Here is a 144179-nt window from a genome sequence, read left to right as displayed (position 1 = left end):
TGTTATCAATAATTATTTTTTCTCAGTAAGGAAAGCCTATTAAAATAAATTTAATAAAATACTGTACCGACATTTATGTTTTATTTATTTGGATGTTTAAAAAATGTATATTGCAATTGCATTGTCTCAATATTTTAATAATTAAAAGGTCATTGCTTTGTAAATTCAGTAGCATTATATATTATTGTTATATTTGTGGCATAAACGGATAATAAGTCACGATTGCAATTATTCCCAGGCTCATATATTGTGTAAATAAAAATAGTTATTATTAAATTGTTATTTTGACAGGCCTAAGGGCGGCAACATATTTGCATGCCACTGTAACTGAAGTACTAGTGTCTGACAGCTGCTGGATATGAGCTGATGATGCAACATTGCCTTATTTTGAAGGGCTGAGCTCCAGTATTCAGTTACACTGGAGGAGAGAGAGAGAATAGTGTGTGTGTGAGAGAGATCAGTGCGTGTTGGATTTCTCTGCAGTGTTTTATTCTCCTTGACTTGCTGGAGTGTTTATTATTAGTCTCTCTCAGCTGATCTGTGATTGGTGGGATTGTAGAGTGATTTACATACAGTTGTGTGCATAGGTTTGTAAATCCCTGGTAACATCCTCTGTAGGGGCACATTCACATACATTTTATTAATTCCATAATGTACTTACTGTTTATTGAATTTATCTATCACAAAAATGTATGGATGCAACGAATGTTCAGCAACCTAGATGAATCTGTCAAAAATGCACATTTGCCAAAAAGCGCTTATGTGAAAAGGCTAGGCATTTTCCTTGAAAAGCAAGACAAGATTACATTTAGGCTATTCGATTTATTTAATATTTTTACAACAGGCTATTTAACCTTATTTAAAATGTTAGTACTTAGTTTTCTAACACAACACAAAAAGGTTGGAGTGCTGTGGGAGACAACGCTTAGATGTAGATTTTTTTTTTATTAAGTTCCATCAACCACAGATGCAGCTCCTTTTTGCTAAATGATGGATGTAATTAAATGGTGCTCCTCAACCCCCTTTTTTGTTCTATTCAAAACACGGCTGTTCAAACAATAATTCTGCTCTTCTTCCCATTACTGTAACTGAGTATATTGCACTATACTACTCATTCTAGTTATTTTTTTATCACTGTGGTTGTAATCTTTATCAGTGGGTCCACTACTGCACTGAACATTCTAACACACAGTAAACAAACATTGCCCTTTTTTGTCATCATTCAGAATAAAAGGAATGGAAATGTATAATTAAGGGTACATGTTTTCTTGTTTAACCCTGTTAACACGACTGCTGTAACGGGAACTGAGGAGCAGCTTCAGATAAAAACAGGTCTGCAGTGCACACAGACAGAGCCATCAAAACAAACGGACAGACAAAGCCTGAGCCGTGTGGCTGAAGCCCTCCCAGCCTGTCAACTTCAACACATCACACGAATATATTTTTTATTATTTATTTATTTCTGTTGTAATTTCATTTACCACATTGGTCGCCAGGGACTGGGCTGTTGCCATGGTAACACTCCTTGCAGGAGCACTGATTTCTCCCAGGTGTGTGTATGTGTGTGTGTTACAGTACTAAGTAGTAAAGCTGGAAAATGCTGTGGAACAATAACAATTATTGATAATTCCACTGTTAAATGTAAAGTGTTTTTGTGTTTTTGTGTTTGTGTGTGTGTGTGTGTGTGTGTGTGTGTGTGTGTGTGTGTTTCGTTTTGACCTCCACACTGAGGAGAATGAAAGGCGTGCTGTTAAACGCAGCTGCTGGAACTGAGCTGAGCTCATAAATTAAAGATATGAAAAAACTAAAAGCAGCTGAGTGATGTAAGCTTTTCTAATGCACTTTAATAATTTACTGTTACTGTACTTAATATTACTGATGTACCGATACAGTACTAACCCTGTCTAACCTTTATACTGTTCAACTCCGTGTGTTGTGTTGTTCTCTGACGAGTTGTTTGATACAGTACTGTATTTTTAGTAGGGCTGCACGATATTGGAAAAATTTTACATGGCAAATTTTCTTTTTTCGACAATATATATTGCTATATTAAACAATGCAGGTCCCATGATGTTACCAACCCTGGACCGATCAAGAGTTGAGTCACTCAAAACCCAAGAAAAACAGCAAAATAACAGTAATCTGCCCTTTAATCAGGCATTGAAATGACTTTTTAAAAGGTAAATAAGAGTTTTTCTGAGATTTAAAAGCGTGAATTCAGCTGTATCTGAAAATATCTGCAAAAAAACTGCTGGACTGAGGTACACTGCTTTCGGCACGTGTGTTTACAAGCGTGTGCCCAACCATATTGATGGAGGCCGTGCGGTTACCCTCCCCCTCACACTTCTCAGGCAGCAGGAGCCTGTCACTTGCAGAGACACAGAGACAATGCTGTGTATCTACTTCTTGTGTCAAGAATTAAAATGCACACATCACGATAACGATGCTTAATAAACTATATATTATGCAGCCCTAACGTTTAGTGTCACTATCAGCACCAGTACTGAATTTGAGGGCCTGTATTAGCACTAGTACTTAATGTAAGGGTCAGAATCGCCATCGATACTGTATTTAAGGCTAAAAATTGTCACTAAAAATGTATTGACTATGTATGATCGACTATATGTAAGGGCCATACTTTTTTAAGGCAGTAACTGGCAACAGTATGTTATGTTAGTACCAGAATTGGCACCTATACTGTATTTAAGACCAGTATTGACACTGATACTGTGTTAAGTGCCCGTACTGGCAGCAATGCTGTATTGAAGGATGAGAATTTGCACAGGGACTGTGTTTAGGTGGCAAATTTTGGTGCCAGTACAGTATTTAAGAGTCAGGATAAGCACAGGATTGTATTTAAGAGTTAGAATTGGTATTGTTTTAACGGGCAAATATCGCCACCAATAATGTTAGGGCCAGAATTGAGGCCAATACTGTATTTAAGGGTAAGAATCAGTAGAGGAACTGAAATTAAGGGCCAGTATTTGTGCCAATAATATATTTAAAGATAGAAAATTAACACAGGAACTGTAATTAAGGGCAACATTGGTGCTGATTGGCACCAATAGCAGTAGGGTCAGAATCGATACTGGTACTGTTTTCAAGAACCAGTACTGGCACAATCATGTATGTGAAATTTTCAGTGTTTTTTTTTTTTAACTACATTTACATTAAAACAGTATTTATGGGATACAATACTGTATTTACGTTGTGGTATCAATTCTGATTCTATATTTAAATGCCAGCAACAGTGCTAATATTGTATAAGGGGTAGCAACATTGTCAATACTGTATTTTAGTCACAATACTGTATGTAATAGCCTGAATCCAGATCAATTCTATATTAAAGGGGCACTATCAGAGGTGACTATACTATAATTAAGGACCAGGATCTATACTAATGATAAAAATAAGGGCAAGATTCTGTGTTGATACTGTATTTATGGGACCTTATCTGCACCAGTGGTGTACTTAATGGCAAGTATTTGCATCAATACTTTATTCAAGAGTCAAAAAAGGTCACCAATACTGACTTTATGGGCCAATTTGGTGCTGAATTAATCTTTAAGTGCCACAATTGTCAATGATACTGTATTTAAGTGCTAATATTTGTGTAGACACTGCATTTGGGGGCTAGTCACTGCCCAATTACTTCAGAAAACACTCTTCACTGGTACAGAGGGCCTTGGAAGTGAAGGGTGACTGCAGTGCCTGAGTGCACAGCGGTCAGTGGGACAGCACGGTCAGATAGCACTGAGCGAGGGGTAGGATGTGATCACATGAGCAGCTAGAGTCTGAGCACTAACACTGGCTCTCTGTTCGGTGAAGCGCTTGATGTACTGACTGTGACACAACACGATAAACACTGCATAACGTGATTCACACGGGGCCACCTACTGTACAGGCAAGCTGCACATCCTGGTCTTAATTTAGTTAAGTTGATTAAACAAAAACAGTCATCTTTTTTCTGCACCATCCTCTGCACCTATCCTGTATAGTAAAGCACTTCTTTTTTTACCTTTTACACTCACAAATGTTCTAATTGGCTCCCCTGTATTGAGCCTCATTTAGAAAACAGTGTTTGCTGTACTACAGTATGCACAGGGCTATATTGCTATAGACAGAGTGGGTGAGGCTAGACTGCTGTAGACTGAATGGGTGGGGCTAAACTGCTGTAAGTTAAGGGTTGTGGGGTGTATATCGTACCTAAAATCATGTGGAGTGAATGCAGGTTAAATAATCTCTTGGTTTATTTGAGACTTTGAGGTTTCTGTGAGTGGTGCGTTACACTGCTATGGGCAGCAGGTGGCGATCCTAACTGTGTGTGGGTGAAAGTTACACTCAGCTCATTTATTCCTGTTTGTTTACTCTACTGTTGAATCAGATACTGTCAGCTGTGTGAGTGACATATATAGAGTAAGATCACTGGAGTAGGTGTGTGGCCTGTGTGTGATTGACTCTCTGGTGAGTGTGTGAGTAGCAAGATTGTTTATTTAATGTCCAGCTGACTCAGGACTGACTTAACTTTTGTTAAATCACACTGTGAATCATTAGACACACACAGGCACGCATGTAACGTCATTTCATTTCTCAGAAACTAAAGGTAAACTGGGACTATTTTACTATGAAATAATAAGTATATAATGTTATTGTTTTCATTAGGCATTCATGGATTTTTTTTGTTTGTTAGTTTTTTTGTCAACCACATATACAAGTACGTGCATATTTGTACTTGCTTATATCTACCAATCGGCTACATTGTGTAATAGTTTAGTTGTTAGTGTAATGTAGTGCAGTGCAACTGTTAATTTATTCGTTTTAGTTTTTGTCGTGAAAGTCATATTATATGAAAAATTATGTATTTTTCTTGTCAAGCATATTTTTTAAAGATGAATGAAATTATGCTTAGATAAAAAATATGAATAAACAGGCGGACAGGAGCAAGCAGTGTTATGAAGCAAGTTTTACTTGGAACTTTTTTTAAACCATTTCATTCAGAGTGGATCTGGGACTAAATATATATCTGAATATAAATTGGATTTTAGCAATGAAATTGTCAGGAACTAATTGTCTGTTTATTAGCATATTGGTATCAGAGCCTTGTTTGGTAGAGGGTAGATATCCGATACAAGTATCGGTATTCATGCATTTGTAGTTATTATTTTAGTTAATGTTGTAGTTAATACTAGTTGGTGCCATATTGCTGTAGTGAAAAGTGACATTATTATTTTTTTATTATTGATAATTTCACAATCTTTATCTACTTATATTTATCACATTTTACTAAATGATTAAAACCTCTAACTCGCACTAATCAACAGGGAGTTTATGACCTGCATGTTTTATTGAAATGTTTTAATTGGAAGTTGAATATTGAGATGATTATGATTTTGATGAGCTGTAATGTGTGATTTTTTTTTTTTTCACCATGTGCCCTTAACCCACTTTGTTCTCTCTTTCTGTAGCAACGGCCAGCGAACCGACCTAAACCCAAGATGGCGGCTCCGGCCACCCCAGCCGCAGCTACGTCTTCAGCATCGTCCACCCCGGCGGCAGTAAAGCTGCCGTCCAATCGCAGCTCGTCAGGGGCACGGCGGCGGAGGACGCGGTGCAGGAAATGTGAAGCGTGTGTGCGGACTGAGTGTGGAGAATGTCACTTCTGTAAAGACATGAAGAAATTCGGGGGACCAGGACGCATGAAGCAGTCCTGCATAATGAGGCAATGTATTGCTGTAAGTAAGACGCACACACACATGCACTAAAACACACAAACAAACACACAAATACTCTAACTTAATATCAAAAAAGTGCCAAACTAAATACAAACTCTTGGGAAAAAACTTTAATTACACAATCCATATTAGCAGATGTGAAAAATGATAGTTCATTCTAATATAAATTCTTATGTTTTATTAATGTAAATAAAATCTGAAATAATTGTGTGTATTTCTACAGCCCGTGTTGCCCCATACAGCAGTGTGTGTGGTGTGTGGAGAGGCAGGAAAGGAGGACACGCTGGATGATGAGGAGGAAAAGTTTAACGCCATGCTGATGGAGTGCTCCATCTGCAACGAAATCGTCCACCCTAACTGTCTGAAGGTCAGAACCAATATTGATTCTCTTCAATTTTAGATTTTTCTTTTACTTTTCTGTTTAATTCTATTCTCTCTTTGTGTTACTGTTTTTGTAAGCTGTGCCCTAAATGGCTGTTCTATATTGTCTCATGTGAGAACCACATACATCAACCACAGCTTAAACACTCCTGTGCAGTGAGTTTGATAGACCTAAATGGCTGTAGGCTGAATGGGCAGTGCTATATTGTTGTAGGTGGAAAAGGCAGAGATATGTAAATAAGTGAATTCTTAGAACGTAAACAAAAGATTGTACAACTGCCTTGTTTTTTTTTTTGTTTTTTTTCCCCACCAGTGAAAAGCATGTTCAGAGGTAAACGCTAAGGCTAGTACACAAAGGCTATAGAAGCCTAAATCATAGAAGTCATCTCACTATTAAATCACCAATAGTGGACAAAACAAAATATATCAGTCCAGAGTGTGTACCACTACACTGATTCTGCCTCTGTTTTATGATCACAAAAACTAAGTAAAAACGGCACTGTTTGAGCCTCAATATGAATGCCCTGCCCTCAGTTTCTTTTTCACTGCTTTGTTCTTACAGTCTGTTCTTTCTCTTTCCCTTTGACACTCCCTCCTTTCTTTCTTTCTGTTTTTTTTATTTTTTATCTCTCACACACACAAACGCACACACTCAGGTGAAGGACGCAGCAGGAGTCGTTAATGACGAACTGCCCAACTGCTGGGAATGCCCCAAGTGCAACTACGCCGGCAAGACTGGGAAAGTGAGTATCACAGGAACGTTTACTCAAACTGCAGAAGAGAAATGGTTATATCACAGTATGTATAGTATTTAACATTAGATGTTGGATAGATAAGTGAGTAGATTTTATGACGGATATACTTGACACAGAGATACATAGTAAATGCGAGGATGGGTAAATATAAATGATGGGTCTATGTATCTAGATCTGTCCATCTAAATAATAAACTAACAGACATGGACAGATAGACTGTATGAACAAATGAAAAGTTCTCATAAATGCATTCAGCTGCTTCTTTTTTTTCTTTTTTTTTCTTTTTATTTATACATATTTGTTAATGCACAAATACAAATGCGCACACAGCTTGTCTACACCCTGTAGAGAAGTACTGCCTGTAAAATAGGACTCTCTGGAGCAGATAAGCATGAACCTATTGGCAACATACCTAATTCCAGTGGAACTGTGTTCTCTGCAATAATGGTGCTCGATCTAATCTTTTGAATCTAATCTTTTTATATATATATATATATATATATATATATATATATATATATATATATATATATATATATATATATATATATATATATATATATATATATATATATACTTACTTTAGTTTTAGAAAAAAAAATGAATGAACAGGTGTCCCAATACTTTTGTCCAAATAATAATAATAACATAAGATTAGACATTAGATGAAAGCATTTAAGCAAATCATGCATGTATTTTTTTAAATTAAATAATAAAAATTAGCATAAGATATAAAGTTGTCTGTTTTTCTTGCCGCCCTCTTGGCCTGTAAGCAAAAACGTGGTCCAGGATTCAAGTACGCGTCCAACCTGCCGGGGTCACTGCTACGGGAACAGAAGGCCAGTCGTGACCCACGGGAGGAGGTGGACCCCGCTGCAGTCCGGAGGAAAAGCGAGAGAGACGAGACCCCCAGACTGACAGTTGATGACCTGTCCACCCGCCTGCCCCCACTACTGACCCCCAGAGAGCTGCCTAGGCCACGGCCGGACATACCAAACTTCCTCAGGAAGAAGAAGAAACTGTTCGATGATGACGAGGAGGAAGAAGCTAGTGCTAAAAAGAAGGTAAATCATGCTGTCCACTCACTGGCCATTTTATTAGAAACACTTTTCTATTTCTCATTAACTGGCCACTTTTTTTTTTGAAGAAAAAAAAAAGAGCCTAAACAGCTGTCTACAGCACTTTTCCTTTATGGCCGCTATATTGGAAACACCTTCCTACTTCTGCTCGCTGTCAACTTTTACTAGAAACATCCCCCTACTTACAATTACTGGCCACTTTTTTAAAAACACCTCTTTACAGTACCTCCATTTAATGACCACTTTATTTGAAACCATTATTCACTGGCTACTTTAATATCTATAATCTGATACTGTCATTTATTGGACTCTTTATTAGAAACACCTCTTAACAATACTTCCAATAACTGGCCACTTTAAAAAAAAAAAAAAAAAACACTTTCTACTTATACTCACACATCTAATCACTTTTTTATAAACAACACGCTACTTTAACACACTGTCCACTGTATTAGAAACACCCATTTCCTTTCTCTGGACACTTCTTTAGGAACACGTTCCTACTGTGACACAGTGGTCACTTTATTAGAAACACCTACCTATTTTCCCTCACTTTACATTTTTTCTTCTTCTTCTTTAGCTGAAGAAACCATGGAAGTCAGAAGATCCCTTAACTCCTAAACTTGCACAGATGAAGACTGAGGAAGAGGAAACATCTGAGCAGGAGGAAGAGCGGGAGGAGGACAGTAAACCTCCTCGGCTTTCTGTTAAGAAAGAGACAGGTTTGGGAAGGAGGCAGCAGGAGGAGCAGGAGCGAGAGGATGAGGAGGAAGATGAAGATGGAGGAGTGCGGAGGGCTCGTGAGCGAAGCCCCACTCTGAAGAGCCTCTCTGCATCGGTAGAGAGCGATGCATCCCGCTGCAGCTCACCCAGAGCTGGACCCAGCAGTGAGGGCAGTGAGACCCAGGAGAGAGTGCCCAGGTACCTCTAAGTGATTATAAACTAATATAGGTCTTATAATATAGTTCAGTTAAAACTGTGGCCTAAAATACGTCTCTATTATATTTTTTATCTGAGTTTAAACCTAAACCCCTCTCTCTCCTTACAGGGCCCGGGCACGGAAGACCCGCCGCAGGCCACAAAGCCAGCAGCTCAGCGCTGAACTCAGCAAGCAGCTAAACCAGGAGATCCGCCGGACAGAACATTCACTCGCCAACGAGAACCAGCAGCCGCTCAAGAGTGAGCCAGAGGACAGCGAGAACGAGGAGCCCAAGAGAAACTTCCGAAACGGAACGATAGGGGGTGACCTTGGGGGAGACCGAACACACCTTCGGTACAAAAAGAAATATGAATTGGCAATGGCTTTATTTCAAGTAGTTTTACAATAACTGCCAGACTTGCATTGTGGGTTAAAAGTACAATGTTTAGTGTGTAACAGAATTATATGTTAATCATTATTAGAGAGAGAACATTTGAACAATTAATATATATTAAAATGTAGGATTACGGTTTAGTTTATTGCAAATTATTGTGATGTATGCAAGATTGCATTTCAATAAAATTTTAGGATAACAAACACAAGCATGTGTAAAAAAAAAAGTTAAATAAGTTTTAACTGAGTGCAAAGTGTAGCCTAGCAGTCGGGATTTCAACATTGTTCAACACAACTATATATATATATATACACACACACACACCCACACATCCTTATTATATTATATACAATGTGTCCTTTCTTAGTAAAAAGCTTGATTTTTTTATTTTTTTTGCTAAAATAATGTTTAGTGTCATTTGTATTGACCATATACTGTGTAAATAGATACTTCATGTAAGCAGTGATTCTTAATGATATGATCATGTCCTGTTTTGAGATATTGTATTGTTGATGATGTACATAATAACATGTTTTATGTGGTTGTGCAGGTCTAACCTGAGAGCGAGAGAGATGAATGGGACGGCCTGGGAGCTTCGCCACTTCTACCCAGCTCAGATAACTCCGCTCGGCTTCAACCGCAGCGCCCCCATCCTGCGGCCACCGCCCACCAGGTCCCCACCTAAGTGTGTGCAAATGGAGCGCCACGTCATCCGCCCGCCGCCCATCTGCCCTCCGCCTGATAGGCTGCCACTGGTTGATGGGAGAAGCCACATGCTGCAGAGAGAAGCCTGGTTGGCCGTCTTCAGCCACCTAAGCCATCGTGAGCTGTGTGTGTGTATGAGGGTCTGCAGGACCTGGAATCGCTGGTGAGGATTTAAATACATGATACAAAGACAATACACTGTCTTTTTAGCACTGGAGCTATTAGACTAATGTAGCTAAAAAGTAATGGAAGCTTATCCTCCCACAATTAGTGCTTAGCTATGGGGCTAATACAGCTGATGAGTAATTAAAACGAGTACCCCAGCAGTTAGCACTGGAGCTTTAAGACTAATGCAACTAATCTAACAACTAATGGAATCTTTCTATCGCCTATTGAAGTTCATTATCTCTTGGTTAGCATAGTAATGTGATGATGATGATGATGATGATGATTTGTATGTGCAGGTGCTGTGATAAGCGTCTGTGGACTAAAATTGACCTTAGCCGCTGTAAGTCGATCACTCCACTGATGCTAAGTGGAATAATCCGCAGGCAGCCGATCACGCTGGACCTCAGCTGGACCAACATCTCCAAAAAGCAGCTCAGCTGGCTCATCAACAGACTACCTGGTAAGTTTAAATTTCTCATGTGTTTCTCATGCAAATCACACAACTCAAAATTCAACCTGGGTTACGATTTGATTTACAAATGTACTCCCGGTGGATTCCATGTTTTACCAAGACCTAAAATATACACTAGCTTGAACCGAAGCACGATTTGACAAGGTAGCAGAACTTGACAGAACACTGGTCAAAGCGGGCACAGTTTACGTCGGAATTTAATGATATAGAGCGGACTCTGCGGCTTCAACGTTATACAGAAATACATGACATCCATTCATACTAGAGACCACTACTAGACATTTTAAAATAAATTAAAAAACAATAGAATGAGACCTTTAACCAAACCTAATTGGGCTTTATTAATACTCTTAGTAAATCATTTTGTCCCCAAACATTTGTTAAGCTGTGTATTTGTGTGTGTGTATCTGATTAGGTTTGCGGGTGTTGCTTCTATCTGGTTGTTCGTGGGCAGCGGTCTCAGCTCTCTGTACCTCCTCCTGCCCGCTGCTCCGTACGCTTGACCTGCAGTGGGTGGAGGGCCTTAAGGACCCACAAATGAGGGACCTACTATCACCACCTACAGACAACAGACCAGGTACACACTGACATACGTTCCCACACTTTTACGCTCTATGTTCAGGACCAAAGTGCTGTAATTGTAATGGATGGTCAAATTGACATCACAACTAAGATTAGTTTACTCTGTGCAGTATGGTTTCTATATAGCGCTGATGAACTGGAGATGAATAGTTCTTTCTGTAACTGTTCCTGCAGGTCAGATGGACACGCGCAGTAAACTGCGGAACGTTCTGGAACTGCGTCTGGCTGGTCTGGATGTTACAGACAGCTCTCTGCGGCTCATCATTAAGAACATGCCCCTACTGGCCCGGCTAGACCTTAGCTACTGCAACCACATCAACGACCAGTCCGTCAACCTGCTAACCGCAGCAGGAACAACAACCCGCGACTCGCTAACTGACATCAACCTGTCAGGTACACACACTTTATGTACAGTAACCTGAATTGAAGGGTTAAACTAGAGTTTAGCAATCAGAGAAACATATACAGCTCTGTAAAAAATAAGACCACTTTAAAATTGTGTTTCTTTGATTTTACCAAATTAAAAACCTCTGGAATATAATCAAGAGGAAGATGGATGATCATAAGCCATCAAACCAAGCTGAACTGCTTGAATTTTTGCACCAGGAGTCTCATAAAGTTATCCAAAAGCAGTGTGTAAGACTGGTGGAGGAGAACATGCCAAAATGCATGAAAACCTTTTTTTCTTACATTATTTCTTCTTTTTGCTATGTTTTTTATTTTTACATTTATTACTATATGGTCGCTGTTTATTATCTGGTTTTGCTTGTAAAAAGAGTAAACTTTATAAAAAATTTTTTTAAAGGTACACTGATTATAATGTGGAGAGAAAGTTCTGCACATTTAAAGCAGCACAGCATAATAATGTGTGTGTGTTTTTTTTTTTTTTTAATAAATATATATCCTGGTCTCCTACAGGGACAGCTGTACATGTGCATGTAAATAAAAATGTAATTGTATAAATATTATAACACACCATTTTATTCTCATTAACCCACAGTTTTAAGGCTTTCAGATGGTACTAAGTGTTAAGGATCTCCAATTAAGCCCCTGTATCTCATACATTGTGTACATGTGTTTGAATTTGTCTCATTTTTCTGCAGTGTGTAACCGGGTGACGGATCAGTCTCTGAGCTACTTTAAGCGCTGTGGGAGCATCTGCTGGATCGATCTGCGCTTCTGTAAGCAGGTTAGCCGGCAGGCCTGCGAGCGTTTCATCGCAGAGATGTCCGTCAGTGTCTCATTCGGACTGAAGGAGGACAAACTGCTGCAGAAACTCTGTTAACCCCGACACACACGCTCACACACACGGACACATACAGACAGAAGTACACAGTGAGATGCGTGTGTGAGGTGTACTCGCGTGGATTGGAGCTGGACTGGATTTACTGGAGCACTCAAACAGATCTGTGGATTTTTTCTTTTTTTTTCTTTTTCCCACCATAATTTCCTCTGTTCTGATTGGATGAGCTGAGATGGACGGACACTAACCAGCAAATAAAAATACTGAATGGAAAAATACTGTGTTTGGATGCTTTCACAGGTTTGGCTGTATGATACAGTATTGGATGTGTTTAAAAAGTGAAAAATAAATTGTTACTGGCACATATATGTACAAACACACTCCAACACCAAGCGAAAGCACATTATTATTATTAATATTATTATTATTACTATGTGTTATTTCTGTTCAGTCCTGATGAGTCTGTGGGTTTTTTTTTATATAATTGAATTTTTAAATATATTTGTCTGAATGGGTTTCTGTGTGCTCAGTATTGATTACTACATTCTGGTCAGCTATCTATTTTTATTAATTTTTTTAAAAATTATTTACAGTGCCATATTCTCTCTGTTTCATTCAGAGTTCATCCTTGAGTTAAACACATGGCTGTGGATTCAACCTGAAGGTGTGGAGACATGTTCTGGAGTGTGTTTTCTTAGGAATTATTGTCCCTGAAACTAAAACAGGACATTAAATATCATTAAGTTGCTCCACTAGTTATATAAAGCAATACTTTGGCCAATTTACCAGTGGTTAGCACAAATTTGCTAAGTCATGTTTGGTGTCTGAAGGTTGTTCTTAAGGTTTACAAGTGCTTAAAATAAATGTGCTACAAAAGGTGTTTTAAGCAGTACCATGAAGAATACTCTAGAAGTTTGACCTTCGTATCCACTGCCTTTTTTCTCTTTTTTTTTTTAAATGGTTGTTTATGGAACAAAAGTGGTTCTTTTATGGCATCACTTAAAAACCCTTTGTAGCACCTTTTATTTTTAGGAGTGCACAGATAACAATGCACAGCAAATAAGAGTTTCTTTGATTTTACTAAATTGAAAACCTCTGAATGTAATTAAGAGGAAGATTGATGATCACAAGCCATCAAACCAAGCAACCTTAAATTGTTGCACCAGGAGTGGCATAAAGTTATCCAAAAGCAATGTGTAAGACTGGTGAAAGAAAACGTGAAGATGCATGAAAACTGTGATAAAACCAGGGTTATTCCACCAAATATTGATTTCTGAACTCCTCAAACTTTATGAACTTTATGAGCTTTTTTTGTATTATTTGAGGTCTGCATCTTTTTTGTTATTTCAGCCATTTCTCATTTTCTGCACAAGTGCTCTAAATGACAATATTTATTTTGAAATTTGGGAGAAAGGCTGTCTGTAGTTTATAGAATAAAATAACAATGTTCATTTTACTCAAACATATACCTATAAAGAGCAAAATCAGAGAAACTAATTCAGAAATTGAAGTGGTCTCTTAATTTTTTCCAGAGCTGTACTTGCAGTAATTTATAATACTAATGTTATGGGTTGGAACAGAAATAAACCAGCAAATAAGCAGTGAATAAAACCGTTTTATATCAGTTCTGTCCTGTACCCACCACACACACACAGAATTGCTACAGGATTTATCACAATAAGGATCGATGAGTCATTGCATCACTTTAATGGTGTGTCAATATAAAGAAGTGAGAACATCAGACACCAAACATGCCAAGTGATTAATGTGAGGTAGTACATTCATAAAATAGATTTTCAACCCAATTATCACTGTTCTTTGTAATTAGTAATCAGAAACGTAAACAGACGTGGCTGAATCTCAGTACAATAATTGTCTCCATGTACATAACACCATATTTGAGATTAATTCCTGAAGCAGTAATTGTTAATGATAATGATTGATGAGTTGGGAGGGGGGTTTGATGTAGAATTATTGTGAAACTGTGAGTTTGTCTCAGGATCAGGCGAGGAGGAAGATGATATTGAAATAGATCTGAATTCACCGTCCTGTAAACATAGACATACTGTAAAACTTCAAGGGCGCCATTTGCCACCTGAAACACTTTGTTGTAAATTGGGCTATTTATATTTGTATGTAATAAAAAGAAAATGTCAGAAGTGTGCTTCTCTTTTTCACCAGAGCTAGGAGGCTAATTTTATCCAAATACCATGGTATGTATTCTTAAATTACATTTTTTGTTGTTGTCAGTACATTAAAAAAAAAAAAAAGAAGTAATGGATTTGTTTTACTGATTCACATATTTATAACAAAATTAAAAAGTAAACCGATTTTAAGTTCCGTTTCACTTCAACAAAAAAAATAAACATACAGCATGCATGTAGACTAGTGCTTATTAGATTGTAAACTGTTTACATTTTTTTGTTTCTGAAAGAATTTGACCTAAAATTTACTTCTTCAGACTGTCACATAGGCCCAAAATGTTAAGAAGCAGAACCAAATCACGCTCATCAGGCCAGAAAAGGTTACAAAAACATCTCTAAAGTGTTTGGACTCCACCAAGTCAGTGTACAAATAGTAAAAAAGCAAGGCCATTGTTGCCAACCACACTAACGGCTAAAAAAAACAAAGACTACCACCAAAACAATGTGTCTAATAGTCTGCAAGGTCACAAAGGAACCAAATAAAACTTCTAAGCAACTAAAGGCCAAGCAAGAAAGCTACTGGAACAATGTTATGTGGATGGAAAAGTTACAAAAAATATTTTTGTTTTAAAAGTTTAGGATTCATTTTGGAGAAAGAAATGGAATCAAGCATAAACTCTATTCCATCTGTGAAACATAGTGATGGTAGCATCATGGTTTCATTATGTGTGTTTTGCTGCATTTGGGCGAGGACATCTTACGATCATTTTGGTGGACCAATAAATTCTGAAATATTCCAACATTCCAGCTTGTTGATGGAACATATCAGGACATCTGTCTGTGAACTGAATCTTAGTGAGAGTGTGGGTCATGCAACAAGACAACGACCCTAAGCACTGAAGTGCTTTTACCAAAGAAAGTTTTGACCCTAATTTATAAAAGAATTTTCAGTGCTAAACATTAAAAACGTAGAGACCGGTTCTTGTCTTTATTTGTATACTTGAACCTATCTTACTGCAACAGTTTGAAAAAAATGTTAAGAGCTTAATTTTATTATTGATTATATAAAAAAAAAAACATGTACACGCACACATCAAACCAAACTTCTTTTATTATTTTACCACAAGGGTGGGTAAGAACTTGCAACTATTGGTTGGTTATTAATTCATAATTAATTAAATATACAGGTAAAGTCTTTTTTATAAGAAAAATAAACATATCTGAGAGAACATATACAGAGTATTGAAGAAACAGAAGGAAAACATAATATGCAGCACATATTTCCATTATTATCTCTTGCAATGTCAGTTAGAAACACACAAACAACATACTGGTGAAATGGTATTGCTCTGGTTTCTGAGGTGAACAGACTATTTAACGGTAGTGTATTATTCTTTTTTTTTTAATGACATTTATCTGGGGGATGTGTGTGCGAGTGTGTGTGTGCGAGTGTGTGTGTGAGAGAGAGAGAGAGAGAGAGAGAGAGAGAGAGAAAGGTCACTATTTTTGTAGTGTAACTGTGTTGCTATATTAGCATGCTGGCTAAATTGTTGTTTGTTGTGTAGTCCTGCTCTGTAGCAGAGCATTTAAACTGAATATATTGTGTAACAACTCTGAATTAACACTGTCGTGGTCCAATGGAAATATTATTTTTTATATTATATAGAAAAACTCAGGTCTGAACAGGGTTTGTTGGGTAAAGCTTGGCCAAACGCAGAGTAACTGTGAAGGAACATATTAGTTGGCAGAATCTGGTGTGCGAAATAGCAACTACAAAGTGTAGAGCTTGAAAACTTGATCATAAAGTCACAGTCAAATGTTAAAAGAACATGCTAGCACGGGTAACCCTGAAAAAAACATGCTAGCACGGCTAACCCTGACAGGAACATGCTAGCAATGCTAACCCTACATGCAAGCGTGTAGCCACTGACTGATCGTTTGACTGAATATTTTTTGGTAAATGGGTCAGAATGTGCCCCAAAGCATTAGCTCAGGACTGCATCATATGATAAAGAGCATATTAGTGTTAATTTTTTTGTTGTATTTGAGTCTCACTGTTGTTATTAATGTTGGACCTCTCATATAGCTCTGACAAAAAAAAAATTATAATTAGAAATTTTCTAAATGATCAGTTTCTCTGATTTTACTATTTATAGGGATATATGTGAGTAAAATGAACATTGTGGTTTTATTCTATAAACTACTGACGCCATTTCTTCCAAGTTACAAATACAAATGTCATTTAAAGCATTTATTTGCAGGAAATGAGAAATGATCAAAATAATGAAACAGATGGAGTTTTTTTAAACCTTAAATAAAGCAAAGAAAACTTTCAAAGTTTGGTCTTTGCAAATGGCGCATGAATCAAGACGCATACAGAGTTATCCTGGAAGAAACCTTGCTTCCTTGAAACAAAGCTCAACTGCTTGAATTTTGTGCCAGGAGTGGCTTAAAGTTGTCCAAAAGCAGTGTGTAAGACTGGTGGAGAGCATACTGAGACATGTGAAAACTGTGATTAAGAATCTGGGTTATTCTACAAATTATTGATTCTGAACTCTTCCTTAGATAAAAAAAAATTGTATAAATGAATATTAACTCGGTTTCTTTGCATTTTTTATGGACTGAAAGCACTGCATCTTATTGTTATTTGTCATTTTCTGAAAATAAATACAGAATAATTTACAGAATAAAACCACAATGTTCATTTTACTTAAACATATACCTATAAATCAGAGAAACTGATTATTTTGCAGCAGTCTCTTAATTTTTTGTTCAGAGCTGTATGAGTTTAATTTCACATTAAAAGGAGATAAGGAGTTAGTGTAAGGTAATGAAGTGTATAATAAAGAGTGAAGGCCCTGCAGAGGGAGTCTGGTTGTGCGTGATTCTGTAAATCTAGAACGCAATTTTACAATTTCAATATTAGTTGCATAAAAATAACCACTCATCAGAACATTTAGCATTTCGGGTTAATATGAATCTCAAGTCACACCAGGGTAATTATATTAACATGTACACACAAACACACACATACACACACACACACACACACACACACTCAGAAACGGCTACAGAATAGAAGCCACTGGGAAAGACATTAAGCCAATTATTAGTAAAAAGTAAATCGAGTGTTAGTAAATTAAATTATAAGTCAATATCTTAATAATATTGAATAATCAGAATTATAGTAGTACACACAACATGATCCCAAACATGAGTCACCTTGTAATTACGAAATACTGATCATTTGTCTTTGATATATTAAGTCATGATTACTTTGAAGTAAGAATTTAGATGAAATATTATTGATAAGTACAATATAATTATCATGCTATATTAAATCATACTTGGGAGAAAATGTCATCAGAATGTTTTTTTGTTAATTTTCATTTTTCTGTGGAAGGAATTGAACTGACACATTACAGAAGGTGAGAGACACACGCACACGCACACAGACACACACACACATTTGGCACCTAATTCAGATTCTCCCTTTAGATAGAGCAGTGCATCATCACTCAGGACAGTCATAAAATGTAATGTTACTGAGACATTTTAACTGTGTCTGTTTAAATCAGTCTGTTTTGTATATACAATTTAATAAAATAACTCAGTATTTTGATTCATGTCTGCTAGAAACACATGATAATATTTAAAATAATCCACCTCATGCACCTGTGTGAAACCAGATTTCAGAGATCACTCTGCAGCAGGAGCTCTTCCCTTTTTAAAGTGCAGCATGTCTGGGACCAGGGCCTAGTGCAGAAATGGTGGATGTGGCATCCCTCCCTGCTGAAACACTCAGTCTGATTCACACAGGCAATAAATCAACAGACTGCTTTAAAAAAGAAAAAAGAATTGCCCCAGGGTTACCCCCAAAATTTCTTCTAAAGGTGTCAAAAAGCAACCAGTTAGCACGGTTGAACTATTCCTGGAAAAAAGAAAAAGAGACAAACAAGATGATGCAACCAGGAGAAACAGACACACAAACACATAAGTTGTTTTTTTTCCAAATTTCCATCCTGAGTTATGAGGTATGACCTGGATCCATCTCACAGAAGCAGCTCTTGAGTCTCTAATGTTCTCACACTGTCCCATATGTGTCCATCCAAAGTGCCTGGACTTCGGTAGAGGCTGTGTGTGTTGTGGAATGTTTGCATATTGTTGTTGAGCAGGTTCACGCTGAGTGTTTCTGCTGAAGCTGTCGAGCATCAGTCCACTTACTGGACCAACACGTTCTCTCAGACTTCTTCAGTAAACGTCTGACCTGAACTTAAAGGAACAGTTCAGTGAAAATCCAAAGATCGTGACTTATCACTGAGCCCAAATAAAGTCGATCAATCTAGACATGGTTGGTTGACATTAGATGTGTGCCTTTTAAGTAGACAACAGGATATACTAGCTAATGTTGCTAACAAGTACTGGACCTGACTGTACTTCACCAATCAGCATTTCCTGTTGTACACTAAAGAAGATACTAACAGCAGATACCAAACCAAGTCTTGGCTAATGGACCCAGTTAGCCAAGTGATCAATCACAGTACTGTTCACTGTGACTATTTACTGATCTGCTGCTTTAAAGTGCCAGTATCCTGAAGAGGTTGAGTATCTCTCAGGACGCTGTTAGGATTTGAAGACGTGAACGGCGCGGATCACGTACTGCCTGCAGATCGGACACTCATTCATGCGCTTCCCACACTTGGTGCAGGTGACCATGTGACCACACTCCAGCAGCACACAGTCGATTACAGCGTCCATACAAATACGGCACAGGTTCTCATCATTGAACAGCTGTGTCCGGCCAACATCTGGAAAAAGAGAGAGAGACAGAGGCAGAATTTTTTTGTTAGAAAACTTATGATTTTAGGAAACCAATTTAGTCTCTATAACCACTTTGTTTTTGTTGTAGTCCATAGTACCTAAAACTCACATATAATAGAAGTCAATGGGCACTGAAGTGGATGATCTAAAGTGGTACAGTACTCACACAAACTCTGATAATTCAACTCTGATAACTCTGGGTTTGCGGACCAGTTCAGAACTGTAGCTCACATGTGAGCCTGAAAACTGTACACCACTGTAGCTCTGAGTTCCTGGCTGGCTCTGACCCGTTAGCCTAACATTGCAGCAGGGACCAGGTCTTACTGCGGTGCTAAGGAAACAATAGCAGTGCTCGGTTCGGCCCCGGTTAGCCTTGAGGCAGATCACACACGACAAAAGAAGTCCCACTACATCCTTTGTCCCCAAGGTTAAGGCGGAGCCTGTAATAGCTCCACCCACAGGACTACACAGATAAAAAACTACCACTAATCGGTCTCACTGAATTCATCCACTAGTTTCCACTAACTTCTATCATATGTGAGTTTTGCAGAACACATTTTCTGTTTTTTTTTCAGTTCAGGGAAATGATTGTTTTCTGTTTTACTGGGCTGGAGAATGCAGTCTTCTCTCACACTCACATCTGATGAAGGAGATGAAATGAAGGAAACACCTGCAATTAGGTATACAGTACACTACATAATGCGAATGTTTTAAGATATATTTATATGTCCTATATTTTAAATCATCTTTTTTCCTTAAAATACAAAAAAACGTATATGATGAATGTATAATAAATAGAACTTGCTTATTTTTATATGTAACAATTTACTAATTTAATCAAAACTACAATTCCCAGCATGCATCTGTGAGAGTTCATGCCATCCACAGATGGCAGTGGGCATGCAGGTAAGAGGTAGGGGTTGCAGTGCAGTGAGGAATGGGGGGAAAAAAAGGGTTGTGTATGAAATTTCCATTAATCAGAGAAGCCTTACCTCCGACTCTGTTGCAGATTGGAGGGGGTAAAGCTACGACTTTAGCAAAAGGAGTAAAACACAGCTATTAGAGGGAATAAGCACTTACCAATAACTTGATAACTCATTAATATATTTACTGTTAAAATATTTTATTATAAGACAATAAATTAACTACTGAAGTGCTAATCAGGTCCTATGTATCTGATATTTTAATATTTTAATAAAATGTATCATCTATTCTAGGCCAGATCTAGCTCCAATACTTTGTTTTCACCACTGTGTTCTTACAGACATTACTCCCAGTTTGTAAGCAGGCAGTAGGGAGCATTCTCAGATATAACAGAACAGTTTCGAGTCTGCAGTGTGGGTCCACGTCACTGTTGTGTTGACAACAGCACCCCCTGTGGTCATAAATTACCTACACTGAAAGAAGTGGGATGGGGAAGAGTGATAAACTGCCTAGCAACAGTTGTGTAAGTTTATCTTTACAAATGTTCGTTTTTGTCTCTTTTAGAGACACAGAGAGAGTTTAAGTCATCTTCTATCAGCTGTATACAGTGAGTGTGGCCACACAATATAAGACTGCATGCAGATTTAAATATCTTACCTGCATTAACGGCACTGCTCACATTCTCCACTGAAAGTAAACAAAATTAATTGTCATATTCAATGTTAAAAATTGAAATGGACTGGATTTTCTCTCTATAACTCCATATTGTTATTAATATTGTACTAAATTACCTGATAATGATTTGCTAAAAACAGCAGTGTGTTTTATACTAATATATATATATATATTTTTTTTAACTCTCTGACATAGTGGTTCTAGTCAGTCTAACACACTTACTGGACTTGCGGTTGTCTTCACTTTCACGGTACAGTCTCCTCACTCTCTCCACCAGCTCCCATTTCTCACAGCAGCCTGAGAAGTTCACAAAGTTTCTGGCCAGAATCTCCTTCAGTTGTCTGACAGTCAGCTGTTCCACATCCTCCACACTGGACAGATCAGAGAGGGATGCCCGTCCTGACCTTCGCACCACCGGACTCACCTGTCCCACATAAACAAAACACACACGCACTGATGTTTAGATGCATCTGATGAGAAACTCATCTCACTAGATTAGACAATACACAATATTGGCTTCAAGAGAACAAGACGAAATTTTACGAATATACATATATATATATATTTTTTCATTTCAAAGTTAAAATATATGACTGAAAATATTTTATTAGACTGAAACTCAAAATGCAAAACTGCAGGTGATTTTTTTTACAATTTTGTTAGTAGTCAAGTAGTAATGGATGTCAATAAATGTTTTCTGATTATTATTTATGTATGATTTATCTTATGTTGTAAAGACAGAACAGTAAGTAATAACTTCAGCCAGTTTGACCACAAACACAAAAACTTGTGACAAGCCTGTATGATCTCACATGGGTCTCTTCAGACAAATAGAACACATTTAACACCTGACGAGAAATATTGTGCTGTTTTAATCTCATGGCACACAGTCTCGACATATCCCAAGTATCTAATATTTAGTTTTCTATTTATTTTGGGGGATATTACACAGTTTTTCATCTCAGAAGTAGCTCTTCCAGTAGAGGGTCCTGACTTACCTCTGGTGTGTGTTCTGTCGGCTCAAGGTTGAAAAGTGAAGTAGAGTCAGCGTCCTATAAAAATCAACCAAGAAAACAAACCAAAAAAAGTCACAAGACTCAGCTCTGGAGTAAACGAGTAGAGAAAGATCAGGTTAAACTAGACAGTGCTGATTACTGATTAACTCAACCCCACAATCTGTTGAGTTTCAGTTTGATTGAACATTTGAACATCATGGTTGATTTACATATAGAGCTAATAATCAATAATGTACACAACCTATACAGTCAAAAACTGTCACATAAATTACACAATAAACTTTAATTAAGATTTTATTTATTTTTGGTTGTAAATTTGTCAAGACTGGTTATGTATACGTGTGTATAAGTGTCAGAAACCTGTCACGTATAAAGTTGAAAACCATGTCAGTTATAAAGTTGCTTTACTCACTGAAAGCTATTAAATGTATTACATTTATCAATTTATAAAATGTTGCCAATTTGTTTAACATGTTTATTAGGTTGTTGAACACACCTGATTGGAGGATTCTGAGCTGTCGCTACTGCTGACTGGTTCTCCATGTGAAGGTGAGAGCAGCGGGCCTGGGTCTGTTGTGGATGAGCTGTAAAGTGGGCGTGTCTGTAGTGTGGGTGTGTCTGGATCATCCTCACTCTCTGTCCCTTGATGGCACATCACCAAATCAACCAAGTCTTCCTTTTCCCTGTAAAAATCAGACATACACCTCTGAACTTAGAACTTAGTCATGCATATCACCATTGTTTGTTTAGACTGTAATCTGTTTTGGTACCATGGTAAACAGTATGCTTTTGTGAGCGTATTGTAATGTACCTGCATGTGTCCGTGTTGATGTTGCGGAGCTTTAGGTACTGCCTTAAATCTTTAACCCGCAGACGCATCAACCTCGGCCGCTGGAAAGCCGTCCCCTTCAGCAGGTGACAGGTAGCACACCTGCGCAGGTTCTCCTGCAGCACTGAGCACAGTGAGCAGAAACTCTTCTTACAGTCACAGCAGACGTGCTGAAACCAGACAACACGGCATCATTAACACAAGGTAAACAGAAATGCAATAAAGCACGAATAAACAGACACACATCTTCAAGCTCACTTCCACCCAAAAGCCATACTTCATCAATTTTACACAATACACTTAAATGCCACACATATTGTTCAAAATAGCAGATTAGCAGCTAAAACATTACACCATCAGCATGTTAAAATGCTTGTCAATATTTAGAACATGAATTTAAAAGAAAAGTAAAACCATTCATTGTAATTAATAGTTTTTTATTAAATATATTAAGATTTTTTTTTTCGCAACAGCAATAACTGATATTGAGCTGATACTGAGGTACTGCCTAAAACTCAATTAACATTGCAAATCACAAAAATGGCAGATAGATACATGCAGAGCTTCATGTGGCAAAAAAAACAGTCCTAAAATTAAAGATTTATTTATTCAGATCTGACTGTTTTTCAAAAATGTTTCAAAAATCATTTTATCAAATACAATCAAAAGTATTGTACAGAAAACTCTGCATGTAGTATACATTTTTTTTTGTTATTAGCACAGCGACTCAGTTCTGATACATGAGCTCACAGATGCCTTGTGCTGCGGACATCACCCTTTTGAGTGAGAGCAAGGCCAATTGTGCTCTCTCAGGGCTCCGATAACTGATAGTAGGCTACATGAACAGGATTTGAAACGGCGATCCTGATCATAGTGGCAGCACTTAGCCCGCTGGACCACTCAGAGACGTTGTAGTATTTGTTTATATTTGCAGATTTTACCATCATTACCATTCCAAATAAAACTCAGGAGACATGTCTAGGTTTACTGGTGGATTTGAATAGTCAATAAAATAGCTGTACGTGTGTTGCACTTATGGTGACGCCTGGTCCAGTTCACCTTCACTGTAGAGAAATATGAGTTGTACATTTCTCTACAATAATTATATAGGTTGCTGTTTCTGAAAGGAGTGCAAATATCAAATGCCACTAAATAAACAGGCTCTGCAACATCAATTCAAACTCTATATCCTCCAACAGTGGTGGTTGTCATGCCACAGTGGAGACAATGATGTATCACAGGCATCAGGTAAAGGTATTACAACAGTTATTAGTACACGTTGTTCCTAATGTTTGTAGAAATCCCTTTAAAGCTTGTATCTTTCTTGTATCTCAACTGATACTCAGTGTGATGAGTAATGCTAAAACCACATGTGTAACTTTAACATTAGAAAAAATAAATGACTTAACATTAATTAGTCTAATAGTATAATATTTTCTATCTTTTCACTTATTTTTTAAGTTTTTTTTTGCCAGGTTTGGACGGTTATTTACAACAGCCAGAAATGTAGAGCAAACCTGTTTAATACCCTTGATTTCGGAGAAAACACTGAATGACCAGGTGTACCACTTATGAACTTTTAAAGATGACTTTTATATTACAGTCATGCTTGCAGGTGATTCTACATTTCTATATATATCCTTTAAAAAGTATTAAAACATTTAAACTCCTGTAGTGATGTCTAGTTATAAAAAGTAGCAGGTGCTCACCCTCCTCCTGAAGACAGAGAAGGTCTGTCCACACGCATGGCACACCTGGCTGGCGGGGTTAGGGGGGTACGTGGAGTATCCCGCAGATGGAGCAAAGCGGAATGGTCCAGCGCCCCCGAAGCCTGGCTGCTGCCCCCTCACTGCCCCGGTGCCCATGACCTCATTCAGCAAACCACAGCACGATGCCCACATACAGGAGGCCCCCGCCTAAACACAGAGAAAACACACACCAAATCACATATTTTCTCATTAAATAAAACTTTCAATGTAGGGTAAGTGTACCCATTAAGCCCACCAATATCTAAGTTTTGCTATTTTTTCTAGATATTGACATAATTTGTAAGTGACATAATTTGTTAAAGGGCAAGGTTTACCTCTCATTTGAATATTTATTAATTAGTTAATGTACATTTCAAAATACAAAATTAAGAAATTTTAGGGAAAACGTCAAAAGTCTGGCGTGGGCTTAATTGGTACCATAGTACCATTTAAGCCCATGTGTGTTCCAAATAAGCCCATAACATAATTTATTGATCAAATAAACGTTTTTAATAATTTGTTTTAAAGTAAATAGCAATATATTTTCTCAGTAACAGTGAAAATGTTTTTTTAAAACCCCTTTTAAACATAATCGTCATCTGAACAAATAACATTGAACATGACAAACAGTGTAGTACACAACATGGAACAATGAATCATTTCATTTTGTTTCTGTTTTAGTCTAATAAAAAAGGTTGTACATGAAAAACAGTTTAGAAGCAGAATTGTCTAAAAATCTCCAATATAGCCTTATTAACATTCTAACCCATTTTTACCTATTTTATCTGAGCTTCTTTCATGCAATTCAATGAGTAGATTTGATCATTTTAAGTTTTTGTTTATATGAAGTCTCCACCTCAATGTGGTTGCTCAGGTAGAACGGGCAAGATCCATTTCCCTTATTAGAAGCTCGAACCAGTGGTTCAGTATGTCATCATTGGCTGAGGCCTCCCATCTAGCCACAGAAAACTGTTCCAATTTGTGAATCGTAAGCTCAGGATGATCTCACATGAAACGTTTAAACCATTTGCATCCTGGCCTTGATAATCCTCAACTCTGACCTTGGCCTTCACTCTTTCCCTCAAAGATTTTCTGTCTACGCCACATTGTTTTGCTAACACAGACATCTATCTATCCATCTATCTATCTATCTATCTATCTATCTAGTAAAGTAGATCAGTAATTAAAAATCACACAGTGAACTGTTTCTTTTGAACAGAAAATGTATTTAACTTGTACTAGAGGAAATTCCCTATTGAAATATATGAGGTGGGCTTAAATGGAGCATACTGGGCTTAAATGGTTCCGCAGAAAAGAACGGTAAAAAAAGACAACGATTTCCTTTCAAAATCTAAGATATGCTCACAAATCCATGCACGAAGCTTAAATATAGTTTGCATCAAACATTACAGCAGTTACTACTATCCCCACATTCAGAAATATAATGTTTTTGTTATTGAATATTAACATGTGCTTGCTGCAGTTTGCATGCATTTTGATGGGATGTACCATTTAAGCCCACCTGTAAAAAAAAGCTAATTTATTAAATTAATCGGCTTCACAGAACAAATTATGATGCATTTATCTAAATATCAATGTTAAATGTATAACAAAATGCTTACTATTTGTAGCTGACAACCTTAATTATTGTGGAAGTGTAGCATTAACAGGGCTAGGGGTGTTAGCATTAGTATCAGCTATGTTTGCTAGCTCATAAACTCATATTTCCATTTGAAGGGAAATAGTATAATTAGGCAAAATACTATTTATTTACATATCAAAATTGGTACATTTAGCTCTTATTTTACATTATATTAATGTACCTACCAAAAATGTGGCTGAAAATTGCTGAAGATTGATGATTCCTGACAGGTCTCAAAACACCAAAGTTTTTAAGTGTCTTCTTCTTAGGGGTCCCGAGACTGTATACACTTGGGCTGGGCTAACTCAACAATGGAAAATGTGATTTGTATGCAATAAAAAATGTTATGGAAGTAACAAACCATTTGATTGGATAAAGTAATGGATGCCAAAATATATGTTTTCCTTTGTTTGTAAATTGACATCAAAGTTGAAAGTGGGCTTAAAGGGTGCATGGGCTTAATGGGTACACTTACCCTAAACTAATTCATTCAGAGTGGGTCTGGTGTGAAACTGCCCATTCCGGATAAACTTAAGCAGCAGAATTATTTACAGCCCTTGTGAACTGAATCAGACATCTGAATCTCTAAACACTTTCACACATTTAACAATTATGAATACACTGCCTAATGTCTGAGACACTGTTTCACCCTAGTTCTAAGCAGATTTTGGATATTGTCAACATCCCTTGTTCAGATCATTTAATTTTACCCCTTTAAGATAATGATCTATGTTGAGTGTAACTTAAGCTAATGTAATGTAAGCTAATGTACTAAGTCAAAATAAAATGTGGCTATTTTAGTAGCTTTCCAAGACTAAGTTACGTAGTAACGTCACCAATTGGAAAGTGATAAGAAGTTTACGTTTCAGTAATAAAAGCTATAAATATTGCATCGTTTTTCAGTCTTCTTGTTTTTGTATTAATCTTATTGTATTGTTTTGTATGGTCTACATGCTCAATGTTAACTGTTTTCTGTCTTTTCAATCAATATTTTCAACATTTTATAATAGAAGGTGTCGTTAATAATAAAAGGTATAGTTAACATATAATAGTCAAGAGGTACATAGGTGTTGTGCGGCAAAGAAACAATCCAGACAAAACACTTGTACTGTTTAGAAGACACATGTACTGGTGGTTTAGGATATTAAATAAAACTTCTCCACCAGCATTATACACTGCTTTTGGATAACTTTTTGCAAAAACTCAGGCAGTTCAGTTTGGTTTGATGGCTTGTGATCATCCATCTTCCTCTTGATTATATTCCAGTGGTTTTCAATTTGGCAAGATCAAAGAAACTCATTATTTTTAAATGGTCTCTTATTTTTTTCCAGAGCTATAGATCATGATGTTATGGTGGCCAATGGTTCCACCACAACAAAGATAGAGTGAAGCACAATTGTACACCAGAACCCACTCTGAGATTAACATATTTACACAGTGAATTATTCAGAGAATATACAGTTTGTGTATACTTTCAAAACCAAATTCATAACTTAATATCAACTGTCTACAGTACCCCAGGTTTTAATAAGTGGTTAATGAAGTATCCTATGTGGTTGCTAAGAATGGGTTTCATTTTTTTAAGCGCACACAAGTGCTTTTCTGACTGGTGGACATTTGAGAACTTTCACTCCACTGTAAAAAAAAGACAATTTTAGCATACCAAATACAGAAAATAAAACCTCAGAATACGATATTGCGTTACACCTAAAAATATACAGTATGCATGAATACACTCCTGTGTATTACAGTAAGTGGTTTTGGACACAGCCTTTGTTTCTCACTACACAGAGATCAGCAGCTTCATTCACGCTGAACCACCTGACCTCTTTATCGGGTAGTGCTGGATGTCCTCCCCTTAAACTGGGCCCTGTGACTGAGATCATCCCATTAGAAATGAGACAGAGACGGTGCTGAGCTGTAAATAGGGATTACTGCACTTCAAATAACCCTGAGAGACAGTCACCCTCGTGTTTCAGTCACAACACACACCTGATGGAGGAGCCAGATCCATAAAATCACTATTATACTTGCTGTAAGAGCCTGTATACATATACAGCTCTGGAAAAAAACTAAGACACCACTTCAGTTTCTTTTATATTGCTATTTACAGGTATATGCTTGAGTAAAATTAACAATGTTGTTTTATTCTATAAACTACGGACAACATTTCTCCCAAATTCCAAAAAAATACTGCTGCAAAAGGAGTGAAAAAATGAAAAATGGCTAAAATAACAATAAAGATGCAGCACTTTGGACCTCAATGCAAAGGAACCAATTTCAGAAATCAATATTTGGCGGAATAACCCTGGTTTTTAATACCAGTTTTCATGCATCTTGGCATGTTCACCTCCACCAGTCTTACACACTGCTTTTGGATAACTTTAAGCCACTCCTGGTGCAAAAATTCAAGCAGTTCAGCTGGGTTTGATGGCTGTGACCATCCATCTTCCTCTTGATTATATTCCAGAGGTTTTACAATTTGGTAAAATCAAAGAAACTCATTATTTCTAAGTGTTTTTCCCCAGAGATGTAACTTATAAGCTATAAAATAAACATTGGCTAAAAGACCACAGCTAGCTAAATCATTACAACTAGCTTGCTGTACTGACATTACTGAGCATTTTTCTTTATTTCAGTTACATAATGAGTCATTCTGGCTTTAGACACTGGCTGTAGTCCTGTACCCCGTGAACTTTGTCACCTGGTGAGAAAGGTGAACCTAGCGTTACCATGTTAACTACATTATATAAGGTTAGGAAAGTTAGCTAGAAGGCTAGCGTTCTGGCTAACTAGCTAACCCAGTTGACAGCATCCTAGCAAATAGTTAACATAACTAACTTCAGCTACTTTAGCTAACTATAGCACCACTGCTATGTGTCTGGGGGCAAAACAGGCAGGTCTATCAGTAAACCCGTGCAAATGTGTGAAGAGAAATCCAGCTACACTAGAAACTCGAATAGAACAGTCTGTTATGTAGCAGCTTTAGTACTCCACATCACAAGTTCAGATAGCAAAGCAAAGCTAGCGATGGGGTAGGCATCCCCGGATCAGATAAAAGCACAACATTTCTTAACACCACGACCCACAAATCGAATAAAGTAATAGAAAATCAGTACAGTACCTTCATATCAACTCCGAATGAGTGGATGAATTAATTTAAATAATGACGATGGCCATTACGAGGGCCGAGAACAGCAGCTGCTCCATCAACAGCTAGCTAGCAAACAGCCTCACTCTGAGGGCACGTTCCATTCAGAGTCAACACTCCCTATGCCCTGCTACCTACACCACCACAGGGCTGTGTCCGATTGTCAAGTAAAGTGGTTATTCGTCGGTTTAACAACTATTTAGGACATTTCATACCCTGAAATGCTTGCAGTAAAGCTCAGATAATTACTAAATATGGCCTGTATTTAAAATAAAATCAATTTACAAAGCCTTTGTCTGTAATAAAGCAGTATTGGAACAGAATGTGTTACTGTACTTACTACTGCAGCTTTTACACAACACAACAATTTCACAGGAAAATTCATATTTTCACCACAATAACTAGAAAAAGACACAGAAATGCTGATAACTATATAACTATAAGTATTTTCTTTGAACTACAGATGAAGCCAGAGAGCACTAAGAACTGTTTCCTACACATTCAAAAGACTCTTGAAAACTTTACAGGCAAAGGTATGGCTGACCCACATGGCAACACCTTTAGCTAATTAGAGGTCTGACAGGTGAAGTGCATTAATGAAGTCATTGATAAAATGAGAAAATGAAAAAGCCACACAGCACTGCAACTGGACAAATAAAAAATATGGGTATTCTAAAATAGTAGTAGTAGTGTTAATAGGGATGTAATGTGTATAGAAACAAATTATTATCTATAAAATACAACTTGATATGTCACAGGACATTTGCAGCATTGGCTTGATAATCTTTATATTTCAATCACATTTTTAAGTCACACAAGATTGTAGAAAATATTGCCCAGATAGGAACTGAATTCTAATCCACCACAAATAGGACAACGTTGTTAGCCACTGCACACTTAACTTTACCAACATTGCTCAAAATTAATGAAATAGAGAACAAAACGTTCTGGTTTGTTTAACACTTTTACAGCATAATTCCACATGTGTTCCTGTATAGCGTTCATGTCTTCAGTATTAAAAATCATTAAAAGAAAGAGAAAACACATTGAAGGGGAAGAGGCATGTCCAAACTTTTGACTGGCAGCGTGCTCCCTTTGAGAGTGCTGCACATACGTGGATTTGCACATTCTGCGTAAATCGACAAGAAAACGCAAGACGAAGAGCCAATCACAGCTGCGTCTCCAAGAGCCGCCAGAACTATTAACCAATCACGTTCCACAGCTTTTTCACACTCGTATTCCGTATAACGATCAGGGTTTTTCACACAACCAGCCAATCACAAGGTTCGGGGGCGGAACTTCCAGTAGTACCGGTGGGAAAACATTTGAAGCCAAGCATGGGAGACTGCGCGCGGCTGGAAACAAACTAAAGAGCCGATGCAGATTTTCGCTTAAAATAGAAATAGCAAGCTTTATATCTGATAGGAATCTTCAACTAGAGTCTGCATAGATTATATTGATCACTTCAAACTCTTAATATTAAATAGGTGTGGGCGATGTAACTTTAGCTAGTAATTCGCTAACCTCTTAGCTAGCGTTAGCTAAGCTAAGCTGGGCAGTAACGGCAGCGTTAGTTCAGTTTTGTTAATGATGAAAATATTTTAATTTTATACTTTATTAGCTAATATTTTGGCTGTCCAGAAGCCCACCATAATGGCAAGCGTGCACGAGAGTCTGTATTTCAACCCTATGATGACGAACGGAGTGGTCCAAGCTAACATATTTGGGATTAAAGACTGGGTCACTCCTTATAAAATAGCAGTTTTAGCTTTGTTGTATGAAATGGCAACAACCAAGCCGATGGCCCTTCTGGACAGGAGAAGATTAAACAAGCTCATTTTACCTCTACAGCAGGTTGGTAATGTTATTTGTCTTTTATAGCTATAACAATCAGGGTTCCTACGGTCATGAAAAACCTCTATACGTTTTAAAAACACCCAGACAGTTTTGGTAAAGTCATGGAAATTTGCATTTCACAAGTGTATATTCCATTTATCGAATAAGAAAAGCTATTTTGAGCTAACAAATACATCAAGTTCAGTAATATCTATTATCTCTACACAATGAAGCTCTCAGGATCTGTCACTCATTTTTTATTATTGAAGATTGTGTCAACATTGCTTAAAATGTTATTTTTTTATCATTGTAGTTTTTAGTTGATTTTTTGTTTTATTTTCTGTCTGCACTGATGTTTTAAAGATCGTATGGTGATGAAAATCTGCCTTGAAAACATAAAGTCATGGAAATGTATTGGTTAAAAAGAGTATGAACCCTGAAAAGGCCAATTACCACGGAGCCTCTAAGGAGACATCATGTTTTTAAAAAATGCGTGGCCACTACTTATTAAGACGTGGGAACGAGAACCCAAGGCGTAGGAACGAGATAATAAAGGCGTGGGAACAAAATAATTCAGCCATGGTAACGAGATAATTACAGTGCCAGCCACAACTTAAGGTGTGGGAACAAGTTAATTAAATCGTGGCCACAACTTATTAATAAAATGAATTTTTATCAGGCAGTTTTGCTGCCTATTTTCCTATTATAGAAAATATATGATTCAAAGTATATACTGCATGGAAGCCTTTTATTTCTTAAAAAAATGTTAAGAAAATATTATTTCATGTAAAGTTGTTACCATGGTTATCTTTATTTTTGTGTATGTGTTTGTTAACCAGGGTTCAGATTTAACATTTGAACAGTTTCTGAAGACTGTGGAGGAATGCTGTCCTCTTATGGTTGAGGCTGTTAAACGTAGGTAAGATCTAGTGTGTCTTAGAGTCTATTTACATTCTGTATCTGTTTTCTGTAATCTCTCACAATCTGTTTTCCTCCATCTATATCACCCTCTCGTTCAGGCTGTTTCTAATGGCTGACAGAGAGCTGCAGGACATGGAGCACTTTTTTGCCATTCTGCCCAGTGCTTTTAGTGATTCTGAAGCCTTTAAGACCAGTGTTGTGGGTGAGTGGGCAAAGACACAGAGTATGATATGCAGACACAGATTGTGTACAACAATCTGGTGTAGACTATCATTGCTTTTAGTCTAAAGCATTTCGACATTGATCATTCAGTCTTTACAGTACTGATTCAACTTTTTAGCTGTCAGCAGTTTACCTCCCATTCAGTGTTTAGGGCTACTTTATACTTCAGGGATGTAATAAAGGATTTGCAATGCTCTTTGTACATGCCAGTTTGGACAATGCCCCCTGGTGGTGCATACATTTCCTGTGCGCAATGGCATTCATTTGTTCAGACATATGAAGAAGTAACTCAGAAAACTTTTCTTAGATCTGAGTGTTTTCCATTTCTGTCTCTGCAGGTCTGTTTATGCGTCAGATGCTGCTGGCCTATAACAAGTTGTCCTTCAGTCAGGTCTATAAACTCTACAGATCGCTTCAGCAGTACAGCCAACGTGGAGGCCGAGCTCTCAGCCAAGACCAGCGGCAGCGTGACCACTCCGCTGTGACCACAGAGGACATGGAGCTCACCAGCAATGAGGATACCAGCGCAGATCCTATGGAGAAAGACGAGCTGGACACAGGACCACTGCACCAATCAGACCTGCGGTCAGTTCAATGAGGGCGAGAAAGCATCTCTGATCATCTCTAGTGAACAATTCAGCGCATCATGAAAACTCAAGTTTGACCACAATTCACTGAATTTTTGTATACTTCATTGTTTGATTTAGAATTATTTTTAAAATGTCACTGAAAGAGAGATTTGCACAATAGTGAAATATAATCTATAGAATTTCCTAGTGTGAGGCAAGGAGGCTTAATTAAACGCATTAGCATTAAATATCTGCTATTTTAAACAATTACAGCCAGAGCAGACTGTTTTTTTAGAACCACAGAGTTCAAAAGAAAAAAATGAAGTCTTGTACAATAGTTTAGTTTCATGTTTTGTTCTCATTTTTGTATGTGTTTAAATAATTTGGTTATTATTTAATAAGTATTACTTCGATTTTTGTTGATTCTGATTCGTCTATATTAATATGCAAGTACTCCCTGATTTTGCTGTTTTTCACCACCTTAATTATCCAAATCATTTTATTATCAGTTTTATTTATAGTTTTGTTTAAAACAAAATGTTTGGGAAATTAATGATTATTTAAAATGATTGAATTAATTTCTCAATGTTCTCCCTGCTTTGTAGCTCGGACGAGACTCGAGGTCCTCTCTCTCAGAAACAAGCTGAATACTTCCTCGCCCGACAGGTCAGTGACAGCTGTCCACTTTAATCTGTTGTAGTATGTAAACCATGATGTTATAAAACACATTTGCCAACATCTGCCTGTTGGAAAAAATACAAATCTTTGCTGTTTGACTAGAAATATTCTTTTTATATCAAACTTTTAATGTTCTTGTGGGTTTTTAGGCGTACCTGTTGAAGAATGATGAGAACAAAGCCATGAAGCCGGCGAAGCTGCAGGATGAACTCAACAATATTCTTAAATTCAACCCTGATTTTGCCGAGGCGGTGAGTTTATCAGTATAGCATAAAGGGTCCATGTCATCCCAGATTAAATTTCCCCTGCATATATTATATATTTTAAATTAAAAATACTTTTTGTACTGATAGTTTTACAGTCTTTCCAGATGCTTTAGACCCCAGAAAAGGTCTACAACACTCCAGTAGAATAACTTACAAATCAATTACTTGTACAGGAAGCTACCTAATCAGATCAATTGATCTATGTATGCCAAAAATGCTTCCTCAAACCAAAAAAAAAAGAGGTTATTGATACTGAGGTAAATTTGCTAAACTTTACATTGTGATGTGTATCTATCTGTCTCTCTTTCTGTGCAGCATTACCTGAGCTATCTGAACAGCATGCGAGTCCAGGACATTTATATCTCCACCCACAGCCTGCTGCACTACTTCGACCGCCTCATCCTGTCAGGAGGAGAAGGGAAGAGTAGTGGAGACGAGGGTTATGGCCGCAGTCTGAGATACGCCGTCCTCAATCTGGCAACCTTGCACTGTCGCTTTGGACACTAGTGAGTCGAAATTAATACAAGCTTTACAAAATTCTATACACTCTGACGAGACACTGTAGTTCCACCTTTTGACAGTACTTCTCTACAGGCACAGGACAGTCTGTGTCTGTAAATTTGCACATCTCTGTCAGCAGCTGGTGCAATTGTAATTGGTGGCATATTCTGTAATAAAGTACATGTAGAGTATTTGTTTCTTTTTATGTGAAATGTAAGTAATAAGGTTAAAGGGTAGATAAAAGGTTTAGTTGTAGCATGCTTACAGTAATACAAAAAAAAAAAGAATCAGTGTTTTTTTTTACTATGTATAGTCAAACAAATGTTTGTGTGCTTTTTTCAGTCAGCAGGCTGACCTGGCTCTGCAGGAAGCTATTCGAATTGCACAGGAAGCCAATGATCATGTCTGTCTACAACACTGCCTGGTACACTACTCGCAAACTAAATCAGTTTCACACACTGGCCTCAGTTTAGACTAACTCTTAAATGTTACACTGATTTTTTATGAATAATTGTTTATAAAATGTTTCCCTCTTTCTCTTTCACACTGAAGAGTTGGTTGTACACACTGGAGCAGATGAAGGGGTCTGACAGCGTGGTGCTGACTGAAGACTCCGTCAAAATGGCTGCACACTTTTGTTTACCTGTACGTTCATCCCAAAATTAAAAGAGAACCTGCTTAGGCATTTTAATGAATAAAAAAATAAGTGCTTTAAATTCAATATTAAAGCATTTAATATTTTTTTAAGAACCTGCAATACACTATTTTAACAATCTGACAGCTATGTTAAGCTGTGTTAATCTAGCATGAATCAATATAGTATATAGTTTTTACAGTCTGAATAATAAAGACAGAAACAATATTTGTTTCTCCCTGGTTTGTACAGTATCTGGCATCTCTGGGCATCCAGTCGCTGGTCCAACAGGGTGCGCTGCATGGCATGTCTGCCAATAAGCTGCTGGATGCTCTTCGGGGGACAGACATCATGCACTGGAAGCAGAGCCTATCAGAACTGATAGACATCAGCCTGGCTCAGACTGCATCTATATGGAGGATGTATGGAAAGAGGTCTGATAACTATAATTGCTTTATTTTTTTTAACTGCTCTTCTATGCTTTATTGTATACAATATATATATATATATATATATATATATATATATATATATATATATATATATATATATATATATATATATATATATATATATATATAATATTATATCTATAATATTGTGTGTATGTGTTTGTGTGTGTTCAGCACAATGGCAAGGCAGCAGGCTCAGCTCCTTTTGAACATGAACAGTTTAGAGCCGGTGAACTTTGGCGTTCAACAAAACAACACCGAGCCTTTTGCCATTGCACTCTGTCACCTGGCTGAACTTCACGCTGAACAGGTAACTTACTGCATTATGGTCTATTAACAACTTGAAAGTATTTAGCTGTTTGAGTCAACATATTTTAAAAATAATTAGTAAATAATACATTTTATGATTTAGATAACTGACAGAAATTGCTGTTTTTTAAAATCATTTACAAGTTGATGCAACTGCTGTACAAAAATGTCTTTATTTAAAATCACAAAACCTCATTCACATTTAGGTTAATAAGACCAGGAACTGCCAGGAGTGACTGATCTGAGTTTCAGGAGTCTCAGGAACTAACCAACAGTGTGATTTTTAACCTCTTTTAGGGTCTGTATGGTGCTGTGAGTGACATAATCAAACATCTCAAGCAGCAGTTTCCTCCTCACACTCAGCATGCCAAGGTCAGTCCTATATTCACCATCAGTTTTACAACATCAAACTGCAAAAATAAGTCTTTATTATTAGTCTGGCAGACTGTAATACACTACAGAAACATAGGGGTGCTCTGTCCTGCCCTGTAATGTTCATATGATCTACATGCTCATTCTGAAAGACTGTAATACACAACAGGAAGATTAAGAAGTGCTTTTAAATGCTTTATAATGTTAATAGTTTTTTTCCTGTTTGTCGTTGCAGCTGTGGATGCTGAGTGACCTGAAGATCCAGTTTGAAAAAGCTATGAATGATGGGAGATATCATCTGGCTGAGCCATATGTGACTGCCATTTCTGCCCTGAACACCACAGAGGGGCTGTACAGGTACACATTATCTGTCAGGAGAAATTCACCAAGTCTCTGTCTAGTTTGATAAAATAAACAAGATCATTCTTAATCCATTTTAAGAGTTAATTACATTATTTAAATGATATAATTACATGCCATTTATAAACAGTATAGTGCAGGCCAGTGGTCTGCACTGAACAAAATCATGGTCATTTCAAAATAGATTTTGTAAGGTTATATTAAATATTTTGTGTGTTACAGGAAAGCCCAGCTATTGAAGGCCCTGAATCAGACATCTGAAGCCTCCAAAATCTTGCAGCGTGTTCAGAACCTGAGCGAGAAGAGCAAGAACACTGAGATGATCATCAGGTAGATTTATGTGTTTGTGTATAGATATAGATGCTGTCATGCAAAAAACCTTGTAATTACAAAAAGGAAAAACCTTGAAACTGTATTATGGTTGTGTAAACAGGGTGATGCTGGCCACTGCTGAACTGCACTGGGATTCTTCAGGGTTTGCTACAGCTCTCCCGCTCCTGCTGCAGGCTTTAGCTTTAGCACGACAGCATAACCTACAAAGCCTAGAGTCTGAGACTATACTGCACCTGGCCTTTACACAGGTATGCTCCCATACACACACACACACCCCTACACTTTTTAATGTTCCTTTTTTGTTTTGACCAAATCCTCATGCGCACACTGTGTCTGTACTAACACACACTGGCTTCATACATAGTTTTCAATGCATACTTTGAGAGGATGACACTGTTTTTAGCTTTGTGCTTCAGTACATATTTTATATAAAATACTTTCATACATAGGCAGAAACCACAAGAGCAATTTCTGTAGAAGATAACTGAACACCTCAAAATGGTCTTTGAAGATAGTATTGGTTTAAGGCAGCATTTAGCACAATCCTAATTGGTGTACTTAAGCTTCCCTTGCTAGTTAGCTACATTGCAACTGAAGTAAACTAACACTTAAATCAAATTGATAAGACAATTTGTTTGAGCAGTGTTGAAGTAATGATGTTTGTTTGTTTGTTTGTTTTTTTTTAAAGCTAATGTTGGGCATTCCGGAGCAGGCTCTGGCTCTGGTGCAGGACGTGCTGGAGTGTGTGCTAGCTCATGGATCTGTGCTGGATAAGGCCCGGGCGCTGCTGCTGACAGCTCGCTGCCAGGCTACGCTTGCTGTGTCTGCACCAGAAGAACAGAGAATGCACGGTAAACAATCACAGCTCAAACATGAACATTAGGAAGTCTGAGTAATAACATCACTTCCTTGTGGAGACTCCTAACTATTTGGCCAAACTAAAAGTAAAAGCTCAAATGTGTGTCCATGTCCATTTAATCAATTCTGTCTGAAAATCAAATATGTGAATACACTTATTCATTATTCTGCTTTTTGGAGACACCTTAGAAAATGTAATGTAATAATATAAGATTAAAACAAGGTAAATGTTATCCTAAAATCATCAACACCTTGAGTGAATAAAAAAAATAATCTTATTTCAACATGATAGCATATAGTCGCCAAAAATATGAATCTGGAAAATGTTGAATAGAGGAAAAGGCTAAATATTCTGGCCTTTAAAATGGAAGTCAAAGTACAATAAGAGTTTTTCCAAGTAATCTATCTTATTCCAAGTTATATGTTTTAACACCAACATTATGCTCAAACTCCACTTTTCTTTTTCCATCCATCTCTGTAGCTGTAGAGCTGGCAGTGCAGACGTTAGGTGAGTCCGCTGTGTACTTCTCTCACCTGAACTGTAAGCTCCGCCTGAGGGAGGTCTATTACCTGCAGGCTCGATTACATCACAGCTTGGGAAATATACAGGAGAGAAATAAAAGTGCTTTGCTCTTTCGCCTGCTCAACCAGGAGCTTCCTCCAGCGACCAACATGGCTGTCCCTCAGCTGTAAAGCAGCACACGCTTGCGCTTACTCAGTAAGCAGTAGGCCTGGGGTACTGATTTCCATTTTGTTTGATTGTGTTATTGTAAAAAGTGCCAAATACATTTTGTTTTGTACAAAACATGTGTCTGTGGGTGTTATTTATAGTATTCTTTGTTTAAAGTGAATGCAGTGTGTAGAACATTTCACCCATTTTATCCGCTTCTAAGAATGTCTCTCGCAAGATCTGCAGGCGAAGACTTTCTTGATGGCTCTTTTCCAGAGACCTTATTTATGGGCAAAATATTATCGTTAATGTCATCAGTGAGACTCTGCTACAATTCCTGCAAAGCCACATATATTTATTCTAAAGTCAGGGTGTCTGGTAGGTTCCCATACCTTTTTTTTCTGGTTATAACAGCTTTTGCTGGTAACCTGAGCAACTGTGGCAGAGCTAATGGAGCAGATACAATAGCTACTTCAAACATGGAGATATCAGAACAGCACACTCAGTCATTATCTGCTCATGCAAACATTGTTAAACCAAAGAAACTAAAAAATAGAACTTAAGAGAGCTAGTTAAAAGAGCACTTATACCACATTAATTCACTTTTAAAATGGGCTCCACCACTATACTATGTTTTAAAAGTACTTTTTAGCATGCTTGGTGCAAATCTCACATTCTTACCAAAAACGTACAGACTAAATCTTAATGATTAGTTGATGAAGTAATTACAAGTGATTAATAAGTAATATGTAAATAAGTTAGTAATAAATTATCCATTATAGATATAATATTGCTAAACTTGCAGCTGAACTCTTAGGTAAATGATTTTCTGTTGAATTTAAAATATAGTCAAGTGAAAAATAGATGATCAGAAGCCATCAAACCAAGCTGAACTGCTTGAAATTTTGCACCAGGAGTAGCATAAAGTTATTCAAAAGCATTGTGTAAGACAGGTGGAAGAGAAACCAGGGTTATTCCACCAAATATTGATTTCTGAATTCTTAAATCTTGGTTTCTTCACATTATTTGAGGTCTGAAAAATGCTCTAAATGACTAAAACAAGTTCTTAAACTCACTTCAACGTGTTTTCTGCAGTAATTTATACCCACTATGTGTAGTACATAAGTCAGTGTTCAAAACTGTGCAGTGAACAGGTCTATCGTTATTTCACCTCATCCAGCAAAGGCAGACTGTAGAGTTGTGTGAAGTCAAATATTTTTTGTATTATATAAATATTATAATATAATATAAATATTGAAACTACCCTGAGGTATTATAACATGGTAAAAAAGGATAAAGTATGGCTCTGAGTGGTCCTGCGGGCTAAGCGCTGCCGCTATGATCAGAAGATCGCAGATTTCGATCCTGTTCATGTAGTTTGCCAACAGCTGCCGGAGCCCTGAGAGAGCACAATTGACCTTAATCTCTCTCTAGGTGTGTAGATGGTGCTCTTTCCCCTCATCACTCCAGAAGGGTGATGTCCGCATTTAATAACATGCAATCATGATTTTATCCATGATTTAGAAAAATCAACCAGAATATTGTTGGGATTAATAGTGTGGTGTCACATGCATTTTATGTAAATATATGTATGTTTTTTGTTATTTGGTAGAATAGCTTTCTGTGAGGGGGGATTTTTTTTTTGTATAGACTCACAGTTCTGCTGTGTCCCAACAGCAAAGATTTTAGGAGTTATTTTGGAAGTTTTGGGATGCGCATGCGCAGTGTCCACTCCTCCCAACAGGAGTCCCTGGACTATGGAGGCTCTCGGTGGATACCCGAACAAATCCAGCCAGCGAGGAAAAGCGCTGCCCGTGTTGATGAGTCTGGCAGTGTGTTTGAGTTCACTTTATTTACTGCACTCCAAACTATCCAAACCGAGGAGAATCCGGGACTTTTACTCTTTTGAAGTGAAGGACGCGCGAGGACGGAGCATCTCGCTGGAGAAGTACCGAGGCAAAGTGAGAAATAACTACCTACAACTGCTTTAAATGTGTGTTTATAGGTGTAAAAGTTATTATTATATATTGTATATTGTGTATTTAAAAATGTATGGTATTTATTTGTGTCAAAAACCGTTGTTTTGACCGTTTAAACTGATTTTAAACTGAGTTAAATTGGCTTGCTGTTGAATTTTTCCGGTCCACCTTAAATCAGCTGCAGCTGCACGCTGGCGCTGTAGAGTAGCTAGCGTTAGCCAAAGACGTGTAGTTAACTGCAGTGCTTTTTTAAGGTGGAGCTGGAAAATCCAACAGCACGACCTTCGATTTCAGCATCAAAATATAAAAAACAGACCACAAACACATGTGTTTAAGTACATTATATCATAAATAAGCAGTGTGTGTGTTATAAGCTCGTTTATATCACTAAAAAAAGTTTATTTCTAACTAAAATGCAGTTTGTTGTTGTTCTGCCTGCAGATCTCGCTGGTTGTAAACGTGGCGAGTCAGAGTGAACAGACTGAGGAGAACTACCGCTTCCTCCAGGAGATCCACAGGGAGCTGGGTACTGCACACTTTAATGTTCTGGCCTTCCCATGTGGTCAATACGGACAAACTGAGCCTGGAACTGGCCGGGATGTGGAAGCCCACGCCAAGGCCAACTATGGAGTGACCTTCCCCATCTTCAACAAGATCAAAATAATGGGGTCAGAAGCAGAACCTGCTTTCAAATACATTACAGGTGCTTACATAATTTCATTATTTCTTGGCTCAGGTGTTTAAAGACCATACCTTCAACATGATTCTGTAAGTGAAAAATCTAAATGAAATACATACGTATAAAGAGATTATTTTTTATTTATTTCTAATTTTTTATCCCATCTCTCCACTATTTACCAGGCCAATTACCCAACCCATTCATTAGGACTCCCCCTATCCTTACCTTAAAACAACCTTATTCTATGAAAATTCCTAAATAAATAATAGTTACAAAATACACACTAAAGTATCATCCAGAGAGACATGTCTATATCTATATGATATGCTTTGTTACAAACAATCAGGACTGTTTAATGAGGTCCATGAAGACCACTTTAAGAGCCATTGCTTTAAAGAACATTTTTTTTTTTCATTCAGCTTTAATAGATAGATTTGACCTAATTATAATCTAGCATTTGTCATGGTGAGTCAGTCAGTAAAACAGTTCAAAATGATTAAAGTAATAAAATGTGACTTCTATTTAAATAAAATTTTAGATAGATATAAGATGTTTAAACAACAGCAGCAACATTTAGTGTTTCCACTGTAAAGACTTTGAAGTTTTAATGTGACTTCACAAAAATACGATAAGGCACAGTGAGCAATAGTAAACAGAGAATAAATGGTGTGTAACTTCACGAGAACACCTAATTTCTGTTAATAACATATCTGTACCTGTAAATAACATATCTGAACACACCTGAACCTGTTCCAGTTCTACAGTCCATGATTATCTGGTTCAGGTGTGTAAAGACCAGCCCAGGCAAGATGCTATGAGGACATTTTGGGCAATCTGGTAATAGCAGTATGTACCAATCTTGACAATTATTTAGCTACACAAGATTGATTATTATCTAGATAGCTACTGTAAAACAGAAACATTTTAGTGATTATGTAAATAAATAATGTAAAATTGGGATAATAAAAAGTTTGAAATGTTCGTTAACTAGATAAATGACCCATTGTTTATTTTTACTGAGTACCTAATGTTTGTAATACATGGACTAGTAGAGTTCCAGATGGGAATAGACTCTGAGGGAACTCAGAATCTTACAATATTGTTGTGTATCTATCTTAGAAGTCATTTGCACAAGAATAGTTAGCTAGTATTAAACAGAACCCTTAAGTAATTTTGTGTGTAAATAATACAACTCTTAGATGATGAGATTTATTAATTAGCTAAATGATGCACTGTTTACTTTAACAAGATTCTGCTATTTACAGATTTGATAGGTTTAATAGATTTTGTTTTTGTCTGATTCAATACAGACTCAGTGCAGCGAATACCAAAATGGAACTTCTGGAAGTTTCTGGTGAACTCTGAGGGGCAGGTGGTTCGGTTCTGGCGGCCGGACGAACCCATGGTGGAAGTCAGACAGGAGGCTACAGCACTGGTTCGGGAGATCATCCTGAAGAAGAAACATGAACTCTGAGGGTCCAGCTAGTTTACAACCTTCATACAACATTAAATGTGGTACCAGGAATTGTGTGTGGGTGTGTGCGAGAGAGAGAGAGAGTAAGTGAGTGATTGTGTAAGTTGAGTGTGTTTGTGTGTTTTTAATGAGCCCAAATCACTGTTTTCCTACTTTCCTTGAGTCACTTTACAATTTTGTATGAAGAAGGACCTGGCCAATAAAGTTGTCGCTTATTTTTTAAAGACTTTTACTGCAAGTTTCTAACAGTGTTATTTTATTAGGTATTTTATAAAGTATTTTAGTTCAAATGGGCTTCACTGGCTGACTATCATCTCAACTCATCAGTTAACTGTAAATTGTCAAATATAACTGACTTCTCTGCCTAGTGATGTGCTGTGTTGAAGCTACTCTTTTGTTGGACAAGCTTCACAGAGGGCTGATAAACATCACATTCAAACATAACCTGTTTGTCTCGCAGTTTATTCCCAGCAGTTTTTTAGAAACATACAACAGTTCTTGTAGATGCAGCTGTTTTCATACAGTGTTTTATTAGCAAATTAATGATTGACAGTATAATAAACTAATATAACAATCAGTGCTCTAAACTGTCCATTTTACAAAAAGGAGTTTCTCAATCTGAACTACAATCCACCTTTCAATGAACTGGGCATTAATTAAACCCCAAAACAGATATTAATTCAGAAACAGCCTGCATATCAGCATTTATATACAAATACATTTTCTCACTATTTACATTTTAAATAAGTTACAATTAACTTTTAACAGTAATACCAAGAGCTTATTTTTTCCATATGTTCCTCCATATATGTTTATACATTTTAACAACATGATTCTCTAAGTAAAAATTCCATTTGGCATAGTTTCTAAAGCACAAAAGGGAGTTTCTCAATCTGAACTAGAATCTACCTCTCCATGGACTGGACAATAATTCAACCCCAAAAGATGATGATAATATAAAAACAGCCTGCATATAAGCATTTACATACAAATTTAAAATTCCTTACTATTTTCCCTTAAACAAGTTACAGTTAACTTATAACAGCAATACCTGATTTCTTTCATATTCTCCATATATGTTCATACCTTCTAACAACACTACTTTGAAGAAGAAGACAATGTTGTCATGATGCACAAAACAATAAAAACAAATAAACAATAAAAGGTGTTTACAGTGACTTCTACTGAAATTTAATTTTGGAAATATAAGGTTTAAGCAACAGCAGAAATATTTTGTTTCCAGTGTAAATACTACTGTTCTATTGTGAAAGGATAGCTTAGCAAAAAAGGCATGTTTAGACACAATAAACAGTTGGTAAGTTTGGAGAATAAAGGGTGTGTAAGAACACAGCCTCTCTGACTGTTAAGCATAGGGGCATAGGGATCATGATTTTGGCCTGTGTTACAACCAGAAATAGGGAACATTTAAAGTGTTTCCTGGTTGATTGCTGGTTCAAATTCGGGTCATGCTGCTTGCCATCAGCTGTCGGAGCCCTGAGAAAGCACCGTTGGCCTTGCTCTCTCTGGGTGGGTAAATGGCACTCTTTCCCCTCATCACTCAAAGTGTGATGTCGCTCACAAGGCGTCTGTGAGCTGATGTATCTGAACTCACTGCAGTTTCCTCTGAGCATGCTGGCTGCATCAGCAGCAGTTCGAAAAGATGATGTGGCTTTATTGAGGAGGCATGTGCTAGTCTTCACACTCCTGGTGTTGTGGCATCACAAGTAATGGGGAATATACAGCTGACTAGCAGCTGAATGGACGGGAGAATTTGGGAGAAATGGAAAAAAAAAATAGTGTTGTCATTATGTACCGTTGTCTATTGCCTGAATTTGTTATGATTAGGTAGCTATTACTTTTTTTTTTTTTTTTTTACTAAAGGTTCATTACAAATGGGATATAAGACTGGTTAGCATCATGTTTGTTTGGCGGTGGCAGCAGTGTGTAAATTGAGCATTCACTCCCATATCAGTCATTTATGCATTAAGATTCCTTCTTATTCTACTCAAGTCAGTCACAAATATTACAGATGTCATGCAGTCTATACTCCTCCACAACTACACAACTCTGGAAATGCTTGTTTGCTGATTAATTAGATCAGGTTCTAGATACAAAAAAAATGGTCTCGATACTTTCTAGAGGCTTCAACCACTAGTATGTTTTGATCTTCAGATCAGGTTAATAACCCTCTACCTTATTATCAACACGTGTTTAGGGAGAGTTTAAGCGGTAAAAAACATTTCAGTCTTAATCTCAAGGTTGGCTGATTTCTCCAAGGTGTTGAACAGAGGATAGATCTTCTCTCCGTCAGTGAAGGTCATATTTCTGAAGGTGTAAATTTGTGCTTTAGTCTCAGAGTTGTAAAATGCAACCCACTTCTCATCCACATCGATACACACCCCCAGCACCCGAGGAAAAGAGTTGACTTGCAGGCGATGAATAGAATCATCCAGGGCACTGAAAGCTTGCCGGAAGTGGTAGAGACACCAGTATCCTTCACTGGGACAGAAGATGAACTTTCCTTTCCTCTGAGCAGACTGACGGCTAACCCCTATAGTGAACTCTCGATTAACTTCCACCTCCCAGTAGTGTCGTCCTGAGCTGAAGCCTTCTTTAGCTAGGACACACTCCCACTTGTCAAATCTCTGGGAAGTCTGATGAACAGTTGTCTTGTCTCCCACTCGCACTTGTTTGCAGTCATCAGATAGAAGGAGAGCACAGTGAGCTGTTTCAGGATCCAATGTCAAATCAGCTGAGAAGACAAGACAGAACGTAAAACAGAATGTGAATGATCGAGAGAAAAGAAACATACAGAAAACATCTCAGAACATTTGAGGAGATAAAACCCCAGAGAGCATCAGACTAAACAAGAGAGGGAGAGGAAACATACACAAAACATAACACTGTACATTAGAGGAGATGAATCACCAGAGAGCATCACACTGATTGGTAGAAGAAGATAAAAGAGCCATAGAGCACCAGACTGTTTGTTAGAAGAATTGAAACAACAGAAAGTACATTATTCATTAGAGGAGATAAAACAACAGAGAGCGTCACACTGATTAACAGAGAGAGATGAAACCTGAAGAGAGCATTACACTGAACAACAGAAATAGAAGAACTTCACACTGAACAACAGGGAGAGGAAAGACCCAAAGAACATCACACTTAAGAACAGTGGAAAAGAAACACTATAGAGCATTACAATTAAGAACAGTGGAGGAGAAACACCCAAAGAGCATGACACTAAAGAAAAGAGGAAGAGAAACACCAAGAGAGCATCACACTTAAGAACAGAGGAGGAGAAACACCAAGAGAGCATCACACTTAAGAACAGAGGAGGAGAAACACCTAGAAAAAATCGCACTGAACAACAGGAAGAAGAAACACCTAGAGAGCATCACACTTAAGAACAGAGGAAGAAAAACACCCAGAGAGCATCACACTTAAGAACAGAGGAGGAGAAACACCAAGAGAGCATCACACTTAAGAAAAGAGGAAGAGAAACATCCAGAGAGCATCACACTTAAGAACAGAGGAGGAGAAACACCAAGAGAGCATCACACTTAAGAACAGAGGAGGAGAAACACCCAAAGAGCATCACACTTAAGAACAGAGGAGGAGAAACACCAAGAGAGCATCACACTTAAGAAAAGAGGAAGAGAAACACCCAGAGAGCATCACACTTAGGAACAGAGGAGGAGAAACACCCAAAGAGCATCACACTTAAGAACAGAGGAGGAGAAACACCAAGAGAGCATCACACTTAAGTAAAGAGGAAGAGAAACATCCAGAGAGCATCACACTTAAGAAAAGAGGAAGAGATACACCAAGAGAGTATCACACTAAACAGATCCAGCAGACATCCAGAGAGCATAAAAATATTAATTAGAGAAAAATATCTAGGGGGCATCAAAACTCACCCGCTACAGGTACCTTCCCTTGGCAGATATAATCAGGAAGTCTCAGTTTACAGATCCTCTGCCTTAGAGATTCATTTTCTTTTTTCAGCGCTAGATTCTCATCCTTCAGCCTCTGGTTCTCTTCCCGTTCCTTTGTTAGTATTTTCTTCATCTGAGCACTTTCCTGAAGATTCCCAAGGTTTTTGGTGACTTCCACCAGTAGGTGTCGATTCAGCGGCTCGATTGTGTAGTGACCTTGGACATGTAGCTCGCAAAACGAGGCAAGGCAGGTCATACAGGACTTGCATGCTTTCAGCTTGATTTCTTCACACAGATCGCACGCTACATCTCCAGGAGCAGCATGACGAGGGTTCTGCCGGGCATCTGGAGGAACGGTGAAAGGTGTGTCACGTGACCAGTCAGTCGTCACTGATTCCACACCGCTGTCTGCAATCGATGAGGCCGGCTCAGACGCTGTACTAGAAGATGGAGTATATTATTAGATCATTTTAAAACAATCCCTACTTTCTAGAGTCATTTTTACAAGTAGGAAAATGACTAAATCACTAAAGCTGATCTTTAGGAACAATTATTTTAATTTGTAATCCATCAAACAAAACTGGTACTCACAGACACAATGCCTGCCCAATAAATACAAGTTACACTCTAACGCAGCTCATACCTACTAACATAATTTACACAAACTATCACAACTCATACCCAGTAGCACTTCTTGTACCCACTAAAGCAACAAAATCTGTGTACTGGAACTGCAACTAATGTTTGTGACTACAGTTCTACCTCAGTTGTTACAAAAGTTGAGTAAAGTCATATTTACACATTATTGTAATGCATACCCCCTAACTTGACTTGTACCCACGGATTAGGATCACTTATTCCCAGTAACACAACACCCAATAAATCAATTTGGACCCACAAAAAACTTGCACATACTAAAACCCTATCCAGGCGGGATTCGTTTTTTCAGGGGGACGTATGAGAATTTTTTTTCACACTTTTACTCAGTTATAAAACTCCTGCATCCGGACTGCAATTGAAAAAAACAGAAGGACCAGTGAGTTTTTTGGCTTTCTCGGTCACTTGACATGGTGTTCAGTAGCTCCTCCATTTCCACTCGCTGTTGTGTTTATGTGGATCTAAGTGGAAACGCGTGCTCAAAGTGTAATTATGGTAAACGTAAGGTGACAGAGATGTGTGACCGGGCGGGACATCTGAGAAAAACATGTACATGGTCATTTCAGATGGGAATAAAATCCCATAAAAGAGAAAATTACCTCAAGGAAAATCCTGTCCAGATAGGGCTTAATTTGATTTGGATACAGTAATGCAAATCATACCCAGTAAATAATTTGTGCTTCCTAAAAGCCACAAAGAATTGTTGCACTCATTAACACAATTTATTGTACTCAGCTTACACAACAAAACACAGAAATGCTGAATTACCTCATGTTGTCCTCTGTTTCTGACTTTCTAAACCCGGTTGGGCGAACCATGGATGAACGACTCGCCACTGAAGGTGACCTGTGTGACCTGTGACTTTATTAAAAACACGATTTTACATTAATACCATTAATACAAACTGAACTTGTGACTTCTTACTCTCTAAGTTCTGAAACATTGAAGTCAGATTTACAAATGTATGCAGCTCATATGTACTAATGTGACTGTAGCCACAAATGCAACTCCAAAGTATCTAATAAAGCAAATAATCACAAAAAACACAGAAAATTTGTATCCTCAAGAAATATTTACGACTTGGACACTGTAATGCACCTCGTATGCGGGAAAATAATTTGAAACTTGTATTCACTAGCCAGCAACGCATCTTTTACCTACTAAGAGCAATTTTAACACAAAAAACTGATATTTTGAATTACCTTAACTTGTCCACAGTTTCTGGCTTGCTCAAATTGATTGGGTCCTCCATGGATGAATAACTCACCACTGAAAGTGACCTGTGTAACCTGTGAATTAGTATAAAAAAATACCATCAATATTTATAAGTTCTATGAAATTTAAACATTTCTGCAGCTTATATGTACAAATGTGACTGTAGCCACTAATGCAATACCCAATAAAGCAAATAATCACAACTTGTTTACACTGACACAATTTAAACCCACACAGAACCCACACAGAAAACACAGAAAATTTGTATCCATAAGACACTTTTTTGACATGGACCCAGTAATTCACCTTATATGCTGTAAAATAATTTGCTGCAACTAAATATTTTTACCCACCAAGAGCAATTTTAACACAAAACACTAATATTCTGATTTACCTTAACTTGTCCACAGGTTCTGGCTTGCTCAAATTGATTGGATCCTCCATGGATGAATAACTCGCCACTGAAAGTGACCTTTGTGATCTGTGATTTAGTATAACAAATAAAATTACATTGATACAATTAATTGGAACTCTTTCTGTTCTAAAAAAATGTGAATGTTAAGATGTCTATGTTACGAATTTATGCAGCTCATACATATTAACGTGACTTATAACAACTAATAAAACTGGTACCCAATAAAGCAATTTGTATCCCCAAACAAACCTTGTTCCCACTAAGGGCAACATGTATCAGTAAATTCAGCTTGTACCCTCTAATGCATCTCATACCTTGTAAAGCAGTCTGTACTCATTAATACAACTCCTATCAGTGAAGCAACCTACTTTCACTGATTCAGCTTGAACCCACTAACTTAACCCGTACGCAATAATGCTGAATTACCTCATGTCCTCCTGCAGGTTCATTTTGATTGGTTTCCCCGTGTACGAATAGTTTCCAGAAGACCTATGTGACTTGTTTGACCTGTGATTTAGTAAAAAACATGATTTTTCATTAATAACATTAACTCAAAAATATGATTTGTGACTTTAGGAAGAATACATTCAGAAGTACAGACTCAAGCATCTTATTAACTAGTTAACAGTTTTCAAATGTACATGGTATAGCTAATTTCCTTTTATTTGTCATGAAATGTTCATAGAGGTTTGTTTGTTGCTCGGGCTTACCTTTTTATTTCCAGGGACTTTGTTCTTAATAGTTGATTGCTGAGAAACTCAGGCCTGTCCACCTTTTTGCTTCACATTTGTTGGAAAAAAGAAAACAAACAAATTCAGAAACCAATTCAATATTTAAATCATTAAAATGGTTGGGAAAAAAACACAAAAAATATTTACAACAAAAGATTAAATAGTTTTTACCTTTCATTATTCAGGGGTTCCATTTCTGATCTGCTGACCAGCCACTCACCCCAGACCCACAGTTACAACCTGTCTGCTTTAGGAAAGATAATTCAAAGTCAATTATTTCGAACCTTTCAGCATTTCTGAAAATTATTATGTTAATATTTTGGCAAGAAGTCCACTAACACAACTCACACCCACTAATGCAACTTATACCTACTAACACAACTTGTACCCTCTAACGCAACTCATACTTAACCTAACTTGTACTGACTAACAGAACTTGTACACACTGCACTTGTACCCGCTAATGCAACTTATTCCTACTAACCCAACTTGTACCCAGATACACAACTTGTACACCCTAACGCAACTTATACCTACTGACACAATTTGCACCCACTAACAATAGTACACCTTGCACTTGTACCCCCTAATGCAACACATACTTATTAACAGAACTTGTACCCAGTAACACAACATACATTTTAACCCAACTTGTACACCCTAACGCAACTTGTACACCTTGCACTTGTACCCCCAATGCAACTTATACCTACTAACCCAACTTGTACCCAGTAACTCAACTTGTATTCACTAACGCACATGATTCATAGTCTAACAATATGTACATACTAATTTAAAATGTATAACTTGTGTAAATTAACGCAGTTCATACCTACTGACCCAGCCTATATCCACTAACACAACTTGTACCCATTAATACAACTTCCAGAACTTGTACCAACTAATATATATTGTACACACTAGCACAGCTTGTACCAACTAGCACAAGTTGTTCCCACTAATGCAACTAGCCACAAGACATTTTGAACATTTTGTTTTATATATCACAACATTTTAAGGATTATTTTATTTTATGTGAAATCATAAATTATCAATTATTAAAGAAGGAACTATCTACAATTCACACAAAATGTGAACAGGCATACTCTAAATAATACAATTTAGTCCAGAGGAGCGGACCACCTGTCTGAGACCCCTGACACAGCTCTGCTCTGAGATAGAGAGGTAATGAAGATGGATGTATGCTGGGATTCACTCTCTCAACATCAGCAGGTGTAGGTCTAGCTACTCTTCGGTGTTCTGTCTGACCAGTATCTGATATTAAACAGTAGAAAGCAGAGATTGGATGAGTATTAGAAGATCTGTTCTTCTCACCGTGTGTCTGTTTGATCTGGAGTGTTCTTATGGTAATCCTGACGCATTTGATCTCTGTAGCTGTGTTTAAAGTTTCACTTTAGTTTTTTTGTGATCTGAAATGGAGGAGGTGGAAACTGATGAGGAATGTGGATTTTCCGGGTGTGTTTTATGGTAGGTGGCAGTAGAGTTCTCAGAAAACTGTTTACAGTTTCAACAACAGCACTCAGAATCCAGAAATGCAATCTGATATGTGTACTAAACACCAGTCAGTCAACACTCAGTAGCCAGAATGTCAGCCAATCAGCACCCAGTAGCCAGAAATTTAATTTTATGTACTGTATATGTACCGAAAATCAGATAATCATAGTTCAGTAGCCATACTTCAGTTTCTGAATCATTTCATCTGATTTTGCTATTTATAGGTATATGTTTGAGTAAAATGAACATTGCTGTTTTATTCTATAAACTATGGACAACATTTCTCCTAAATTCCAAATAAAAATATTGTCATTTAGAGCATTTATTTGCAGAAAATGAGAAATGGCTGAAATAGCAAAAAAGAAGCAGAGCTTTCAGACCTCAAATAATGCAAAGAAAACAAATTCATATTTATAAAGTTTTAAGAGTTCAATCACTATTTAGTGGAATAACCCTGTTTTTTAAGTCTTACACACTGCTTTTGATAACTTTATGCCTCTCCTTGTGCAAAAATTCAAGCAGTTCAGTTTGGTTTGATGGCTTGTGATCATCCATCTTCCTCTTGATTATATTCCAGAGGTTTTCAATTTGGTAAAATCAAAGAACATCATCATTTTTAAGTGGTCTCTTTTCTTTCCAGAGCTGAATCAACCTCAGTAGCCAGAATGTCAGTCAATCAGCACTTAGTAGCCAAAGTTTGAGTTATTCAGAACTCAGAACTAAGAAATGCTATCTAATAAATACAAACCGAAAACCAGCCAACCAGCACTCAGTAAACAGAATGCCAGCCAATCAGCATTGGTCAGCACTTATCTTGCAAAATGTAAGATAATCAGCACCCAGTAGCCAACATTCTAGTCATTCCGCATTCAGTAACCGCATTCAGACAGCATGATTATTTTTTTATGTATTACATTTCATGTAATACATGTTTATATAATTAGATCAGACCTCTAACACACTAACTACTTCTAACCTCATTTCCTTCTTCTCCTCCTTCACTCCTCTTTCCCATTATTTCCCTTTGACCTCCTATAGGCCCTATCTAAAAATGTTTTTTACCTTTAACTTCTATTACTTTTGTCCTTTACTATTGTAAATGGCTTTGGACAAAAGCGTCAAAGCGCCAAATTTAATGTAATGTAATGTAATGTAGATTATTGTGTATTTACATAAGAGCATACTTACAGTAAATTCCTACCTGAAAGATTAGAAAAAAAGGAAGATGCCAGACTTCTTATTTTTCCACCTCCAGTTTTACTGGATTCACACTTACTGTTACATTTATTCAGAAGATGGTTTGTCAATTAATCTGCAGTTTGTTCATAAAAATATAATGCAAACAAAAAAACATGATCATAATACAGTGTTCCTGCACTTGCCGCTGGTTTCTTACTTTTTTATCTACATGAAAATGAATGAATTAATATAATATAACCCGAGATGTGATGTTCAGGCTGCTAATGCTTACTAATGCTAACATTGAGTTATATAATTATTTTTAAAAGCCATTTTGACAGTTGTTTCTTACCTGTGACCGCTAAAGCGGTCGCTTTGCATTATGGTGGGGGCCTGGATTTTGGCCGCTGCAGCCTGTGTTTTCTACCAGCGTCGTTAATGTGATTAGTGCAGATTTATTATAAAAATTATAAAAATTATTTAATAAATAGGTAAATCTAATAACATATGCATTTAACTATTAAAAACATGTACTGGACAAACTCAAGCAGCTTTACGGTACTTATTTTTTTTACAAGGTTTATAAGCCTAAGATAGTTACAAAACCCATGTTAAAAAGCATGTTTACATTTTTTATTTTCTCTTAAGAAAGTCTTTATTTTAAAGAAATGGTTGACTGCATGTTCAAATAATATATATTTATGACAAAAAATCACTCCTGTTAATGGCACTCACTCCTGTTACTGGCACTCATTCCTGTTACATTTTATGTTTTGAGTAACAGGAATTTAAGTAACTGGAGTGAGGTTTTAGCATAGAATTAGCACAAACATGAAAAATAGCTAAGCGGCGGCTATACTAACAGCATGAGGAAACTGAACACATTCTAGTGTATTTAAAAAAAATCCCAAATAATATCTAAGAATTAATTTATAGATAGATAGATAAATAGAAACTTTATTGATCCCCAAGGGGAAATTCTAGAAATTAACAGGTAACAGGAAGGGAGATTGAGCTCCTTAGTCACAGTAACAATAAGATCAAATATACAGAAAAACAAATGAGGGAACATAATTTTGTTCTTCCCATGGTCTTCAGAAGAACTGATACAACTTCCTGTTGTAGACGTGACTTCTATAATATTCCCGATGTTTCAGATTCAGGGGTAATGTGTTACGGTAACAGGAAAGAGTGAAACACAGGGACACCAATAAAATGTGTATTTTAACGTAACTATTATGAATTTATTATGAAAAATAAAACATTTTTAAAGCATAGATAGCATTTAGAGTCACACAACACACAAAAAAATACATCTCTGAAGGATTTAAATAATTATATTTCATGGTAAAGTTTAAACAGGTAACAAATGGAAACAGGTAACAAATGCTATGCTTTCAGTGTTCTAAATATTTTTTTTAACATTAGTTTAACATTATGAACTAAACCTCGCTATCGTTTTTCACTAGACAAACAGAGTAGTTTAGCTTAGCTGGTTAGCTAAAAGGTAAGTCAGGTTATTAATTAATATTGTCTGACTTTAGGGTAGTTTGTAACAACACTATAATACTGAAATATTCTTTAAACTGATCATTATGACCTCCAGCTGGTCATTTCCTTTAATTTCTGTTTAAAGCAAAGAAACATTCTTTCAAAAATTCAAAAATAGCCCAAACTATTTCTGTTATTTTTATATATCTATTAAGATATTTTTGAAACTAGCAGTTGGTTATATTTCATTTTGTCATAATAAACCACTGAAGTGGTGTCGTCATTTTCTAGTCTGCACCATGTTGTTTTGTTTTACAAGTTCTAAAACTAATACAAGCTCAACTTGACCAGACTGAAAGTTGTTTTAACCTCATTGAATAATTTAATGATCTTTAAAGAAGAACAATTAAGTAAAACTTGGTAGGACCAAAGCTCAATAGCCAGTTTAACCCAGAAGAACACATGGTGATGTGTTACAAAACCATTAAAAGCTGTGTAAAGTCTGTCCTTCACTTTAACTCATGAAGTTCCTAAGTGACTTGTATCTACAGATCTGTTACATCCACATAACCATTCAAACCTTTAAATGAATGTTTTATATTCAATATAACTAGTTCTCACCTGATTTCTAGGACATAATTTTAATAATAATTAGTAAATTGTTGTCCTTAATGTTAATTTTAACCTTATAATATTTACAGTAATTTGCCCATAAGAAACAAACATGAACGAGCTGCTCAATTAATTTATCTGATTCAATTTTAAAATTGAAATCATTATTCAGAGATGGTTCTGGACTCTTATTGGTCAATACAATCATAATAGCCCACCAGCTTACTGATTGTGTTGTTGTTCTGCAACATCCATTCTGCGTGCAGTGGCATTATCCAATGATGTTCAGAAGAAAATGTGCATTGAACACATTTATTTATCCCAGAATGTGATAGAGGCGATTTTTTTGAAAAGCCTATTCATGCTGCTCATTAAAAAAATTCATCTTAGACACAGAACACCAAATATGGGCATAGAGAGGACTACAGACTTACCCACAACTTTAGTTGTCTGTTTCTTATACTAATAGACCAAAGAAGTTCTTTAAAATGGCTTAATAAATCTTTTTACAGTATTGTTCACAGCAGGTTAACACTTCTAAAGACTTTGGAGTGCTGTCACTGCATGACTGCCCAGAGAGCACGCAAAGACTGTTGCAGGTTTTGAGTTATCCATTTATGTAGATTAGTGCAGATTTACTGATACAGGGCTGTGAGCTAACCTACCACATTATATTAAATGTGTCTCTTGAACTAAATAGGTACATCTAGCTAAATCTAATAACATATGCATTTAACTATTAAAAACATGTACTGGAAAAACTCAGATAGCTTGTATTAATTCTTTACAAGGTTTTTAAGCCTAAAATAGTTACTAAACACATGTTAAAAAGCATGTTTAAAAGCAAGTTCACTAACTTTTAGTTTTTATTTGATTTTCTCACAAGAAAGTCTTTATTTTAAAGAAATGGTTGACTGCATGTTCAAATAATTTATATTTATGACAAAAAAATCACTCCTGTTAATGGCACTCACTCCTGTTACCGGCACTCATTCCTGTTACTTTTTATGTTTTTAACAAGAATTAAAGTTCCAGGAATGAGGTTCTAGCATAGAATTAGCATAAACATGAAAAATAGCTAAGTGGCTGCTATGCTAATAGCATGAGGACACTGAACACATTATAGTGATTTTCCCAAAATTTGTATTTAAAAAAATAATAATAATAATATCTAATAATTAATTTAGGTAACAGGACAAAGTGCTGAGATTGAGCTCCTTAGTCATAGTTACAATAAGATCAAATATACAGAAAAACAAATGAGGGAACATAATTTTGTTCCTTCCATGGTCTTCAGAAGAACTGATATAATTTCCTGTTGTAGACGTGACTTATATATTACTATAATATTCCCAATGTTTCAGATGGGGTAATGTGTTATGGTAACAGGAAAGAGTGAAACACAGAGACACCAAAAAAATCTCTATTTTAACTTAACCATTATGGATTTATTATGAAAAATAAAATATTTTTAAAGCATAGATAGGATTTAGAGTCACACAACACACAAAAAATACATCTCTGAAGGATTCAAATAATTATATTTCATGGTAAAGTTTATAGTTAGAGAGTGGAAACAAAGTATAAGTCTTTTTTTTATTAAATTTCTTTCCATAACTTTCTTTTGCAATTAGGTCAATGTACAAGATACTATGCTTAATAATAAAATGTTTTTCAAAGTTATTTTGTGTGAACAATTATTACATGTAATTTCCTGGAGACAAAAATGGCACTTATTTGGTGGAATGGCTCATATACAAAAAAAAAACAACATGTTGTCTTAATGAGCAGGTGTTTAAACATTCACAATTTACACAGTTAATTGAATGAATTGCTGTATATTTGCTGGCTCTGTGTAGCAGCTGCTATTGGCTCGGCAGTATTAGGGGAATGCTGAAAGTGAGCACTTGTGATTGGCTCAGTTAATCAGAAGTCATTTTCTGAACTAATAGGGATCAGGTGCCCCATATTCCCAAAAAAATGTTCCTTCTCTCTAACTCCATTTCTCCGTTTCATTTTGGAGCAAGGCAGTAGGAGTAGCAAGGGATTCTTCCAACAGTATAACACCTAGTTCAGGTATAAGTGGGATGACATGAAAACAGGGGTACATGAAAATATTGATATTGCAATGTTTTTTTTTAAATATCAATATTGATTCTCAAAAACACAGTATCAATGTTTATTAATACCGTAGTTTATGTATAAAAATTGGTATCAGTCACTGATTCATTTTGGGTTGTGTTTAAATCCTGATCAAAAGATTGTCTTTAGATTCCACTATTAGATAGATAGGCAAGGCAAGGCAAGGCAAGTTTATTTATATAGCACCTTTCATACACAACGGTCATTCAAAGTGCTTTACAAATTAGAAAATACACAGAGAAGTCAAATAAAAAAACATGTTAAAGATTAACAGTAAAAATGGAAATAAAAACTAAAATAAGAATAAAGCAAGGTAGATTCAAACATGATTAAAACAAAGAGAATTAAATTAAAAACATGTAAAAGAACAACAAGGAATTGGAAATAAAAATAAAATAAGAATAGATGGATAGATAGATAGATAGATAGATAGATAGATAGATAGATAGATAGATAGATAGATAGATAGATAGATCGAATATAATACAATTTAATATAATTATAATACAATTATAAATATTATTGTGTATTTTTTATAACATGACAATTTTCGTAACTGATTTAAACTATTGCAATATATCGACTTGCTCATAGTATTGCAGGTCATAGTATTGCAGGCACTCTTACATTTTTGTGCCCTGTATTAGTAATAGCCATCTGTGAGCTGGAAAAGATCTTGTCAGTCATCTCGCGGTCCTAATCACAAGGCACACTGATTTCTCCAAGGTGTTGAACAGGGGATAGATCTTCTCTCCATCCGTGAAGGCCATGTTTCTGAAGATGTAAACTTGTGCTTTAGTCTCAGTGTTATAAAATATGACCCACTTCTCATCCACATCGATACACACCCCCAGCACCCGCGGAACAGAGTCGACTTGCAGGCGTTGGGTGGACTCGTCCAGGGCTGTGAAAACTTGTCGGAAGTGGTAGAGACACCAGTATCCTTCACTGGGACAGAAAGTGAACTTCCCTTTCCTCTGAGCAGACTGCCGGGTGACCCCGATGGTGAATTCTCGGTTAACTTCCACCTCCCAGTAGTGTCGTCCTGAGCTGAAGCCTTCTCTGGCCAGGACACACTCGAACTTGTCAAATCTCTGGGCGCTCTGAAGAACAGTTATGCAGTCTCCCAGTCGCACTCGTTTCCCATCGTTAGAGAGCAGGAGAGCACTATGAGCTGTATCAGGATTCAGCGTCAAATTTGCTGAGGAGAAAAAAAGAACAGAATGTGACCAAACTGAAGATGCCTTTAAGGCACTTAATAAGCATCCGCACTGCTACAACTACTACAGCAGGGGACACATAGCCAAGATATGTTTAAGACCACAGAGCGTAATGGCAGACAGTTGCCAGTTGTTAAGCTGCAAAATATTAATAGCAGATTGCGTTGTGTTTTTACAGCTTTTACTGCTACAACAAAGATACTCATTTCTGGGCCTAGAGTTTCAGAAGGTCCAACACAGTTTAGTAGCAGTTTCTCTACACAAATTCATCCAACAAACCTGGCAATTACCATACTTTTTGAATCATAAGTACATAACGTCGCTGTCCTATGAAAAACACTTATCTCCATTTTTGACAATTTTTAGTTACCTGCATAATTTGAACAGACAAACTGTCCCCCACACTGTGCCAAAATGTCTTGATGAATGGACCAATAGAAACTCTTCAAAATTACCTTAAATAAACTATTTTTACATTGACTTCTATTGAAAGTTTACAAGGTTTTTCTCTCTTTACAAGTTGGTGTTTTAGGGATAAGTGTTTTTCATTGAACAGCAACAATAAGCATGGGGACCACCTTACTATGCTTCTTTGTGACAATAGTGCGCAAGCCATCATACATGCATAAAAAAGTGAATTTCTTAATTTGGCCCAAACAAAGCCTAACCTCAGCCTCATCCAGTACCTTTGGGTTGAAGTGGAACTGGATGACTACTAGTTTTAAAAGGGAAACATAAAGTAAAATACTTTGCAATAGCATCCAATAGCAGGGAGCTTTTCAAGAAACCAACAATTGGCAGCTGACATTGCATGGGTGACTTGAGCCAATTTACAGCCAATTTAATATGCGCAAATGGCCTACGCATTTGTATACATCCCCATCCCCAACCTACCCAATTAATCTCACTCACCTGCTGCAGGTGTCTTCCCTCTGCGTATGTAATCAGGGAGCTTCAGTTCTCCAACCATCTGCTTCAGCCTCAGGTTTTCACTCTGCAAATCTTTGATCATTTTCTTCAATTGATCGTTCTCCAGAAGTAGTATATGAGCTTGTAACTGGCTTCCTCCGCACAAATCACAGGCAGTGTCTCCAAACTCCGGATTGACAGACCTCTGTCTGTGCTCTTGAGAGATGATGTCGTAGGTTAAATCCCAGGAGGAATCAGTCTCCATAGATCCACGACCACTTTCTGCTTCTGATGGCCTTCCAGACACCAAACTAAAAGATGAAAGTTAAGTTAAAAAAATGATCTTACCAAAAAGACTAGAGGTAACAATTTGAGTTAAATATGTTCATCTAATTTATTTGTACATACAATCTGCTGTAAGTAGCCTTTTATAAGTTCACGTAACTTTAAACATAAGGTAAAGTTTAATGAACAAATCACGGTCAAGTTGAATTAACAATATGAGGCTTTTTCCCAGACAGGGATTAGGCCTATTTGTAGATTATAGGCAATGTTTTCCTTTCATTGAACAATCTCCATTTAAAATGGTGTGTTTACTCTCCTTTTAAATGAACTCAACCAAAAATAACCATGAAATATTCAGTTTTATGTACAGCAGTTTTAACTGATTTAGGTCTAAACTAGTTGTGGGATTATAGCATATGGTTACATAGTTACTACAGTTTATTGTCTTATAACTCACTCATTTAATTGTTATGTATCTCTTGCCGAAATTTCTGGGACAGCTGTTGTTCAAGTATAATTAAGGTAGTGATGGTTTCTCATCTACTACTGACCTGGAAGAGTTTATAAACTGAAGTGTGGTGCTGGAACAGTGGTGGTTTTCCCCACACAGTATGTGTACACTACAAGATCACTAATAAACTAACACTATGTTTATTCATCAAAATGCAAAGCTGTTGCTCCAGTTACTATTTCTATTATAAATAAACATGACCTTCAGTTCCTGAAGATGCAGTGCATACCCATATGATGACATAAGCGATAGTGGATTGCGAAGTGGAAAGTATCTGTCCTTCTACATTCATTCACCCAGAAACCACTGTGTTTCACTGTCTTTTTTATTGTTAACACTATGGATGATGTTGCCTTTTACAGTGCAAACTTTAAAACTGTGCTACTAAGTGTTTTATAGAAGCATGTATCTTAAATCATAAGAGTGTATATTTTGTATTATAATTATTTTACTATACCTTTTAATATCTGCTCCCACATTTTATGAGACAGGAACTAGCATTGTATCCCAAGACTTCTGCCATGTCACACTAAAGCTAAAGAACACTACAATAACCTACAAGACATGCATGTGGATCCTCCTGTATTGAATATGGATGTGGTTTCTGCCAGTTGATTGTCTGTTTGTATTGACAATTCTAGGCAGACACCACCAGTCATGATCATTACCACCTACTGCACTGTCTACTGTGAGAGGTAGTGACTTCAATGACATTTTCCCAGTAAACACGTGACACTGTGGATCAAGGAATGTTAATTGCCCGCTCAACTTCAGAAGTTTTATGTCACATTTGGAACCCACTATCAGCTCACGCTGAAACTCCAGCTATTGCAGTTTACAGAAGCTGGGATTGTTTTGTAAATTACAGAAATTCATATGTATTGGAGTAGATACTTGTATGTAAACTTTATGGCTTACCTCATAACTTCCGGAGACTTTGTTTCTCTGAAGTTGATTGGTCGTTCTACTGACCAGTCACTCAGTACAGACTCTGACCTTTCTGCTTTTTTGCTTTAAGAGAAAACGCAACAATATTTATTAGCAAGAATAATAATAATAATACATTTATTTGTAATGCACTTTACATTTCAAAGAAGTCTCAAAGTGCTACAGCGTAAATAAAATCAGAACAAACATTTAGAAACAAGTGGATAAAAACAACAAAAAATTACACACAAAAATCTTCATAATTGTTTAGCTTTATTTGCAGTTTATATTTCAAACAAATGTATTATAGTTTAGCTTTACATACACTTGACCTTACTGTACAGAATACAGATCTCATTTATTTGACGGCCCTATTAGAAATTACTTTTAATGCAAAAACAATTCAGATTTAAATAATTATCAGTTTTACCTTTTTGGTTTTAGGGGTTCCATTATTTTAATCAGTCGATCTTCTGACCAGTCACTTGCCTCAGACGTATAGCTGAGAGTCTCTGACACTTTGTCTGATTTTCTGCTTTCCAAAAAAAAAAAAAAGTGTAAAAAAATGAATGTTTATTAACATCTGAAGCAACTTATATAAATAGGTTCAAGTAGTCTTAACGATACAGATCTTCATAAAGAAACTTTAATAATGCAAAGCTGATTCAGAAAATAGAATTACATTTCTCTACCTTTTATCTTGAGGTTCCATTTCTTGTTTCAGGTTAATTGGCCGTTCCACTGAACGTTCACTCGCCAGAGAGATACTGCTGGGAGACTCTGGCCTGTCCATCATCATTCTTTGGGGGAAATGAGAAGAAAGTCTTTACATTACATGGATTGGATTATTACTATTTCATAACACAATACTGTTGTATTATTACAATAACTATTATTACTACTGAACACCTTTTTTTACTTATATTGTTATTACCACACCACCATTATTGCTAATACTATTAGGGACATATATATATATATATATATATATATATATATATATATATATACATATATATATATATATATATATATATATATATATATATATATATATATATATATATATATATTGCATTATATTTTAATCTAGCAAAACTACAGATTTAGACTGTAATAGTGTAAAACTTTTTTATATTTATAAAACCTGAATAAAATTTCAGTTTATTTTTATGTGATTAGAACTGTCGGATTTAACAACAGAGTACTATGATTACTTTTTAATACGTTAGTGTAATGACTATTACTGTTATTACTAAATCAATTTTGTTATAAATAAAAATAATTAAAATTATTAATAATCTGTATCATTATTATTAAATGTACCTGGAATATTACAATTGCTATATTTAATACTTTATTATTACTATTATTACTATGTATACTATGTTTAACTGTTAAAAGGAATTATTACCTTCAACATGTCACTATTGAATGCACATATTATTACTACTATTTATTACTTTATGACTGCTATTGTATTTTCAGTCCATCAATAAATAAACACATAAAAAAGCTGGAAATTATTACCAAAATCAGGTATTTTCTGATCAGAGATGCTGTTTTATTGCCGAACCACATTTTTTCTGTTGCCTGTCATTAAAACAATGCTGTTATTTTTATTTTTTGCATTTAAAATGAACTGTTTGATGAATAATGTAACCAATTGTTTCCTGCTCTGTCCACATATGTCGCCATCTGGCAAGAAACATTTTGAATGCAAGAAGTAATGGGATGTTAGCTAGCTAGCTACTTTTGCTACATTAGCCTTGTAGTCTCAGTGCTAACGAAACAAGAAAAAATGAAACAAGAAACACTGAATTCAATGTAACTTGAGGTACATAAATTTTTATTCATGTCTTACCTTATCTCCCTTTTTCCCCCTCAGGGGAATTCAGTCCTGGATGTTGTCACTGCTTGGAATGGAATAACTTTGTGTTCTATGTTTTTATGTTAAAATAATCTAGTTTGAAGCTGGTCTTCATGAGGTAATCAGTCCAGAAAACACATCTTTACCCAATACCCCTCCCACAGCTCTGTTCTGAGAAAGAGACAGACGGGTAATGAGACGGGTGTTGGGATTCAACTCATTACACATTAACAGGTGTAGCTAGTTACTCTAGAAAGTCCTGTCTGACATTTAAGAGTATTTTTAAATTTGTTCTTACCGTGTTTGATTCGGTGTGTTTTTATGATAATCCCAACCTTGTTAATCTCCGTAGCTGTGTTTATTCCTTCATTTTAGGTGTGTGTTACCTAAAATGGAGGAGGTGGAGAGAGCCCTTGTTTTTTCACTATTGCTGGAATGTGGATTTTCCAGGTTTACTGTAAAGCAGGAGGAGTTCTTAGAGATCATGTCTACAGGTTAAACAGCCCTAAATACAGATTTTAGCACATTTAGATAGTTAGGCACAAATGCAATTACTTATCTGCAGAGTAATTACGGCTTTGTGAGCAGTTTGGAACTCCCCACGGAAATTTCTAGAAGTTTAAAAACAGTGTAATGATTTCTGTGATTTAAATCTCCATTTCTGAAACTGTAGTTCATTGTTGTCTTGTAAGACAAAGCCACTACACATTGCAGTTTGGCAGTATTCAGTTGTGCTGGAGAATAAAGGGTTACATAAAAAAAAAACTAAACAGAAAATTGTCCAATCAGGATTGATCTCTCATCTTGGCAGATACAGCTCAATCAGCTCTCCCATTGGTTAGAACTTAACTGGTAGAATGAAGGGTTACTGTAGTGGAAGTAAGCTAAAATAAAGAGAAGTTAAATTCTCAGATATTACAGAAAAGCATTTAGTAATGACAACAAAAAAGCAAGATTTAACAGGGAAAACTAAACCAAATATGACGCCCTTTCCAGTGCAGTGCGATGATGACTGATTCCTTCATTTCTCTCTTCATATCTTTTATCAACCCCTGGTTAAGGAGAGATTTTTCTCAGATGTGAACACACCTAGAGTACCGTATTTTTCACATTATAAGGTGCACCTAAAATCATAAATTTTTTAAACAAAAATCATCAGTGCGCCTTGTAATCCGTTGCACTTTATGTATAAATTTTACAAGTCAGGTTATAGGGAGCAGTAAAGCCAGTAAAGCCGCTAAAGTACAGTGTTTTAGTTTAGTTCTACAGCACCGAGACTTAAGACTGGAACAATGTTAGCATTAGCTGCTAACTGTGCTAAGCGCTAGCTCTTTTGCTGTTCACAGGTGAATATTACTGGCCTGTAGCTAGCTAGCTGGTGGTGGTCGTCATGATTACCACAGGAGGGAGGCCACTGGCTTCAGAACTCTGTGACATCACACCACGCAGTCAAAAAGCAAGAGTTCCAAAAGCAGCAGTTCCACTCAGGAGGCAGGAGTTGAGAGAGGAAGTGAGTGAGGAAGGCTAGTTTTCTGCTTTTGTTCAGAACAACTTCTTTCTATAAATGACAGCGATGGAATCGGTTTCAGAAATTAATCTGAACCAGAGGCCAGTTCAGCGCCGGTTTAAGCTGAACAGAGAGAGCTGGATCAACATCCTCCAGCGTGGGCAGAACCAAAGTCCTCCTATAATGGACAGAAAACATGCCCACAAAATCTCAACCAAAATGCCTGTAACTGTTGACTCTGAGATTAATTAGACAATCAACAGGTCTATTAAACACAGGCTGCAGAATGAGGATGAAGTCATCCGGGAGAGTTCTGCAAAAAGGAAGGTGTTGGAGAAGACAGCAAGGTACTTTTCATTAGCCATTAATTATAAATAATTATAAAAGTTATTTACTTGCTGATGCTCATCAAGCTCAACTTCAAGTTGTAGTAGTTTTTTTATTGTCAATACTGCATCTGTACAGGACATACAGAGAATTAAAATTACTCTCCTTCAAAAAAAAAATTACAGAAAGTACAGATAATATATATAATAAGATTATAAATATAAAAGAATGGGAAACACTATATGTACAATACAACACATAAATAGTCTATAAAGAATATTATAAATGGTTATTAAGTAGGTTATAAACCATTAATAATAATAATAATAATAATAATAATGCAGTATGAGTATAAGCAGTAGTGCAGGTATGGGGTGTGTAAGTAAGTGCATGTCCGTTTTGAAAAGTTCCAGTACTGTGTGTATTCTAGTACAGAGTTGTCCTGTTTTCCTGCAGGAGACTTGAGATCTCCATAAAACAATCCACCAGGAAGTGGAAGAGCACTGACTCCGATAAAGATACAGCACCACTGAAGAAACCTGAGACCTGTCTGAGCAAAGGTGCATTATGGGACAGAATTCAGTTTAATTATGATGTTTGAATGGATGATGTCTGAAGTTCAGCTTACATAACGCCTTTCTAGAAACTCAAGGACGCCTTACAATTTACACGTTTTACATACAACCACTCACACTCAGCACTCAGAATACTTATTCAATTTACCATATCAATTTAGAGTATCCAATTTACCAGAGCAATTTAGAGTATTCAATTTACCAGATCAATTTAGAGTATCCAATTTATCAGAGCAATTTAGAGTATTTAATTTTTCAGGTCAAAATCTCCATGTTTTTGGACTGTGGGAGGAAACCCACTCAGACACAGGGAGACCACAGTGCTGGGAGGCAACATGCTAACCACTAAACCCACAGCTAAGCTTCAAACTCTCATTTTGATACTGCAATGTTGTTAAAATGCCATTGATGTGTTTCAGAATTCTTCAGTAGTGTTCCTGTAAAGAGAACAGTCTTCATTGTGTATCCCGTTGCTCCGATTGAGAGACGTGGCTGCAAGCGTCGCCGTAGGCCGAACACAAACGGCCATCCATGTCCTGCAAAACAAGCTCGACATGGACAAGCAGAGCTTCCTTCAATAAATGGTACGTTATACAAATCTTTTGTCTCTGATTTCTGAATTTATGAAGTTAGAAAGCTGGAAAAGTAAAATTTGTATTTGTGTACAATCTGTTGTTATAGGAGAAGACATAAAGATTATTGATGAACTGTCCAGATGCTTTTCACTCCTGAGGTGAGTTTTAAATATTAGAAAATAAACTGCAAGTGCTCGTAGTCAGTGATGGCATAGTTACTTTTAAAAGTAATTTGATTACTAATTACTGATTACTCTTTTAAAAAGTAACTAAGTTCCTTTAGTAGTTATTTTTTTAGCAGTGAATGTGAGAGTTCAGCCAGAGTGTTAGTTGCTAATGTAAAATAACAAAAGGCTAGCAGGAGTACCTAAGCAACTGCGTAGCAACGCCTTAGCAACCACTTTAAAATTTATACCAACTACCTACCTTTTCCATTAGATCTTAGTTTTGCATTAGATTTTTTGCTCAGGGGAGCTACTGTAGTTTCCACCATAACTTTGTGAGCCAGAACGAGTTAAACTTTTCCTTCCACCCATTCTGTGGGGTAATACATGACACGTGGCCGTGCTAAAACAACAAAAATAAGACAGAGAAAGAGAGAGAGAATTTAACGTGCTGCTAAACGTAAAGCACCTTTGCGGAAAATTACAAAAAAACGTAACTCGCAATAACTTGAATAAGTATTTATCTTTAATCTGATTACTGGAAAGAAGATAGTAATGCATTCATTTTAGATTATTCTCTTTTTCTTATTATGATTCAGGGTTACTGAATAATCATTCGGGGCTGTTCCCCCCGGATGCCCAGGCCAGGCGACGCCCCTGAGTGAACACATCATCACAGATCCTGCCTCTACTTCAGCATTAAATATGCTGGCTATGAATTTTACTTTCCTCAGTGACTGTGTGTGTTTTTTTTTAACACCAGCTACATGACTGCAGGCACAGATTGGATAATTGAACAGAAATATCATGTTCCTCCAATGAAGGCACAGTAGGCTTAAAAGGGGGTGTGGTTATATTAGTTTAATATTTCCAGTAGTATATTTTTCACTTTCTCTTAAATTTCATTTAGAGAAAATACAGTGTTGATGTAAGCAAAGGGTCCATTGACCATCAAATATGTTATCAGGACCACCTCAGCAAAGGAAGAGCGAGAGAAACCACAAGTTAACAGCTCCTCAGATAAGAGCACCTTAATGCTTCACAGAGAATTTTAGTTAATTTAAGACTTGTTTAAGTTACTACATGATTCATTATGTGTTTCATCATAGTCTGGATGATTTCAGTATTTATTTACAATATAGGGAAAAAAAAAGAACAAAAACATTGAAAGAGAAGATTTGCAACCATTGGTGTAGGACACCAATATCAGATATAAGTGGATTTGTCCCCCCCAAAAATGATACAGCAGAAAACTTTTATTTTGAAAGCGTGCCAAAATCTGCACCCCTGCTATAAAAAGCACCCACCCACTCACTTTACTGACGGGGGTGCAGATTTCGGCACAACACCGGCTTTACACGCGAGGTCAGTGATGAGAGCAATGAATCGCAACAGTAACAATATACTGTTATGTATTTGGGTTATCTAACGTTTAAATTAACTTCTGCCAAAAATCTCTACAAAATGTAAAGTTACATTCTTTTATAAATGAACACCATCATAAGAAGTGCTTTCAGTAGACACTTTTTTAAAAACAGGACCCAACGCTACTGAGAAAATGTAATTCTTTAAACAACAGAATTGACACGCCAATACATAATAAATATTAAATATTAGGTGATAGCTCAGTTTTTGTTATACATGTATATAGTTCAGACATTGCACACATATTTTCTAATAACAGTAAATATAATGTGGAGTCACATGTTTAGGTTGTAAAGTGAACTTTGGTAGGATTTAACTAATAATAAACAGTACAAGTCCAAAAAAAATATTTTGTTTATTTTTTGTGTTTAACTGTAATTTCGTAAATGTTGATCTAAGTCACTACAGGGTGGGCTTTGATTCATTTTATCAAATGTGTCCCCCCAATTTCAAACCTGCTTCTACGCCTTTGTTTGTAACATTTCTATAAGGAGGTATTGATGGCTGATTATGGAGGTCAGTGCTGCAGGTAATAAAAAATGTCCTTGATGGAGAAAATACACTGAAGTTTTAATTAATGTAAGGATTTATCTTTTAAACAGTGTAAATATAACGGGCAGAGAAATGACTCCATGATCAGCTCAGAGTGTTACTTGTAGAGTTTTAATTGTGTTTATGGAGTTTTTTTAAAGACTCAACCCCTCTCTCACCTATGTGTGTTTATGCGACCGGTGCTGGCGCATAATATTGATGAGGTAGTGTTCCAATTCACTCCTGTTTTACCACTACATTGTAACATTTATGTCTTGAAACCCAGTTGAAGTTACTTAAATGTATCTGGAATTAAATTTACTTAAAATAGCAAATGCAGAAAGCTGCGAAACTTTTTTTAAAGTAAATTTTGTGCATCATTTTTTTTTCAGTGTACTTAGTGAACTACATACAGTAGTGTCTCCCTAAATAGCGCTACACTAATACAGCCTGTAGCTTGCTCCTAAACCCGGCTAGCACTGCTGAAGCAGTATTAGCATTAGCTGCTAACCGCTACCTCTTTTACTGTTCAGAGGTGAGTATATAGGGTCTGTAGTCTAACCGCGGCTAGCACAGCTGGAGCAGCATTAGCACTACACACTAACCGCACTTAGTGCTAATTAGCTCTTTTGCAGTTTAGAGGTGAGTATATCGGACTGTAGCTATCCCACTTACCGTGTTAAAACAAACTATGTGGGACAAACCGCTAGCTTATATCGCCCTGGCTTACCCGAACACTCTGAGTTCCTCAGTGTAGCGCTGTCTGGCTAACCTTATTGGAAATCTAAGCTTACTGTATATAAGGTATATAAAGTACTTTACTCACTCATATAAGTAGTTTTCAGGAGAGAAATCTGTGTAGATTAAGATCCAGCGCTCGTTTGACTTTAAAAATAATGTGCCTTGTGTATAAAAGTAGACCAGAAAAAAGACAATCATTGATAGTGAGCTTTATAATCCGGTGCGCCATAAAGTGTGAAACATATGGTATACACAGAGTATTTGGGTCCACACACAATTGTAAACAGATTTCTCTGTTGTGAACATATACAAAAATAGTCGAGACTGATTAAAGGTTTTTTTTTTGTTGAGTTTCATAGATCTAGTGGTGCATAACCACTGAGAAATAAAATAGAATCTACAGGAAAAAAACTGACACAATGTACTTGATTTAAAGATGAAGTATTATACATTAACGTTTTAAAGAAAATATTCAGTGTAAATAAATCTGCAGCAAGATGGGGTAATATTTACACTTTTAACATCCTGTTTTAGTTATTGATTGAAGCAAAATGTTTTCAGGTGATATCTTAATGTCCATTGTGATGTCAATGATCTCATAATGGCCACTGCGATAACACATTGTGAATTCATATTGGCTGTTGTGATATAACAGTAGCCATTGTGATGCCATAATTCCCATTGTGGCAATACTATATTGTGATATAATAAGTGCTATAAAAAATAAACTCCTATAGCAAGCATATAATAGTATAAAGCAAAAAGTAAAATCCTGTGTTATAGTGAAAATACAGTTATTGGTACTTTTTAAAATTTATATACAAATATATACATAAAGTATAAAAATACACTTTTTAATACAGTTTTACAACTATACTTTTTAGTACAGTTACTCAAACCCCCTATACGTCCAATATAGATAAGTTCCAAAAACTACCACATTTATTCTCAAAGACAACAACAGATTTATAGACCCTGATCACAGTGCAGTAATCACTGTTAAGAGATAATTTAAGCTGTAAAGGTCTCTTCAGTCTTCTTTCACACTTCTAATCACAAGGTTGACTGTTTTCTCTGTTATGTTAAACACAGGATAGATCTTCTCTCCATCTTTAAACACCATGTCTTTAAAAGTGTAAATATGAGCTTTAGTCTCAGTGTTGTAAAATGTGACCCACTTCTCATCCACATCAATACACACCCCCAGCACCCGGGGTAGAGTGTCAGCTTGCAGGTGAATGCTGGAATCCTCCAGGGCTGTGAAGGATTGTCTAAAGTGGTATAGACACCAGTATCCCTCTTTGGGACAGAAGTTGATCTCCCCTTTTCTCTCAGAAGACTGACAAGTGACCCCAATAGTGAAATCTCGATGAACTTCCACCTGCCAGTAGTGCCTCCCCGAGCTGAAGCCTTCTCTGGCCAGAACACATTTAGATTTGTCAAATCTCTGGGCGCTCTGGTGGACATTGGTCTTGTTACCAAGTTGCACATGTTTGCCATCATGAGAAATCAGAAGAGCGCAGTGAGCTGTATCAGGATCCAGAACCACGTTAGCTGGAAAGAAACAAAAATGTTTTTTAAAAGAGTAAACAAAAAGACTTTCTTAATGTTCAGAGTACTTGCTAGCTGCTTAAAGGAGCCCATGGTTGCTAATTGTTGCTTCTTATAGGATTCTATGGGTGGTGATTGTAGCAGCCTGAGTATCCCCTGGCTGTTTAGTAGAGGTTGGCGATATGGCCCCAATATAATATTACGATATTTCATGTTTTTTTTTGCGATAACAATACTTTTGGCAATATGACAAAACACCGAATTCAAAATATTATTGCAAGTATACACTACTGCAACAAAATGAAAATAAATTTTATTATGGCAATTATCCAGAATGTCATGATACTAATAATGCACTCCAAATATCTCAATACATCCAGGATTTAAGTAAAATAAATGATACTGGACAGATATAATCTGTCTCTAGTAGATATATAGGGGGAAATGAGAACAGTGAGAATTTTTCTTTTGCTAAAAACAGCAAAAAAGTAGTACCCTGATGTGGTATTTTGGGGTGGGTAATATGGTACGATATTTCAGGGTATAATATCGGTTACGATATTCAAAAATGTTGGCAATATTATTGCATATGATGAGATATGGCACACCCCTTTTTCCTGATTGTTGTAGCTTAGAAGATCCCATGGCTCATCATTTTTGCAGGTTAGGATGGTCCAATGGCTGCTAATTGTTGCTGCTTCGAGGAGCACTTGGCTGGTGAATTTTGGAAAACAAGACAACGACTGTTCAAACATTTTGGTAATTTAGATGAAACAATCTTTCTCTTAGTATTACCTGCTTTGAGGGTCTTTCCTTTGCAGATAAAATCAGGGAGCTTTAACTTAGTGATCTTCTGCTGCAACACAGCAATCTCCATCTTCAGAGCCAGATTTTTTTGCGCGCTCCTTGTTGATAGTTTTTGTCAGGCGAACGTTATCCTGAAGAATTACAAGGTTTTTGGTAACCTCCACCAGAGTGTGTCGTCTCATTGCCTCTATTGTGTAGTGGTCTTTAACATGTATCTCACAAAAAGAGGCAAGGCAGGTCATACAGGACTTGCATGCTTTACGCTTTGTTTTTTCTGTACACAGATCACACACCACATTTGTAGGAACAGCAGAATGAGGGTTCTGCCTAGGTTCTTGAGTTCCCTCAGATGTGGTATCAGTAACCATTGAGATATAACTGAAATCGGCTGAGGATGCTCTCCCAGACGTCTGACTGAAAGGCAAAGCAAAGAATAAAAATATTAATTTAATAAAACATTAACGAATGAAAATATTCAGTAAAAAACTGTCTAATTCAAATACCTTACTTACAAAAAATATTGTAATTTGTGCTTTCTATTCCTAATAATGTTGATCTGCTCTGTTTATGCCTTCACATCTATACACCATTTGCCCTCCAAACTGATGCATAAGCCCTGCAATAGAACCTTGTGGGATTCTATGGGATTTCCATACAATATACACCATATATCAGCCATAACATTAACAGCACCTTATATTGAGTAGCCCCCCCAGATCTGCCCTATTGAGGAATGGACTCCACAAGTGTCTGTTGCCAAGATTAACAGGTCATAGACTATCCTTTACAGAACAGCACACCTGAGGGGTTCTGACCATCCAGTCTTCTAGCCATCACTGTTTGGCTCTTGTCAAAGTGTCTCAGATTTATACAGTTGCCGATTTTCCTGCTTCCAAAACATCACTTTCAGGAACCGTGTGTTCACTTCCTTCCTAATATATTCACTCTATTGCAGATGTTATTGGAACCAGATAATCCTTGATATTTATTTAACCTGTTGATGGTGTTAATGCTATGGCTTATAAGTGTATGCCAAACTGTTATCAAAAAGTACAAAATATGCACATTGGGATTATTAATGGAATGATTAACTTGGAGTTTAAACCCTACAGAGAAGACTATGAAATTCTGAAACTAGGCAATAATTAACTTCCAGATTTACATTCTGTCAAAAACGGAAAATAGAGATACAAGATTTTGTTCTCCTCTTAAATGTTTTTTGTGAATATATATATATATATACATTTCCAAAAATGTCTCAATCATAATCGTAACTTATAAAGGCAGTCAGGGAAAATTGATTGTATTGCATGTTATTTTGAAGCATTTCTATTTCTATTCCATTCTTCATAAAATCCCAAGGCTGGAAGATTCACATTATGTAAAAAAGAAAAAATAGAGATACAAGATTTTGTTGTCTTCCTAGATGCTTATCTGTTATAATGTAACTTTTAGTTTGATATAAATACATATTTCATGCTAGGAAAGACTTGTTTTTTTATGGGAATAGATTTTTAGGTTTATTGAGTGAAATCTAAATGCAAAGCAACTCAAACGGGACAACAAACTGCTCTAATTTACCTCAGAGAATCCAAGGACTGCAAGGATTCTTTAAAATGATTAGGTCGCTGTATGGACGGGGTGCTCCTTGTAGACCGACGACTGGGAGATCCTGTTCTGCGTCCCTTTTTGCTTTAAAGAAAACAGGGATTTTTACCAACAATGCAAGAAACAAACAAAAAGAGTATTTACATCCAGGTCAGTTGATGTAATTTAAAAATACATTGTAAATTATTTGTTGAAAGAAGAAAACAAACAAAAGAACTGTTCAGATTCAGAGACCAGCAGATACCAGTTTATTTAAACAATTACAATCACTGTAATATAGAATCAATTCACAATTACACATACAAATCCAGTTAAAGTTAATAAAGGGTTGATTCGCTAACCAGATGCTTGCCTCGTACCTATAGCAATTTTTCAGAGTAACTTATCTCTTCCCATTAGTATTTAGGACATATTTTCTGTTACTGTGCCTTTAAGACTGATGCATGAAAGTTATGTCTGTTCTTTGCACTTGGAGTTGAAACACTCCAAAGAAATGCAATAGGAGAAGGTGGGACTAAAATACTGTAGGCTGAACAGGTGGGACTGAAAAGGCAAGGCATAGCTTACAAGTTTATATTGGCTAACTAATTAAATCTTATATGCAAAAGACAATTATAAAACTTAGTTTTAATATGTGGAGCTGTTAGCTTTGTAGTTGACACTTTTTAGTATCAAAAGTTGTTACTGATACTGAATGTCATTGTTTCATTTTTGTGCAAATTAATTTACAACAGTAAAAATGAAAACAGTCTCATTCTACCTTTTATGTTCCAGGGGTTTCGTTTCCTTGAAATTTGCAGGTTGATCTTTCGAACAGTTACTTATCTCAGACCTACAGCTGGGAGACTCTGACCTGTCCAACTTTTTACTGTAAGAAAAAACACAGTGAATGTAGCTTAACAAAAAAAGATGCTAGGCTAACACTGCTAAAAAACACTGGACTTAGACAATCAACAATCTATGGTAGCTGAATGGGTGGGCAGAAACTGCTTTAACTGACTAGATCACACTAAATGTGGTAGCTGAATGAATGGGGTTAAACTACTTTAGGACAGGACATAGCATGTCAGCTAAGAGCTTGACACAAGTTTTATTCAGCGTAATGATTAAAATATAAAGAATACAATGCTCAAATATGATCTTTTAAATTTAATTGCCTTTAAGTTTAAAACAAAGAATACATTCTGTTATCCTGCAGCTTTGGTTTTAGCCCTTTAGTACTAGTATTTACAAAGAATCTAAAGTGATTAAAAAATGGAGCAGAGATTGCATTAGATTTGAGTACTAAACAAATTATATTGTCAGAGATTCCACAATGTTAATCTTGTTGTGTTTGATTGTTTTGTGCTCTTCAGCTATGTTGCATATTTTGTCTGTTTTACATGAAGATGACTACAGTGGAAATTAGTTTTAGGGCTTTACTGTTTTTTATTCTCAGTGATTTTTTAAACAATTACATAAATTTAACCAGTCACACAATCCACACAGTATTAAACCTGTTCTCACAGTGTCTATTATAGGATAATTTATTGATTTGATAGACAGGCAGATCTAATCAATTCCACTGTTTCGTATTGTACTATTTCACAAAAGCAACACACAATTCACATTCTACCTTTTATGTTCCAGGGGGTCCATGTTCTTGAAATTAGTAGGTTGATCTTTTGAACAGTTACTAATTTCAGACCTAGAGCTGGGAGACTCTGACCTGTCCTTCTTTTTGCTACAAGAGAAAACACATTGAGTTTGCTTTATAAAGGGATATGCTAGGCTTACACTGCTTACAAAAACTGAACTTAGTCAACAGTCTATGGTAGACTGAATGGCCAGGGCATAGCTTGTCAGCTAACAGCTATTTTTTTAAACTCAATTAGAAAAGAATACATTCTGCTATTCTGCAGCTGCATTTTAACCTTTCAGTACTAGTATTTACATGTTTTAAAGTGATAAGCAAGTAGGGCATAAATTGGATTAGCATTTAAAAGCTACTAAATAAATGATATTGTCAGGAAAACCATCTTGTTGTCAGTCATCTTACTGTGTGTTTTACTGTTCTGTGCTCTTTAGCTGTATTGCGCAATTTGTCTGTTTGTTTTAAGTGAAGAGGACCACAAGAAGAATTAGCTTTAGGGATTTACTGTGTTTTATCTTCAATGATTTTAAGTGTGTAATGACCAGTGTTCTGTGATGTGCACCTTTAAATCATTAAATAAATGCAATCAATCACTTAATTCACACAATATTATGCTAGGTAATACAGTACAGTTACATACTGTTGCAAACAATTTAATAACAGCAAGATTAAAATCTGTTTTATGCTACCTTTCATGTTCCAGGGGTTCTATTATCTTAAAGTTAGTAGGTTGATCCATGGAATAGTTACTGGCTTCAGACCTACAGCTGGGAGACTCTGGCCTGTCCTTCTTTTTGCTACAAGAGAAAACACAGTGAGTTTAACTTAAAAAGGCTAACACTGCTTACAGTACTGGTATTTACACAGATTTTTACATTGATGAGCAATAGTGCATAGATAACATTTGAAAGTACTAAACAAACAATATTGTCAGGAAAACCAGATTGTTGTCAGTCATCTTAATGTGTGTTTAACTGTTCTGTGCTCTTCAGCTGTATTACGCATTTTGTCTGTTTGTTTTAAGTCAAGGGGACCACAAGAGAAATTAGCTTTAGGGCTTTACTGTGTTTTTATCCTCAATTATTTAAAGTGTGTAATGACCAGTGCTCTGTGTTGTGCACCTTTAAATCATTAAATAAATGCCATCAATCACTCAATTTACACAATATTACACTTGTTCATACGGTGACGATTATGAAATAAAATGTAACTTAATGATTTGAAAGACATGCATATCTAATCAATTCCACTGTTTCATACTGTTGATAATTTCACATCAGCAAGATTGAAATCTGTTTTATGCTACCTTTCATGTTCCAGGGGTTCTATTATCTTAAAGTTAGTAGGTTGATCCATGGAATAGTTACTTGCTTCAGACCTACAGCTGGGAGACTCTGGCCTGTCCTTCTGTTTGCTACAAGAGAAAACACAGTGAGTTTAACTTAAAAAGGGAGGTGCTAGGCGAACACTGCTTACAGCACTAGTATTTACACAGATTTTTACGTTGATGAGCAATAGTGCACAAGAAGACTTAGCTTTAGGGCTGTACTGTGTTTTTATCCTCAATTATTTAAAGTGTGTAATGACCAGTGTTCTGTGTTGTGCACCTTTATATCATTAAATAAATGCAATCAATCACTTAATTCACACAATATTATACTTTGTCATCCAGTGACTATTATGAAATAAAATGTAACTTAATGATTTGATAGACATGCATATCTAATCAGTTCCACTGTTTCATACTGTTGCAAACAATTTCACAACAGCAAGATTCAGAACAGAAGAAATTCGTTTTATGCTACCTTTCATGTTCAAGTTAAAGTTAAAGTTAGTAGGTTCATCCATGGAATAGTTACTTGCTTCAGACCTACAGCTGGGAGACGCTGACCTGTCCACCTTTTTGCTTTAAGAAAAAAGACAGTGTGTTTAATTTTTAAAGGGAGATGCTAGGCTAATATTGCTAAAAACTCTGGACTTGACTGTCACCAGTCTGTGGTAGCTGAATGGGCAGCACATAGTTTGTCAGCTAACAGCTTAACACAATTTTGATTAAACTGATAAAACTATAAAGTATGAAGTACTCAAAGTACTCTGCCCTTCATAAAAGCTCTAATGAAATGTTTGGACATGTTAGGCTTGTAGCTAAAACGGGGTTAATGGCATTAATGTAAAATGAAAACACTCTTTTTATAACCAGTTGGATCATTCAAACCAGACATGACTGAAAACAGTTCTATTCTACCTTATATGGTACAGGGGGTCCATTTCTTTAAAGTGCAGGGGTTGGTCTTTGGAGTGGTTACTCATCTCAGACCTTAAACTGGGAAGAAACAAACTGAATTTAGTTTACAGTGGATTATGCCGGGCTAACAGGGCAGCGGTAGTATATTGGACCGATATGCTGACAACACGGGTTCGATCCCGTTTGAGGAGCGGTGTGTTTATTGTAGCGATGTATTTATTGTAGGGGTGCATTTATTTATTGTTTCCTTTCTTCTTGGGTTTACCTGCTTTGAGATCAACTCTTCTGCAATTGGGTTCAACGACCCTCTGGGCTGGAGAGCTCCTAGTCTGTAGCACTCCATCCCATTACACTTAATATTCCAAAACAGACTTTTTTTTTGGCCTACCATGTAATGGCTTGGTAAATATCTGGCCTGCGGCCAAACTCAGACTGTGACCAAACTCATCTTTGTATAAACACACTCCCAAATTCATTTTTGTTTCAACTTGTCTCTCAAAACCTATGAAGGTTATTATTAGTTTAATAAATGGATGTGGTTTATCACACAGTATGACTGGGAGTGACTAAGAGAAGAAGGAGGGATTGGGGAAAATACCCAGTCTGAATCCCAGTAATAGTGTATCTTCTCAACCAGTTACTTGTCTTAGGCCTGTTATTGGGAGGCTTTGGTTGGCTACCTTTTTACAGTAAGAAAAAACACACATTCGGGCAGTTTCCCAGACAGAGATCACGCCTAGTCTTGGATTACACAGCAAAAAACTAGCCTTAATTCTTGTCAGGGAAAACTTTACCAGTGAGTTTAGTTTACAATATAAGATGCTAGGCTATTACTGGACTTTAATCTCACAAATATGTGGAAAATATGCTGAAAGTACAGTGCTAAACTGCGGTAGGTTAACTGTACAAGGCTAAAATGGGAATGACTAAACTGAGGGGAAATTTAACTCTGTATCATGATAATATGTGATAGCTCTGCAAACCACATTTTAAAAAATATTCCACGGTCAACCCTACCTAATATTGTCCACTTCTTTAAAGTTAATAGGTTGATCTGCTGACAAGCCACTTGCCATGGACAAACAGCTGGGGGACTTCGGTCTGTCCGTCATTCTGATTCAGGAAAAAAAAATTATTTATTAAAATGTGTCATTATGAGGAATTGAATATATCACTCTTGAAACCAAAGTTTCTCACCTTATTTTGTTTTTGTAGTCAGTGGAACTCAATCCTGGATGTCATCACCATATAGAAGGGTCAAAATCTGTGTTCTGTGTTTTTATATGAAATAAACAAAGTTTGAAGTTGGTCTTCAAGCAAAAATCAGCCCAGAAGAGTAAAGGTGAGCTCATAAACACATCTTCACCTGCCTGAACCCCTCACACACTCTGGTCTTGGATAAATATGAGGTAATAAGACAGGTGTATGTTAGGTAGGATTCACTCTCAGCACAGAAGTAGAGCGTCCTGCCTAACCAGTATCGGATATTAAACAGTAGATATGGCACAAGTATTAAATCTGCTCTTCTTACCGTGTGTCTGTTTGATTCGGTGTGTTTTTATGATGATCCCAAGTGTGTTAATCTCCGTGGCTGTGTTTGTTCCTCCATATTTTAGGTGAGTGTTACCTAAGATGGAGGAGGTGGAGGTGGTTATTGTTCAGGACTCTTTCTGTTTTGAAGTGCATTAGTGGAATGTTGAATTTCTGGACTCATATTGGGTTTCTGTAAAGCAGGAGGAGCTTTCAGAGACGTGTGTTTACAGGTAAACCAGCCCTGAACGCTGATGTTGGGGTGATTAACTGAACCTGTTTTAGGTCTGATATACTGATAAACATGACCTGAACTGACTGTTTTTGTTTCTACATTCATAAAATACATATTTTTTTGCGTGTCCCAGTTTGGCAGGTCAGGGGTCAGAGTGTAGATGTAGATGCTCTTATGTGTAAATATGTAAATAATTCTATTATAATATACAAGTAAAAGTGCTCTAAAATATGAATGCTTTAACTTTAAATAAAACACACTCTTAGTTTATACTGACCATACTGACCAAGTTTAACGACCATTATTTAGCTGTAAAACTCGTTTCAGTTCCATTTTAGTCTTTGCGCCAGAAGTGTGAGCCGCTGCTCTCCCAGCTAACACTAACCAGTAACCTTCCTACCTACCTGGCATTACCTACCTACCTAGGCATAATAACTATAGCTAGCTTCAACAAACTCACTAGCTGTTATCTACATTTAGCATGATTTAGAACAGGGGTGTCCAAACTACGGCCCGTGGGTCATTTGCGGACACCCCTGATTTAGAATATTTAGCACTCCTCTCTAACGTGAGCTTTTTGTTTCAGGATACCTGTCAGTCCAAAATCAGGTGACCAATAGAGATTTAAGGTGAACGCTTCATTCTAAGCCCCGCCCAGCCGTGAAAACTGTATCTTGAACAATATATATATTTGAATATATTTATTTCTATTTTTATAATTATAACAAATATTTTTATTTGATTTTTTTGTTTTTTGAGTAAAACCTTTGACACAAAATTAACACAATTTTTACATTAATATGTTCATTAAAGCATGTCCTCTTTTATTTTGTGCAGATGATGGCAAAGTAACAGCAATTTTTAGTAATTTACTGTGATTTATAACACTTTTTAATCATGTTTTTTTACTGTTAAGGGATGGTTTATGAAATAAAAAGGTCAAAATGAAATATAAAATATTACACCCAGGCTTCCAATTAAATGTAAATAAATATAAATGATATAACTATATAATATTTTACTTTATTGGATTTTTTTCCCTATAAAGAATTAATAGTAGATTCTTTTTGTCTGTGTATTACAGATAGAACACAGTATTCTTACTTTTTTGGAGATAATTCAGGGCTGAATATGTTTCAAGGCCAACATAGCTTGTGTGCGTCAGTGCATCAGTTTACCACCAGAGGGCAGCACTGTTTTATATAACTTGAGCTGCATGTTTTTAGCAGGGTGAGAAAACAAGTATGTGAGAAAGCATGTGAGAAAACAAGTCTTCTACCATATCTAATATAAATCAGATGCTCAAGGTTGTGCCATCAGATCAACCAGTCAGAACATTATGACCCTTTTCTTGTTTCTACAATCCTTGTCCATTTTATTAGCTCCATTGGGCATATAGAAACACTAAGTAGTTATATAATTACAGACTGTAGTCCTTCTGTTCCTTTATCATCCCTCTTCCCCCTGTTCCTCAATGGTCAGGGCCCACAGAACCACCATAGAGCAGATTGTATTTGACTGGTGGGTCATTCTAAGCACTGCAGTGAAACCAGGGTTATTCCAACAAATATTGATTTCTGAACTCTTACAACTTTATAAATCTGAACTTGTTTTCTTTGCATTATTTGAGGTCTGAAAGCTCTGCATATTTTTTTTATTTCAGCCGTTTCTCATTTTTTGCAAATAAATGCTATAAATGACAATATTCTTATTTGGAATTTGGGAGAAATGTTGTCCGTAGTTTATAGAATAAAACAACAATGTTCATTTTACTCAAACATATATCTATAAATAAAAAAACAGAATTTTGTTTTTTTTATATATAAAATATAGTTTATATAGTTAAATACTTTTGTATATTTACTCCATTGTGGGTGTAAAAAGAGAACTTACTAATTGCAAAAGTAATAATTTTCTTATGTATTTCTACTTCAACTCAAGGACATGTTGTGGTACTTTGCACACCACTGTGGAGTCTTCTTAAACCAATGTTGAAAACCATGAGCTCCAGCTTTTTCTCAGTGCCTCAGTTAACCTTCAGTTCTGGTAATCCACTATTTATACGTATTTTATACAAACAGCTTAAGGTCTGATTACTTAATCTTGGCACATACACTTAAATGCACATTACACGAAAGGAATCAGCAGCAGAGTTTTATCCTTTATTTATTCTGTTACAAACAAGAAATTCCTAAGAATGTTGGCTTTACTCCCTCATCAGGACCCCAATACAAATAAAATACTGTCGGAAAAAGCCACAAACTTTTTCACAAAACTCTCATCTTCTTGTGTTCCTACCCGTTTTCTCAACAGTTGGACAGAAATGATAAGTGTGCTTGTCGGCTGAGTTGTGTCTAGAATTTTCAGAAACCACTTTGATATTATTTAAATATCCATTCTAGTGCCTGCAATAGGCTAAGGCTTTCAAACATGGAGGAGGTAGTTTCATCAATAAATCACTGTGAGAGGAATCCAGACTTAAGTACAGTTTTTACTTAATTTTATTAAATTTTATTTTTCCCCATTTTCTCCTTAATTTACATGGCCAATTACCCAAGCCACTCATTAGGACTCCCCCTATCACTAGTGATGCTTCAACACCAGGAGGGTGAAGACTAGCACATGCCTCCTCAGATACATATGAAGTCAGACCCCTCCTCTTTTCGAGCTTTGCCAAGTGGCATTACACTGCGCTCGGAAAAAAGCGCAGGGACTCGGTTCTGATACATCAGCTCACAGACGCCTTGCGCTGATCACCCTAGGAGTGATAAAGGAAGAGAGCGCCATCAACCCACCCGGAGAGAGCAAGGCCAAATGGGGTCTAACAGGGCTTCGGTAGCAAATGGCAAGCTACATGAACAGGATTCGAACCAGTTATCTCCTGAACATAGTGGCAGCGCTTAGCCACTTGAAGCTCGAAAACAGTACAGCTTTTAAACATGGTGCAGGTAGTTTCAACACCCACTCATAGTCAGAGCTAGCCAAACAATTTTAGGACTTTTAAACCTGGTTGAGATAGTTTCATGCACTTTTTCCGTAACTTAAAAGATGTGTTTAGGTCAGATAGATGCTTTAAACCAAATAATAAAAATTAAATTGTATAAATAGTGTTTGTATGGATTTAGCATACTTAGAATATATACAGTGACTGTTACAGCACCCCCTCTAATACAGTTAACCACCCATATGGCGAATTTGTAGAGTTTTCACTTACTCTGCTTCAAATCTGTTGTGTAAAACACGTTTAGAGCTCTGTAGATTCCTGGTTTGAGGGGTACATTTTGCAAAATTGTGCACATTTGATTTTAGTATGTTGTGTGTGTGTGTGTGTGTTTGTGTGCACACCCCTCTAGCTGTTGAAGACGCTACCTTCATTTCCTGCCTAAAAACATTCCCTCCTACTCTGGTGAACACCCACGCCAGACCAAACACATCAATCAGCACTTCAGCAGGGGGTTGAGCAGCTCCTACAGCGAAGACCAGCCAGGCGCTTTTACACCGAAAACCATTTTAAACAGTTTTCACACACTCCTCCAGAACACACACAAACACGCACACACACACTGCATCCTGTGTTTCTGAACAGAGAGAATCAGTAAATAATCAGCAAAGAGAAAGAACATCTCAGAAGCAGAAGCTTATTGCATTATAAGCAGTTTTATTACTCAAGAGGCTTTATAACAGTCTTATAAAGTATTGTTTAATACATGATGCTCTAACACAGAACACAAACAAGTTCTTTATTCAAATGCACACATATACAATTAGGACAAACGTCCAGCCTGCCTTAAAAAGAGAACTTCACAGAATTCTTAAAATTCTCTGCATAATTTGGTGTTTGGAAATGAACACATTTAGAGTTGGGTTCAGGGAGAAACTGTGCTTCACTATAGAGAAACAACAACCATGACTACACCAGTGAACCCACACACACACACACGTTTCTTCTACATGTAGTTTTTTATGGAATGTTAACAATGATAAAACAGTGCTACATCTGAACAAATACAAAATAACCCTGTCATGATAATTACACAACCGTCTTATTGTCTCATTTTTATAAAATAAATAGTCTCAACCTCAGTAATCTTTGCTGACTTTGATATCATATCATCCATTGTGTTTCCTGGCTTCTTTGTTTGCATACTAATTAATCTAATATCACCGATGTTTTATACATACGCACAATTACCAGTGCATAAATAATGGAGTCTTAATAAATGTTTATTATTATCATTGAAAAGTTGTAAAGTTTAAGCTTCTTGAGAGACTTTTAAGGGTTTTTCATTTTAATACTACGGTGGAACCCCATAAGGGGCTTGGAGAAACCTTTAAAAAAGCTTAAGGTGCTAAAAAAGAACTTTTTCTTTACTAAAAAACTTTTCTTGAAGGTCCCTTAAACCATGTTAATGGGGATCTTCATAGTTTAAAATAGAAAAATCCTTAAAAGTTATACAGTATACTTTAAGAAAAATTCTATCCTATTATATTTATATTTGTTGCAGGAAATAGTCTTAAAATGACCATAATATCGCAATATCACATTTATCTCTGGGACAATATATCATCCAAAAAAATATATATCATGACAGGCCTACACACAACACTACATGTATCCCATTTTTGATATCATGCAATTATTAAAAACCTGTTTTAGACTCAAAATCTATTCAAAAGTATGGTAGAAAAGTGTCTCAGGCATCAGGCAGTGTATTCATAACCATCTGGTGGTGTAATAACATTCTGTGTGGGAGCTTTTAGAGCTTCAAACATCTGGTTCAATTCATCCCAACTGTCAACAATTCTGACTGGGTAAATTTATCTCCAGTTCAGCGTTTCTCACCAAACCCACTCTGAATGACTCACATCTTCACATCTTACCAAGTCAATTATATAGAGAATTTTGAAAAGATGGTGAGAGTTCTCTTCGATAGCTTATATGATTCCAGTGAACAGTGACACACGACACCATCGTTGTGTACGGCAGGAAGCTCAGCGTGTGTTTATATTAGTGACACAGTTAAGTTGGCAGGGTGGTCTCAGGTGCATCACTATGCTGGTTATAAATTGATGACGGTTTGGTCTCACTATAGTATGCTAATGTGTTTTGGGGTGTATTGTTCAGGGGTCATGTACACACAGGGCTTCAACAACAGTAATCTTTTACATACAAAGCATGTAAGCAAGTTTATCAAAAGATAAGTAATTTGGTTCTCTGTATCATCAGTGATGTAGCAGATGTTAAAGAGCGTTTTTTTGATACAATAATAATTATACACTGCAAAAATGGAAATAGGTAAAGGTAGTTAATATGAACAATATTTGTTATTATGAGACGACTGTAAGAATATTATACATATTTTTAGAATATTTGTTATAATTGTTTTGAGTAAATGTATCTACTGATTCAAATTCATACTGTATATCAGCAAAAATTTGAAAATCTGGCATCGGTATCGGTATTAAAAGGGACAAAGTGGTATCAGTGCATCCCTAGGAATTATCATACTTTAAAAACTTAGTTTATTGAATCCAGCAAAATGATCTGCTGATTAAATAACATTCTAAATACAAGTTAGATTAATGAAATTACTTAAAAGTTACTGCAGTTCAAATTTGTGGTTGATACTGATTCTGGCTACGTTCACATTACAAGCCATATTGCTCAAATCCGATTTTTTGTGCTCAACCCAGAATTGGTTATACTGACGGTTCACATTCACAAATGTATATGACCTGTATCTGTGTGTAATGTGAACGAATCTGTCCATAAAACGCCTCACATGCGCACATTGATAGGTGTATAAACATTTCCTTTTCCACCATCAAAAAAACGTCATATTTGAGAGACAACTCGTAGCTTTATAAAGGGAAATGGAGCATCTTTTGCTGGAGTGGAGAGCAAACAGCTGGTCTGAAGTACATGCTCAGGTCGAGGAGATGAAAGGTGGTTTGCTTTTGCTGTTTTTGCAGATATAGCTGCACAGCTGCACCAAGAGATGTGTGGTTACGAGAGAGAAGCACGTAGCGCATGGTTAAAGCAAAAAGACGCATGAATTATGATTTGACCGTTCACATTCATGTCGCATGTCCATGGATCAGATACGTATCTGATTTAGGACCACATATGGAAATAGCCTCAAATCTGATTTGAAAAAATAGAATTTGGCATGTTCACACAGCCATGAGAAAATATGAGCAGATATGAGCCACAATGAGCACAATGAGCAAAAAAAATCAGATTTGAGTCACTTCAATCTGGTAATGTGAACGTAGCCTCTGACACCACTGTGAAAGTCTAACATTATTGTAGACCAACCAATATATCTGTTAGGGTCTGGTAAAATATCCAGAAATAGGTTAAATATTGTATAATTTTAGACTTACACTGCATTTTATTATACTATAATAATATTAATAATACAGTTTATCTCAATATACTGTACACTGTATATTTTATACAGTACTACTTATACACAATATATCACAATATCCTTATAATGAAAAATATGACATACTTTAACTACAATGAAAAAAACTTGCCCACCAAGATGTCATTTTCTGCAGTGTGCTACAGTTATTGCTCAGTCCTGTGAAAGCCGATGTTTGGTGGAAACCGGCTTGAGGACACGACCCTCACAGCAGGCGCAACATGAGACCAATACCAACACAGAGACGACATTAAGACAACATTAAATCAGTACAGATTAATACACATTAATACACACAGAGCACACGAAAGACAAGAGGATTTAGCATACAGCAGCTAAAACAACAACCATACAATCATCTGCAGCTTCTTCCCAGAACAACTCCCAGTGATTAGAATCTGAACGGTGCAATAATACCCTGGAAATGCCTTTTCAAAAGAGCCCATTTCACTGAAAACCAAAGTCTCTTCATTTTCTTTAAGCAGACCATTCACTTTGGATTCCAGATGTGAAGACTAATCTGCAAAAACAGCATCTTAACAGTATCTTTACCTACACAGTTTACAGGTTACCTATTTCTTTAGCTCCTTCTATTCATGCTATACAAACTGTTTTAGACAGCTTTTGGAGTGGGGTGCAATACAGGTCAGCCAATCACAACCTAGCTCATTTGCATACCATTTCTCCAAAATGGTAACTTTACAGGAGAAGAAAATATAAAAGGGAATGTATGCCGATTATTATTATTCCATTCTGGAGCATTTCTGTTTGTCCATTATAATTTTATATTAAAACAATATATATATATATATATATATATATATATATATATATATATATATATATATATATATATATAACAACAGCCAGATTTACATTGTCAAATTAAAGAAAAATTAATTATATTAAAAATTATATTAAAAAATAAGTATCAGTAGTATTAGGCTAAAATCACATTTTTATCAATTATTAAATCTAAAGAATTTCTTATATGGACCCTTTATATGAAAAAGCCAGTTTAGTTTTTTTTTTTTGGAACATTAGCAAGACATTACAAAACTGTCCTTTAGTCTGGGAAGCCAGAGGACACTGCCAGTCAACAGTGCTTTAAAGGGTTAAGACAGCTAAAAGAAGCAGTAGTTCAGAAACCAGTTACCCAAAGCTCAAGCAGGGCTAGTCCTTGTCTCAGCTAACTGAACGACCTGCTAATACCACACAGTCCTGTTCTTTGTTTACTGATAACAACAAACTAAATAATACAAAAACATTAAGTGGTAGACTTGATACATCAGGTAGATTATGTGTAGTTGGTTATAAATGTAGAAACAATGCTTAGCAAACATGAACTAATTCACTAACACTAAGCAAGCTAGTATATAATTCTTAACATTGTAGCTTTAGAAAGAGGTAAATAAACTCAACATGGTCTTCTTCAAGAATCAGGAAAAATACTGACAAATGATCAAATGACCAGTGTTTTTAACATCGTATTTCACTCAAAACAGTGTTTACGCCCACTGAGGCTAATGTTAGCCCAGGTGCGCTAATTGTAGGTAGGCTAAGTTAGATAGTGGGAAATAAACTCAACATATACTCAACAGTAGTGAAAAAAAGATCTATAATTTACTTGTTTCTTCATAAAAGTGTTAAACTGCCACCTTTAAAGTGTTTACATCAGCTGGGGTTTATGCCAAAGGTCTAGATAAGCTAAACGTAGGTTGGCTAGTTTACTGTAGTGGCTAACAAACTTAACATTAAGGATTCATCTTTAAAAAATCAGATTAAATACTGAAAAGGTAATAGCGTTTAACTGACCCATTTAAAATGTGTGTTATTTATCTGTTTATCTGTAATGACAAATACTTAATTAATATTTTTGTTTTCCTCTGAATAGTCTGAATGATGTTAATGTTAGCTAGCCAAAGTAGACTTATTTTGGATAGCAATAACCATACTGTAAAAATTTTATATGATATTTTAGGATAATTTATATGATATTTTTATGATAATTGTTTATATTTTAATTGTTTCCTTTTATACTGTACAAACTAATTTTAGCAATAGGTCAAGGTAGGCTAATTCTCAAAATAGCAATAGGTCAAGGTAGGCTAATTCTCAATATATCAATAGGTCAAGGTAGGCTAACTGGCTATGGATAGACTAGTTCTCAATACAAGCTAGTCTTTTTTCAGAAAGCAGGTCAAAATGTTTTTTTAAATGTTTTTTCCCCCAAACAAACTGTTGCCTTTTAAAATCTCTGTGCTAATGTTAGCAACAGGTCAAATCCCTAAAATGACTGTCCTTCCAGCAATTGCAGGTGATCAATGTCAAAAACAGTGGATGCAATGTACAGTAGCCTTAGCGCTACTGTTTGTGACATTTAAATAAGTCCATTTGTTAACGTAGATTACAATGTAAACTGGTGTGGGAAAGAAGAACTGTCGGTGACCTTCACTTGAACTGTTCCTGTGGTCTCCTAAGATGGCTTTGTCCAACAAAAGAAGACCAGCCTCTGGCATCACAAGAGCGTTATGTTTCTGTTTCATCATTCACAGAGACACGACACAAATGATGAGTGAGTATTCACAAGTGAGCATTTTGGAAAGGGGTGGAAAAAAACGCAAAAGTCTTGACTTAGCAGTTTTGCGCTGGTCACGTGACGGAGGGTGGGCTGTGCGGTTTGTTGAGCTGGTCTCATGGCTTTTGTTGGGAGATTAGCAGAGCACACAGTGGTGAGATAGGGCCGGTCGGCCTCAGCCACCCGACCCTGAAAAACATAGCCGAACCTGACCATTCCACCCCCCCTCCCCCCCCACCAACATCAGCAACACCTTCACCACCAGCAGCAGCAACCTTAGCTTAGCTAAACGCGTATGTGGATGCTCAGGCCCTGAAAAACACCACCGTTATGCCTCAGCTAATCACGTTAGCCCAATCTTCCTAAAACAACTTGGGATTTTCTTTCTTTTTTTTTTCGTTTTGATTTCCTGTTCTCTGTCACGGCCTCTTTGCGAGAGAAGTGGGGAACCCTCTCCAAAACTCCTCTTGGTTCCCTCCAATGAACCCTCACCCTGCGTTGAGGAGCATCGTCTTCCAAAACGGTGAGTTCAGGCCTGCGTGTGTCACTGTGTGCTGTGCTCAGAGGCTTAAGCATAGCCTAGCCGTCCCACTGGCTAACATGTGGAGCCCACAGCTCTGTGAAAGTGATGGTGTCAGTTCACACAAAGCCACGATGGAGAGACAGGTTTAACTCATGAAGCAACAGTGAAGGACAAGAGGGTGAACAGTGTTCACGGTTTGGGAGAACTAATGAAGAAAGAGACCAATTTCTTTCTCTCTCTCTCTCCCTCTGTCTCATGTATTCCCTATGTCTCTCGCCCAGCGTTGGCTAACACTGCAGGGGTCAAAGGAGGTTGCTTCACCTCTCGCAGTAGTGCAGGGTGAAACTGCCAGAACTTTTCTGCTCTCCAATGCTCCACTGCTCAAGATCCAGCTTGTCGTCCAAGTCGTCATCGTCCAGTTCCTGCTCTTCCTCGTAGAGACTGGGCTCCTCTATGGAGCTCTCCATATGATAGCAGTAGGGCTGCCCCTCTGTGTACTCGTAGATGGTGGGCAGGCTGCTCTTCAGGCTGCACCGCCGCCTCAGGGCCACTAGGAGGGGCTGTCGAGCGCATATACAGGAGATTAAACACTCCAATACACATTTTATGGAAACGTGTGAGGAAACACATTGAATAATTGATATCCTTGCAATAAACATGTTGAATGTAGACAATACAACTGTCATTTCTCATATCACAATAAGAACATTATAACGTCAGTTTATAGATCATTTTCTACCTCTTATTTCACAGGTATTGGCTATAATTAGGACGTTCCCCTTGCCAACATATAATTTTTGGCAGTGGAAACATTATTTTAATATTAAAATGAATGTATTTGTGTGTATATCTTGCTATAGGATACCATTACATTGCATTTTAAAATGCGTCCTCTCAAAAGCTTTTACGATTACAAAGGAATGAATGTATGGTAGAATGGTAGGAAAAATGATAATATTGTCAGTTAATTGTGAAGTGAATGACACTGCACATGACCTGTATATGAACATTATAGAGCATCCCCTATGCTTCCTCTAGTGTATTCCAGGTTGTCAAAAGGGGTTTGTGGATCATATGAAGATTATAAAGCATTATAGATGTGCTGTTGATATGCTTCCTCTAGTGTATTACAGTCTGTCTTAATGATTGTGTAGATCATAAAAAAACTTTACAGGGCATTATGTAGAGCTTCTTTGTTTCAATTAATGATTCAAACTAATACTCAAATTTGTTGACAAATTGATGCAAAGCAGTCAGAAATAGTGGCAAAAATTCCCCCATATTCGATACACAATTTTAAGGGCAAAAATGAAATGAAAATGTACTGAGATTAAAGGTGATTACATGCAATAAATATTGCAAACTTTTAAATGTATTGAATCAATATAAAACAATGTACTCAACAGTATATGTACATACTGATTAATTTGTGGATCTTTAACTGTAAATGTAACTAATTTAGAGTTAGTGTTTTAGTATACTGTGGCTATTTGTGTACAAACTGCTTATAACACTTTGTTATTTTTATTTGTCTGACTTTCATATGATGTTTTAGTATGTTATGTCACAGTATATGTCTGTAATCATCTGGTTGTGTTACCTGAGGCATGGTGAAAATGTCCACATTGTTACCAAGGTCAATCCAGGCCAGACAAGAGAAGCTCTTGGGGTTCTTCAGGGCCTCGGTCAGGTCTTTCATGATGGCCATGGTCAGGCGGTTTCCGTTGAGAGCCAGCGTGGTGAGTTTAGGCAGTGTGCACAGCAGTGGGAGCAGCAGCCTCAGACCCTCGTCCCGCAGCTCGGTAAAGCTCAGGTCCACAGAGATCACGGCACCCCCGCTGGTCTGGAGATAATACGCCACATGTCGTATATCACGCATCGATAGGGGGATGCCAGAGAGGTCCACCGAGTCGCTGCAGAGCTTCTTCTGAAGGGTGGTTTTAAGACTGGAAGATAAGAAAAGAGATGGTTGTTAGTATTGTTATTTAATTATTAATTACTTGGTGGTAATCGCTGATTATTCATAACTAACTGTCAGACTATAACTTGATTTCCTGGCTGGGCAAACTTAAGGTAGATTATTTTACCTGGTTACCTACTAAATGAATCAATAAAACATATGACTGATTGAGATACATGGGAAACAAAATCTTGGCATTAACAACTGAGATGGGAGTAGCTACTTGATTTATGCACTACCATTACCTCAAAAAAAGGATAATAATCAAGCTTATAAGGCACTTATAGTAATAATGAAATTTTCTACCACAAGTCCGTAATATGTATGTAGTATATAGGGTATGCTACACAATTACTTTTTTTGGATCGTCTGTTTGGATTTTAAATGTCAGACTCAGTGGGTTATGGTTGTACTGTGGACTGATCAGTGCTCTGTAACAATCCACAGTGGGATTAATAACAGTATAGCAGAATAGTAGAAAAATGTAGGTAAATTGGGACAGTTTATTATATATAATATGTGACATATTGGTTGTAGGCTATGAATGGAGTGTGCCGATCTAATACTTAATATTGGTATCACATAATACTGGCCAAAATCATTGGATCGAATATCAGAAGAAATAATAACCCACTGACCTAGTATTAATATAAATATTTAGACCTAGAACCCAAGCATACATGTGTTTAAAGCTACATACTGTGCATGCCAGACAGTCTGGCATTCCCTGTGTTGGCGGTGCACAGGTGTTAGCACTGTGTGTGTGTGTGTCTGTGTGTCCTGTGGTGGGAGGTTATTTCTAGCCCTATTGTAAACTCTTTCTGAGAGCTGGGATTTAGGTGCTATTGTTACTTTCACTATGTGTGTTTTCCATTCAGGCTATACGTGTGTGTGTGTGTGTGTGTGTGTGTGTGTGTGTGTGTGGAGGGGTTGTATAAGGAGTGTATAACCAGCATGGCATATCCAACAAAACATTCTATATACACTTCCAATTCTTGACCAGTATAAAATATGTTTTAAATTTAATTTGATGGGCTAGTTGGTCTATCACCTGGTTGTCAAGCTGGTCATATTTGTTTTTTAAAGCTACTTGACCAGTTCGGTATGCCAAGTATATGCACCAACATCAATGAAGATCATACTACAGATCAAAAGATGAAAATTGGGGTCACTTAGGGTCCTCCAGAAAGTGGTAAAAAGCTTCTGCTATGATAAATATTAATAATAAAGTAACATATTCATGAGGCTGCGCTTACTGTCTTACTGTTAAGTAGTGAAGGTATCACAGCCTCTGTACTTTAGAGAGCCAAAAGGGGGTCTTTTGACCCCACACCAAAGATCATACTCTTTTCATACCGTTATTTCTATTCATTTAGTGGATTTCAGTCCAGAAATGAACACTTGTTATGTCCTTTACTTCCCACAGCTCCTAATAGTCAGCGAAATATGACTTTCTTCTTCTACTTATTTCTCATTATTTTTAATACTGCTGAATAGATAATAAAATAGCCACACACTACTTTAATACCTATTTCTCCAAGTACTCCTAATAATAAGCTAGAGAAAGTGAAATGAAGGGTGTATTTATAGGGCAGGCATCTCACATTTCTCGTGTATTTCTTGGTATTTTTTGTACTGAAAGCAAAAAAAAGCTTTTTTCAACATTTTTTTCAACTATTTAAGCAGCAGTTTAGTCTGGGCTGAATGAAGTCAAGGAATAAAATGTTATGTTTTAAAGATACATCATTATTATACATACAGTATCAGTCAAAAGTTTGGACACACTTTCTCATTCAATGTTTTTATTTATTTTCTACATTGTAGATTAATATTAAAGACATAAAACAATTAATGTACACATAAAAAAGAGTTTGTCCTCCACAATCCCCTGAGCTAAACCTAACTGAGATGGTGATACAGGATGAGCTTGAGCACAGCGTGAAGGAAAAGCAGCAATCCGTCATTAAAGCAAAATGTGGCTGCTAAGAAGAATGTAAAGAAGTATAAAACCTATTTTGAATTGTTTAACACTTTTTTTTTACAAAAAAATTCTGCATGTGTTCCTGTAAAGCTATTATGTCTTCAATATATAATTTACAATAGAAACATCATAAAAAAACACACACTAAATGAAGGAGATGTGTCCAAACTTTTCACTGGTACTGTATATTATATTAATGACCACTAAAGATGTTTAGAAAACTAAGATATGGGAATGTTGAGCTGATATATAATTTGTAATAATAATAATGTTGATATCCATTAGGGTGTTTGGTGATATTTGATACAACAGTGTTCCTTCTAGGATTTGTTTTTTTAGGCCCACACTTTCCCGTCCCTTAATACAATAAATAATACAATCAATGCCAGGTTCAAATTCATTTTTAATGCTCCATTTGCATTGTAGAACTTGTAAGTTATCAGTTTTCACAAAGTATTCACATACTGGCTTTTTGGAATGAAAGATACAAAGTGTACAGGGCTAGGATAGTGACATTAGCTGAGGTAACTTTATATATATTTGTTTATTTACCAAAAGCCTGGTTGTCTTTCTTTATGCAAATTTCACTTGTGATCTTTGTACATGTGTTTTACTGTGGTCTTTATGTTTTTTTCTTTAATGCAGTACTGTGTAAATGTTGTAGCATGCTTAATAAGTCATGAAGCACCTACAGTATGTGCTTCTGCTCTTCCTGTAGCCGTAGTTTAAAATCTTCATTAGAGGTTTATAATTGTGATTTAAGGTGCTTTCACACCTGCCCTGTGTTTAATTTGACTTTCAGACTTTTCAGTTTGGATCTAAACAGTCTGAACCAAAGTAGCAGCTGTGAAAGAAGCTGAGAACCACGTTCCAGACCAAAGGACCAGGGTTTGGTCCAACCAAAAAAGCGTGGTCTTGCATCTACTGAACCATGGTCTGGTTCTCCTAAAGTGAAAACACTTTTATAGATGGTTCAGACTATTTAACCAATTACAGGAAGTTGAGTCAGTCTTTCAACAAACCAGAGGAAAAAAGAATTGGTTTCGCAATCCAACTCCATTTGTGTGCAGTCTTGTCATATAATGGCACGAACACAAATGCTTACACTGTAACAGTAGTTTTACCCTTATTTATAAACAGATTTAAAAGGAATCTGAGGATAATCTTGTACACTCCTTCTGCCATGGGGCATGCATCTACATGAAGGGTAGTCAGATTCTGACAGAGACCTGACAAAGCAACCTAAAGCCACACTCATAACTAACAACTAACTTCTACAAACCAATTAATAGAAAGTACTGGTATAGAGAGATGCAGACCACACAGACGTAGCTAATGATGACAGGATGTAGTAAAGTTCTTTATTCCGCTCACTAAACTGTAGTGTGAAACCAAAACTAATCAGACCAAATACTGTACAAACACTGTAACAAAGACATAAACCTTGGTGCAGACTCTGTTCTGGACTTTCAGGAGTGAAAACGTCCTTATTGACATTACATAGAATTATTATGTAAATGTAGAAAAATGCAGAAGAAACATTCTAATTTAAAACATTTCTAATATGTAGAAACTGGGACTAAATTCACCTGGATCAGCAATACAGTAATACTAAAATTAATAATATTAACATTTATTAATCAAGGTTCCAAATGCAGTAAAATGAATTCAAGCTGATGTCCGTAAGTTTTGAGAGTTAGGGCCCTCTCTGGCGAGAATTGGTAATTGCACCAAGCATGCGGAAGAATAATTTTAAACTGGGCGGGTTTGAAATGATTCTCCTTTCTCCTTTCAGAGCGGATTAATCTGATTACAGGTTATGTTCAGTCAGGGAGAGAGAGCACTCAGTCAGAAACTACTCAAGGAAATGTCTTCAGAGGATGTAAGAGAGTTATTATATATGGTTTATATAGTATATTTAGTTTCAATTACATCCCTAATGCGGCATAGCAATTTGGATGATCACAAGCCATCAAACCAAGCTGAACTGCTTGAATGTTTGCACCAGCAGTGGCACAAAGTTACCCAAAAGCAGTGTGTAAGACTAAATAAATGCTCTAAATGACAATATTTTTATTTGGATTTTTGGGAATATTTGTTTGTAGTTTATATAATAAAACAACAATGTTAATTTTACTCAAACATATACCTATAAATAGCAAAACCAGAGAAACTGATCTGTATTTGGCGTTGCTGGAATGGCAGCAGAACCACATTGAGAATATTTATGCCACAAAATAAGATAGAAAGCCTTACTTGGACCTGAGAGACAGTTAATCTTTTGATTTCGGATAAAATAATGAATCCTTTCCCGTTCATATAGCATATTTTAACAGAATATTTTAGAAGATACTGACTATATATGGCCATATGTATTCTATGTAGATGGAGGTCGTGACAGTGGTGGAGAGCCTGGAGATAATGTAATTTTGCTGTGTCACCCACCACTGGGTTTGCACTGCTGCTGAAATTGTTCATTCCAGCAGCGTGTCTCTCGCCCAAACACACAGCGCCCCGGCCCCCTCTCTCTCTCCCTCACTCGCTCTGTCTGTACCAGCATGTTTTATTATGACATGAGTTCCATTATCAGGATCAATTTCTCTCTCTGTCTCTCTCTCACACACATACAAACACACACTCGGTAAAATGCATTATAAACGAGTGGCCTGTTCCGTCTGCAGCTCTAAAGCTGGTATCACTCATACACTGCCTGGAAACACTTAAGAACCTCAGTAACTCAACACCACAGCAGCCCATCATTCTCTAATATCGTGTATTAATTCTCTCTCCAGGCCCCACCCAATAATGTGTTCTATAGAATCTACTATTGCTTGATTAGACTAGCTTTACCTATGACAATAAAAACTGATAAACTGTTGAACTGTCATCTGATTCTGTGTTTAATTGGTTAAATGAGAGCTGAATGAGCAGATAAAGACTGAATTTGCCGTTCTGATATTTCAGAGTTCACAATAGTTCTTGTATTAGCACCACAGATGCTTAGGTAACCAGCGCAAGCTGTTAAGTAAATTATTGATCCATGTACTGTGTACAGGAAAGCATCTGGGGAAACCTACCAGACCACTGTGTCTTAGAATGAATATGCAGCTCTGGAAAAAAATAAGAGACCACTTGAATAGATTTTACCAAATTGAAAACCTCTGGAATATAATCTAGAAGAAGCTGGATGATTACAAGCCATCAAACCAAGCTGAACTGCTTAAATTTATATACTAGGAGTGACATAAAGTTATCCAAAAGCAGTGTGTAAGATATGCCAATATGCATGAAAACAGTAATTAAAAAACAGGGTTATTCCACCAAATATGATTTCTGAACTCCTAAAACTTTATGAATTTTAACTTGTTTCCTTTGCATTATTTGAGGTCTGAAAGCTCTGCATCTTTTTTGTTATTTCAACCATTTCTCATTTTCTCCAAATAAATGCTCTAAATGACAATATTTTTATTTGGAATTTAAGAGAAATGTTGTCGGCAGGTCATAAAATAAAACAACAATGTTCTTTTTAATCAAACATTTACCTATGAACAGCAAAATGAACAAGTACCAACTATTGTTGAATAGCCCACCTCCATTCACCCCATGATTCCGTAATACAGTGCTTCCAATCAATGCTCCTAACAGGCTTACAATGGTAGAGATCAGAGGGGCATTCAGGGTTCTTGCTCCATTTTAAAAGTCAAATTTAATGCTTTTTAAGACCTTTTTAAGAACTCAATAAATATAATTTAAGGCCCAAAAATGTAGTCATTTAACTTCAAAAGTAGATAATAATTTATTGTATTAAAAATAAAAAATTAACTTTTCCCATTTGTTATGAATTTTCTTTATCAATTTTGTTCCATTGTGATGCAGAACATGTTAGCATGTTAGCTAGCTCCCTGCTAATGTTAGCCAGATCCCCACTAACCCTAGTTTTCTCCCCGGTAACATAGCTAACTCGCAGCTAACATCAGCATGGTAGCTAGCTCGTCACTAATGTTAACTCCGCTAAAAGTTCTCTCTCGTTAACATTAGCACTCCTCTGCTAATGTTAGCTAGCTATACGCTAACCTTAGTTCTCTCCCCAGTAACGTTAGCTAGCTTGCCGCTAATGTTCACTCCGCTAACCTTAGTTCTCTCCCAAGTAACGTAAGCTAACTCGCTGCTAACGTTAGTATGGTAGCTATCTCGTCACTAATGTTAACTCTGCTAAAAGTTCTCTCTTGTTAACATTAGCTAGCTCTCCACTATTGTTAACTATCTCTATGCTAACCTTAGTTCTCTCCACAGTAATGTTAGCTAGCTCTCCGCTAATGTTAACTTCGCTAACCTTAAGTTCTCTCTCTGATAACGATAACTAGCTTGCCGCTATTGTTTACTAGCACTACGCTAACCTTAGTTCTCTCCTCAGTAACTCGCCGCTAATGTTAGTATGTGCTTTCCCACTGACATTAAACGCACCATCTAAAAATGTAATACCTACAGCAAAACCATAATTTAAAATATAGAATAAACAGTAAATTTGCCAGTGTTGAATCAACACTCTTGAATTTCAACATTCACAGTGAAAATTTAATAGCAAATTGTTTGTGCTGTTTTAACAAATACTGCCCTGAGACTTTACTGCATGTACCACATCTGCCAAAACTCTTCAGTATGATAATACAAATCAAAACCACTCTCCCAGGATATTGGAGTGTAGTTTTATTTTCGCTGTGCCTTCCCTGCAGCGGTAGCAGGTGTCATGGCTCCTTTGTCTACGTAGCCCAAATTCAATTTCTCTTCCAAATATAACTCCCGCTGTGTTCCCAGGCCTGTTCTATACCAGCATCTGACAGCATTATTCTGACCTGCAGCTCAGCGCTGTGTGAGGAGGCAGCTGCGTCTCTCAGCACCGTGACATTTCTGTCATCTCTGTGTTTAAACCGGCGGGTGAAGGAGGGGCTGAGGAACAGCTCTAAAGCTGCTTTAGTGCCGACTCAGATCAAAAAGTCATCAGCTCTGAGAGACGCTAGCCTCTTAATGGGCCAATAAAGGTCCAATACGATTGTGTTGACTCTGTTTAACTGTCCATCTTTTATTTTCTTCTGTAGTTAATGACTGTAGCTCCACCTCAGTGTATATTACAATACCTACATTTAGAGTGTTATTAATATATACAGCTCTGGAAAAAATGAGACCACTCCAGTTTCTGAATCAGTTTCTCTGATTTTGCCGTGTATAGGTATATGTTTTTGAAAACTGTTTTTTTATTCTACAAAGAAAATTTCTCCCAAATTCCAACAAAAATTATTGTCATTTAGAGCATTTATTTGCAGAAAATGAGAAATGGCTGAAATAACAAAAAAGATGCAGATCTTTCAGACCTCAGATAATGCAAAGAAAAAAAGTTTATATTTATAAAGTTTTATAAGTTCAGAAATCAATATTTGGTGGAATAACCCTGGTTTTTAATCACAGTTTTTATGCATCTTGGCATGTTCTCCTCCACCAGCCTTACACACTGCTTTTGGATAACTTTATGCCACTACTGGTGCAACAATTCAAGCAGTTCAGCTTGGTTTGATGGCTTGTGATCATCCATCTTCCTCTTGATTATATTCCAGAGGTTTTAAATTTGGCAAAATCAAAGAAAAACATCATCATTAGGTGGTCTCTTACGTTTTCCCAGAGCTGTATTCACCCTAATAAGAGACTGTAGCTCTGCCTCAGTGTATATCACAAAACCTATATTTAGAGCTTTCTTTATTTACACTAATACACTTTATGTATCAAGCAGATATATAAATGATTACAGGTGTGGTCTGATTAGACAATGAGTCTTGCCACAAGAAAGTGTAAAAATGCTTGCCCCACTGACTTCTATAAAATAAAATCTCTCAGAGGCTACTTATGGAAAGTGTACCTCTTGGTGAGAGATTGTTGACGGCTAGACATGCCTCTACAACAAACTCAAAGTCATTTTGCCCTATAGAAAGACTGTGAAAAGGGGGTGCATCACTGAAACAAGAGAAGCAGAATGAACTTTTTAACAAATTGCTCACCACCTGGTCTGTCCATCAGCCAGCCTCCATTGCCTTTGTTTGCAGTGGTGTCAGGAATGTGAAACCTAGACTGGACATGATCTGGGGAGCCATAGCATTGGACAATCAGTCACCCCTAGTAACAATACAGCTCAGTGATATGAACAGGACATCCTGGGGCTTTCCAACCAGTATTTTTCAGCAGGATAATGCTCACCCAAACACAGCAAGGCTTTTTTTCAGGGTAGCATCTTATCTAGGATAGAGGTAGCCCATTAGGGTACCAGATCATTCTCTCAATTTTACAGTTTTTCCAAAACAAACATCCTTTTACTTTAATACTGTAATATGTATATTCACCAATACATTCATTTTCTTATATGTGAACAACTACTTATTGGTTAATTAGTTTTGTCAATGATCAATGAATGTATTTTGTTGGGCAAAGCCTTAACAGTTTAAGCTAAATATTTTGCAGCTTTTAACTCTGCACATAAGCAGAACATAGAGTTTTTAGGTCTGCTTCTGTTGGTTAATGTGGCCTCATGCTGACCCAAGAGAGCAGAAAAAGAACAGAGGACATGTCTGGAATATCTCATAAGAATATAATGCAGTTTGAGTCTAGACAGCAAGAACTACAGGAACTCTTTGTTTTTTTCACATCTCGCAGCACACTGTTCGACCATATGAAGTGTTTTTGTCACACAGACTGGTGCCAGTGGTATTCTGGGCTTGTTTACCAACAGATCTGACTTTTAATGAACTCACAGAACAAAAATGTGTGGATTTCAGTGTGGAATTGTGCACAGAACATTGCACATGAAGGATAACATTTGGTGCACCAGAAGGGTTGTCAAGTTCTTGGTTTTTGCATCAAACTGTACCAGTGTGCCTAGAGTTGAACGGGACGTCCTTGAAGCCAGCTGGCAAAATATGCCCTGTGTCAGTTCTTGGGACAACAAATGCTGCTGCAGAACTTTTGTACAGTTTATTTGCATTTGTGTATTTTTGAATAACATACACTTTTCTGTTTAATAAACAAAATTCAAACTTATTAAAATGCACTTTCTGTTTAATAACGTAAAAGAAAAAATAAAATAAAAGTACTTTCTGTTTTAGTAAGCAAAAGTAAAACAGAAAAAGCTATTACTTTACTTGCTATACTTAAATATAATTTTCTGTGTACATATTGTTTTTGTGTGGCAAGAAATAACATGGGGCAAAAGCAGAGAGAATACAAAACCTGGGTCAAAACATAAAGAATTCAATGCACAAAAATGCTCAGTATCCAACTAACAAGGTTGGCAATACTTCACAAAGTTACAGGTGAAGAGAACAAGTACAAATACACAAAAGGAGAATGACACAGGTGTCAGGAACAGTACTGTAAGTAAAACTGTGTGAGTAATCAATCTCTGATTGGCAGTGGAAACACTTGTGTTAGTGTTGTCATGTAGTGGGGCATTCTGGTAAATGTAGTGAATGGAGACTGAGGTAGAGAGAGACACATACAGAAAAGGTACTTTGTTAATGATAAACTCACATAATCACCTTTAACTCTTTAACTAAATTATTAAGCTTGACTGGCCTGGTTTATGGTAAATGAATGTATTTCTTTTGCTATTCCATCTGTCCATGTGAAAACATAAAAATGTAAATATAATATAAATATAAATGAAATAAATATAATAATTAAAAAAAAAACTCCTGAATCCAGCATGCTGGTGTTTGTTTCTGTGTCTTCCACCAAACAGTTAAGTTGGTAACAGCTTGGAAATAAGGAGTTCAGAAAAAGCAAAATTGACTTTCAGGATTCCAAGCAGGTTTCACATTTGTGATCAAGTGTCATGATGGATTACAGTCACTCTCAGCTCGCCTCTCGTCTCCGGGCAACCAGTGAGTGTGTGTCCCCCATTTTCTTCTTGTCAGTTTCTGTCTAATCAAGAAGGGATGGGGACACTCTCTCCACAGCTAAAACTCATGAACCACGAAACTAGGAATCTGTAGCTGTCTGACGGAATGACCAAATGGATGATATGAACATTATAGAGAATCACAAAGCATGCTCTATACTTCTTGTAGTGTACTGCAGTCTGTCAGAATGAGCGTGCGGATTATATGAGCTTTATATATGCTATTTAGAGTGCTCCCTAGGCTTCCTGTAGTGTAATAGAATCTGTAAGAATGATTGTATTGATAAAATGAACATTGTAGCGCACACACCGTTTCCTGTAGTGCATTAAAGTCTGTCAGAATAAGCGTATAGATTGTAGAGCATTACAGAGCACCTCCCAAACTTCCTGTAAGAGTATTTAATGTATGTCAGAATGAGAACATACATTGTAGAGCATTGTAGAGAACCCAAACTCTTCCTGTAGTGTAGTACAGCCTTTTAGAACAGGCATTTAGATCATATTGATATCATTAGGCAGCTTAGAGCACCCCCACACTTCCTGTAGTGTACTACAGTCTGTCAGAATGAGGGTATGAATTATACAAACATTATACAGCAGTTTGAAGCACCCCCTATGCTTCCTGTAGTGTATTACAGTCTGTCAGAAAGAGCATATGGATTGTAAAGCATTATAGAGTGCCCCCTAGATTTCCTGTAGTGAATTACAGTCTGTCAGAAAGAGCATATGAATTGAAATGCCTCATAAAACACTCTGTAGATTCCCTCTAGTTTGTTTGAGTTTGTCAGAATTACTGTGTAGATCGCACAAACATTAAAGAGCATGGTTTAACTGAAAGTCAGCATTAAAACTCAAGTTATTACTGATACTTTACGGATACTGATACTTCATTACTGATACTGATTACTGTGAGATTTAGCCCTTGGTTCTTTGTTTATCTGCTTTGTTATTATGTTCGTGTTGTGGTATTATTATTACTTTTGTTCTCCAGTGTGTGTTTGAGTGTGTGTTTCTGTGTATAGTGTATGAGAAATGTATCAGAGATGCAGGGCCAGCGACGAGGGGTCAAGGCCTCAGCCAGTGGCCTGTTATTAATAAGAAATGTTGGCCAGCATTTCTGTGGCAACTCTCAGTGCAGTCTGTCCCTCGACCTCCCCGCGGGCCGTCTGCTCCGGCCTCCACACCGTTTTGTTTTTGCAAAGTCATAAATGATGCAAAATCCCTCCATTATTCATTTCGTCCCACAGAAACTCCTAGACTCTATCTCTCTTGTGCTCTTCTATCTTTTACTATCTATCTCTCTCCATCTATTTCTCTGTCCTCCTGTCTCTCACCCAACACACCTGGAGGTCTGGGCAGCTCATATTCACAGGGAAGGCTGCTGTAGACTCTGTTGCCCAGACATTGCTCTGTTATTCAGACATTGCTGGGAATACCAAAATCATGCTGTAATTTCTTCCGCTTTATTTCTGACTAATAGTTTAACTGAACTAGTGCACTACAATGATAAAGACAAATGCTGTCTTTTTTTGTATAGACTTTTTATATATACTCTAGGTTAGGGGTCAGCAATTAAGTTTAGATATTTTTCAACCCATTAAGTGGTGGGCCACAAAAAAAAAATCTGTTTTGGAAAATAAAGAGTAATGGGATGGTGTGTTACAGACTAGTAGCTCTCCAGCCCAGAGGGTTGTTGAACCCAATTGCAGAACAGGTGAATTCAAAGCAGGTAAAACCAAGAAAAAAAGGAAAAATAAATAAATAAACACACTGCTCCTCACGCGGGATCAAACCTGTGTTGTGAATTGGGACAAGGCCCCTTATAAGGAGATAGGGAGCCTAAGACCTGGTGGAAAAACGAGAACGGACGAAAACTAAAGTCACGCCGAGCACGACAGAAATACAGGGAAGGAATTTAAACAAAAGCTGGCCAGAGAAGCATTTTATTTCATTTTAGTTCAAACAACCTCACGAGCCAGATGTTTTATGCTTGTGGACCACATCGGGCCCACGGGCCACCTACTGCCCACATCTGTTCTAGGTTGTATAGGAATGTTACGATATATTTTTCTTGTCCTTCCTGGTACTTTAATGCTGACTACTTTATACTACCAATCTTTGTGTCTGTATCTATAATGTATTATTAAGTGGGCATGCCAAAAGTCATCGGACAGCAGTATGTAAACTAGTTATGAAGTGTTACCTTAGTGAACGGCTTGGGAATACCCACACCTGTATCTATTGTGAAGTGTCATCTTTTAAATAAGGTTGAACCTTACCACTAGTGTGCTCATGGCAAAATTATGTGAATTATCAAGTTACTGAATTCAAGAGAGGACTGAAATTTGCCAGACAGATGAAACATTCATTTTTTTAGGTTTTATGGGAATCCTGTAAATCCACAATGTCAGTGTGTACTGAAAAACATACAACAGATAAGGCATTACCACCCAAAGTGGACAGTGCAGTGGGTTATAATGATTGTGATCAGTGGCATGTCTTGAGCTCACTACAAGATTTCACCAAACCTTTAGCTTGATTTGCCTTATTTATGTAAGCTTGATTTTTATGTAATTACACTTAAATAGTACAGCAAACACTACAGCTCAATGTCAAGCATAACCTTGATTTCTAAGGTTTACAAGCCTTAAGCAGGAGATGCGCGCAGAATATTTTGGCCTCCTGCAGAGCAGCTGAATAGAAAAGAGGAAGAAAAAAAGGAGAAAGTGCCCCCGGCTTCGCTGCTCATGAAAACAGCAGAGTAATCTCTGCCTTCGGAAGGGAAACACAGGAACGCTCTCCTGAGACCTGAGCGGAACACTCGATAGATAACAACCTACTGTGGGCAAGCTGATGCCTGCCACCAATCTGCCACTACACATGGGGATTCAGCTTTCTTTAGAAATTATAATTGTCTCGCAGTTTCTTCCTCCTCTCAGTGACGTAAGAAAAAGACTGGACAGTAAACATGAAACTTTTTGACAGAGAAGTCTTTAAATGTACCTATTTAAACATGACAAATTGTAAATGTATAAAATGTGTTTTGTGTTATATTTTCATTCACTAGTTTTGGCAAGAACGTTTATACATTTCGTTCCTTTTATATATTAAATATATAAAAAATATATTATATTATATATAAAAAATATATATTAAATATATATAAACTCACCTAAACGTGCAATTTTGTTATACTGCTGTATACTTTTTTAACTGTACTATTTTTATTTTCTTGAGGGCTCTTGAATGAACACTTTAAACTGTACTAAATTACATTCCAATTTCCAATTTTGAAGAAAATATTTTTAGATGTTGAATTAATTTCAGAATGTTTCATCGAGATTAAGTGAATCCACTGTAGTTTTTAGACCCTATTCACTTGTATGTAAACAATTTTGAAATTATATTAAAAAAATAATTTCCTAAAAATCTATTTACCCACTCAAAAAAATGCAAAAATAATTGAAGAAATAATTCTAATGAACTGTTCATCGCATGAATTCTATTTTTTGGAAGAAAAAAAACGACTTACCACCAACTACCTGTTAATATATCAAACATGAACTATTGATAACAAACATTAACATTTGATTTAGGTGTACTGAAGCAGGGAAGCATGTTTAACATGACCGCCCTGACAAAAATGGGTTGCATGATGCAACATTTAAAAAAAAAAAACACTTTAGTTTCAGTAAGTAAACAAAAATAAATTAAATAATGTGTTTAAACAGACATATATGTTTTTACATATTAATGCACATGTACATATACATGTACATATTTTCACCTTTGAAAATGACAATCTTTATTATGTACCGTTGCAAGCACTACACTATATTCAGCTTTGGGTTCAGGAAAGAATTGCTCTGCCCCAGATCAGATACACCCAAAACCACTGGTATGCTTAATATTATTGGATGGTGGCATGTGTGGTCACAATTAAAATATATATAAAAATAAAATAAATGTAGGTATGGTTTGAAATTGTGCAATAAACAAAAGGCTGGTTTGCTGCCTGAGGGTAAAGGCATGCCTTAATTGTTTTTTTATATACACTGATATGGCAAATGCCTTCTATGATGTATTACTGGTGCACATGTGACTGACCTATACATGTTAAAAGCTTGCACAATTTCAGAAATGGAATGTCCCATCCATCTGGGACCCACTATAAGATAAGATAACAACTTACAACTTATACAGGTGTAAACATTTCCAACCATCTCCTGGGGTAACATTTGTTAAATTTACATAATAATGTCCAATAACTTTTGTTAGCAAGTCAGTGTATGAACCCTTCACTATCGTAACATATTTAAAGTGCATTGTGGTGCAGTTTCTCTTCAGAGTGAATTAATTGAACAAATAAATGTGGCTTTGTAGAAATTATATCAGAAGCAAATTGATGCCATTTATTAAATCCACTTTTTCTTGTTCTTTGTGAAATACAACAGATCTCTCTTGAGTTGTATATCCATGCTGAATATGAAACTGTTCTTCAATCCCCATTGTCTGCAGTAGTTAGATAAAGAAAGTATTCAGAAAAACAAGCCAATCAGGAAAAGCACTAGGGGCTACGTCAACCTGTGAATTAGTATTCATGACCTCGCCCACCTTGGCTCATGACCGCCCACGTACAGAGCTAAAGCCGGGCCGCAGCAAAGCCAACTCGTCGGCTAAAGAGCTTACAGCTCTGTTTACACCAGCTAGTTAACTTTAGCTATCTTGTGAAAGTAACTATAGGTTTATATTGGATCTCCGGTGGATTCCGCATTTTACTGAGACCTCAAATATACACTAGGGAACCAAGTCTGAGGTAAGAGTTTAGTAGCATTACTAAGAGTTTACTCGTGGCCAAGCGATGCTGAGAGTCTGAGGTTAAGCAAAGTTTGAGGGTTAAGTTTACCTAGCACTCGGTGCTATATTGTTACATGGAAGTCTGTATCTCTGAAAACATTTTGTCATTTGTATTTTAGATCTGCAAAATTGATTGTGGTAGCGTTCTCTTTGTTGTTAGCCAATCAGAGACGATATGTTTGCATGTATAAATATTCATGAGCAAGAGTCGAAATCCTGTCTTTCTTCCAAGACCACTAATCCAGTGAACTAAAGCAGGGTTATACAGAAACACTGGAGCCTTTTTTTTATATAAAAAACGGCTAGACATTTTAAAATGAATGAAAAAACGATGATATATCTGCCCTCTTATCTGCCCTCTTCCCACTCAGGAACAATACTACTGCAATTTTAAATAAAAAGTATTAAGGTATTAAGGACTGATGCTTTAAGTAACTATCAAATCTAGACAGACCAGCACAAGACAGAGGCTTAAATTAGACCATCTTTAGATTGCTCATTACACACCATTCTTCAGGATAACCTTCAAGGTGACCTAAGGCTGAGTGGCTGAGATGTTTTTTAGTGTAGTTATTATTATTATTTAGCCACTGGTCAGAATAACACATTAAAAATGATGAGAAACGTTCTCTCTTTCCTCATTGCCGTGGGAACGGTTGCTAACACACACACACACATGCTCATAAGGGTTCAGAACCTGCCTAGGTTCTGAACCTTTAGACACACTCTTACACACACTTTACAGGATGTGTGTGTGTGTCTGTCTGTATGCATATCCTGCAGAAGCCAATCAGTGCTGAATAAAAGAGTAGCCTGAGGACTGAGAGACAGTCAGAATTAAACACCTCTGTCTGATTACGGAGGGTCGGCCTTTAACTCTGAATTAGAAATGCAGTTTTCAGCTTGTTGTCAGTGTCCTGCTGGCAGCGTCCTGTGAGCAATGATGAAGGACTAGAGTATGACCAACACAAACTGTTCATCAATAGTCTGAGTCTGATGGGTTTGATGAAGGTCCAGATCACTAAGTTCCCCCAAGAAATGCTTGCTTGTGGGGGCTTTTGGTCAACACACACTGGTATGAACATATAACCAATAGCAACCAGAAAAAGGAAAGACCACCAACCCATATCCCATCCGGGTGGAATCAACAGAAGTTCCACTATGACGAAAGTAAAGATAAATTTAACTCACTGAGTGCCCATTTTGACCCGCTGCTAATGTTAGCTAACTTTCTGCTAACCTTAGTTCTTTCCTCGGTAACTAGCTAGTTTGCAGCTAATGTTAGCTAGCCCTCCGCTAATCTTAGTTTTATTGTTAGTAACTAGCTAGCTCGTTGCTAATGTTAGCTAGCCCTCTGCTGACGTTAGTTCTCTCTCCAGATTAGATCTTCATGGTGGGCCATTGTGTTTTTTCCACTGACATTAAATCAGACTCTTGGCAGGGTGTAAAATAGCAATGAGCAATGTAAGATATGGCCCAATCTGAGTTTGTACCATCTAATCCACCTCCACCTTACAAACTACAGGACTTAATGGATCTGCTGGAACGTCTTGATGGCTGTACCACAGATACCATCTTCAGATGTCATGTAGAGGGAGCTGCTTGGTGCTACGCAGTGGTACACAAACATATGCTTTGTCTCATTGTTGAACAAGTGCTGTCTTGGCTGCATGAAACAGGAACAGGGTTAAAAATCGCTCATCCGGTAAAAGCGAATGAGAAAGCCCGCCAATATATGGTACAGATACTAGAGAGCAGAGAGGAGATAACAGAGATTGGTGTGAAGACGTTGGCATGACGATGGCTGTTTTCCACCTGAGAGGATTCTTTCACACCTTTGATGAGTGTGAGGCTCAAAATCGTACCTTCCTCTCACCTTCCAGCTGCAAAGCCACCTGCAAACCAAACCTCAAAACACGCCGTACTCAGAGGGGCTGCTTACCTAGTAGATGTTTACTCAACGTATTTTGAAAATACCTTGAATGAAATAGCAGTGAGTAGCATTAAAGTTGCACGACATTAATTAATGTTAAGTGTCAGAAACTGAATTAAGTAAATACATTATTGTTTTTTTTGGGGTTTTTTTTCTAATTTTTCCCATTTTCTCCCCAATTTACATGGCCAATTTCCCAACCCACTCATTAGGACTCCCTCTATCACTAGGGATGCCCCAACACACCAGGAGGGTGAAGACTAATACATGCTTCCTCCCATACATGTGAAGCCAGCCACCGCTTCTTTTCGAGCAGCCAGCGCACTTGGAGGAAAGCACAGCAGCTCGGCTCCGGTACATCAGCTCACAGACGCCCTGTGCTGCAGACATCACCATAGGAGTGATGTGGGGAGAGAGCGCCATCTACCCACCCAGAGGGAGCAGGGCCAATTTTGCTCCCTCTGAGCGCCGGCAGCTTGATGGCAAAGCTGCATGAGCAGGGGTTCGAACCTGCGACCTCCTGCTCATAGTGGCCGCGCTTTAGACCGCTGGACCACTCGGCGCCCTTACATTATTGGTTTTACCCTAAATACCAACCAATGTTTTTGTTACTGGATCTCAATGTGTGTACATGCATACTGTATGTGTGTGTATACTGAAATGCAACATATCTAAAACAATTTTTGGGTCCCATGACTTTTGACATGTCTCGTGGCAGCTAAACGAACTAACGATGCACACTTATCTTGGCTTGACTGACTGAATCTGGGGTCAGAGGTCAGTCATGATACTTTGATTTCCCAGCACTACTCCTTTTCCCTTTTCAGGTTACTCTAGGCCTAAATGCAGTAGGTAATTTTTCTCTCTTCACATCTTTTCTGGTCGTACCCTATATTTCTCTTTTCTTCCTGTCTATTTTGTTGTGTTGTGTAAGACCATATTGTGTGCTCTTACTACCCCGCTGTGGTACACACACAAGCACTGTCGGAGCATAATGCAATAATATGATTTCAAAATATGATTTAAGTCCAGGCTTCATCCACCCTAGCCAAATCCCAAAATGAGCTCTGCACACTAATCCAAATTTTATCAGAATAGCGAACAGACACACACACTCAGATCTGTGAATGATTCTCTGTGTGACTGTCGTTCTCATTTCCATGTGAAAGGAGCTTGATTACACTGATAGGAGACGTAACAGAATGAACAGGAAAGCGGTGAGAATGAAAAGGTGTGAGATTACTGTAAAGAGAACTTGAACTTGAAAGAGCTACCTTCTGCATCCACTCACTGGCCACTTTATTAGAAACCCCTAAATTGCGCTTTCAGTCATATACGCATACATGCTTCTTAGGCTACAGATATACTTGATGATTGTCTATGCACTGCATAGACCAGGGGTGTCAAACTCATTTTGGCCGAGGGCCACATTGGCATATTGGCTGTCCTCCGAGGGCCAGATGTAACTTATAAATATAAGAAAATGTAACCAAATGTAATATATGTAAATGAATGTAATTACTCCTTAATGTTAAATAACTCTCAATATATTATTTATTCAATCAAATATTACAGTTGCATGGAAAAAATGTTTGCTTGTTGCTCTATTAACATAAATCCTGTTATGAAATCCAAAAACTCCATCAATCAAGAACCAAACTATACAAGTGAATAGAAATGACATAAAATACAAGTTATATTAACTTTGATCAAAACGTTTGATACTGAAAAGAGGCTTAATAAATATAAAATCAAAAATTGTGAGCTGTGACAGATTTAGCATTTCCTCATCCAACCACTAGTGGGAGCTGCAGCAGCACAAGCCCACAGTCTTTACTGAGTCAGAGCTACAGCCCAGCCACGGGCTACAGGACTCAGCTGAGCCAGTCTGGAGCGTTTTTAAAATTTTAAGTTCTTCTGTGTATGAAATAAAATAACCCCACTAACCGGATAATACAGCTCTCTACAGTTCATATTTCAGCCCAAGCAGCTAACAGCAGCAGTTTAGAGCAGCCATCCCGGAGTCACTGCTCGGATTACATTATAAACAGGTCAGTTAGCGCGCTGCTAACCTCAGGATGTTTATAACTACGGAGTTTAGTGGACACACCACGGCTGCAAGGTTAGACTGTTGAAGAAATCAGTAAAGGCTGGTTAGATAAGTGATTCACCTCCTCGTCCTTTGCTGAGGCGAAACTGCGACTAGCGATGTCACAGTGATGTTTATTAACCTCATTAAAACAGATTTTATCAGCTATTGTCTTATAAATATTTACACATAATTTATATCTCTTCTAAAAAGCGTTTATTTTCGTCAGTAACACAAAATGCATACCGGTCTTTCGCCTTGAAGCACAGCCGTCCGTCTGCATCAACTTTTCTTTTTCTGGATATTATGGGATAAACATGTCTCAATTCCACCCGCGAAGTTACACCTTCCCTCCGGCAGGGTTTCCACATCAATGACTACACTGCCGTGTAGTGGCAGTAAGCCGTAACTTTGCGGGTAATACAATCGACAAGCATTGTGGGAAATGTATTTTTTGGTCAAAGAACGCTTCTGACCTATTTATTATAGACACTAAGATTTTACAAGCTCTCGCGGGCCTTGTGTTTGACACATGTGGCATAGACAATGGGCTGCATTGCAGACGTGACTATATGCATACTTGCCTACAAGTGTTAATGAAAGTTTTTACTAGCATTAGCAGCAAGGCTAATCAGACTGTCTAGGTTGCAGCAGCATAACGTAAACCCTGCAAAAGGGGGCGTTCATGTACATGGCTCTTTACTGTTTATGTGCCTGGTAATATTTGTTAATTAATTATTACATTTTTTACTCTGACACATTTTCCAGTCTAGTGACCCCTCCAAAGTCTGCAACCCACAATTAGAAAAGCCCTGATCTACACTACAGGTAAAAAAACAACATCCTTGTTTTTTCAGTGTTCCCCCATCAGGGCTGCATGGCCCAAGCATGCCTTTTTTTTCAAATTTTAACATCTTGGCAATGACTTTCTTAATGCCACACCTGTTAGCTACAAGATTTCTTTTCATATCTGACAATAAAGTTGGGTTTCATCCAAATGTTTTGCAAAAGTTCTGCACAAAAACAAAGAAGGAAATGAGGTTAGAAGTAGTTAGTGTCTTCAGGTGTGCAGGTAGGAAGGAGCTGTTCTGTCATCACTTTGAATTTGATACGAGCAGCAACTGGTAGCCAGTGGAGCTCAATGAGCAGCGGGGTGACATGTGCCTGTTTTGGTTGGTTGAAGACCAGACGTGCTGCTGCATTCTGGATCATCTGGAGTGGTTTTACTACACATGCTAGTCGATAGGATACTACTATTTTAGTTTGGCACACAGTGTTGGACCATTCAGAGAGCTCATCATTTCCAGTTACCTGCCACCTGTGTCAATTACTAAAATAATTACCACTGATTTATACAAGCTGGACACTTGTGCAGAGTTAAAAGTAGTGGTAATTTTTTTTAAAAAAGGTATACTATAAGTGTAACAATAGTTTAACTGTTGTATATATGCAGTATGCCAAGCAATATGAATAAAACTAATGAAACAGTATGTCATTTTGTTTTTCACAATTTGACTTTAGTAATATTCTAACATTTTCAAAATGTGCAAAAACCTGGGTGATGGAACACATTTTTGACACTTGATCCAGTGTTGAGCCACCTATCACACAAGCTGTTGACTCTGGGAAACTTGTCTTATGATGCTGTCATACTTCTTCCTGTACCAGAACCCTTCAATTTCATGATTATCTGCTCAGACAATATTTCTATAGAGGGTAACAGACAAGTTGTGTGTGTGCATCTGAACATGTGTGTCAGCCATGGTTGAAATTTTATGCTGATAAATGCATTCATTTAGAAGGGGTGTCCACAAACAATTGGACATATAGTGTATGTATACATAAATGTGCTTTTTCTTTTCTCCATATATTTCCCATCTTCTCTCTGAGCATCACTACAGATTGTGTTCTGCTTTCTGTAGAAGAGGAACAGCCGGCAGGGCTGAAGGAACTGAACAGTCTCACAGGGCCATTTTGGCAATTTCAGCTTTCTGTCTCTCCAACGCCAGCCGCTCGACTTCACTCCCTCTGACTCGCTGTAACCAGTTTTATCACAGTGCAGTTCAGGCTGTCAGCTTCATATTTAACTTCACTGATCAGACGGCTGAGATTTAAAGGTTTGAGTTTTAATGGAAAAAGATGTTGTTAAATTGAAATCTAGATATACTGTACTTTGTAGATAAAAAAATTCTTAACAGGTTGTAAACCCAAGCGTCAACATCGGTAAGAGGCCGATATTTCATGTGCCTCAACATTTAACACATCCAGTGACTGCTGTTAAAAAAAAAGTTAACCCTGTGAGAATCTATCAACTATTTTCATTTCACTGTGCAGGCTCTGTCATCAGGAGGTCACAGGTTTGTTCTGTAGTGATGCCACTGCCATCCGTCAGTTAAGCTTGAAATATACTTCACGCATGGATGTGAACCCAGACATCTATGCTCATCTACACTTCGCAAACTGGGTATCATGCGTAGCTGCATTCAAAAATGTAATACATCGCTGCCACTATGATCAGAAGATCGCTGGTTTGAATCCTGTTCATGTAGCTTGCCATTGGCTACTGGAGCCCTGAGAGCACAACTGGCCTTGCTCTCTCTCTCTGGGTGGGTAGATGGCGCTCTCTCCCCACATCACCGCGAAGGGTGATGTCGATCAGCACAAGGCGTCTGTGAGCTAATGTATCGGAACCGTGTCACTGGGCTTTCAACCGAGCGGTGATGCTACTCGGCAATGCTGCATCCACAGCAGTTTGAAAAGAGGCGGTGCTTGATTTCACATGTGTCGGAGGAGGCATGTGCTAGTCTTCACCCTCCTGGTTTTGGGGCATCACTAGTGATAGGGGGAGTCCTAATGAGTGTGTTGGGTAATTGGCCTTGTAAATTGCGGAGAAAATGGGATAAAAGTTAGAAATAAAAATGATTTGTCCTCTGTCATCTACTGAGTGTTTGAACAGACACACTAAAGTAAGAACACACATTAGGTTTGTACAGCAGGATTGGGCGTTTGTCCAGGCCTTGGTATTTGGGTTGAGTATGTTTTAGATGTAACTGCACTCTATCTGAGTGAGCCAGATGGTCCACCCTCTCCTCCATCCCTCATTGTTGATGATTCCAGCCAGCATGGGTTTTATATTATGTTTGCTGACATAACAGAATTAGCAGTTAGTGTTCTCCTCCAAGCATGTTGAGCTCCAGTGGTGTTGCATTAGCAGCAGTTTAGAAAGACCATGCTACTATTCCTTTTCCTAGCATTGGTAGAATTGTGAGGTTCTAGATTGTGGGGGCAGATGGGATTAACTAAATCTTAAACTAAGCCTTTTAAAATCTCTCTTTCTACTTAGGTAATGAGGTCTGCAGTTGGTATAAAGGTAGACTGTATTCTGGTTCTCTGCTCTGTGTTACTTCACCACTTGTGATTGTTTTTTAAATGAAAGATTTTAAATGTCAGAATTCAGATATATGAGATATTGCGCCCTGACACACACACATACACACACACCCACACACCGATATTGATCAGGGCTGTCTCTTTAACAGCACTCTGGTGCCAGATCTGCGGTTTTGTCTGAACAAATGCACTCAGCAGGTCCTGCTCCAGAGGCCCTGCAGCACCCATAGTACTCCATCAGACACTGGAGCCGCCAGGAACACTAAGCAGGTCTCCATCCACTTATCTTAATGTGATTCTGACATGTTGAATGGAGAAGACTTGACGGAAATGTCAAAAATAAAATCTAAAATCAAATACAATCACCAATACCGCTTGAGGAACTTGCTTTAGGAACCATGACCGACAGCAGCAGGTGGCAGTGGACTGGCAAAGAAATTGAAACCCATATTGGCCTCTATATGCTCATATGATGTAAAATACAGCCAGACAGTTAATATGACAGCAACGAGAGACCCGCGCCGCATTAAACACCTCCTTCCAGATTTCTCATGCGTGTTTTCATCAGCAGGACGAGGAGTTTTAGTCTCTCGTACAGAGCTGATGGAAAATCAGCCTAATTCACATCACGTTTCAGTTACTCTCTCTTCAGTTTAATGTAATGTGATTAATGGTGCCGCAGAGTCTGGCTTAATGACCTCTAATTCCTTACATTTATCTACAACCGTACTGTCAGACATTACTGCACTGTTTCACCAGCATGATTTATGAAACCAATCTGTAATGAATAATTAATAAAACAAGAAATTAAAAACATGTAGATGTGGATTGTAACTGTGGAGTTCGCAGAAGCACGAGAAAGAAACTACATTAAAGTTAAGTAGTGAGAAAAAGACATGATGATATAGCAACAACTAAGTATACAGTACTGGGTGGGCAGTATTTCAGTAAGTAATGTACTAAAATAGGTGTGTAGTACACCAAGTAGTATGGACTACAAGGTGTGCAGTAGTCCAGTAAAGTGTGCAGTATTGTTTTAAGTATGTAGTATTCCAGTTAGTATATAGTACTAGAATAAACGTGTAGTACTTCAGTTAGTATATATATATATATATATATATATATATATATATATATATATATATATATATATATACTAGAATAGAATACACTACTAGAATACAATACAATATTAGATTGCAGTCCTACATGTCTAGTAATCCATTTAAAATATCATACTAGAATAGACATGTGGCACTGCAGGTAATCTACAGTAGAAAAGAATACAGTATTATTGTAAACTGTATACCTGTGTAGTATGTCGTACACCAGTGTGTACATAATGTGTAATGTGTCATTGTGTAGTACAAATTACTTAATAAATGTTTAGTATGTTTGTAGTACAATAGTATATGTTATAGTCTACTATTAGATGTGCAGTGTGTATCACAGCAGTAACTGAGTAGTGCACAGAACAAAAAAGAATTGTAGTACTGCAGTATGTTTGTAGTATAATATACAGCTCTGGAAAAAATAAGAGACCACTTAAAAATTATGAGCTTCTCTGATTTTACCAAACTGAAAACCTCTGGAATGTAATCAAGAGGAAGATGGATGATCACAAGCCATCAAACCAAGCTGAACTGCTTGAATTATTTCATCTGGAGTGGCATAAATTTATCCAAAAGCAGTGTGTAAGACTGGTGGAGGAGAATATGCCAAGATGCATGAAAACTGTGATTAAAAACTCTTAAAACTTTATAAATATGAACTTGGTTTCTTTGCATTATTTGAGGTCTGAAAGCTCTGCATCTATTTTATTATTTCAGACATTTCTTATGTTCTGCAAACAAATGCTTTAAATGAAAATATTTTTATTTGGAATTTGGGAGAAATGTTGTCCGTAGTTTATAGAAAAAAACAATGTTCATGTTCATTTTACTCAAACATATACCTATAAATCGATTCAGAAACTGAAGTGGTCTCTTATTTTTTCCAGAGCTGTATATATCTTTGAGTGTATAGCCCTTTTAGGCTGTGGATTGCTGGGTCATAAACAGGCTGTAGGTTGTTGAGTGATTATCAGTTTGCTTACCAGGCCTGAGCTTTTCTCCGGCTCATGCTCTGTCTCAGCCACTTAGAGTGCGGCGTCAGGTGGTAGATCAGCTGCCTGCAGATCTTATCTGATGACTTCAGCAAGTCCGAATCCTAGCAAAGAGAACAAGAAAGCGAGCCTTTACTTAAAAATGATTCACAACATAATGGCAACATAAATCCTTATAACTTCAGAAAGAAGGGGTGGGGCAAACTTTTGTAGACTTAATGAGAGGATAATACTGTATGTCAAAGTGCTGTTTTTTTTGTAACTCCCAAAAACAGTTAAATCAAAACAGGCTGTAGTTGTAAATGGTTTAGTATGGACAGCAACATATAAAGCAGAGGGGGCCACACTATTAGTACTTTCCATCAAAAGAACGCTGATTTTTAAACCAGTCTGTTCGAGCTTATAAGAACCGTGGTGCTTTTTTTTAGCAAACCAGACCCTGTTTCTAAGGTTTTTAGTGGAACCGTCAAAACGTTACATCATACATCATCAACAGAGTACTTAGCATAGCGACAGTGAACAAAAGCATTTACGGTTCACACTGAAGAACCTAATATTCTTCAGTTCCCGCTGCAAACCAATGTTCCTGGTTCTGGAACCTACTTTTGTTGGTGGAAACGTAGTGATCCAGTTTAAAATTAGTTTCTCGAACCAGAACAGTGGTGGTTCCACATGGGTGAAAAAGCACTATATGTGTTGTGACAGGTTCCTCCTCTATAAATGTATTCGGTAGTATACATGGGTTCTTGTGTCGCAGTAGAACTTCTGTTGGTTCCACCTGAACGGGCTTGCCATTTCACCTTCTGGTAATGATAAGTTTCAGTTGCTGGTCAATAGTCTGTCCCTCCTTGAACCAATATCAGTATGTTCTTATTACTGCCTTCCAAGACCCCCCCGCAGGCCTTAAAGCTGGTTGGGAGACCCAGTATTCTTGACATAATGATTTGACATTGGTCAAAATGTCACAAGTCATCATGCTGCCCAATTTTTCCCCGTCCAAAGCATCGACTGCGAAAAACAATCTTTGTATTTTAATATTCAGTTAGTGTCTACTGAACTTTGATTTCTCAATTTGGTACGCTGATATTCAACTGAGGTAAACAATCATAATCCTTTTGCGAGGATGAGAACACAAATCCAGTCTGTAATCCTGAACAGGGGGCTGGATCTTCAGCTTTTGTTCAGGCTGGGAGAGTGAACGCTCAGTTGCCCGTGGGGGCTAGGGAGGAGGCGGCCGGGAGCAAGCTGTGAACCAGAACATCGTCACACTGTCACGGCTCTGGCAGCCAAATATAACCACACACACAAACACACACACACACACACACACACACACACACACGCACACACACAAACAACAAACTCATGCAGACAGTGAACAGCCACAGACTGGGAAACAACAAGATGAGTCAATCCAACTGTCTGTAAGTGAACAATTCTCAGAACTAAGAGGTGGAGGAGGCTTAAAGTGATAGCTCAGTTAAAATCATCTGGAAATGCCCATATACAAGTTGTGAGGTTTTAGCCCGAGTGCAGTTTTATCTGCATTTAAGATTCCTCAATCCACAGTGTTCTGCAAAGGTGTGAATTTTTTTATTTATTTATCATTCAGGTAGAAGTATGGATAATAGGATTTAAAATACATCTGTAGAAGCTGAAGTATCAACTCAAGCTTCTTTACTTAAGTAAAAGTTTAAAAATAAAGGATTCAAAACTACTTATAGTAAAGTATAAAAGTAAAAGTAATGTAAGAGGAAAAAATGCCATTAAGGACAAAAGCTTAGGCTGTGCCACAGGAGCCTATAGTGCAATACCCCCCTTCCCCAAAACACATTTTTCTAAAAGCGATTATCACAATAAGTTATATTAAAAATGCTAACAAATTTTGGATGCACTAGACTTCCTGTTTCAGCAGCATATACTACAATCAGATTGGTGGGTAGTAAACAGAACTGTTATAAAAAATACACCTACCTATCTCAAATGTACGTCACTGGTGGTGTTTCATAGACAAATTCTATCCATTTATTCCTTAGCTCTGGATTACTGGGCAGAGCATATAACACTGATGTGTTATTTGCACAAATAACACAGGAACAAACTGCCATGCTGTTCCTAGCACTGTTAGCTCCTGTCTGATTAGATGTGCCTGGCTGCTTGCCTTTAGCTCTGCCTAGGGGCGTTCATGAGCCAAGGTGGGCGAGGCCATGAATACTAATTCATGGGATGGCGTAGACATGGTATTTTTCCTGATCGACTCGTTTTTCTGAATATTTTCTTTTACTAGCTACCGCAGACAACGGAGGTTGAGGAAGAGTTTTTATGTGCAGCATGCTTATACAACTCAGAGAGACCTACTGTATTTCACAAAGAACAAGAAAAAGTGGATTTCAGTGGAAGAACACCTTTAAACATCTCTCCTTGAGCCAGGTATTTCTATGCTATTTCATAGTGAAAAACTACCAAACTATGTACTGCACACTGCAAACACAAGAAAATACATTGTTTTCAGAGAAACGCATATAAAAAATGACTTGCTGTCAATTTTACAATGTTGCCATTCTTTTTTTTAAGGCTTGGTTTTCTAAAGTGGTGAAGCGAGCAACACACAGAACTCTCTCTCTCTCTCAGTCTCTCCACCAGTACAGATAATCTTGCAGGACTGCAGTGTCTGCGTCAGCCAGTCATTAACTAACCCCAGTACCTAATCCTAGTAGATCTGAGGATCTGCTTCCCAGCCAAAGCTTTCCACAAAGAATCACCATGAGACACAGCCTTCAAGAGGTCTTACTGAACACCCCCGGCCCATTCACACACTGAATAATAATCTCTGCTGCTCTTAATCAGATCGGATCTCACGCTGGGTTCGGACAGTGGGGAGACGAGAAATCCGCGCCTGCTCTCGCTCCAGTCTCACTGATCCGTATCTACAGCTCCGTTTATTCATCTGTTCTTATCAGACACGGCCTCTGTGGGAAACGGAGCTGACATTAAGAAGATTAAAATAATGTGATCACAGACACGAAATCTTTAAAAACAGGAAGAGCTGAATGCTTCTGGAAGCTTCAATAAATTTTCTAGATTAAATCTTGTGAAAACTACAGTGGGAGCAAGTTAAAATAAGTTAGATGTATGTTGCTTTAATAACTAACAAAATAAAATAAAATAAAGAGCTACCTGTTGCAACCCACTTCTATAAGCCTGTTTTTACCTGGTATTAACATGGGTTTTATTTGTGGAAAGTATCTGGATATAATTTAACACAAAATAAGTCCCTAGCATGACCAAATACGGCCCAATTTCCCATTTTCAAAAGTTCCCACAGGAAAAAAGGTCATCAATGCATGCTTAGTTTCCATTTTTCTTCCTGCAAACAATGGTTTCTCATTAAAACTGTCCTGCTCTGGGAAACTGTGAGCAGTTTAAAGTAATAGTGGAGGTTCTACAATGCAGTGGAACAATAGGTGGTTCTTACATTCCCACAACAGCTTTATCAGCAAATGCAAGCAGGACGGTTTAAACCACAAAGGAACAGACTCTGTAAATGTTCCCTCATTTACTGGTAAATATGGAAGGTTGCCTGAGTGTGTGTACATGCTGGACCATTCGGAGCCCCTGCCCCTGGCTTTTAATGCGGCCTAGTAAAATTTAAAACATAATCCAAACTATGGACAATATATCGCAATACTGTATATGGTTTTAGCATCTTCATCACTATGTGGACATGTGCATTAATTAGTCACATCACAACATGTGCAATGTCATAAAATAAAGAACTCACATAACACATCATGCTACAACATGCTTGATACCAAAGGAAATTTGCACTATTCTCATTTTCTATTAATCACCGAATATCTATTTTATTACTATTTTCCATTCAATATTAATATCATGACATTCTTTTGAATTGTGTTAAACATTCCTGTTTTTTTCATAGATATGCACTGAATTTTTTTTTTTTGTGTGTGTCTGAAACCAAAAATGAACAAAATGAAACTTTAGGCCGAAGGCTGCATATCAAATACTGAACTTTTTTTGCAGGTTTTAATTAACTCAAACAACAAATTATTGCAAAGTCAGCTTTTTTCAATATCGTGCAGCCATAATCCAAACACAAAAAAAATGTTAACCCCAGACGTAAACACACTCTATGTTTTATGAACGTGGAGACTTACAAGAAGTACAATGTCATTTTCTGGTTTCAGCTGTGCTAAGGTAAATATTTTACACTTTGCACTTGTATACAATCATTCTGGCATTTTAATTCATTTAAACACTGACCAAAAAGTAATGCACCAAGAAGAAGAGAATAGTTGTCGAAATCAAACAAAACTTAATTTGTGTGATTGTAATGATGATATATGTTAGTGAGCCTTGATACAATTTAAGAAACAGGATGAACAAGGGCATTTGGAGGCATACACATCGGCCCACAGATGTTGCAGCTAGGACTGTAGATCCTGCAAACTTATATATGACCAAAGCAGTCATAAATGCCAAGAAAATTTGCAAGGCGACAGAGCTTTTTCTGGGAAACCCTTGCTGTGTGTGGGCAAGCATTATCCTGCTGAAAAATGGCAGTTGTAAACCAATACATTACATGCGGCCGTAGGATGTCCTGCACATATTGTTTAAAATCGGTTAAACGTGTGTTGTAGTGGCATATTAACCATCTCTCACCATGAGGTACACTACCCCAAAGTAGCCTCTGTGTTTTCTTTCCATATGGCAGCAGGGGACAACCTTTTATGCATTATTTTGGAAAGACCCAGTGTCTAATCAGACCACACTTGTAATCATTTACGTATCTGTTTGACACATAACATAAAATGCTGAGTTTTGCTCCAATCTGGGTTATATCCTTTTTGTCAGTGAGTATAGCAAATCTTAAATGCACACCAGCTCTGTGTATCCTGGAAAGCCTAGAGATCAAACAAGAGTACACAATCAGTATCCCAATTCAAACAGACTCATTCACATCCACACTCAGCCGTACCTTCTTAGGACACTGCATGTCTTTGGCGAGGCTCAGGAGCAGCTCGTGAGAAATGGGGTCCACCAGGTTTAGGAAAGCAGCGTTCTTGTAGAGGATATCGTTCAGGGACGTTCCCTCTAACCCCAGGTCCTACGAACAAACATAAAAACACACAGTGTGTTTTACATCAGTGTTCAACATTTTTGTTTATCAGTCAGTTCAGAACAAATAACCCCTTTAAAAGAAAAGACATTATTTAAACTTAAACTGTATGGGATATAAAGTGTTTTAATGCATCTGTAGAAGTAGAGTTATGTGTGTATAGAACTGGGAGTGTTCTATCTGTAGAAATACAGTGATGGAGTGATATTCGTGTAAGAGTAGAGTGATGGAGTGAGGGAGACTGGGCTGTAGAAGGAGTTCCTCAGCGTTATTAATATTCAGGCCCGATGATTTTATCCGTTACAGTCGGCGATTTCTGGTACAGGTCTTTGCACTCACTTCTGCTGGAGTGTGTGAGCTTTAATGTGCTTAGCTGCAGGCTAACTGTGCTACACTGGGGACAGGACGCCCACACAGATCCACCTCACAGTCCCAAATGCTCTCTCTCCCTCCCTCAATCTCTCGAAGGCACTGAATACACCATTTGCTTCCTGTTTTTTACATTTTCTCCCCTCTATCCAAATTACCTCTCTCTCTGTTCTTTATTTCTGCATGCATCCCTATTATTTCTTGATGTCTGTATCTTTCTCCCCATTATTTGCCTCTGTCTCTCTACCCTTTCTTTCTCAGTGTACCTCTTTCTCTCTGTTTTTCTCCTTCTGTGTCCCTCCCATTTCTTTCTTGGTGTAGCCATCTCTTCTCATTCTGTCTCTCCCCTTTTTCTTGGTCTTCCCATTCACTCCCCATTTCTCTCTTTCTACCCGTACCCCTTTTTGGTTTACCAATTCTATTCTATCTTTCTGTCTCTCTCTCTCTCCATTCTAACATTTTGTCTCATTGTGGGTGTACCCATCTCTTTCCACATTCTGGCCTTCTGTCTTCTATTTTTCTTGATGTGCCCATCTCTCTCCCTTTTCAATCTTTCTGTTTCTCCCCTCTTTCTTTCTTGGGATACCCAGCTTTCTCCCTATTATATCTAGTCTTTCAATCCCCCATTCTTACCTTCTGTCTTCCTCTTTTTTTCTTGATTTGGTTGGATGTGTGGGCATATTTGCAGTTCATACTGTCTACACTCTGGTCTGAACTTAAGGCCTCGTTCTTAGTCTGCCAATGGTTCCATAAGATCCTGACTGGGAAAGAGCATTCATTCAACTGAGACCTTGAAATAGCTCACTGCACATTTCCGTACTTCAGAAAATGGAAGATCACTACACATCTGTGTGCATTCCAGAAAGTCCAGAAAGAGCTGACAAACAGAGCCAAGTACACATATAAGCTGATTCCAATACAAGACTGTTTTGAAAACAAACGTAAAGGAGCTGAGGTACACCGTAGGCTCTATTAGTCACACTGACCCCTTTAACTCAGCGGTAATGAAAAGCTGCTGACTGAAAATGCTCTGGGCTGTGATGTCCCTGTGACCTCCATCTGCCTTAATGGACACAGATCAGCACAGTTCAGCTGCTGCAGGAGAGCCTGGACACCCAGCTGACACTGTCAGGATGGTAGAGCTTCCACCAGGCTGAAAGTGTGGACATCCGACAGCTGGAGGATACAGTGCCTTTACAAGGCTACTGGTACAAAAGCTCTACAGCCTGGAAATAACATCGCATTGAGTGAAATGTAGGGCCATTTCAAAAGAAATTTGTGCACAGTGAGAAATATTCAAAATAATATTTAAAAATTGTCAAACCTCGGAAATGTCCAGATTTACATTACAAGCGTCACCGCTCTTTATTACTCAAATGCAATTAGTGAATGAATGAGCAAATTTTTTTATAATATAAATGTTTATGTTGAAATTAGAATAACATCACAATATTTTATGGTATTTTCGTGATAACGATACTCTTGACAATATGGCAAAACACAAAAAATTAAAAAAATATTTCAAGAATGTACTACTACAACAAAAGTTTAATAAAATGTTATTATTGCATTGCATTATTATTATGATGTCATGATACTAATAATGCACTCCAAATATCTCAAATTATTCAGGATTAAGTAAAATAAATGATCTGTCTTTAGTAGAAGGGAAATGAGAACAGTGTGATTTTTTTCTTTTACTAAAAACAGCAAACAATTGTAGTACTCTAGTGTGATAATCAGGGGTGGGTGACATGGCATAATATTGTTAATGATATTTAAAATGTTGGCGATATTATTGTGCACGATATGATATGGCACACCCCTAGTTGAAATATGTTTCATATTTGAAATATAAGAAATATATATTTCTATATTGAGATCAAAATTAGTAAAGATAATCATAGATTTTCAGGGGTCTTGGTTGAACCAATGACTGTTTAAATAAACTGAGTCTGTGCAGTGGAGGCCTGAGGCAGAGACGGGCCAACTTATTTAGGAAGACCCACACCTTTTTTCCAGACCCAGGATCTCAGACCGCCTTCATTGAGTTTACACTGCAGTGTGAATGACCAGAAAGCAAGGGGGATTTTTATCCTGGATGCCCAATTATACATTTGCCTAGAGTGCTGGCTGAGACTGAGTAAAATTACTACCAGGTCCAACATATCTAACTACACTAACATTAGCCAACTGTATAACAATTAATTGAATCACATTGGCCACATTTTAAGATTCATAATCAGTCTTAACATAAAAAATGCAAACAGCTTTGTACAGAGTGTGATCACTAATATATATATAATCAATAATACTGGATTAACTTGCTTAGCTTAAAACTCAATGTCAATCACTACTAGCTCCCAGTAACATCCCTAGCTTCCTACTTTCTTTCAATATACGGTAATAGAATGTTTTAACCCTTGTGTGGTGTTCGGGTCTGTGGGACCCGTTTTCATTTTTCATCAAATGATACTAAAAAAATATTTTTTCTAACTCAAACTCATTGGCATTGGCTCATTTTTTGTGAAAAACATATATCAACACACATTTTCGATACACACATACTGTACACCCCCCCCCCCCCCCATTTATATTACATACAGTATGTTTGGCTAATAAACATTGTTTCATTTGTAAATGTGAAACTAAACAAATTTTCTACTCATATCTTGAGTTAAATTCGTTTTATTTTATATTTTATTAAAAAACTAATAAAAAAAGTGTAGCACTTTTTGAAAGAAATGTAACATAAGAAAGGTAAAGGGCAAATATTAACCATGTAAGCTGTTTATATTGCTTGCAATGTAGGTAAAGCAAGCATGTGTAAAGCATTTTAATGTAAAATTGCTTAATTTTGCTGAATTAAATACAAATAACAAAGTAAACGAGTAACAAAAATATGAACACCACACAAGGGTTAAAAGCTACTATGGGATTTCTAAGGGCAAAGAAAGCTGGGTCAATATTAGTACAAGAAAAACTATCTGTTGGAATCCAACAATAGTTATGGAAAGAGGAGAGGAGAAAATGAAATGGATACTGCCTGTTTTGTCATTAAAAGATATACATCATACTGCAACCAGCCAGCAGAGGCACTAGACTCGTGGTGGCTTCACTTTTGAGAAGACAGTGCACTCGCCCTGCTTTTATTCTGTCACTGGGGTGCACCAAGTTCTATCTGCACGTCAAAATCATTAAACATCACATGGATTAACCACATGCCTCACGAACATCCAAAAACGCCTGAATCCCAAACAGCTCCCTGCTCCCTAGTGCTGTTCTATGATTCATGAAACTACACCCAAACAGAGCAAAATAAGTCTGGCAGAGCTCAGTACACACAGACTGAATCCAAAACAACCCTTTATTAGGCATACAATGCTCTTTTTTGGTACATAAGCCCCTACTGACACAACCGCCGTAGTGTACTGCGTTGGGAGGAGAATCATTTTGAGATCTAAAGAGCAGTAAAGAAGATGATTTGATCAGCTGGTCACTGATAATGTGAGACGAATTAAAGTAAAGCACCAAACACACAAATTCTGATTTGAATGTAAATTCTAATTCTTGTAATGATTGCATAGCCAGGATTCAGGTGTATATGTGATCTATAGACCCACCCTTTTTGAAAATATGCAAAAAATCAGATCAGACTGATAATGTGAAAAAATATTAGGACCAGGCATCCATTTCTCACTCCAAGACTTTGAGAATAAACTTAACAGGTCTGAGAGTTAAAGAGGTTTTAATTAAACAGAATAGAAAGAATAAAGGTTCACATAAAGTAGAAGGTGTGGTGGAGAACACAGTCAGGTCAAATTGCCTTTATCAGCTGTTCTATTACTTTAATAGTAATATTCAAGCCACATTTACCCTCTTTTCGTTTTATTTTCCAGTCATTCTGACACAGCACAAAAATCACCACTTTTTAGTTTTAGCAAAACTAATAGACAACCAAACATAGTTTACTGCAGACTGTTATTCAGTGGATGATTCAGATTGTTCTTAAGTACTTAAATAAACCATATAAATTAGGGATGTCAGGATAACAGAAGTGTGGTAGTAATACCACTGAACCTGTAATACCATGATAAAAAAATAAAATAAAATAAAACAAAGAACAGTAGATACTGTGTTTTTAAAAAATCGACACAGTATTATTACAAAACTTTGATATATCAATATTTTATATATCTATATATTTAGATAGCGTATCTATACTGTCCGTACTAACTAACGTCATATATCATACTAGCTGTTGTAGTTTTAACATAGAAAAACTGTAGTTTGTTGTAGTTTTTATAACAGAGACCTAGTATCATCCCATTTTTTCACCAAGATTTTTGGAATTAACTTGGAATTGAAGTATCAGTTCTTGTGATAATTAGAAATGTTAAAAAAATAATAATAACAATAAATATAAAAAAAATATTTTTGAAATATTAAATGCAACACTGTAATATAATATCATCTGTGCAGTCAAAAAAGTGTCAAATTTGCAAGACATCATTTTAGTAGCACTCAGGAAGCTTAGGTTCAATAACTTTGTTCTTTTAAAACTTGTCAGAGCTGGAACAGTTTTGTTTACCACAGAGTAAGGTGGCGGCAGCTTTAGATTATGGTGATTCATGTTTCCTCAAAGAGAAAAAACAGCTTATATATGTGATGACGCACAGCCTCAGAGACGTGTGCAGTTTGTAACTGGTGCCCTGGCACAGCACTTCAGAGATTAGTGATTTTGGTATTTAAACACTGGAATGGTTAACTGAGTACTTAAGCAACCGTGTACTCCCCACTTCAGATGCTATAGCGAGTCACTCTCTAGATTCCAAAATGACCTTCGCTTCTCTTCCAGTGCTGTCACTGCCGGACACTCAGTCTCGCTCCAGTTGCGTTAATTTGCTGACGGCAATTCTAAACATGGTACCCCTTTGAATTTGCTTCTGTGCTGATGCACTGCGCGTCTGCATGTTCATGGATACGTCATTGTAATGAAGTCATTGAGCTACTTTGCTGAACCCATTTCTGACACAGATGTGGAAATACACACACACACACACACAGCATGCAGGGGCAGGTTTGGAAGTCCTGGTGCCCCAAGCAATGTTTTTTCTCAGGGGCCCTGATCAAATGGATTCTTTTGTATACTGTAATATTGACTCTGACAACCTAGCTGTCTCAGGTACCTCATCCTCGTCAGACGTTTCATTTCTTGCTGCCGCTGCTTTCTGTGCTGGACTTCCTTTTCTTAATTTTCTTTCTGTTTTTGGGCACCGCTGGGACTGTAACTAATGTCAGCCTTGAGATTTCTCTCTGGAATAATGGTGCTCCATCCAGTACTTTTGGGGTGAGTTGATGAGTTGGGGTTGTGTGATCATCCAACATCCTGACCAGCAATGCTCTAAAACCTTGTAAATTGCCATCCATGGACAGTAGAGACAGTTACTCCAACAAAAGCAGGATTAACTCTTTTTAATAAATGAATAAGTGTCCTAAAACTTTAGCTTGTAATAGTGTTCTACTGCCCACAAGTCAATCTTAATAAAGGTTTGACGTTCACGTAATTGACCCTGGAATGTGACAAAACACACACACACACACACACACACACACACACACACGCACAGAGCACATTGCTGGAACGGGTCTCCAGTGACACGGCGGTCTCAGAGCGGGCCCGCCGCAGCGTCGCTGTAGGTTGATTACACACACTGCTCTCTGCCATGAGCTGTCAAATCCTCAAAGTAATTAACTGCAGCTCTGTGTGTGTGGATGAGAAGAGAGAGAAAGTGAGAGAGAGAGAACAAGAAAGAGAGGAGATGGAAATGACCAAACAAGAGCAGAAAGATAGACTGTAAAAAGAGAGAGTGAGAGAAAAAGGAAGGAATGGAATTAGCCAGCAAACTGAATCTGCAAGAGAGAGAGAAATAGAAAGGGAAAAGAGAGAAAGAAGAATAAGAGGATAAAAAACAGAGTATGTGAGAGCTGCTGTGATTGGTAGGAGTGTGAGAAACACATCTGAAGGCAGCTTTTCATCTGCACTGCCTGCTGACTGCTGTTCATCAACTATAATAATATTCAAATACACACATATCTCTGACCCAGTTTACACCTGGTCATTTTATATGATTCTTATCTGGACTGTATCCTGATTAGCACTGCATTTACAATCAGAATTTAAATGTGTCTTCAGTTAGTCAGACTTAAATCTGAAACAGTGCTTTATCTGAAGGCGTAGGACAGGGGTATTTAATTAGAATTCAGTATGGTCCAGTTAGAGAAAATTTCAACAGGCCAAGGTCTGGACCATTTGTTAACTTGTGTTATAATTAAGTGCTATATCCTGTAAGGTTGTTTGAACTGAATGATGAAAAAATATATAATAATAATAATAATAATAATAATAATAATAATAATAATAATAAATGCCTCTCTGGCCAGATTTCATGTACATTCCTCGCCTGTCTCTCTCTCGGTCGCGCTCGGCGTGACTTTAGTTTTCGCCTGTTCTTGTTTTTCCGCTCGTTCTCGGGCTCCCTATCTCCTTATAAAGGCGTTTTTTCACGGCCGCGTCCCAATACAACAGCTGGAGCAGCGGGACCTCGACCCTGACAACAAGGGTTCGATCCGGCGTGAGGAGTGGTGTGATTTTTTTTTTTTTCTTTACCGTGTCTGCACAGATCTGATTGACTGAAGAGAGCGTTTGGTGTTCTTACCCCACACCTGATTGGTCTGTGAGTTTACTGCACCGCAAAGCACGTATACAATTAAACCCTTCTCAGTAGGTTTGGGTCCGCATTGGACAACGTTTGCGGTCCGCCCAGTAGTGACCTCTGGCGTAGGATATCTGGTAGACAGTATTTGTACAATCAGTTCTCATTTTTTAGTCAACAAGTTCGATGTGGAGAAATGGGCATCATAGGGGCATTTTCACACCAGCACTATTTGGTCTGGTTAAAACAGACTACAGTTCATTTGTACCCTTAGTGCAGTTTGATTAAGCAGGTGTGAAAACAGTAATCGCACTTGGGTGGAGATCAAAACAACCAGACCAAGACCACCTCTTCTGGTCCGGTTGTTTTGATCCCCACCCGAGTGCGATTACTGTTTTCACACCTCTGGTTTGCTTGTGCTGAGAACGTGATCCGGTCTTAATCCGACCCAGCTACCAAATATACTCCTTTTAATATAGATAAACTGCTGATGAGGCGCAGTTTAATCTGATATATAAACCAGATAACGCTAATTACCACAGCTATGAACGAACACTGTGTCTGTTCCATGCTGTTTACATGCGCGCTTTGTGCAGTGTTCACTGCTTGCAGCAGCGCAACTCCGTTCACTACGTGTAGACCTGTGCTGCATGTCTTATTAAACACACTGTGGAAGCACAGCGTTTCAGCATTCAGTGTTAAAGCAGCTTTAAACTGCACAGATATACACACTGGAACACAGAATTCTCCCTCTATATTTACTTTCGTGAAACGTGAACAAGCCACTTTGACAAGGGTCATATCATTATGCCCAGATGTTTGGTCAACTGTGTCTCCTTGTGCCACATGATAGTTATCCAACTGTGTATAGGACTGCATATCTGCAGAAGGTTCAGCATGCCCATGCTGATGACTGTCCACCATCTCCTACAATAGACACACAAGTGTCAGAAACCAACCTCAGAGCAATGGAAGAGGGTGGCTTGGCATGATGGAAACCCAAGTGCATGTGCACTGTTTACCTGTGAAAGGTGCCAAACTTACAAGATCTGCTGGAACGTCTTGGTGCCAAATACCACAGAATCCACCTTCAAAGGTATTTTAAAAGGAGCTGTTTTGGAAACATCCAGAGGAACAGCAGCATACAGGCAGGAGTGTTTTGGGTTGAATCATGGGCAAAGACATGGCACCAAATCAAAGTCTTGTGAGGTCAGAAATGTATTACCATTGTGACTGATGATAATAAGCGCAAAGCGAAGATGATGAAGGCTCAGGATGAAAACACAAAGTGACTCTGGGGAAAAACACCGCAGCGGCTTGTGTTCCAGTGCAATTGGAAATTAATGTCCTTTCCTTAACCCAATGAAGTGCTAAGCAGCTAAGCAGACTGGGAGTTCTTTTGCCTTAGGTTATAATTAATTGCATGAAACTGCAAGGAAATATGCTGTAAAATTAGCAGCATTTTATGGTTTAATACCAAGCATAGCAGCTGATGCATTTACTGTCCAACTTATACTCAAGGGTGAGAAGATGGTCTAAGAACTGTTTCTGCTTTTTTGTCCCTGTTGTCTTTGTCAGGTTTATTAGAAAGCAAGGTATATATACCTAAATTATGGTATTGTTATATACACTGAGGTGGGGATACAGTCTCTCATTAGGGGATGCCCCAAAGATGGGTTTAGGTCTTAAGATGCTTGGCCAGTACATCACCTTTTCCTTTAACTTCTTGTGCTAGGCAGCTGTCATCTTTGAGGTGTGTTTGGGGTCATTATTATGTTGTACTGTACACTGAGGCAGACCATCAGTCTCTCATTAGGGTAAATATATATTAATAAAACTGTAAATGTAGGCATTGCGATCTACGCTGAAGCGGAGCTAGTCTCGAATTGGGGTAAATATATATTAATAACGCTGTAAATGAAGGTATTGTGATATACATTGTTTTGGTGCTACAGTACAGCTATAGGGTGCATATGATTGTAGGTATTGTGACATACACTGAGGGCTGAACCAGGCGAGCTACCAAGGCAACTATAAAGAAACTTTTTTGTGGGCGGAGCCTTAAGAGGTCAACTACACTGTCTATTCTGTTTTCTGTAGAAAGAGACGCCAGGCTGGTGTCTTGCGGAAATGCATTTTCCAGCTTGGACTGGTATGGCTCACTTTCTGTGCCAATGCCACGTGACGAGCAGAAAGCCAGCAGTGAGAGCTTACGCTGCGAGCGACAGAGATGCGATGTGTCAGACTGAAAGCTCAGTTGCAGCTTTCTGGATGCAATTGCGGCGTGAGCAACCCTCAAAATGAGTCACTGAGACACAGTAGGAGGAGGACAGCCAGCGTAGCAAGCTTGGAGAACGTTCTGTCTGGTGTTAAATCACCTGTGGCACCACGACAACAATGACATCAAGTCACATTCATTACCTTTCCACTTACTAATATGTATGTGGCTGGTGTTCCTTCTGCTTCTGTATGTCTGCATGATAATGCTGTGATGCTTTAATGAAAAATCTAACTAAAATGATTGATCACTGGGCACTGATTCAGTCAGTCAGACAGCACATGTTTGGTACCTGATGGTGCTTCAGTTTACCGTAACAGATGCTAGCCTAATGCTGCTGACAAACTGGATCTACATGTAAGCACACACCCTAAAAACATTTGTCTCTAAACCTGTCTTTTAAAACTCATCTAGATCTTCATTAGTTTGGTAAACAGATAAACAGGAATGTACACTCCACAGAGCTGAATGCTGGAGTAACCAGAACCACTTTCACCTCAGCACAACGAAGGTATCTCGCAACGCAGTGCGGCCCAGACTGAGAGTGGAATAACAAACTACAAAGGTGGGGCGTTTTGAGGATTATAATGTAGTTTTAATTAAATGTGTAAATAAGTCCATGCTAAATCCATGCTGGTTACTGATAATGTTGTTAACACAGACCTTTGAAGCTAATTACGTTTTTGAGGGTGTATGTTTACACTACAGGGATGAAATTTGTGACAGTCTAGGTCCAGCGTTCTTCTTTTGTAAACAAACATATTTTGGCTGATCCACCGAATATATTAAATCAATAATCAATACTTCAATATCAATATTGCAGGCCCATTAACTGAAAAATGTTTTTTTTTTACTTTTACTTTTTAGAATTTGAACTGGATTAAAGGGTACAAATCCTGAAGAACTTTTAATCATGAATACATACTCTATATCTGCCTATTCAACCTACAAAAGTGTACCTCCCCCATTTATGCACAAGTTACACAGATATGTTTCAGAGCGAAACTGAAAATGGTTTTCCAAACAAATACTCTGTGATGAAGCACAGAAAGCGCAAGTTTGTTTACATTATCAACTGTTTGGTGAATGCTGACAAAAAAACACCCGATTGTACTAGAAAAAATGAAATGAATGCAGCATTCAGAATCACTATTTATACTTGGTATCAGCCTTGGCATTTGTTTGTTTACCGAAAAACTAGCTGCCTTTCATTGTGTTACAACATCACACGGTGTCTATTGTGGCTTTCTATGCTCTCAATATAGCTTTATTTTAATGTACTGCTTTCAAAATGCTGCATGTCATATTGTGGTATGCTCAAAAATCAATCAGTGCTTGGAGTCACAAATCACCTGTGTGTGTTCAAACACAGTGACAATTACATGCCTTTAATTTTGGGACCTGGTGTGGTGCATCCTGTGTGCTACATTTTATTGTGCATCATGTTGCATTCTATACATTACATTCTAGATGTGTTTTTTTAAACTGTTAAACCTATCTAACTTTAATCTACTTTAATCTAGTTTAATCTACCTATGTCTCATCTTTCTTCCCCTTGCTTACAAATTGATCTCTTCCTCTGGTCGAGTGTGTATTGATGGGAAGACAGGGTTGGGTGTCAAGTCTACACACTCCGCTGTATATATTCTTCTTGTAAGATAAAAACACTGTGTAATTTCGTGAGATTTATAAAATTCTAAAGCAGCAAAATTTTGCTGCGCTAGTATGTAACAGAAACAATGGATCTCATTTAAAGGTACAAAAATTAAAATGAAAAAATTTAACAATAAAAACAGTTACATACAATTTGTTAAACCATACCCTACAAATTTTATACTGTATAAATGGGGAAAATGTAGAACATGGGTCAAGTAACTTTTAAAAAAGCAAAAGATAATCTCTGACATTTGTTCTTTCTCACAGAGAGCTGCTTAATTGAAACTGAGAAGAGCTATTTCCATTTCCACATGTACACACATGCACATAGCCCATGCACATGCAAACACACACACTTATGTACACAAACACTGCACACACTGGCCTCCTGACCTGCTCCCCTTGTGTCATTTGTGTATGTTAAGTGCTCTGTACTCCTTTGTCTGTCACATCAACTTCACTGCCTGTCAGTCTGTCCAGTCTGTGGAAGAATCAGGTGCACTGAAATGTTCCCCTAAACAAGGTGACACACTGCAGCACCTCGGAGAGGAACGGCACGCTAGGCAGAACACATACGTGGAAAGCCTGCTCCGTGCCACTCCTGCTGGTGCAGCCTGGGAAACATTCACAGCCACACAGACAAGAAACACAACAACAAGGCATACTAGTGGTGCAGAATGCAAAACGCAGAAAGGGATGCATGTGTTTAATACAGTGTGATGTGTAAAATAAGTATACATGTGAAACATACATTGTTTAAATATACGTTTGTGAACAACCCTTGTAGTGAGTGCTTTCAATTACTTTTAATACACACAAATGAACACAGCTTGTCTAGTCCTTGCAGGGAAGTACAGCCAATAGAATAGGACTCTCTCTCATTCTGGAGCAGAATAACATGAACCTATCGGCAGTCTGCCATGCTAATGGCAGGTATAGATAGGCTATGGGTATGAAACTGTGAAACCATGGAACAGTGTTCTGTGGAATGATGGGGGTGCTCCATCCAACACTTTTAGGATGAGTTGTTTTGGTGGGAAACAGATGATGATCATCCAATCTCCTGATGATCCAAAATCTAGTAAAAAAACTTCCCTGGAGAGTAGAGACAGTTACTCCAAACAAAATCAAAATCAAAACTCCTTTTACTACCTTACCTTATTTTGGAATAAAAAATGAATAAGCAAGTGTCCAAATGATTTTGTCTATAGCTACAGTAGGTTACATATAGTAGTGCATGGGATGCTAGTCCCTTGGTATCATCAACAACCATTTAAACGCACTAAAATGAAGCAAAACAACAAATACAAACAACAGAATATGCAAAAGCAAAAGGAAGCCTAACCCCCCTTTACCTTCCTCAGCCTCCTCAGCACGTCCGTAGCCTCCTCGCTCTTCTTCTGCCGCAGAAGCTGCTGGATCTCCCGGATCCACGCCACCCTCCTTGCGTAGGGACTCGGGTCGCTCCGGCGGAGCATCCCTGAGAGTCTGTCCGGTCTGAGCAGCATGAAGTCGCCGCTGCCTCGGCTGCCGCTCCGCTCCCGCTCCCCGGTGCTGTCCAGGTGCCTCCGGCGCTTCGCCGAGAACCCGTCGTTGTCCAGACTGCTTTGGCGGCTCAGTCTGGAACCCATGTTCGCATATTCTCCCACACTATTTCCACATAAAACGCCTTTTATTCAATTTCCCCACCAAACAGCCCAACACTCAGCGGCACCTCGCTGAGGAGATAACGCCCAGACCAGCGCCTCTCCCTCCTCTCCTCACTCACACATTCAACTTGCCCAGATAACCTAACCTTACTCACCGCGTTATTTACATCGCTTTCTCTCTCACCCGCAATAAAAATACAACAAAATTAGCCTTAAAACAAACCCGAGGACCCTAAACTTACATTACTGAGGTAAAACACCATCCTAATGTTTGTAAATGTATGAAGCTCCGTGTGGTGCTGCTCGCAGCATCAGCTGAGCTGACATTCAGTAAACGACTCTCCTCCTCAGAGCAGCGGCGTGATTTATACTCATACTCTCCTCCACCCGTATTCCGGCAGGCCACGCCCCCTCCCTCCATCACCAGAAATGAGAAAAATAAATTAATTCTTATTAATTTAATATTATTTGACAGTGCTTACATAGCGTGATAAATACACAAATTTAAGATAGATTTAACTTCATTACAGTACAAGTACAAGAACAAATCTACCAAAGTGCATAAATTATATTAACAGTGAATGTAAGATCAGATATATGCAATACATTAGAAAAAAACATGTAAAATATGTTTTTTTTATTTATGTTATTAATATTGACATATGTATTGTTAATATAAACATTATTAATAAAATGTTTCTAAATCTGTCATTCATTTTTTATGATAGAAGTGAATGCATTAAATTACTTTTGTGCAAATACACACAGCTTGTCTTCTTGCAGGGAAGTTCTGCCAATAGAATAGGACTCTCTCACTCTGGAGCAGAATAGTGTGTATTTTATTAATAATTTAACAAACAAACAATAGGATAAATAACCATTATTTTAGTCATTTTTGTCATCTATGTGTGCCAAATTGCCAGCTGAAGTCTTCAGAAAATAAATCATTATTGCAGTGTATTCTGTGGAAGTGAGAAAATTGGTAAGTGAAAATTAGACGTTTTCCCAAAAATGTAGTTTAAATTTTTAAGAAAATGACATATACTCACATTTTTCTCTTAAAATCTTGCAAAATAAACCTTTTTCTAAAATAGTTTACAATCAATACACCAACAGTGTATTAATTATTAATATTTACCAATGATTAATATTGATTAATTGATTGACTTGACTTGATTACTAATTATTAATATTAATATTATTAATGTTGTGTTGACTAAAAAAATAACTTTTAAGCCTTTAAACGATAATTCAAAGTCTTTTTAAATCATTTATTGTGCTAGTTTAATTTAATAAATGATTTAATTAAATAAAAAGGACAAATACAAGGCTCCGCACGTACTCCGCGTTTTGTGCAGCCAGCCAATCCTACGTAGCTCGAGAGAAATGTGGAAAATTATGAGCCAATCACTGCGCGAGGCGGGAAATTACCAGCAAACCCCAACATAACAGCAGCGTAGCAGGAGTTGGTGCAAACTGCCAGCCAATCCGATTGAGCCAAGCGGGAAACGAGTAACCAATCGGCTTAGGAGGCGGGAACCTAACAGCCAATCGTGGTGCAGAATTCTGTAAAACAGCAGCGGCAACTAGCAACAGCCACAGTGTAAAGAGGGGATCTAACCAAACTCGGGGCTGTTTAGCTGCAGCTGTGTTCTTAGTGTTTTAAGAGTTTTATCTTTTTTTTGTGTGTGAATGAATATCCAGCTTATCACACCATGTCCATAATCAACATATTGATTCCTGGCAGGTATGGCTGATTATAAGCACCCATATATAAAAAAACACACACTTTCCCTGTTTGTTACCCTCAGTTCACACATTCAGATCATTACTGGCAGATTTTCATGGCTGCTGGGGAGATGTGAAGATGTGAAAGTGTGTGTTGGTGAAATAAATCAGACAGAGAGGCGAGCTAGTCTGAAGCTGTGATTTATGACTCTAAAATACAGAGTCAGCAATGAAGCTCAGTGGTCTGAGTAAAGAGTAAAGGCTGAGTGCTAGAAGTTTAATGAGGTCATTGTTTATGTTTAGGACTGTTTATGACTACCTGAAATATTCTTATGTAAGAGTTTTTAACCGTCTATGGCATAGTGTTGCTTTCAGGCAGCAAATTAAATATTTGTCAGTCTGTAAGTAAGTAGCTTTAATTATATCACAGTTAGTTTCGACCCTGCAATGTGATTGCTTGAGAGGCGTTCTGAATGTGCCATTATCAGCCTGTAACAGCACAGCAGTGCCAATATTTCAAGTTATAGTACTCACTTTTGTGTATTTTTGCTTAAGTAAGTAATATAATGCGCCATGGCATATCTATGTCCAACACAGTGAAGTATACAAGTGGGTCATAAAAAATGTTATTTGTCTGTTTATATTCTTATATTCTTGTTTTAAACATACTAAAACACTTTTATATTTGTTGCCTTGTGCAGTTAGACCACCTTTGTTATATTTTATTAATCATGATGCAGCAGTGTTCCTGGAGACCTCTGTATGTCTTGGGTGCTTCCTTGCTGTAAAACACCTGATTTAAATGATCACCTTCTTATCAGAAGTCAAAATAAAAAATTTAATTTGCTATATCCACAGGGACTCCCAAGCTTGCAAAAGTTATATTTTTCCTCCCAAAAAATATAATTTATGCCATAGAGGGTGAACACCAAATAGATTGATCAGAAGGCTTTGAAACATTTTCTTAGTGTTTCTGTTCCTACCCTGGTCCTGTTCATGCTGTTGGTTTGCTTGTTTGCTTTTAATCTAGTTTAATCTTGTTTTCTACATGAATAGAAGGCATTGCATATTAATTAACTGTGGAAATTAATTAAATTTAATCCAGCAGTGAGGATTAATGAGTTTGAGTGTGGGAATGTTATTATTACTTACAAGAGACTTGGATTTGTATCTCTGTAAAGCTGCTTTTGACAATTTTTTTTTTTAAAGTGCCATATAAATAAATTTAGATTTTCTTTACTTGGAATCTTCAGAAAATATGCCATTATTTTAGTGCATTCAGTGGGAGAAAATACCGGTCAGCAATGATTTAATAACTTTGTAAAAATAAGCCTTTTTTTTTTTTATTGTTCAGTCAAAATCTTGAAAGTAAGACATACCTTCCACATATTTACATATTCAGTCTACATTTTTGAAACCAAGCCATAATTCTTTATTAGTTAGTTGATATCTTGAAAACATTAAATTCATTGTTTTCACATATTCAGTCAAAATCTTGAAACTAAGCCATTATATTTACACTTTTGGACAAAGTATTGAGAAGATTAGTTCATTAATTTAATAATTTCATAATAGTAATATTCGGGCAAGATCTTACCAAGATTTAATAAGTCAAAAATGACTACAAAATCATTTGTATGATTTTAAAATCATTAAAATCTAAAAAATAATTATTTGTACTAACTGAGGGGAATGGTCTAGAATCCAATTTTATTTATCTTAGTTACAGCATATGTAAATGTGTTTTTGTGTTCAGCCATAATCACATTGTAGATTTCCTAAGAAAGACAGATCCTAATGATAGACAGCTTCCTCGTGTCTTAAATAAAACATATGTCTGGGTTTCAGTAAGTATTGGCTAATAAGGCGCATATTTATCGTTTTTGTCAGTATGACTAAGAATGACCCATGTTGTTTCCTCCCTGATGACGCGTTATGGTGGGCTTAGAAAAGGGCTTGGCTTTAATAACCCGTATTTAACCTTGATCTGATGATGTCTCACCTGCCTGATCATCCAGAACTTGTCCAGACCACACTGCTCAGGAAAGGTCTGTGAAATCAGTTTAGTCTCTGTTCAGACTGAAAGAAGACACACAGGACTGAGCCAGGCTTAAAGGCATTGTTTTTGCTCCAGGTGAGGAAGGCATTGACAAGGTAAGAACTGATGGGTTGTGGTGTTGCCTCGGGTTCAGACAGAGTGAAGTCATTGTTCTCTCCAGCCGGTAGATATTATGTGACCTGCATTGGAATCTCCTCATTGACTTTCATCATAAGCCTCCTTGCTTCGCCAGGCCTTTGATTGATCAGACAGCAGGACTGTAGATTTTAGACTCATTTGGGCAGCAGTCTCAGTGTAAGACAGCAGCCAGCAGCAGTGTATCGAGTTGCATTACTCTGGTAAAACCGTGGACTTCATTAGGAATAAACAAGAATTAGGTCCAGACATTTTTTTTTCCGGTTCCTCAAACAGGGATTAAATCTAATCATAGGCTATATTTCCCTTTCTTGTTTTTCCATTCAAAATGCTCTATAACCCAAGATTATGTTAAATCTCTATTGGAGAACTTCCTCCCTACTTAAACTTCGGAGATGCTTCATAGTTTTAGAGATGCTTTAGTTAAGTTTCTATTTTCTTTTTCTTTTAGTTTTAGTATTCTTTATCATCCTTTTTTAATCATTTTGGTGAAATGAAACCCTGCAGATCCTGACTGACAGCACTGATCTACAGGAGCTGAACCAATACAACACAATTAACTTAAACTCAGAGAATGAGTTAGGATTGAGGGCTTGCTGAAATGATAAAATATTTAGTGATAAATGTTGTGGGTCGGCTCAGCACTAGGACTGTGAAAAGCCAATAAGCTGGGAATATAAGCATCACGATACAGGCAATTCAATATATTGTAATTTGTATGCTTGCATATTACATAGCATGTGTAATATATAGTTATATTCTTTAGAATATATTTAGAATATTAGTTTTTTTCATATTTTTACACCCCTGCTTAGCAATTGTAGACATCTGAAAGCATAAAAAAAAAAGTACTCAAAAAAAATGTTCCATACATCAAAATGCAGCATTAAGCCATGTATGTAAAACCACAAACAAGAAACAATATGTACCCAGCTGTCATTCTTTGTATTGCAATAGAAATGCTTCAAAGTGACATGGAATAAAATCTTTTAACATTAAGTTTTTCAAAGATAAGAAAACCTGATTGAGAATGGATGATTCTATTGAATAAATGTTGATGGAATCACATCTTTTTGTTTCTGTCTGTACAGGAACATGGTCAAGAAGTCCCTTGTTGCTGGGCTGGTGCTCCTGCTGGTGGCTGCATTGGGCTTGTTCCTCGCTGTGTTGCTGGGGGTGGGCAACAAAAGGACCCCCATCCCCTCGGACCATTTTTACTCCAAAGCAGCTGTAGCGGCTGATGCTGGGAAGTGCTCTGAGATTGGAAGGTAGGAAAACTGAAAAACTTGTCATGACTTTAAACATCAACAGAGACATCAGATTATGTCTCTGTATAATTCAGTGTTTGAGATGTTTGGTGTGAAACTGTGGTTCATTGTACATAAACCCAATTGAATTTTTTTACAATGGAGGTGAATAGAATTAGGCATTTGGTGGAATAAATATTCAACACAATTATAGCCACTTTATTGACACTAATAAACCTACACGTTGTTATTGTATTATATGTGATGCTGATGATAAAAAAATAGTGGATAATCTAAACAAATATATGTTTATCTTGGAGGCCTCGAGCATGTGTTCCTCCACTGATTTATTAATATATCTCAAAACTTTGGTAAAACAGTGCCACAGACGTCAGGCAGCATGTTCTTAACCATTTGGTGTAATAACTATCTGTGAAGCTGATAATATAAAAAGCTTCTCTAGAATGAAATTCTTTACTCAGAACCCACAGCAAGTGACAACTATTTAATTATATACCGAGACATGTTTTCAGAGGGTAACACTACATACCATGTTGAGTTATGTATGTTATTGTAGTTATATCAGTGAGCTCTACATGTAATGAGTAAAGTTCTGGTGTGTGCCACTCAGAGACATCCTGAAGCGTAATGGCTCTGCGGTTGATGCCTCGATAGCAGCTCTGCTGTGTGTGGGGCTGCTGAATGCTCACAGTATGGGCATTGGAGGAGGCCTTTTCTTCACCATATACAACGCCTCCACAGGTGAGTCAGTGTAACAACACCGATCCCAACATTTTTTATTCAACAATGTACCGTTCATATGGAACTTTGGATCATATGGACAGTTTGTTGAAAACCAGTTTACTTATTCACTATTTAAGAGTCATTTTAGAATTGGGGATATATTTTATGTCTCCCACATAAGCCTTTTGGTATTTTTGTTTCAAAAATATTTTTTGTTAAATTACAGCTTTAAAAAAATGAAAAGACCATTTCAGTTCCTCTGATTTTGCTTTTTTTAGGTATATGTTTGAATAAAATGAACATTGTTGTTTTATTCTATAAACTACGGACAACATTTCTCTCAAATTCCAAATAAAAAATATTGTCATTTAGAGAATTTATTTGCAGAAAATGAGAAATGGCTGAAAAAAGATGCAGAGCTTTCAGACCTCACTTATTGCAAAGAAAACAAGTTCATATTCATAAAGTTTTAAGAGTTCAGAAATCAATATTTGGTGCAACAACCCTGGTTTTTAATCACAGTTTTACACACAGTCTTACACACTGCTTTTGAATAACTTTATGCCACTCCTGGATCAAAATTTAAAGCAGTTTAGCTTTGTTTGGTGGCTTGTGATCATACATATTCCTCTTGATTATATTCCAGAGGTTTTCAATGTGGTAAAAAGAAAGAAACTCATAATTTTTAAGTGGTCTTTATTTTTTCCAGAGCTGTAGTTTTAAAATAATAATACAAATTACATTTATATTTCACTTTAATTAATGCTTGACATATATTTTACACAGAATATTACCTAAAAGACCTGCTCACACTGTCTTCACCTCCTGATTTATACATGTATACAACTCTAATTCTCAGATTTCTGTGTAAACAGTTAAACATAAAACTTATGATCATATCCAATGCTATCCCATGACTTTTGGAATGCCCGTGTGCTGTGCAGGTGGATGTCAGATGGTCATAATATAGATGAGTTTACAGTCAATATGAGTGTGTGACAGATGCAGCCCATGTTTTTTCTCTTAGGGAAGGTGGAGACCATTGATGCGAGGGAAACTGCTCCAATGAACGCTACAGAGGACATGTTCGGCAATAACACACAGCTGTCCCGGAAAGGTACCCTGCAGTCAGTCGCACCCCACGAAGGTCGTAGAACCAAACACTGCAAGAAATACTGATCAGATAATCCAGTATATTATGCTGCATAAACTTTCTACATATATATACACTGTATCTGCTAATATTTGTTGTCAAAACTGCTAATTAATGTGTTCAGCTCTTTTAAGTTTCACACATAATGTACACATGATCACACACAGCTTGTCTGGTCCCTGAAGAGAACTAATGCCAATAGAAAAGCACTATTTGAAGCAGATAATCATGAACTGTTTGGCTCTAGTGTTCTCTGGTATTGTGGTTCGCTAGTGCTTTTATACTGTATAGTGACTAAAATGGCTGTTTTGTGTAACTTCACAGGGGGGTTGTCCATTGCTATTCCTGGGGAGATTCGTGGCTATGAGATGGCTCACCGGCGGCACGGACGTTTGCCCTGGAAAGAGCTGTTTGAGCCCAGTATAACACTGGCACGTAAAGGCTTTCCTATTGGCAGGGCGCTCGCTAACGCTATTGAGAAAAACAAGGAGTCAATTCAGGGGGATTTGGCGATGTGGTAAGAATACGTTTTCTATTATTCACTATTTACTACAGAAAATCACTGGAACACTGTATTGTAACAGAGCTTGATTAAGATTATGATGGCTGATTAACAGCCATCAAGGGACCTGTGCAGGACACTGAACAACCCCATGTGTTGCCTCTCAAGGCAGAGATCTGAAAATGGCATTTTTCAGCAGGACAGTGCTCACCCAAACACAGCAGGGCTTTCCAAGGAATGTTTCCACCATTTTTTAACACTTCCCTGGACCTCCTGGTTGGTGAACAGGCTCCAGCCTGCCAATTCTGTGATACTCCTTAAACTATTAAAAACATCTTAGTAGATTTCCCTGTACTTGTAACCACCAAAAAATAACTTTTATAGGGTTACAAACAAGACAAAACTGTTTGAAAAAACTACACCAGCTAAAATCCTTATTTTTCTGGAACTCCTTCATAATAAAGAAACTGATTTAAGTCTATGATGCTCAAGGTACAAATATTGTCGATGCCATAAATTGGCCAATATGTTGCTGATATGGCACAAAACACAAACAAACAAAAACACTTTTCTGGCCTGCGTGTGCGTCAATCGCCAATCAAGCATTTATGGGCCCAGCTAGGACACCAACTAAGGCAACCTATGAATGTGCAGGATCAACAGGCCAAGCTGCAACATCTATGGGCGTATTTGCTGCAGGGTCCCATACCAAACCAGCATGTCTCTGTGATCAACTGTATGTAGTTGTGTGTCCAAGCTAGTGGTGGCCCTAAATTGTTCTAGAGGCACATTTTCCCCAGGAAACTTGTTCCTTGTTACTTACGTAAATCATTATTTTATTCACAAACACAAAGTTTTATTCAATTCCAACAACTTGGTGTGTTCATTTATTTGTTTATATTTGTCAAAACGTTTATATTTTCAGTAAACTTGGCTCAGTGACAGTTGGCTAGCAGTGTCCACTAGCACTTTAGCCTTTCTATTCATTTCAATGGAGAGAGCCTCACCATCACGCGAAAAAGTTCAGCAGAGCTCAAAGTTATTCCAATAAATATGACCCCGGTAGTGCATTCAGCCAACACAGGACAGGTCCCTTTCAACTAGAGCCGGGCGATTAATCGATTTTATCAATTAATTCGAATTTACAGTTAAGGACGATGTGTTTTTATGAAAATCGATTTTCTCTGAGTTCCCGTAGTTCAGAGTGAGCTTAGCCCCTCCCTCCCGCTCGCACACTCCCGCCCCTCTCTCAGTCCCGCGCGCGCCCCCGCCCCGCTCCCGCTCCCGCTCCCATTAGAATGAACGCAGCACTAGCACACCATCCAAAGTAAAACAAAGCAACTGTCCCTTAAACATGTTCCAACTGGGTACCAGGTTCTGTATGCACTACAGATTTTTTACTTTACTTACTTAATAGCATATTAAATTGTAATTGTTTTCTATTTTGTCAGTTTTATCAAAAAGGGCACCATTTGATTTATTTCTATTTGTTTTTTGAGGGTGTGTTTATTTATTTATTTATTTTATTTATTTATTATTAAGTTTGTGTGTGCATTGTGTCAGTATCTAAAGTATGAAAGCTTTCTAAAAGTTACTAGATGTACTCACTGTTTACAATAGTTTTTACAATTGGTTGTTTTTGCTTGCACTTTAAGCACAAAGGGGAAACTTAAGTGAAATTTGAAGATTTTTATTTTGGGCCATATCGCCCAGCTCTACTTTCAACACAGAAGAAAATATGGATATATTGAACAATAGATTACAATGAGGTTAATTAAAAAAAAATCAATCTTAAATTTAGGATTGCCTAGATCTGTTGCTTCATTTGAATTAAAAAATATCAAAGTTATGCCCACACGGCAAGCCGAGAGATCCAGCACAGTGAAATGCGTTAAAGAAAAGTTCTAGTGAACACGTACAGTGATTAATTTTATTGAAATTAGTTTATTATTTTCTGTACAGATATGCTCATGTATATTTATATATTTGAAATTATTCATTTCTTTTTTTCTTTTCTCTTCTGTGTTCCAGTGAAGTATTCTGTGATTCAGACAAGAACATTCTAAAGGAAAATGCTATTGTCAGGTTCCCCAGACTAGCTGACACGTACCAGAAGATAGCTGAGGAAGGGCCGGATGTTTTTTACAATGGCACCATGGCCCAGACCATAGTGGACGACATCCAGGCTGCAGGTTTATATTCTTAAACTGATTATAAAATGTTTGCGATACTCAGATCATACTTGATATACTAGCATAATGCTAACCACCAACACTAATAACAGTGTGCTAATCTAAAACTGCTGTCTTTGAACATTCCAGGTGGCATTATAACATTAGAAGACCTGTTGGAATACAAGCCTGTGTTGAATGAAAGTCCACTGAAATTACATGTTGGCGAGTACACAATGCATGTTCCCGACGCTCCATCCAGTGGTCCTGTACTAGCGCTAATACTCAACATTGTGGACGGTGAGTGACTGTGTGCTTGAGTGTTTGTTTCTTTGGATTTTCCAGACAAAAGAGATGATTGTGTTTGAAGTGCCTCAGAAGAAAGCAATAGGCCTTTATCAAAAAGTTCAAGTGTTAAGCACTCACATCCTTTCAGTGATTATGCTAGCTTGGCTAATTTACCCGGCACTTGTCCCTCATTAGCTTCATTAGCTGAGGGATTTAGATCTCAGTTACACAAACTCACACTCTTACAAAGATGGAATGAAGAGGCGTGTTGAGCCCTGACCTTATAATCATTAGGCAATAATCCACAAACTGTTTTTCATTAAGCAACTTCCTTTCATTAGCAAAATCCCTGAAGTTCGCACAGCTGATGCTACAAGACAACATCTTACGAATTTCCAGCATACTTTTAAATGAAACTGTCTGACAGACATAATGGATGTACTGAAGAGCTATTGTCTTTTTCCAGGCTACAATTTCTCAGACAGAAGTGTGTCGACGGCAGAAAAAAAGACACTAACTTACCATCGTATCGTTGAAGCCTTCCGCTTTGCCTATGCCAAGAGGAGCAGGCTTGGAGACCCACGCTACCTCAACATCACTGACGTGAGTCTAATAGCTTCGGCCTTACTCAGAATGCCGAGCAACTTTGCATCTTCTTAACAAATAATAGAATTCTTTATACGTAGTTTTCTTATAATTTAAATATGTGATAGATATTAAATTTCTCTTTAATTAGGGCTGCAAAATATACACAGGTTTCAGAGGAACGGTCAGTGTGCAGGTAGCATTGAGATAGAGCAAACCTAAAATAATGGGTGGGAATTATAAATTGGAATGAAAATAGGGGTGTAAAAAGTGCCAGTTACACTGGCATTCAGCAGTCATGGAATATCAATATGTAAAATGATCATGAAGTGTTACCCTAGGAGACTGTTTCCAAACACTCATAGACTCACAGACATGTATATTTGCGAGGTGTTATCTTGTAAATGAAAATGAACACTGGCAATAATGTTAATGGCAAGGTGACATAAATCATCAGATTTGGAAAAATATATTATCAAATATATTAATAGTTTAGTGTAAAATTAGGACTCTGATCATGACTGTTCATTTCACTGCATCTCTTCTTAAGTTATCTCTCGTTTATATTGTTACACTTGCCTAATTCACAGCAGTGCAACATTAAAGGGACACCACACATGATATAAAGTCAAGCAAAAACTACATTTTATTTTTATCAAAAAACAGACCAAACGAGGGAGAGACCAGGCACACTGAAGGCAGAAACAAAACAAAACATGGACTGGAACCCAGAAGGGCTGTAACAATATAGTTCTGGTTTTATTGGATTTACTGGATTACTTGCACTGCCAGTTGAAATTAGAACAGAACATTTCACAGAATACAGACTATGTATTAGCAGGACAGAGTCGAACCTGGAGGCAGAGTCGAACCTGGGGGCGTGGCTCAGTGATTTCACGTGTCTGTGGTTTTTCTCTCCCTCTGCAGCTCATCCACAACATGACCTCTGACTACTTTGCTGACAACATTCGCAGTAAGATCACTGATGACACCACACATCCCGACAACTACTACGAGCCTGAGTACTTTGTACCTGACAGCCACGGGACGGCCCACCTGTCAGTCATCGCTGAGGACGGGAGTGCTGTAGCTGCTACCAGCACCATCAACCTATAGTAAGACAGGGTGGGAGAGGCCAGTTTTATCTATTACAGTAAAAAGAGAAAAGTGTTAAATATTGAAATATTGTTTCTGAACAGACAATAGTGTATTTTGTTTGCCTTTAGTCTTGCCGTAATTATAGAGATTTTAATCAGGACTCTATTCTAAAGATCACGTCTGATTGTGTTTTCTGCAGTTTTGGATCTAAAGTTATGTCCCGTTCCACTGGCATCATCTTCAATGACGAGATGGATGATTTTAGCTCCCCCTACATCACCAATGGATTTGGTATCCCTCCATCTCCCAATAACTTTATCCAACCAGGTATCAGATTTCATCTCAATGTGCCAAATACAACATACAACATTCAATAGGGTCATGTGTAAAAGTGTTATTTAATTATTTTTTTAATAATTGGTCAAAAAGTCAAACACTCCAGATTTAAAGACTGGATATTCTGTCAATGTTTAATGCTTTTTTAGGCTTTTATAGTATTAAAATAATAAAAAATAAATACCAATACCAAATCCAAAACCCATAGAAATGATAAACCTTTATTTTGTCATCCAGGTAAACGGCCTCTGTCATCGATGTGCCCGACCATAATTTTCGACAAACACAATAAAGTCAAAATGGTTGTTGGAGCTTCTGGAGGGACAAAAATCACGACTGCAACAGCTCTAGTAACTATGCATTGCTTTTAGCTAAAACATATGCAGCATTATCACTGAGAATGACAATAATTACTGCAATTAACACATGCAAATGTAATGCAATTAAAACAAGTCATTTTAATTGCCAGCACAACTGCAAATTTGCATAATTCTTCAAATATAATGGATTGTTTATCCATTCATTTGTGCTTCTGTCCTTTATTACTGTTTCAAAAAAAACTTTTCTCTTCACTCAAGGTAATCCTGAACTCTCTCTTCTTCAACTATGACCTGAAGAAAGCGGTGACTGAACCCAGGGTTCACAATCAGCTCAACCCAAACAAGACTGTCGTAGAGCAGAATTTCGAACAGGTGGATTTACAATCTGACTTCTCATAATATAAAGAATCTTTTGACATTCACTAAACACAGAAGCACATTGTTACAATGTCTGGGTGTTAGTTCTCCCTCTATAGTTCAGTGTGATGACCTCTAGATGTTCACGCTTACTTTATTGTCCAGTGTGATACTCTTTGGGAGTTTTCTTCCTCTCTGTTGTCCAGTGTGATGTTCTCTCATTGTATGCACTCCCTTTGTACAGTGTGGCGAACTTTAGGTGTTAATTCACCCGCTGTGATGCTCTCTGTTTGTTT

The 144179-nt window shown here is 37.3% G+C and overlaps 9 protein-coding genes and 1 long non-coding RNA gene across 25 annotated transcripts in view; 5 read left to right on the top strand and 5 right to left on the bottom strand.

Moving 5' to 3' along the window:
• Positions 1-14589, top strand: part of kdm2ba (lysine (K)-specific demethylase 2Ba) — a 22385-nt gene extending 7796 nt beyond the window's left edge. Inside the window, exons 2-12 of one of the 2 annotated variants that reach the window (XM_022670453.2) lie at positions 5466-5732; positions 5956-6099; positions 6770-6856; positions 7642-7932; positions 8528-8868; positions 8996-9220; positions 9811-10128; positions 10430-10593; positions 11021-11182; positions 11362-11580; positions 12291-14589. In XM_022670453.2, the coding sequence (XP_022526174.1) occupies positions 5466-5732; positions 5956-6099; positions 6770-6856; positions 7642-7932; positions 8528-8868; positions 8996-9220; positions 9811-10128; positions 10430-10593; positions 11021-11182; positions 11362-11580; positions 12291-12472 (2400 nt within the window). In that variant the 3' untranslated portion in view covers positions 12473-14589. Of the gene's footprint in view, positions 1-5465; positions 5733-5955; positions 6100-6769; positions 6858-7633; positions 7933-8527; positions 8869-8995; positions 9221-9810; positions 10129-10429; positions 10594-11020; positions 11183-11361; positions 11581-12290 lie in introns of both variants that reach the window. The other variant, XM_049485706.1, reaches the window with a different exon arrangement.
• A 1078-nt stretch (positions 14590-15667) lies between these two features.
• Positions 15668-29691, bottom strand: rnf34a (ring finger protein 34a). Of its 5 annotated transcripts, none has more exons than XM_049485708.1 (9): positions 29354-29691; positions 24549-24755; positions 22822-23009; positions 22507-22693; positions 21993-22046; positions 21217-21427; positions 20977-21006; positions 20388-20426; positions 15668-19382 (listed from the first exon to the last, which is right to left on the bottom strand). In XM_049485708.1, exons 1-9 carry the CDS (start codon positions 29357-29359, stop codon positions 19198-19200), a joined length of 1107 nt encoding a protein of 368 aa, XP_049341665.1. In that variant the 5' UTR covers positions 29360-29691; the 3' UTR covers positions 15668-19197. The 5 variants fall into 5 exon arrangements, with proteins under 5 accessions (XP_049341665.1, XP_007247217.3, XP_049341666.1 ...); XM_007247155.4 differs by having other exon boundaries at positions 21217-21418; positions 29354-29682; XM_049485709.1 differs by lacking the exon at positions 20388-20426 and having other exon boundaries at positions 29354-29677.
• Positions 29692-30675: 984 nt separating this feature from the next.
• Positions 30676-38496, top strand: anapc5 (anaphase promoting complex subunit 5). Of its 2 annotated transcripts, XM_007247149.4 has the most exons (17): positions 30676-31234; positions 32056-32135; positions 32236-32339; positions 32698-32944; positions 33534-33594; positions 33756-33857; positions 34188-34378; positions 34716-34797; positions 34926-35018; positions 35260-35441; positions 35634-35769; positions 36066-36140; positions 36376-36497; positions 36723-36830; positions 36934-37081; positions 37522-37684; positions 38173-38496. In XM_007247149.4, exons 1-17 carry the CDS (start codon positions 31034-31036, stop codon positions 38382-38384), a joined length of 2307 nt encoding a protein of 768 aa, XP_007247211.3. In that variant the 5' UTR covers positions 30676-31033; the 3' UTR covers positions 38385-38496. The 2 variants fall into 2 exon arrangements, with proteins under 2 accessions (XP_007247211.3, XP_007247212.3); XM_007247150.4 differs by lacking the exon at positions 30676-31234 and having other exon boundaries at positions 32056-32131.
• Positions 38497-40065: 1569 nt separating this feature from the next.
• On the top strand, positions 40066-42937 carry gpx8 (glutathione peroxidase 8 (putative)). Its single transcript, XM_007247151.4, has 3 exons — positions 40066-40322; positions 40782-41043; positions 42330-42937. The coding sequence occupies exons 1-3, from the start codon at positions 40119-40121 to the stop codon at positions 42491-42493; spliced, it is 630 nt and encodes a 209-aa protein (XP_007247213.2). The 5' UTR covers positions 40066-40118; the 3' UTR covers positions 42494-42937.
• Positions 42938-42959: 22 nt separating this feature from the next.
• Positions 42960-50958, bottom strand: LOC103033816 (nuclear factor 7, brain). Of its 3 annotated transcripts, none has more exons than XM_022670454.2 (9): positions 50788-50958; positions 49624-49699; positions 49432-49500; positions 49148-49228; positions 48701-48787; positions 48294-48380; positions 47860-47952; positions 46417-46874; positions 42960-45245 (listed from the first exon to the last, which is right to left on the bottom strand). In XM_022670454.2, exons 2-9 carry the CDS (start codon positions 49644-49646, stop codon positions 44716-44718), a joined length of 1428 nt encoding a protein of 475 aa, XP_022526175.1. In that variant the 5' UTR covers positions 49647-49699; positions 50788-50958; the 3' UTR covers positions 42960-44715. The 3 variants fall into 3 exon arrangements, with proteins under 3 accessions (XP_022526175.1, XP_022526176.1, XP_049342103.1); XM_022670455.2 differs by having other exon boundaries at positions 49624-49696; XM_049486146.1 differs by lacking the exons at positions 48294-48380; positions 48701-48787.
• A 5157-nt stretch (positions 50959-56115) lies between these two features.
• LOC111192658 (E3 ubiquitin-protein ligase TRIM39) lies at positions 56116-62523 on the bottom strand. 3 transcript variants are annotated; one of them, XM_022670460.2, is made up of 7 exons: positions 62412-62523; positions 62108-62284; positions 60936-61043; positions 60674-60778; positions 60235-60327; positions 58524-58831; positions 56116-57592 (listed from the first exon to the last, which is right to left on the bottom strand). In XM_022670460.2, the coding sequence occupies exons 3-7, from the start codon at positions 61040-61042 to the stop codon at positions 57075-57077; spliced, it is 1131 nt and encodes a 376-aa protein (XP_022526181.2). In that variant the 5' UTR covers position 61043; positions 62108-62284; positions 62412-62523; the 3' UTR covers positions 56116-57074. The 3 variants fall into 3 exon arrangements, with proteins under 3 accessions (XP_022526181.2, XP_022526182.2, XP_049342134.1); XM_022670461.2 differs by having other exon boundaries at positions 60674-60775; XM_049486177.1 differs by having other exon boundaries at positions 62108-62279; positions 62412-62502.
• A 278-nt stretch (positions 62524-62801) lies between these two features.
• On the top strand, positions 62802-65985 carry LOC111192729 (uncharacterized). Its single transcript, XR_007441498.1, has 5 exons — positions 62802-63967; positions 64404-64507; positions 64942-65106; positions 65204-65255; positions 65861-65985. It is a non-coding gene; the product is annotated as an uncharacterized LOC111192729 (long non-coding RNA).
• A 2166-nt stretch (positions 65986-68151) lies between these two features.
• LOC103032242 (uncharacterized) lies at positions 68152-78110 on the bottom strand. 6 transcript variants are annotated; one of them, XM_022670462.2, is made up of 11 exons: positions 77334-78108; positions 77000-77073; positions 76820-76915; positions 75803-75880; positions 74864-74971; positions 74247-74354; positions 73540-73647; positions 72685-72792; positions 71898-72008; positions 70305-70730; positions 68152-69512 (listed from the first exon to the last, which is right to left on the bottom strand). In XM_022670462.2, exons 3-10 carry the CDS (start codon positions 76912-76914, stop codon positions 70352-70354), a joined length of 1095 nt encoding a protein of 364 aa, XP_022526183.2. In that variant the 5' UTR covers position 76915; positions 77000-77073; positions 77334-78108; the 3' UTR covers positions 68152-69512; positions 70305-70351. The 6 variants fall into 6 exon arrangements, with proteins under 6 accessions (XP_022526183.2, XP_049342107.1, XP_049342109.1 ...); XM_049486150.1 differs by having other exon boundaries at positions 73540-73611; positions 74319-74354; XM_049486152.1 differs by lacking the exon at positions 72685-72792 and having other exon boundaries at positions 77334-78110.
• A 3083-nt stretch (positions 78111-81193) lies between these two features.
• On the bottom strand, positions 81194-131502 carry lrrc75ba (leucine rich repeat containing 75Ba). The gene is made up of 5 exons (XM_007247144.4): positions 130867-131502; positions 118352-118480; positions 113344-113456; positions 88700-89045; positions 81194-87659 (listed from the first exon to the last, which is right to left on the bottom strand). The coding sequence occupies exons 1-5, from the start codon at positions 131140-131142 to the stop codon at positions 87417-87419; spliced, it is 1107 nt and encodes a 368-aa protein (XP_007247206.3). The 5' UTR covers positions 131143-131502; the 3' UTR covers positions 81194-87416.
• Positions 131503-132823: 1321 nt separating this feature from the next.
• The window catches only part of ggt1a (gamma-glutamyltransferase 1a), a 14502-nt gene continuing 3146 nt past the window's right edge, over positions 132824-144179 (top strand). Inside the window, exons 1-12 of the mRNA XM_007247145.4 lie at positions 132824-132907; positions 136174-136350; positions 136961-137091; positions 138101-138190; positions 138551-138743; positions 140760-140920; positions 141050-141199; positions 141654-141790; positions 142700-142887; positions 143070-143197; positions 143444-143556; positions 143785-143898. Coding sequence (XP_007247207.1) covers positions 132876-132907; positions 136174-136350; positions 136961-137091; positions 138101-138190; positions 138551-138743; positions 140760-140920; positions 141050-141199; positions 141654-141790; positions 142700-142887; positions 143070-143197; positions 143444-143556; positions 143785-143898 — 1614 coding nt within the window. The 5' untranslated portion in view covers positions 132824-132875. The remainder of the gene's footprint in view (positions 132908-136173; positions 136351-136960; positions 137092-138100; positions 138191-138550; positions 138744-140759; positions 140921-141049; positions 141200-141653; positions 141791-142699; positions 142888-143069; positions 143198-143443; positions 143557-143784; positions 143899-144179) is intronic.

This window comes from Astyanax mexicanus, chromosome 12, assembly GCF_023375975.1.
Source record: "Astyanax mexicanus isolate ESR-SI-001 chromosome 12, AstMex3_surface, whole genome shotgun sequence".
In the NCBI taxonomy this organism is placed as follows: Eukaryota; Metazoa; Chordata; class Actinopteri; order Characiformes; family Acestrorhamphidae; genus Astyanax; species Astyanax mexicanus.
Note: the sequence above shows the minus strand (reverse complement) of the source record. Positions and strands in the feature narration are given on the sequence as shown.

Excerpts from the sequence above, each read along its gene's own strand:
- LOC103032242 (XM_022670462.2), bottom strand. The coding sequence starts at position 76,914 with ATGACGGACAGACCGAAGTCCCCCAGCTGTTTGTCCATGGCAAGTGGC. Across the intron at positions 74,972-75,802 it reads GACCCCCTGTACCATATAAG|CAAACAGAAGGACAGGCCAG; the intron begins GTAGAATAGAAC and ends TTTCTCTTGTAG. Across the intron at positions 72,009-72,684 it reads AAACCCCTGGAACATAAAAG|CAAAAAGGGACGCAGAACAG; the intron begins GTAGAATGAGAC and ends TTTTCTTTAAAG.
- gpx8 (XM_007247151.4), top strand. The coding sequence starts at position 40,119 with ATGGAGGCTCTCGGTGGATACCCGAACAAATCCAGCCAGCGAGGAAAA. Across the intron at positions 40,323-40,781 it reads TGGAGAAGTACCGAGGCAAA|ATCTCGCTGGTTGTAAACGT; the intron begins GTGAGAAATAAC and ends TTCTGCCTGCAG. Across the intron at positions 41,044-42,329 it reads TGCTTTCAAATACATTACAG|ACTCAGTGCAGCGAATACCA; the intron begins GTGCTTACATAA and ends GATTCAATACAG.
- lrrc75ba (XM_007247144.4), bottom strand. The coding sequence starts at position 131,142 with ATGGGTTCCAGACTGAGCCGCCAAAGCAGTCTGGACAACGACGGGTTC. Across the intron at positions 118,481-130,866 it reads TGCTGAGGAGGCTGAGGAAG|GACCTGGGGTTAGAGGGAAC; the intron begins GTAAAGGGGGGT and ends GTTTGTTCGTAG. Across the intron at positions 89,046-113,343 it reads CGGAGAAAAGCTCAGGCCTG|TCTTAAAACCACCCTTCAGA; the intron begins GTAAGCAAACTG and ends CTTATCTTCCAG.
- anapc5 (XM_007247149.4), top strand. The coding sequence starts at position 31,034 with ATGGCAAGCGTGCACGAGAGTCTGTATTTCAACCCTATGATGACGAAC. Across the intron at positions 32,340-32,697 it reads CTTTAAGACCAGTGTTGTGG|GTCTGTTTATGCGTCAGATG; the intron begins GTGAGTGGGCAA and ends CTGTCTCTGCAG. Across the intron at positions 37,082-37,521 it reads TGCACCTGGCCTTTACACAG|CTAATGTTGGGCATTCCGGA; the intron begins GTATGCTCCCAT and ends TTTTTTTTAAAG.
- rnf34a (XM_049485708.1), bottom strand. Across the intron at positions 23,010-24,548 it reads TCTCTGTCTTCAGGAGGAGG|CACGTCTGCTGTGACTGTAA; the intron begins GTGAGCACCTGC and ends GTCTGGTTTCAG. Across the intron at positions 22,694-22,821 it reads ATCAACACGGACACATGCAG|GGAAAAGGAAGACTTGGTTG; the intron begins GTACATTACAAT and ends TGATTTTTACAG.
- LOC111192658 (XM_022670460.2), bottom strand. The coding sequence starts at position 61,042 with ATGATGATGGACAGGCCAGAGTCTCCCAGCAGTATCTCTCTGGCGAGT. Across the intron at positions 60,779-60,935 it reads ATGGAACCTCAAGATAAAAG|CAGAAAATCAGACAAAGTGT; the intron begins GTAGAGAAATGT and ends TTTTTTGGAAAG. Across the intron at positions 57,593-58,523 it reads AGGGAAGACACCTGCAGCAG|CAAATTTGACGCTGAATCCT; the intron begins GTGAGTGAGATT and ends TTTTCTCCTCAG.
- LOC103033816 (XM_022670454.2), bottom strand. The coding sequence starts at position 49,646 with ATGGAACCCCTGAATAATGAAAG. Across the intron at positions 49,229-49,431 it reads AAGTCCCTGGAAATAAAAAG|GTCAAACAAGTCACATAGGT; the intron begins GTAAGCCCGAGC and ends ACTAAATCACAG. Across the intron at positions 47,953-48,293 it reads GAAACTGTGGACAAGTTAAG|TCACAGGTCACACAGGTCAC; the intron begins GTAATTCAAAAT and ends TTTTTAATAAAG.